Consider the following 138,485-nt stretch of genomic DNA (forward strand, 5'->3'; position numbering starts at 1 on the left):
GTATGTTCAAGATAAAAATTTGATTTTTTTTATAAATTTATAATTTACATTTTTCTATCGCAAAATTAATATAACAAATCCTTTTATTTCACATTTTTCTTTGAAAAAACAAAATTTACCTGTTAATTTGACAAGAGTGACAGGTAAATTTTGAAAATTTCTACAAAAATTATTTTGTAAATGTTTTCATCTTTAAACTTAGTCATGCGTTTTATATGAAGCTTTTAATAATAAATTTATTTCTATTCAATATTTAACGGAGAAAAATAAGCAAACCTTAAAATTTAACACTTTTTATATTTTAAAAGCAGCTTAATTCAGTAGAAGCTTACCTAAAGTGAAATATACTTATAATAATTTTAAATTATCGGTTGATTCAAATGATGTTTTTAAAATAATAATTAAAACATAAATGTTTTAGGGTTATTTTAAATATAGTTTATATGCTGACATTTTAATAAAATATTCAAAAGTAAAATAAAATTTAAAAAATAATCTTGATTAATAAAATATAGATTTACAAGTTGAGTTCTATCCATTATATATAGCTGTGTATAAATTTATTTTGTCAAGAGGTTATATAAGATATTTTATTAATATTTAAGTATTTGATAAATTTTAAATTTATTACAATAAATTATCAGCCTTCTATAAATAATATTAATCGATTAATTTACGTTAATATATTTTAACTTTTAATCCTGTAGACAAAGTCTATAATAACGCAAGTCTTGCCAAAACGCAGTTTATTTCTCATCTTGAACTTCTCCAACACTCTAGTCACAGAATACATTTCGAAAACATTGTTTTCTTCATCATTTGCATACATTTATAGGTGTTGATTACATAAAAAGAATTGTATACTTTGGCTGTAGGAATGGAAGTTAAAATATATAAATAATAAATATAACACCGTTCTATGCGTTTAAATTTAATTTATATTATTAATTTATGATTATTTTTAAAAAATTCAATTTTAGTACAATTTATAAATGTGTATTCTAATTTTAAAAATTATTTTTATGTGAAAAAATTTCAAGATTATTTTTAATCATTGCAAATTAATTATTAAAATCAAAGTGTTTATATCTTAAAAATATTTTACGTATTTATTATTATTTCATTAAATTGTTAGCTATTTATTTTTTAATATACGAACATCATGGCTACATACGTTAGAATTCAAGTNTCCAATCTGAATTGATCTTGGTAGATTTCCTCATTGTCTTTTATGACCAGGAAGGAGGCTCCTACCTGGCCCTATCATTAGGTATTATTATAATAATAGACAGATGTCATCGTTTCTCGAAATACAATATCTTTTTTATTTGGCTGTCGATAGCCCAACACGTGTTCCGCAGCCATCTTGTATTTTCTCGCGCGCGTGGGATTGTGGGATCCCTCGTATGACTGGACTTAGTTTCAAGAACTCTCTTGAGTCGATGCGTACACACTAGGCGTTTTTAAACGCCTAGTGTGTACGCGCGTTTTAAAGAACCAAGAGTTCTACATAGGCGTACATACTCAAACGCGCGCTTTTGGCCAAGCACGCGTTAAACGCGTTTAAAAACGCCTAGTGTGTACGCAGCCTAAATCTCGTTTCAGTCGAGATTGAAACGGTCGATGGAGGTTATATGCGAACGGCGTACAAGGGGAACATAGCGAACGGGGTATAAGGCTCTAGTAGTGTTACAAAGTATAATACGTTTATTTTAATATATTTTTTAAAAGAAACAAAACCGCAGAGAAATGTTACGTGTGTTTAACAACGGGTTCGGAAAACTTTGAAAATGTTAACAACGGGTTCGGCCGAACCTGTGCGAACCCGCTGAATATCACCACTGGTTATAGATATGTAGATGTTGAATTTTATCACCGCTCCTTTCTCCTCTTATTAAATATTTGTTAAAAATTAATTTTTTTATACAAATAAATATTAATGTAAGTTAAATATTAAAAATACTAACTATAAAAGTATTTGGGTAAATGCCCGGGGCTCCTTTTAGAGTTCAGAGTATGATACCCCTATGAGCACCTCCCCCCCATAAAATGACTTGGTTTTTAATTTTGCCGGAGTTGGAGTTGGAGTTGGAGTTGATTGTTTTTTACTGACTCTGTAGCCCTGGTGGCAAATTTCAATTTTATTTTGCCATATCTGTGACTATATCAAAAAATGGTTGCTCATTCCAATTCTATATTTTAAAATCAGAATATATAGTTACATGCATGATTTGAAGATTTCTTTCTTACTTTTTTAATTTGAAGTATAAATTATACAATCAATCACCAAGCTGTGGATAGTTTATCAAATGCTTGGAAATTGTTATATAAGAGTGGATTGGCATTGGGTTTGAGCATGTGTTTTGCTTTGTTTAAATCATAATTGTAATTTGATACTTATTTTTTCAGATATTATAAAATTAGTTTTAAAATTCACATAAGTATTTAGAATATTCTCTTTCGATGATTTTGACTTGTGTTTTGAAATCGTATGCTTCATTAAATTTAATCAGGTCGTTTCATAATTTATTAAAAATATTAAATATAAAACAGGCAAATAATACTGCTGTAGTTTTTAAATTTATTTTTCATATTAAAAACATAAAACTGAAAGATCAGTTTACAAATTAATTATATTTAGAAAACGTGCTGTATATCAGAAGACATATTTATTGACGGGGTAAGAACAAAACTAATATGCTGCAAGAATTTAGATTAAACCAATTATAAAAAATATAAAAAATTCAAAGGAAATGGTGTGATCGTATTAAGTGAGAACCAGAACAAAAAAGACAATCGAATGAATCGTGACTTACAGAACGAAAAGTTGGCGCAGCTGTGAAAACCGCAATAAAAAGTAAAAGTCTACACTCGATCTACCTGCGTAACCATTCTCTTGACAGAAAGTGATGATTTATTCACATCTTTTATTTAAGTTTATATAAAGTTAGAGAGAAATAGGCAATTAATGGTTAATTAAATCTATTGAAAAATAAAAATTATCATTTTGCATTAAAACATTAATAAAATATAATTAAATGAAAACAAAACCAATTTCACTATAAGTAGGTTTACTAGACCNTTTTGTTTTTAAATTGCATTCATATCATATATATTATTTGCATGTGTATTTTACCTGCTATAATTTGTAATTTGAAGTTTTTGAATATTCTGTTCTATGTTCTGGGGATTGAACCTGAAACTTGTTAGAGACAGTCAAAAATATTAGGCAATAAATAAAATTTGCTGGCTACTTAAAAGTTTTTTAAGTTACTTTTAACATTTTTAATTAAATTGCCTCAATGTCCTTTTTTCTTATTAATATGTAAATTTTTCGACTATAAATTCGACTTACATCTATTATCAGGACTTATTATACTGGTTTTACAGATAATATTACAAAGATTAACAGAAAACAATTTTTATTTTATACAGGTATACGAAATAAAATAAAAATTGTTTTCTGTTAATCTTTGTAATATTATCTGTAAAACCAGTATAATAAGTCCTGATAATAGATGAAAGTCGAATTTATAGTCGAAAAATTTACATATTAATACTTTTAACATGTTTTAATATATTAATGCATCTAAAAGGCACATTTAATAGAAAACTGGAAAATTATTAGTAAAACAAACTTTTAATAGTTTTTGTTTTTGATACATGAAACTTCCAAGTCAGAACCAACAGTAACTGAGACTAGCAACACTGTTGATGAGTAAGAACATAAGACAACAGGCTGATGAAATGGCTGCACCTTCAGCAGTGCATGAAGCAAGAATGGAGTAGTGTTGACCCAATTTTTGACATAAACCAATCAATACTCATTGGCACATGCAAGTGTATGAATACAGTTCTAAGGTTCCATAAACAGCTACATTTTCTACATCTGGGACCATAGTGAATGTCATGGAGGGTTCAATCTCCAGAAGAAAGGACAGAATGTTTAAAGTATAACATACATTTCAAAGCCCGATGAATATATAGAAACATCCAACAATTACCTAAATGATCGGGCTACAATTGTGCTAATTTTAAATAATTAATACAAAGTAATTTGTTACTAGAGGTAGACGTTAGGTATCAAATTTAAATACATCTGGAAACGAAGGCTTGCTTGGGGTCTGGGTGGCACAACTGGCAAGCACACCACACTTCAAGAGGAGGCTGAGTTCAAGCCCTGCCCCAGGTCAGTTCTTTTCTTCCAGATGGTTCTAAATTATTTAATTAATTATTAAAATTATAATTATTCATTTAGTTAAAAGATGGCGCCTAACGTCTACCTCTAGTAACAAATTACTTAGTATTAATTATTAAAATTATAATTATTCATTTAGTTAAAAGATGGCGCCTAACGTCTACCTCTAGTAACAAATTATTTATACTTTTTATTAATCATTTAAAATTAGCACAACTGTAGCTTGATCATTTAGGCAATTGTTGGATGTGTCTATAGAATATTGAAAAACTTTAAATTACAAATTATTGCAGGTAAAATACACATGCAGATAACATATATGATATGAATGCAGTTAGAAAACAAAATAAATTATTAATTCACGATATCTGAAAATAATCTGACAAGTTAAACCAGTACAATTTAAACAAAACAAAACACATGTCCAAATCAATGTTAAGCTACTCTTATATAACAATTTACAAGCATTTGATAAACTATTCACAGCTTGGTGATTGATGCAATTGTCATCTGTATTTGACTTATATGTTTCCAGAATTTCTAAACTCCTTAAATTATTGGTGTCAATAAAGCCTGCTCTATTGAACAAAGATATCTGAATGTACAGTGCATTGCCAGCATACGGCAATGCTGTGCTTGTTGGTCTTCCTGTAATACCAATTGTTAAGTGTTGTATCCAATGATTTAGCAGTGCTCCTATGTATTCAGTATTAACAATAAATTAGTGATTTTCTATGGAGATACAATATACTTCTGGTAATCTTCCAATATTACTTTTATTTTTTTCATTTTTTCACAGCTTGTGAATATTGGGATTTCTTCTGTAACCAAGGATGATAATCCTTCATTTAGCTGTCTTTTTGTGTAGGTTTCCGAACATTGCTTTATATCCTGTGATGTCAATTGCCTTATGCCAAGGATGATTTTTTCATAGCATGCACTGAATGAAATTACTTTCTTCTCAATAACTGGATCAAATTTAGAATATTTATAAAACAGCAACTGCACACCGGGTTGTGTAAAAATAAATAAGACCTACTTGAACCTTTAACCAATGTGTATAGAAATTAATCTTTCCAATACGAACGTTTTCTTAACCCCTTCTGGGCTCTTCTTCAGGTATAGCTGGATCGAACATCAAACGAAAAAATTTGAATAAATCCGAACACTGCTGAGTTTGAATCACATGGTTGGTTCATTTATTTCATCACGTGATATGTTTGAACACCACCTCACTCTCCACCCACGCCACGGATCCTGAAATTGTGGCGGACTTCAATAGAGCACGTGTAATTGTCACCACACCCCATATTCATCACCTAAAGTGGTTGGAAGAGATGGAAATTTTTAAGGCATACGACACATCCACGTGTATTAATTCAAGAGATGAAATTGGCCTTTCCATGGCATGGCAAAACGCACTACATATGGAGTAACAACAGTATACTATTTATTAAGTGTTAAAAAATAAAATAAAATAAAAGGTACTGGGGAACATGTGAGAACATTATTGGATAATTGTGTATCTCAATGGCACGTTTTTTAAATATCCTAATAATATCTTTCTCTTGAATATGGACATTTATCGTTATCTTCAAACACTTTTAAACATATCACGTGACGAAATAAATGAACGAACTGTGCGATTCAAACTCAGCAGCGTTTGGATTTATTCAAATTTTTTCGTTTGATGTTCGATCGAGCTATATCTGAAGAAGAGCCCAGAAAGGGTTATGAAAACGTTCATATTGGAAAGATTAATTTCTATACACATCGGTTAAAGGTTCAAGTAGGTCTTATTTAAATTTAGAATATAATTGTTGATCTGATACAGAACTTGTTTATTAAGATCAAAAACATTTATCAATTTTTACATTAAAGTTGGTTACTGGATGTTAAAGGTTTTGTTGATTCTGGTGGTTTGTTTAAGATATATTCTTGCCATATGGTGTCAATTAATTTCTCTATTAGCCTTGGGAATGTTGATGTTGTTTTGTGTATCCTTAATATAATTTAGCTCATGTAATGTATCCACTTTATTAATACAATACAAAAATGTCTTATTAAAATGCTTGGAAATCTTCAAATGAGATTTATAGACACCAATGAACAGGCATTTTGTTTTGTTTAAATCATATTGGTTTTACATCTTGGATTATCTTTAGATGTCATGAATTAATAATTTATTTGATTTTTAAATTGCATTAAGATTTTAATGTTATCTGCATGTACTATTCTATTTGCTGTTGAATTTAATGTTTAATATTTTTTCTTGTCGTTGAGATTGAACCTGAAGAAGATTGTTAAAGACAATTAAAAACAGATTGGTTATGTGTTTTTTGTCATTATATTACTATAATTGAATATGTGAGTTCACTTTACAAAAAACAATCAGTGTTCATCCATCTTAGTGTGATTTCTCCTGCTATGTCAATAGTCTGTGATAAATCCTTCATAGAACCAAAACTTAGTGCTCATATATTCAATTACAATCAAAAATATTAGGCATAAATGTATTTTGCTGGATATTTAAAGGTTTTTCTGAATTATTTTAAATTACATCTGTCTAGTCTGTTTTCATTTGATTAGAATCTATAACAGTTACAAAAATAAGAATTGTTTTTTGTTTCTTATATCTTTATTGTATTGATATTATATATATGTAATATATTTAACTTGTTTAAACTTACTACTAAAAGAAATATATAAATTTTATATTTGATATTTTTATTCTCAGTAATGGAGTTGGAAATAGCAGTAATACATTTATTCAGTATCAGCAACAAAGACCGCACGTTCCAGATTTAACAAGTTTGCAGCAAAAGTTGGCACAGTTAACAACATCTGGTAATATTTGTTTGCTACCCAACACTAATGTCTGTTTAGATGGCATATTAGGAGAATGCAGTCAGATTATTTCCTCACAGAATATACAAAATCTGAGCTCAAACATAATTGTAAGTATTTTTATAAGTTGGTATTATCATATAATAATAACATTTTTTGTATCAAACAGTTTGAAGGAGAACAGAACTTTAGAGAATATTTGTAAAGAGAGTAAAAAACAGTTTTTATATGCCTGAACTAAAAATTATTTACAGTGGAACATGGTTTATATGTTTTACTTTTATATATGTTGTTGATAAGACTGTCTTGTTTATAGTCACAGGTACACATCTTAGAGGTATAAGGGAGACGTGTCAGGAGTTGATATTTGGCACAGAGTATTTGGTTCCCAAATCATGAACACACAAATAACACCCGACTTGTAGGTAGTCAGGGAACTGAGAACCTAGTCAAAATAAAATACAAAATGGCAACACTCTTTCCACAAACAGGCATGAGTGTGAGATTTGCGCATGCATATATCATTGGAAAGAAGGAAATGCGAATGTTGCAAAATCGAATTTTGACAAACGAATCTTTGAAGAAACCCATTTACCCCTCTGGTCACGACCTGCTGACCTTGACTGGTTGACCCAAGATATCTCATTTCAGCATTGGAACTCTTTTGAAACTAGATGGTGCTAGTCATTATAATTATATATAAAAGTAACTTCCAAAATACAATTTTTTTTTGTTTTCACATTTATTAATATATTTATTTTGTTTGTGCAAAATAAAAAAATTATTTTGGATGGTACAGTAGCCACGATTATTTTTTTCAAAAACAGGAAATTTTTGTTAGGCATTGACAAAAATTCAACCTGGGGTGACATGCAACAGACAGAAATTTTGACATTGGATAGGTTAATTTCACTGAAAATGCTTCGTGGACGACCTTGTGGTCATGGCCGAAAAAGTTTAAATGATGATGTATGAGACATAGTCTTGTCCCAAAAATCGGCCTTGTCATTTTACTTGTTTTACATTAATTCCAAATGCTTCTATTTCATTCAGTCATGTAATATTCATTTATGGCATAGTAAACACTTGATTTAACAGACCCCAATTTATAGGACTTTGGATTTAACAGAAAAAAAATTTGTTCTTTAGGAAAAATTTAAAATCATGTTCATTCACAAATAGAATATGCTGAAAAGTTGGAACAAGAGTCAATGACTATATAATAATAATATTTTATTTATACATATATATGATAATATTTTAACATATCTTGCACATTTTAAATCTGCTATTAAAATGTGTTTTTGTAACACATTCTATTTAATAGACGTTTGGGAATAGCAGACACTTTTTTCATCCAACCAGTCTGTTAAATCTAGGGTTTACTACATTTTGTTTATGTATAAATTCCTGTCTGATGAGGATAATAAATATCACAATTATATTCTTAACAGAAATCATACTCAAAATAGAATACATTCTTTGTTCTATTCTTGTAATCCTCTTTTCTTATTTTTTTCTTTCTTCTGATTACTTGCATTATGATATGGGATTGTCTACAAATTACATAATGCAGATATGGGTAGAGTATCCAGATATTTGTTGTAATGCATTACAAGAGAATGGGAAGTGTTTACAAAAATGTTCCAGAATGGTAAGGTCTTGACCCTTGGATACCAGAATGATTCATTTTTGTTTATATAGTGTTTTATAGCAAACCATACTGTTTATGCCACTATACTGGGAAATTGGATATGTGTAACTGTTGGCCCATAAAGGCAAGCACACAAGAAAAATAAAAACATCATCATAGATAGCAGAAAGAAAATAAAGTTTAATTATGCATTGAATTTTTTTTACAGCAGGTATATTAACAGATGCCAACTCTAGGATAATCTTCCAGCAGTTACCTAATTTATATATACCACAAAGCATAAAAAAGTGCAATATTAATGATTCATACAATAAACAAATGAAAAACAAATGTTACAAAAATAAAATCTTTACAATTAATTCTGTGAAACCGTTTACCCCCCGAACGGGAACTGGCTGTTGAGCTAAAGTCAATAAATCGGTGACTTATTACGTAAATAGGACCAGTGTGACCAAGGAACGGGGTGTGAGATGATTTAATTGTCGCATTCCAGGCCTAATTGACAGATCTGCAATCGTCAATCGTGAGAACGCAAGAGGGATCGTCAGATGGAGTGGCTTTGGATGATCACCTTACAGAGAGTTCAAAGCAGGACCTGCTGACAATCTTGTAGAGAGGGTGGTGGCTGGGAGAGCTGCGTCTTCTCCAGGACAGAAAAATACACATTAGGTAAAATTTATGGATCTGTCATCTGGGAAAGGGTTTGACCTGACTCCAGAGGGGAACAGCCCGGACAGGAATGTTTTGTGACTCTGAGGCCCAAATTGCATCCCTGGAAACAGACCAAGGGACCAATAGAGTTACAGGGGACCATCATTCGGACCTACCAAAACCTCGGAATTTCAGGAAGAAACAGGTTATAAAAGCCCAAAATCCCGAGGACACAGGGAGGTTGTGAGAAGGAAGATCAGGAACAAGTTAGTCTGTTCTTAAGATTCTAACGAGGATTACAGAGGAGAAGACTCAAAACTTGAATGAGTGCGGCAAGAGTGAGGAACTTAACTTTCCGAGCACACTTCTCTACCTGGACTGGTGCGAACAGAGACCTAACTTCCAGGCATGGATCTCTACTCCTTCAGCCTCCGGAAACACCTTAGATTGGAGATGAATTTTCTCCTGTTTCTGAATCAACTTATCCTTGCAGATGAACTCTTTTGTTTGGGAAAGAAACACTCATCTGGACGGACTTTAACTTTATCTGTAAGCATGTCTTTGTCAAATAAACATGTTGAATTGGTAAATATGGTCTCTGTGTGAGTCATCTTTGTGTCCAGCAAACCACTACCCCCATATGAAAAAGGCTTTCTCGTATCATCCTGACAGATCGCAAGCAAAGCAAGGGTTGTAACCTTTAACTGAAAGGTCAACCCCACAAGGGTGTCGTCCGGGCTACTACCACACCCCACAATTCTTATGACTAAACTTACAACTAATAGAAATTAAGATAGAGGATAAGAAATATTCAAGATGGAGTATACACAAGAACAAAAGTACAGTTGACCCCCCCATAACATGGTAGATACGTTTAGTTTTTTATGAAATTCATGTTCTACGAGTCCTTAAATACATGAGCCAATCACAGCCTGGCACATGTGCAGTTTACGGACTATGGCTGTTTGAAAGGTTTTCTTCCATAAAATTAATCAATTCTAGACTAATTTGACTCAACATTTTTAAAACACGTATAATTTTTTGGGAATAATCCGTATAAACTGCTATAAACAAAAAATTATAGGATTACTTACCGAGTGTGCACCGTTCGACAATGCCATTGCTTAAGCTTGTTTTCGTCGCAGAGCAGCACATTGGATGGCGGATGCATACAAAATGTGTCATGTGACATTTGTCAGTGCTATTCAGTCACGTGACTACTCATCTCTGTTTGACTACCGTGATCTACCGTTGACTACTGTTTGATCACGTGACTACCATGTTTCCTGATAACTTACTCTTTTTGTAAAGAATCTGCTGAACTTTGGAGACATCATTCCATTTTAAATATGGATTAAAATCAACGTAAAATAACGTATGATAATGCAATATATAACTAATAATTCTGCTCTGCTTTTAAATGGCCTAATCTCTTTCATGTCTTAAACAAAATTGAATTATATTCATTTACATCAAGACATTAGACATCTCTTGTTGCATCTAATATTTATCATCATAATATATATATCATGATAGAACTATTGTCATTAACGAGCGGTTTTATCTTTGTTGCTTCATATAGTCAATAATAATAGTAAGTTGTTTCTAATTACAGTAAAAATACTATAGTATATTATGATTTATCATGTGATACCTCCAAAGTTCAGCGAATTATTTGCAAAAAGAATCTAGGGTAAAACTGCCCTGTGATCTGATGCTTTTATTGTAAAAGAAATCTATGCCACATTTGATTTCAGTAATGACATTTTTTCATATCTGGTTTTGCTTGAACCTGAAAATTAGCAAAATTTAACAGCGAGGTTTTTGGAGTCATTGTTTAAAATGTTTAAAAATGTTAAGGTTGATTTACAAATTGTAAACAATGAATGGCATAAACAAGCCCTACTTAACTCGGGGTCAAAAAGTCACGCTGTCAGATCCTATTTGTCAGAAATATTTAATTTAAAAAATTCTGCTGGAGAGTTTGTTTTGAAATCTTGAAAATTGTTGAGCTTATTGATGATATTTCCAGCTTCCAATGCATCTGTCAAGTGAATATTTAGTCAGCTATGTTGTGTAAGACATGGCACAGACATTCTTTGAAAATGAAAGGGTTTGTAACTTAATGCACATGCAGTCCAGTATTAAAAAAAAATATTGTTTTATTTGAACCTTCAAAACAAATTTTAAAGTGCAAATATGTATGTAAATAAATGAATTTTTAAAACTGATCATTTACGTATTAAAGTATGTTCGAAATCGAGCGAATGGCTTATTTAATTTTCTGTCTTTAGCTAAGATACACAACATATGTTGAAAGTGAATTAATTAAAATTAAGTTAAATAATAGCATTCATTAGACTTATGGAAATATTTTATGATTATTTAAAGACCATGGCAAAATTTATCTCGTTTGTCAAATTGTGATTTCCAAACTAAAACATTAAATATCTCCATATCGGATGTAAATGAATACCTCCGATAAAGCCTAAAAGTCTTAAGACATTTTAGTTATTAAGATTTTTTTAAAACAATGAATTAAGAATTGTTCTGATTATTATATTACAATAATAGTATAGGGATCTGCGTCATAGAATTGTTTTTTTTTTCCCAAGCACGAGCTCGATGATGGTCATTTTCTCAATCTAGGATAATCTAGGGTAAAACGAAGGCACTATCAGGGTAGTTCCACCAGAAGCAGGCAGCAGTACTGCTCTAGATGCTTGTGAAGTGATGCTTCCACAGCTTCCGTGGACAGCATGCCACTGTAATGTTCTTACTAAGTATGTTAGTGAACATTCATACGTTTAGCAATTTTATATTACAAATTTTTTTGTTTGTGATGTCCATATCTAGCCAATTTTTTGACTGTCAAAAATCATTTACTGGCCAGCATATTACCTGATTTGTGTACAGCCTGCATACATTTTTTGACAGTTCCAGTCACAGTTACCAGTTATATGTGTCTTTACTCTAACTTGAAAATTATCAGAACTTATCCAAAACACTATGCTTGAAAAAATACTTCAATCTGGATCATATTTCCACACAGCAAGATCATACTAAGTAACTAGATATGTTGGATATTATCATAGAATATTCCAGAGAGCTCAATGATATGATTAGCTTGTCAGAGAAAGAAAATGGCAAAACATAAATGAATGTTCCAGTTACTCTAGTCTCTAGTAAAATAAAAATAATAATAATAGACAGAACTTAATAATTAAACATTAAATAAAATTTTCAGAAAATAATAATAAATAAATAAAAATTGTAAAACTAAATAAAAATGGGCATTCTGATTTTCACCAAATAGTCCACAATGAATTATCTGCATGGTACCAGTTGTAGCAGTGTATGAAAATTTATTTTGAGATTTTTGAGTACTGCATGAGTTGTTTAAAACCATAAAAAGAACTATCAAAGATTTTTACATAATGCAAGAGAGATACAAATTTATTCAGAATTGGTATTTTTTGTTGTATTGTTCTCTAACTTCTGTAACCCAAAGTTTTTTCCTGCCCCTCAGAGCTTTTAGTTAGAGAAGTTTTACTGTATTTCAATTTTTTGACATTTTATCTTCTAATCCATTCAACTACTTGTTCAACACACAGTAGATATCTATCTCTTACATGTTGAACAAGTACCTGACATGTCTAAGAGAATGTTTGAATGAACACTAGTTCAGTTATAACCGTTGCTTGTTAACATCAAAAATTCAGTTCATTTTTGACTTTGTTATATATAATTTTCAACATTGATATACAGTGGTGACAATATTTTACAATCTTGGTTGGCAATGTCTTAATTTCATTCTTATCAGTTTTTATTTTTGGATTTTCTAAGACAATTTCATGGATGTTGAAATCTTTAACAAATTGAACAGAATGCTATCCAAATGTTTTGAATTTGACTGTGGTGTGTCATGTTTTGAGTAGACAAAGAAAACAGACAACACTAAGAGCAAAGATAATCGTATATTAACACTAGGAATACAGCCAGAACGGGGTCGTAGGGGAAACATACATACAATGAGACTAGTTGTCCTTAATACAAGTTCTTACTATTTTTCTTCCCTTTTTCGCTCAGTCCTTTTCCTTTTTCTTATTCCCGCCAAGGTCTTCAAACAGCCAAAGGTATTCCATGATCCATTTACACTCCTTATATACCAATTGCCCCTAGCGCCCCCTCGCGTTACATTCCAAAATTACAAAATAAAAAAAAATAGACAATTATTATAACACACGAGTATTTACATTGACATAACATTACTAATAATACATATAAACAATAATATTTTAGTATAAAAGAAGCACATTTAAGCCTTCATGAAGGGAGGAAGAGAAAAAAAAAACATGGTGGCACCACCACATCTCCCCCCTTAAGATATAACATAAAAGTGGGTGATAAAGTATCACTCCCTGCCTCCCTGAACCATGGCACAGTAGTTGATTCTTCTCCCACGTAGGTTGTATGGGCAAGGTTTTGGGGTTTGTGTGTTACTAAGGGATCGTTCACCTTGAGGCATTCCAGGATCAGTTCGCATGGTTGATCTCGGGTCTTGATCACATTCATCATCAGAATCCCAAGGATTGAAATCATCCACAGGGCTTTGCTTTGACCTCCGATATACGTGCATCTTTCCTGGCTGTACTGGGCCCCAAAAAGGTTTTAATCTATCAACATGGACATTCTGGACGTCACTGTCACGCATTCTGCAAATCTTATAATTCACTTCGTTGATAATTTCAATGATTCGGAATGGACCTTTGTAGCGAGGAGAAAATTTTTTTCTTTTTGGGTCATTAGGTGGTCTCAAGAGCCAGACACGCTGTCTAATACCCAGGCTCCTCAATTTCCGGTTTTTATTCCAATATTGAATAGACTTCCTTCGTTCAATCTGACTTATCTCAAAGGCCGTATCCCTGGCCAATTTTAGTCTTTCTATTAGTTCAGACCGATATTCATTGGCGTATCTCACATTACTTGTATCCTCAATGGCAGTTTCGCCCGGCATGACCGGGTCAAATCCATACATTAAAAAGTTCGGGGATTCATGGGTGGAGGAGTTGACTGTATTACGATATGCAAACATTGCTGGGAAGATGTATTGGTCCCAGTTCTCCTTATCACCTTCAGATATTTTACTGATTATATTGATTATACATTGATTTACTCGCTCCACCGAGCCATTTGATGTTGGCCTATATGAGGTAGTCAGCTTGTGTCTAATATTCAAAACCTTACAGGCGTCCTCCATAATATTAGAAGTGAGATTAGGTACGCGGTCCGAGATCAACTCCTTCGGACACCCAAATCTACAGACGACGTGATTAAACAGCGCATCAGCTATTATTTCAGAAGTTTGCCTCTGAATTGGTATAGCCTCCGCATATTTCGTAAAGAGATCGACGAACAAAAGCCTTCATAAAGGGAGGAAAAAAAAAAAAAAAACATGGTGGCACTACCACAGACAGATCCTTCTTTTTTAGGTATTTACATTTAAATGTGCATTTTACCTGAAACTGGATTTTAAAAAATATATTGCTGGTATATGTATAAAAAATTTGTTATTTTTAGAAAAAATATCTTGTTTTATTTAGATAACAGATAAAAGAAAATTCAATAATATAAAAAAATCTAATGAAAATATCATTTATTTCATAACTTTTGCTATTTTCTGTATTTTATAGAATTCTCCAATCTGTCAAGCAGTGGAACATGTGATAGAACAGGCAGAAAATGTTTCAGAAACCCAAACACCGTCTTCACCAAAGCATCAAATCTCTAGATCTGCTGTTGATTCAATAACAGGAAATTGTGGTTCTTTATTTACAACGCATTCTTTAACTCATTCGCTTTATTATTCAATTCCCTTGAAACTTACAAGTGGTCAACAGGAAGGATCAATTCGTAAATTAACAGTTGCTACAAATTTAGAAGATCTAAAATTAGAACTTCAAAAATTGCATAATAGCAATATATCATCTGTCAGTTTAAAAGCTAATATTGAACAAGGACTTCAAGCTATATTTTCACAAACAGTCCCTGCTCAAACAATTACAACTCCTGCTCATTCACAACCTCAAGTTCTTTCTTACGTTCAGCCTCCGTCAATTCCAATTTCACAAATTTCTGGATATGGAGTACTTTCTGATTATCCTTTAGTGCAGTCTTCAGGTATCTTATTTTCATTTATATTTCATTTATTGAATATTTATTAAATTTAGAGTAAAGATAATAAAATGTATAAATAGATTTTATTTATTATAAATATTGCACTTTTTAAAATACAAACTAAAACTGGATTGGATGATGAAACAGAAAGCTTACTTGCAACCGATGCTGCAAGTTGACCACACTTGTTATTCTTCAATATATATTGCAAGGAACATTTGTACCACAGACTCAGAGATAACATTTGCGACTCCTTGACAGTTAGTCATCATTACTCCTATGAAGTAAACTACATATGATCATTCTTCATTTTTAATAGGGTCAAACTTATTCTATGAAGTGTAATCTAACATATACTAAATACACTTAAATAACTGATTTGTCTCTGCTTCTTATCAGAAACTATAGTTGTTTATAAATAAATTGTAAAAATAGAAAATAATATGATAGATTTGCAAGCTAGTGTACCAGTACATCACAATTGAAAGTTGTAGGTAATTAAAGTCAGTTTTCTGGGTTTGAAACAAACATATTGAAGCAACATTTAGGGTAAAATTACATATTTTCTTTCCAAACATTTTTGACACTACAGAAATGTCATCTTTGGGACAGCTTTTCAAAATGCAATATAAATTACTTTCAAGAGGGTAGATATGAAAATTTGAATACATTCAAATGTTTTATGTTCAAAAATACACACACACAGTTTTTACAGTTTGAAACTTAAAATTATTGATAATTAGGATGAAATGAAAATAATTATAAAGACTTATCAGTGGCAATAGTTCCCTTAATCAGTTGCATCAGATGTAACTTTTAATATTTTTCTTTGACAACTACGTCCACTGGAACCAGATTAGATATAACCAAGAGCATGTCAGAGGGTGCTGTCCTGTACATTATAAAGATAGCGATACTTGATAGTTTCTGAATAGTTTTTTTTATAAATCTTATTCACATAACACAAACCTTGCATTCATGTTATCATTAGCGAGGTTGTAGCTGACGTTTTTAGTGTGAAAACGTGTACGTCGGATGTTCAGCACCACCTTCCTGTAAGCCTAGAAGTTTGACAATGACATTTGGAACATCAAGCATGATTCTACTGACATTCCAAATGCCATTGTCAAACTTCTAGGCTTATACTACGTTCACACACAATCCATGATTCATTTTGATCTTGATTTACCCACAATCTCAATTGTAACTGTTGCCAGTCGAATGTCGAACTGTTCACACAGGCAGTCCACTTGAGACGAACAAGGCTATTATATGTGGTGATAAAACTGACATAACTATGCAGTAAGTCATGAACACCAACAAACAAAATGGAAGTTTGGTTAGAAATAAATACTTTTTCTTGCCATATATCTAATAATAGACAGATGTCATCGTCTCTCTAAATATATTTTTTATTTCTCTGTTAATAGCTTGACACATGTTCCGCAGCCATCTTGTATTTTCTCGCATGCGTGGGATTGTGGAATCTCTCTTATGACTGGATCTAGTTTCAAGAACTCTCTTGAATTGATCACATTTGAACCTCGCTCGTTTCAAGATTGAAATGGTGGAAAGAGGTCACACCATGGCATAGTCAGGACCTTGGTCACAATTTTTTTTTTTTTTTTTAATTATTTGTGGTTTTAGGCCCCTTACTGCTCAGAGATCACAAAGAGGCCAATTGGTCACAATCTAGATTGAAATGCTCAGTGCGAATGGGGTATTACAGGAAGTCAGTGCTGAACATCTGACGTACACTTTTCACGTTGAAAACATCAGTCGCAACCTTACTATTGGCTCAATGATAGCAGAGTAAATGGAATGAATGCCTCGCTCTAGGATTGAGCTCAAACAATTACTTGAGATAAAAAGGGCACAAGTGATCTTCACAGCTTTCAGGTGGTGGTCTGTCCTGATATAGGCTGTGTATACATTAGGCGTTTTCAAATGTGTGCTTTGGTAACGCACATTTTAAAGAACCAAGAGTTCCGCATAGGTATACACACACAAATGCACGTTGATAGATTTTAGTTAGAACATGCATTTTGCGGGCGTCAGCCGCGCGCTTTGAGATACATGTGCTGCCATGTTGTTGTACATTCGATCGTGTGCTTTCGGGTAGAGTGGACACACGTTGGCCGAAATGGAGAACGATCATTTCGATACTGATCTATTTATTGAGGAAATGTAAAAGAGACCAGCCATCGTAAAATGATTTTATAGATATTCTAAAAGAATTAAAAAACAGGTTCATATTGTCTTAGTTTTGGATACAATGTCGCAAACATTCTATGCATCAGTCTATCTCGTAATATTGGGTGCACCCAAAATTCTCTTTGCCTATGCCACATCGAGTTGGATAGCGACGATGTTGGAGGCACACACAAGCAATTACTTTTATGTCCATTTCCAAACTGGACCAGTGCAAATGGTCGTCAAACGCCGAGCTAAACGCGCAGTCTGTACGCTGCTAATGTGCATTTAACGCAACACAAAACACCTAATATGTACACAGCCATATTGTCCCTGTCCTTCACCACCCAGCTTCCTGGTTGTTGGCCTGGCTGAACCCATAATGGGCTTGCTAAAAAAATATCCTCCTAGTGCCGACAGGGCTGAAGGAGTTAGTAAAAAAAGCTTTATCATCAATGCTGATAAACAATCTTTCCATAATAACTTCTGATCTAAGGTGTCACACCTTAGATCAGAAGTTATTACAGGTAGCCCTTGGTTTACGCTGCAGCTCCATTCCTACAAAAGCTGGCGCAAATCGAATTGACGTAAAATGAACCCATATTTACAGTGAGGTATATGGTTAGGTTCTACATAAGTGAAAAATAAGCAAATAATTTTGTTTATTAATACAATATAATACAAAATACATATAAATTTAATTTTTAAAATGTATTTTATCATAAAATAAAGTGAAATATTTTTATTAAAAAATTTTACTTTCGGATCTCTTACATTTTTTGGAAAAAAGTATCCATCTTTAATCGTTTACATTTTTGTTTTCTTTCATCGAGAATTTCGGAATATGGTCAAATGGATGCGATGATGCTCCTTTTTACATTTGCAACTTCACTCCCAATCATTGTCTAACAAAGTTCATTTGTCAAACTTTCCATAGTTGAAAGGATACACTTTAGATCAGCCGTTTTCATAACACTTGGAGTTTCTTCTTCATTTTCTTTCTTTTATGAGTGTTCACAATCTAATTCTCTGTAAAATTCTTCTAAGTCTTCATTCGAGAGTGGCTGATCATAAACTTCTAAAACTTCTGTCACATCTGCCAATCCCACATCATGCGCAAGTCTGGTAATGTCTTCAATTAAATTCTCCTGATGTGCTAGTTCTTCAAAATCGTGCATGAGTGCTGGTAGAAGTTCATGCCAAACTCCATTTAAGCATTTTGATGAAACTTCATCCCAAGATGACTTGATGTTTTTAATGCCTTTCAAAATATTGAAAGACCACCAATAGTCTTTAACTGTTTTGTCTGAAGTGTCTAAAACTCTAATAATTTCCATGAATGAATGTATTACGGAGATAATAAGCTTTGAAGGTTGAAATAACCCCCTGATCCATTGGTTGCAAAAGAGATGTTATATTGGGAAGCATGTAAACAACTTTGACATCTAGTGGTGTTATTATTAATAGAAGGTTTTGATGATGTTCTGGAGCATTGCCCAAGAGAAGAAGTGCCTTGGGTGGTAATTTATTTTCTTCACAAAAGCAAAGCACAGTAGGGCTTTGCTTTTGTGAAGAAATAAATTGTACAGAAATAATTTGTGTACCAATCTGTGAAAACATCTTGTGTGACCCAAGTTTTTTTGTTCCATTTCCAATAAACTGGCAACATATCTTTATTTAGATCCTTTAATTAATTAATTAATTAAAGCACGTGGTGTCTGTGATACACTAACATCGGTTTAAGTTTCAAAGTTCCTGAAACATTGGCTCCCTACAAAAGAGTTAACCTGTCTTTAGCAACTTTAAAACCTGGAGGTGAACGTTCTTCACAAGAAATAAAAGTTTGTGCTGATAACTTTTTCCAATAAAGCCCAGTCTCATCAACGTTGAAGATTAGGTCTGGAGAATAGTCGCCTTGTTCTACATAATCCTGAAATTCCTTAGGAAAAGTTGCCGCTGCCGCTGCCGCAACATCTGCACTTGCAGCTTCACCACATAATTTAACACTATGACAGTTACTTTGGAATTTAAATCTCATAAACCAACCCTTGCTTCCCAAAAAAGCTTCTTCGCCTCCTTAAGATTATCAAAAATTGATTTTGCTTTTTCAGTTATAGCAGCTTGAGTCAAGGGAATGTTCTTTTGATTTGCATCATCCACCCATAACGATAACAATTTTTCCATTTTTTCAAAAATTTTACCCCCACTGTAACTTACTTGTTTTACGTTTACTGTCGTAGACTGTTGTGCAGAGTGTTTAATTTTATCTGCATTTTTCATAATGGTAGTAATACGAGTAGTTGATGGAGGTAAGTTCAAAGATTTACAGACATTAGGGCATGTTTGTCCATTTTCCATTTATTGAATAACTTCCATTTTTGTTTCTAAGGAGATTGATTGCCATACCTTGTTAACATGTTTAGTTAACTCTGGTGCACTTCTTTTATCTGACGTAATAATCCTCCTTTATTCTTGTATATGTGGAGTCAAGTTGAAAATTAATTGATGTCCAATAAATGGCATCCAAACCCAGAGTGCCTATGCTTACTAATGTTCTTATCTTGTAAAAGTCTGTTCAGTAAAACACCTTACAATGAGATGGCACTTCTAGGAATCACGAGTTGTCAATGTCGAGACAAATCCACTCCTCATCGGTCAAACGATGCCTTCTTAAGCCAGACGATATCCACTTTCCTTTGGCTAGATGAAACGACTTCTTCTTAGCAAGACCAAAGCAAACTCAAACTTTCCCATTGAAATTGATCTATATATGTGCTATGACGGGCCGGTGGTCGACCAATCCACATCTCTGCTCTACTGTAGCTCTATGTCGGGTCTGCAGCTCATTCAAATCTAACGTTCTCTATTGGTCTAGATCTGAGCAATCCCAATGAGCCACGATTCTGCCACAACACATGGTGTCGTAGTGGACTTGTGTCTCACTAGGATTGGTCAAATCTGGACAAAATCTAGTCAAATCTAGCATAGGGAAAATTGGGGAATTACACAGCAAAATGGCGTATTATGCAGCGGCATAAATTGAACCAGCATAAACCGAGGGCTACCTGTATAGAAAGATTGCATTGGAAAGACACATATTTTAAATATTTCACAGATTTCATGCACTTTATCCCATTATCTTCAGTAAAAATAGATGAATTTTTTGCGAAGGGGTTACATTCCAGGAAGATCATGCACACTGGAATTTGTTGGAGTTAATTGGCATTATCATGTTAGGGCTCCAGCTGGAAATACTGGCCAGTAGATTATTTAGGCACTCTTGCAGTATCTTTTGGTGGGGATAGGACATGAGGGTGACAGAATCGTCTGCATATTCCCAAATGGAAGCATTGCACACAGCAGGCTGGCCAGTTTGTCTCTGGTTTGTCATAAAAAATATTCTAGAGAAAGGGTCCAACCTTGGAGATCTGAGGATAACTGTTGGACAGACCATCTATAAAACATTTCAAGCTTGCCAAAAACTCTGCCCATTGGTCATTTGGTCACCACATAACATTAAAAGGTAGTCACGTACTGGGATGAAGTCATACCAGTTTCAAATGGACAAATTCATTTGAAGCTTTTGTTTTTTTCATTTAGGCGAACCAGCTTATAAAAACAAATTAATTTTGACTAATTATATATTTTCATATATAAATAACTGTTTGTTATTGTATCATACATTTTCTCATTTTGTTTCAGAACATTTCCAAAATGCTTTGGAAGCGTCATCAATATCGTCCAGTACAGTAATTACTCCGTTATCAGATAATAAGTCGTCGCGGTTTCACGTCATAGCCGTTAAAGACGATCCTCTGAAAGAATCTATGCAATTCGATCATTCCATTTATAGTAGGAGAGATGATTACCAAGATGCAAAGGGACCAAACGAAGACTCCCTGACGTCAGTCATAAAGACAGGAAGATTCCACGTTACCACGCTGAAGGACGAAGTACCCCAAACGTCTCAGCATAATAATAATACTCTTCAATGTGATGCCAATGCCAATTTAATTGAAACATCCAAAATACTTCGAGAAAAATCTAGTCAGATTCCTTCAAATGTGAGTATTGGGTTAATTTGTTTTACAATTAACGAATGCTTTTCTTTAATTTAAACAATTTCTGTTATAGAGTTTCAGTACATTTTTGGCTTTTCGTTATATTATTTTAGTAGAGCCGCTGGCGCAGTCATTAGCGTTTTGTAAAGTATGACCACTTTTACTTCCTGGCAATACTTTTTGATTAAACGTTTCAGCCAGTTGGATGAGCTGCCTTCCGGTTAGCAACCAAATTCAAACCTGAGCGCATTAATAACAATTACAACACACTTTTGGACATTTGCTATCAAAGTGTTCCGATTGGATGATTAACCCCAAGATTTGTTTAATTAACAAGTGTTGCCAGGAAGTGAAAGTGTGGATATGTCAGTCATTAGCATTATTAGTCCAAGTAAACTAATAAAACTCTTTTCATCCCGACTGCACCGAGATGGCCTTTTTAGCTGAAAGGTTACGGATTTGGCCAGGTGGCCAGGGGATGGCCCCCAAAAATTCCTGGGATTTTTTGATTGGTCCAGATGGAATTTTGGGTCTTCCATGGTAGGCACTACTATACTAATTCTATTTTTTGGAAATCAGTGGGGTTAGGACAGAGAGCAACTTTAAAGGCAAAGAATCTGCTAACTTTTCTCACCAGTTAGGCATTGGTATTGGCGTAATTCGGTACACCGATTTTGGAACTTAAACCGGTAATCCAAAAGAAGCAAATTTTTACACTCAATTTGTTCCAATAGGAGGTAAGAACCTGTGCCGAAAATTCAAAGCAAACTTTTTTGGTTTATCATCTTCATCCTATAGACAGCACAGGTTTTTTTCTGGAATGGTGGGGAGTGGAGGTTCAATAACCCGGAGGGAGAGAAGAAAATTTTGAAAAATAACATGTTGGCTATCCGGAGGAAATGTTAATTTGACGACAGGCTTGGCGATCACATCTGGACAGGAGCAGGTACACCTCTGAAACCTTGTAAGTACACACAACAAATTCAGTAAATGTCAGAGACCAAATGTAATTGCCAAGAATTATTTTGGATCGACAGACAAATATTTCCATTTGCTATTATTATTCACATGGCTTTCTAGCCTTGACACGACCGCCAGGTGAAATTGGTGGAACAGAATGGCACAGCCACAGCTTAAATGAGGTGGATTTTGCCATTTATGAATAATTTTCCATCTCTGACTTATTTGCCGGGTGGGTGCTGGCCTTCCTTTCTACAAAAAATTCACATTGGTTCCGTCGGGCCAGGTTGGGTATGTGGCTTCCAATCTGTTGTTGTGCACAGGCAAAAAATGCAGGGAGAGGGAAAACCTAAAGAACTGGGCAGCACGCCTACGGGAGTTTTCCTCCTGGCTTTCCCATAAAAGGGTCAATGCCAGAATGGAAAGGAAGAGTTGAACGAATTTCACCACCAACTGAACCAAAAGAAAAGTAAAGCAAAATTACTCTGTAAACATTTTCCTTCTTTCATTCACAGCTTCTCTTCGCTTTCCACTTCTGGCTGGTGGGAGCCAGGCTTTCTTACTGCTGCACCTGTGCAGACCGGTCAGGGGAGAATATAGGCTGGAACTTTCTGGCAGGACGGAAACTCTTGGGTGGATTTTTCGTTTCTTATTATGAAAGTTATCATTGGCTTGTTTTCGTCTCTTTCAGCCTTCATACGATATATAAAATTTGACAAAATTCTCAACAGGAGTTCCCACTTTGTGCGCAGCCAAAACTTATGCTGGCTGAGCAAATGCTGCCACGGCAGTGCCTTATTGCTTTATTTATCATCCGTTCAGTTATGTGGTACTAAATCGTCAATATTTTCCAGCAATTTTACTTTGTTCCGTCTTTTAGTTGGAAATTTCTGAAACGTTCGACACATCAGAAGTGTATGAGCATTCTCCCTGTAAGTGGTGCCAGATCATTTATTGTCTTTTCCGAAAGTCGTAGAGCATCACGTGAGCGATGGGCATTTAATCTGCGGCGTTTCATTTTGATTTTATTGGAAGAAAGTTACTAGTGAAACCTTTAAAATTTGTTTCTAGACGAAGAATGTAACCTGTGTTAGCAACTGTCCCTTAAATTTTGCAACTGTTACATTTGCGTGCCTCTGAAAAATATGTCAAAGCTTTCATGGGCTTGATTTGCCTTGCTCTTTGAAAAGGAGTGCTGGTGGACGACGACTGACAGGTCTCGGCCAAAGGGCATGCTTCGGTGGCCGAATGGGAATGTTCGGCAGGAAATGAAAATGGAGAGTGATTATTTTGACACGGAGTCATTTACAGCAGAAATTTACAATTTATGGCATATGGTGTCTTTCAGACTATACAAGTGCTGCTTGTACCCATGCCTGGCATTTCTTTGCTGCGAATTACCTAAGGCAACATCGAAAAGAGAAGTATGAGTTTGATGCTCATTATGCTGCCGTGGTAATTCATCTTCAGTAGTTGGGAAATAATGGGCAAATTTTCCTCCATCCACGTTACTTTCCAAGGGCCTTTTGAGTATTTCGCAAGTTGCTACTTTCTGGACAGATCGTAAAATGACTGGTCCCCAGTTCTTGTAGTCTGATTCGAAAAACTGTTTCGACCAGGCCATTTTCTTCACTTTAATAAAAGCCATAACGGCACTCCTTCCCAATTCATTTCTGGGGCGGATCCGGGGATGTGCTGGGTGTGAATATTGCTTATTTTCAGTATCAAGACAAGAAAATAGCAAATTTTTCACAAAATTTTAAGCTCATTAGTTAAAAAGCTTATTTAAATAATCTGCAATTTTAATTCAAATGTACGATATGGAATAATTATTAAAATTTGTGCTACTGTTACTGTGTCAGATCTGGCAACATGTAGTTATGTCATATTTGTACAGCAGTTGGTTTCTCAAACACCTGTAATTATTTTATTGGAAAAATCGTGAGGCAGAAAAACAAAACATTATTCCGTCTATATATATTACAACAGCTTTGTATTCCAGACCGCTGCCCACCTAGTCCAAGGAAAGCACACCAGATATCAACAGTAAGAAAGCTTTATTTTTAGACGTCAGAACAACTATACCAGAGCAAAAATGCATACACTTTGCTGGTCTGTTGGACGGGACAGAGAAGACAGTTCGACAATCGTGTGCAATGACGTCACAAAAGCTTACAAATCTCGATTGACAGGCTGTACTGGTCCCGTGATTGACTCCAATCGATAGGCCGCCATGATATAAATGAGAATATTTGTTTGTTCGTTCACTATACACTCTTAGGCCATTTGGTCGATTGCTATGAAACATTGGCAGTTACGTTAACTTACTTCTAATTTAAACAATTTCGTGCCTACTACTACTCCAAGATATTGAGTGAATTTCTATATATTAATTAATTTCTGTTTGTATTACATTTTTAAATTTTACGTGTAGTGCCACCTACTGACAAAAAGATAAAAAGTAAAGTAAATATAAAATTATTTCGGCAACCCAATAGTGCTGGGCCATGTTCAGTAACACAGAACACCTAAGTTAGAATTCTGAGTGGCTTAGTGGGCAGAGCGAAGAATGTTCTGAGCATTATTGAACGATTATTCTCTTAGACAACTGGAAAAAATGGTGGATGAAGTTAAAATTATGATGCAACAATTGTTATAAACAAATTAATGAAGCAATTATTAATTGTAATCAACAAAATGGACCGTTATCTTCCGTTAAAATGTACAGGTACTTCTCGGTATACGCCGGCTCAATTTATGTCGATTCACAATAACGCTGCTGCGGAATTTGCCATTTTGTGGTGTAATTCCCCAATTTTCCCTATGCTAGACTGATTTTCAGTTCAGTATTGACGTATTTATCGAATCGCGGTATTTTACATTCATTAAAACAAAGATTTTTATTGAATATCTTTATTTTTTCTGTTTAATATTATTGGGTATGTATACATTTGCATTAAATTAATATTAAAATGCTAAACGTTTAGGTACCCACGAGTCAAGTTATTAAACTTAATAGTCCAATAAATGGCGTTCGAATCCATAGCGCCAATGAATGTATCTTGTATCAGTTCCTTCAGGAAAACACCTTACGACGCAGTAGCACTTCCGCCGATCACAGACTATTGTTAGTTAGTAACTACAAATCTACTTTTCGTTGGCCAGACGATATCTATCTCTCCTTATCCACCTTCAATTTTCCCGCTCAATCTGACCTTATATATGCGCTACGGTGACCAGTGGTCGACCAATCAGTGTCTCTGCTCGTCTGTAGCACTACATCGGGTTAACGTATCCTTTCAACTATGGAAAATTTGACGGATGAACTTTGTGAGTTAGACAATGATTGGGAGCGAAGTGCAAATGTAAAAAGGAGCATCATCGCATTTATTCGACCATATTCCTAAATTGTCGATGAAAGAAAACAAAAATGTAAACAATTAAAGATGGATACTTTTTTCCGAAAAATGTAAGAAATTCGAAACTAAAATTTTTTAATAAAAACATTTCACTTTATTTTATGATAAAATACATTTTAAAAATTAAATTTATATATATTTTTTATTATATTGTATTAACAACAAAATTATTTACTTATTTTTCACATAGGTAGAACCTCACTGTAAATATGGGTTCTTTTTAGCATAGTTGATTAGCGCCAGCTTTTGTAGAAACAGAGCTGCGGCATAAACTGAGAGCTACCTGTATTCCGAATCTGCTATACCGATATATGATAATTTTACATTTCGAAGTCATTTTAGAATGAGTTAATGATTTAGAATGAGAGAATAACTTTGTGATTGTTATAATAATATACTTTTAGTCTAACACGAGCAGCCATCTTGCAAATTGTACAAAGTGACAAAAACAATGACGTCACTAGTGGAAGTTAGCATAAATAAAAGCGGTGGGAGGAGTCAAGCAATAGTTAGAAACGATTTTAACATAGCAGCATAAGTAGACTTAGCAAGAATTCTGCTAAGTCTAGTTACTGAACACAGCCGTTTTTTTCTAAACTTATCACAATGGCCACTATTGGGTTGCTGAAATAATAATTTCGTACAGATTCGAACAAGAAGCTAAATAAAATAAATATAATTCATATAAAAATAGATATAATTTAAAAAGCAAGAAAAAATATTATATTCACTTAATTACTGCGACAGTGATATAGCAAGAAATAGATACGCTGTCGTTACTACAATAGGTAGTACGTGGCTCGCCTGCCAGGAGTAAAAAATGTTACACTGCTAAAACTGTATAGGTCTAAGTATCTAATTTTCTACATCTAATAACTCGGGGTTTTTCATTTCTGAATGGTACTTTTTTAATTATATTAAGTGCCCATCAGTAGCCGAATGGATAAAACCACCAAATGCTGATAGTAGGACCTAGGTTTGGGCATGGCTAATGAGCTGGCCATGTGGAGTTTTCCAGGTTTTTTCACGTTAGTAAAATAGTTAAATAGGGGCCAGTTTCCCATAAAAGTCCTCTCAAGAGTCATTCCCTCGGCAGATTGCCCATGTGTTGCGTAACCAAATAGACCAATCTATAGAAAAATTATTCTAATTAAACTTTATTTATGGGGATGTTCTTCACACGTTGCATTCTGATAATGTTTTTAAAATGGATTTTACCCCATACTTTTTTCAAATTTACCATTAATAAGGCCAAGTGTAACAATTACTTCACAAACCCTACAGGTACCAGTACTTTATAAATCTGGGTGTAACTGGCTAGTTATTATATAAAGTAGCAACTTCTTTTTGTATTTTGTCAATGCTTTTATTCAGACATCAGAGCAATAATTTGTTACCATTTGAAATCGGATCGAGCTCTGGATAAATCGTAGTAGTTAAATTGCGAGCAAGTTGTTCGTTAGTGGGGCTAACAGTCGATGGTCAGTGATGAATTGGCCAGAGTATCGGTCAAGGTTTATATTAGTCTTGTGCATTTTAGTTCACTTTGAAGATCAGTCAATTTAGTTCATTATACTTCAATGAACTAGTTCGTTCTTTTAGTTTATTTAGTTTAGTGACCTTCACATTACAGTTTATTCAATTTAGTTCAGATCAACACACCAGTGTTGAGATCACCTGTGAAGTAGGAAGAAAACTTAAAACGTTATAATCAAAGCAAGCCAAAAACTAGAACAAAATTTTATAAAGGAAAAAGCACGATTTATTAGATAAATTTGTTCGTAGCTTCAGGTATATATGATAATTTATATATATGTATATTAGTCCTTATTTTATGGTATCTTAGTTTGTATCCCCTTATAATGTCCAGTGATTCCCCGCATTCACTAGTGTATAGCAATTTTTACTTAAAATTTAGTGTTCGTTCACTTTTCCCTTATAATGCATGCAACAACAAAAAAGGATGTATAGTTTTATATAGACAAATTTTACCTTGAATAGATAAGTTCCACACTGTGTAAAGTGAATAATTATTTTGTTTATTCAACACTTGAATACAGCACACATGCACATAACAACAAACTAGGTAACTCAGGAACTAAAAAGCTAAAAAAAATTGAGCAGTTGTGAACTAGTTCACTCCGGTCACTTGAGAGATTGATTTTTTGAGCTAGTTTGTTCACGAAATATCCAAGCCTAGTGTATATGGTAAGCGGTGTAATTATTGTTTATTTGATCGCTCGATGATATCAGCACCCCTAGTAACGGTTGTGTAGATACTCGTTCCTTACCAGGTTATACCACCCATCTTTAGAATAGTTCTTTTCTTTTAAATTGATGGCATCCTAACAATGATTTGTTTATTTAATGTTTGTGGGCTACATAAAAACACAGAATTATTTAACATTATATCACTTTCCAAAACAAAAAGAGACATATATTTATAATTATAACACAGTTGCACAGTGCAATTAATAAAATTACAATTTACTAATTCTGCATTCCAGAATTTTATTTAACAATATAGGATTTTTCAATGCTGTTTCTCAAAGTTCAAATCTATAAAAAACATGCAACAAAATCGCAACTGTTGCCAGTTGAACGTCGAGCTTTTCGCACAGGCAGTACACTTGAGATGAACCTGGTTATTGCACGCAATGATAAAACTGACAACTACGCGGTAAGTCACGAACACCAACAAACAAAATGGAAGTTTTGGTTAGAAATAAATACTCTTTCTTGCCATATATTTAAGAATAGCCAGATCTCATTGTCTCTCGAAATATTTTTTTATTTCTCTGTTGATAGCTCGACACGTACTTCGCAGCCGTCTTGTTTCTTCTCGCGTGCATGGGATTGTGGGAACTCTCTTATGACTGGATATCTCTTGTGTTGATCGGGATTGAACCATGTTTCAGTCAAGATTTAAATGGTCGAGAGAGGTCCCACCATGGCATTTGCCAATCGTATCACAATCTAGATTGAAATGCTGAGTGCGAATGGGGTGTTAGGGCAGGAAGCCTCGATTAATATACAAACTTTAGATACAAACAGGAAGTCACGTTATTTTAATTCAGAAATTTTTCCGTTCCAGAAAGGTGTTAGATGACCGGTTCAACTCTATTGTTAAGGAAAATGACATATGACGTACAGGGACAAGCCACTACTAGCGAGGTTGCGGCCAAAGTTTTCAACTTGAAAATGTGAACATTGGACGTTCAGCGCTTCTATCCTGTAAGCCTAGAAGTTTACAGGATAGCGTTTGGACAATGACAATGGCGTTTGGAATGTCAGTGGAATCATGCTCGACTTTCCAAACGCCATTGTCAAACTTCTGAGCTTACAGGAAGACGGCGCTTCAATGAGAAAACATGAACGTGCGACGTTCATGTTTTCTCATTGAAAACTTCGGCCGCAACCTCACTATTAATTTGAGACAGAGAGCAAGTATTTTAAATTAAATAAATTATTAAACCTATGATTAAAACTTTCAGCCCAGTATTGTAACCATGTCACAATAAATGATTTCTCACTTATCTTTCTTCTTCCTTGGGATATGGATTTAATCAGTTTCCAGGAGTTGAAGACATTGTTAAATCTTGCAAACATAACGCTACGTCTTATGTGGCAGCGTCCAGTGACCATTGGCGGAAAGAATTTTTGTATGCACTTCCAACTAGCCAGCGACTTCTGTCCAGAGTGCGTGTTGTTTACAAGATGATGGCGAGAAGACTTCGTCAAATGCTACTATGGGAAATATGACGAGCATTAAAACGGTAAATTTGACAGTTAATTGTTATCACTAACTTGATATGCAATAAATATAAAGAATCTTTATGGAATAATAAGTTAAAAAAAGTTTTATTTTTTAACAAAATCAGAAATTATTAAATTACGTAAAAGATTATTAATTAAAGTACATAGGCCTACAACGCATATACACAATTTATTTGTCATTCTGTTTACATTCATCTTCAAAATGAGCCATTTTCTTCGTTGGAAGCGCGAGCAGTGGAAACGGCGATCAAACTGGCTTGGTACCTGCTTCCTGCACGCACGTGTAGAATCGTTATCTGGTGGTCGCTACACACTAAATGCGGTTACTCCGGATACATACATTTGCTTGAACCGGTTTGTCCGCTTTGCTTTGAAGTACGTTCACGCCCGCAGTCACTGGATGCTGCCATGTAGGACATAGTCTAATAGAGACGAAACATCATGGTGGTAAAAAACAAAGTTCTTGTGTAAAAACAATTTGTTTTAATAGCTAGTAATGGTCGATATAACAGGTTTATATTCTGGCAAAGAGCTAGGCTACACAACCGTTATCATCGAGCTACGAATTTACAATAGAGTTTTACAGCCTACCGTATAGGCGCTTTTCTATTGATTCGCGCACTTTCGGGTGATAAGACGAGTACCGATAACGAGATAACTCGTAAGAATTGGTAACTTATTCAAGTAGGGAATTTGCAACTCTGGGAAAATTGTAACTCAGTTTGCAATGCACAATAGGATTGAATGCAACACTGGCATTATTGCGTAACATAACTGTAAATTTAGCTTCATAGTTGTGCTGTGGAAAACTCTTTTCTACTTAGAATTTTAGGAAGCGCGTATGCGTGCTTCGCACCTTCAAATCTGCCACAACGTCTGTACTAAATGTTTTTAGTATGGTCTCTGTCGCGACAGACCACTAGTCACAGTCGTTTCCTGCCACTACCACAAAATAAAGGCTGAAAAGTGGTAGGTGAGTCGAGTCTCGAGCGTGACATCCGCAGTAACAATGAAGGTAACGATATCAACACGGTAAAGAATCAGGTGGGACAGCATGCCACTAATCCATGCAATTTTTATTTTTTTAATACATTATTTATGGGTTTTGCCTCTAAACTGATTATTGGAATTTGGGACCAGTTTTGGACCATTACAGATATTTGGCCGTCCCCGGCGATGCTTACGGCGAGTAAATTCGTAACCTAATCCTACGGTCGTGTGTTTATAGCAGTTTCGGAAGTGACGTTATTTGCAGTAGTAAAGGCGCAGCCATACATCAACAGCAATCAGTTTATGTCCGTAAATCGCATTAATGGCGGGTGGACAATCTTTCGAAAAGTCGTGAAAGAAAAGCGTTTAAAAAGTCTGATAGAAACAGGTAAAAGCATGCCTAAAGTCTTTTTGCGGAAAAATTCTACTTTCAAAAGACGTTAGGACAAAGGAACAATGAGCAGCCACCACCCTAGAAATAGAAAACCCTAATTTAATTAAATGTGCAGGAACCGTCGTCTTTGTAACCCACCTTTGGAAATTTTTTTCAGATGTTAAAGCGCGAAGAGGAAGTGCGATGGGAGGAAACACAGGTAGGCCACCACTCTTCTTTTCTGCCCGTCGGTCCCTGCACCTTTTCTCCTTCCCACGCAACCCTCCGAAAAGTATTGGAGACGCCAGAATCCGTCCCACTCCACCTTCTAGCGCCCACCTTTCCAGCGGAGGAGACCTGTTGGGAAGAAGGTGTCCCCTTTCCCTACCCAGACCCCGGTAATTTCTTGGAAAAACCGTGGGAGACATCCTTGGAACGGGCCTTGGTGTGCATGATGCGAGGAATTTTTGCCAGGCAGACGGAGCTCGGCTGGCCCCTCCCGCCGCCACCAATTAGAGTTAAAGAGGCTGGTGTTCAGACTGAGAAACCCGCATTTAGAAATGCGGGGACCAGCATGATACGACACACCCCCGCCGAGGTCGCGGGCTGGCAGAAAAGTCAGAGTGAAAGGTGTGGTGGGGGTGACGGGAGATCCGGTGGAGGTGCTTGTGTTTCTCTTCCATTGCACAGTTCCGGTCACGAGCCACGTAAAACCCGGGCGGCGGCCAGGCCTGCGACTGCCGACGACGTAACCTCCCAGTCCGGCCACAAAAGCGTATTGGAATACGGGCGAAGTTTGTCTCTGGGCCAGTTCATGGTAAGATTTGATCGCTTTGCTTCCGCTCTCTGCCGCAGCCGTATCTTTCCAATAACGTTTTTTTCCGACTAATTCTACTTTTAATTTTAAGAAAGTGTGCGCCACCTAGCTACCCCGTTATACCGAGCGCCCTCGGCAACCAGTATAACGGAGTAGCTAGGTGCTTTCACCACGAAAAATTGGACAAATGCTGCTGTTACTTCGTTTTGTTTACTGCGTTGTATAGGCTTACTGAAATGAAATTACCAGTGTAGTTTTGGATACGGATCTTTTTGCTTGTGCCACTTTTTCTTCCACCGGCAGACGGTTGCAATAAACGTTGCTGTCATTGGCTGGCGCCCGGCTCGGCCGGGTTACTTACGGTGCGTTGTTTTCTTACTCCACCTTTAAAAATTTCTGCAGAACGCGTTCTGGTATTCCAGTCGGAGTAGGCGGTCACTATTAGTAGTATGCCACGGAGAGCAATATGGCGTCCTCTATGGTTCCCATAGATTCTTTTTACCAACGAAAATTACACATCTTCAAAGCGCATTTAAGTGCACCCGGTGATGTAATTGTCATCTGGAATTTAATCAGGACACCTTCCTGACACCTTCTGTCGACAGTACAACTATAAAGGATGATATTCCATAATTCTTGCAGTTGTAGTGCCAAATATGTATTTACTTGTATAAATCTTGGGTCACGGTACAATTAACGATGCATATATTTTTAAAAATTTTCATTCGCTTTTAACCTGCTTGCAGAATATAACGTCTTTAAAAATAGCAAAAAAAAAAAATTATTTGTGGGGAAAACATTCCACCTTTGCAAGGAAAAGTATTGGATTTGAAGTTATTCGGGGCTGGGCATGCGGTCGAAAATGCATTTGGAAGATTAAAAGCCATATTTCCAAGGCTTGGAAAAAGAATGGATAATGGTATTGAAATATGAAATTTAATTGTAAGAACTTGTTGTATAGTGCATAATTTGTGTTTGAACACAGACGACCGGTAGATAAAATCTGGTTTAATGAAAGGGATCGGGCCGATTGCGCATTAGACAGGAATTGCATGGTGGCAAGAAACAATCACAACGCAGTTTTAATCAGTAACGCTATAGCCGGGGGTTTTATTTCGGATTAGGTCGATAAAAATACTACGCTGTAAGACAAACTTTTGTCTGAAACAGTTTTTTCGTTACTTTTGACGTACGCGGTGATTTTTAATTTGCGCAGAACTTTAATAACTTTTCAACTATTACTAATATAAAAGCTGTCGTTTGTGTGTGTGTTTTAATTTCTTATAACTGCTGCAATTTTTGTCCAATCCAGACGAAATTTTGGTTATATTCGTTTTATTTTCTAACGCGGGGCTTCTTAAACTTTTTTTATTCACGATCCCATTTATGATTGTGATTTTTTTTGCGACCCCAAAAATATAAATAAAGATATATACAAATTTGCAAAAACATTACATTACTCTTGCGTTACAATGGAACAGAGACAACTGAATACACCGAAAAGCGATATCACTGCACTAGTTCACACCACAATCAGTGTTGCTGAATCGTTGTCTCGCTGCACCAGAAGTACACACAGCGCAACTTACGAAACCTATGACACAAAGTGTGCCATTTTCAAACTGTCACAAACTATTTTCAATATTTTGCATTAAAATGTCGTGATCCCAAGATTTCGCTAAGCGACCCATAGTTTAAGAAGCCCTGTTCTAACGGAAAGTATACACTATTTCCGAAAATATTAGCTATAGAATAAACATTTTATCGATTTCGGATCGGTGATGGCGCTTACGTTGCAGTGACGTCGGTGACCACCTGACGTTCCTGCTCGACCAGGAAATTTCCCGTAAGTTGAATTTTTAAATATTTTGGCAAATAGCATATTTTAAACTTACTCCATTAAAAATTTTGAATTTAAACTTTAAAAAGTGAATTACAACTTTTAAAAAATCTTTCCATATTGATTACGTGACGTTCTATTTCCAATAGGAAGTAACGATCTAACCAGCGCATTATTCAGAAAATGTTATCGCTCATCCAACTAACATACTGTACTGTACATGCAGTTCATCCTTGTTATGCTTTCGCTATTCGCCCAATGTGAACTAAGCTTTACTCGATGTTGCTCAAGTCGGACTACGCGTTCTTAGGGGTCTCGGTCGTTCTTATTCTTTTAGATCTATAATTTACCCGATCAATTTACTGTTAAGCTTTTCCCTAAGAAATTGTTTTTTTTTTCGACAAAATAGCCAGTCTTTTATACAATTCACCTTTGTTTTATAAATGCGGTTAATTCCGCAAAGATGGTAGTGAAATTTTTTTTCTAGCGACAACGCTCGACAGTTCCGATCTTCGAAGCAAGTCGTCGGAAACGATGTCATGTCTGACGTGTTAATCGCTCTGTTTTTCTCTTTCGCCAGCGAATCGCGCTCAGTGTGAACTAAGCTTAAGAATGGCTTTGTCGAGGGCTACAGAAACAGCGTGACAACGTCAAACTCGACACGAAGCTCTTCTCGGTTCTTCTATCTCTACTTTCTCATAAAAAATATTCCGTCACGTCTACGGGAGAATGTCTAGTATGAAATAAAAAGAAAATTCAAGAAGCATATTATACAGAATTTATTGCCATTTAATGAATGTTTTGAAAATGCTTGCCTTCGCTGGCAATTATAGTTTTTAACTGATTTTTGAAACATTCGATAACGGTAATATTTGAATAGTTGAGCATTGTGATATACTCTGTTTTTAAGACAGCCCCATATAGAGAAATCACACGGGTTTAAGTCTAGATATAAAGCAACCACTCCACGCCGCCCTCAGCATATTATTCGTAATCTAATCCGATTACACGCTTCTCAAACATACAGTTAAGGCTTTTAAACACTTTGTGCCATGGGGTCTGCACCATCTTGCATAAATCGAGCACGACGATGTTTATGCCCAACAAGCGTTTTGGGATAAAACTTTTACAAGTAATCGACATATGCAGCAGAAGTAACCTTCTTTTCGAAGAAGAACGGTCCAATAACTGCTAGCACCCGTAGCACACCAATTAGTACGCTGATAATTGTTCGTGTGTTTAGTTGCCACGTCAACGCAACACTTGGGCGATCTGCCTAGGGGAACGCCTTCCGGGATATTTTTTTAAAGGAAACTGGCCCCTATTTAGACGTTACAGACGTGGAGAAAACCCGGAAAACTCCACGTGGCCAGTTCGTCCGAGCGAGGCGCGAACCCAACACCTAACTCCCAGTGTTTAGGGAACGGAACAGCTCGGCTACTGGTGGGCCAATACACTGATAAAGCACCAATTGGGAAATTAGTAGAAGTTTTATTATAATTTTTTTTACAATAAAAACGTGTCGTTCTAAAGTGAGTGCCACAATTTTGAAAATGACTTAACGTTAATAAATTATTGACATTAAAAATGTAAACATTGTACTATATAGTACTTTTCGAATTTTATTTGAATCTCATTCAGGTGACGTTATTAAAGTTGAAAGTTTTGCGTGAATTAAAAATTGCCTATTATTAAAAATTATTATTATCTCAAATCACTCAATTATATATTTTGTTCATAATGGAAAATAAAATCGTTTCTATTTGTACTCTCACTCTCTTCCTCTTCGTAATGCAGTCTTCCTCGGAAATGGTCATATCTTTCTTTTCGAGTCCTCCGAAGCGGCATTACTTCGTTTCATTTCGGTCGGTAGTTCGTTAGCCCGTTTCTTTCTCTACGACGACCCGGTCACTCTTATTTCGACGTCGTCTTCTATTAATGCAGTGCAAGTTCACTATTTTTGTCGTTCTCTAAAAATACAAGAGCAATTATTTAACAATGTACATAATTTTATTTAAATACACAAAAAAGGATGTAACTTGTACGAAAACATTAATTTATTATAGTAAATGAGGATTACATATGTTGTAACAACAACGAAGAAAAATCATCGGGACTTAAATTACACAAAACTATACGTAAAATATAGATTGCGAATGTGCTTAATAAACATTGTCGGTTGAGTATACTACACTCAACCGGTTTTACATAGTTCTGCAGTTGTAGATTCTACAATGTTGTGTTAGACACAGTATTTCGAGAAGTTAACTTATAACCGTCGAAGATGATATAAGTAACGGACCTCGATAGAATAGAATACATCCGACGATAGGTGACCGTAAACGTTCTAGCATCACCCTACCGCAAACTATCTTCCATTAATTAATTAAGGATAGACTTTCGGCCAGCCCGCGCCCTGTAGCTTAATCGAACGAATGGCCGAGCGGTCGAGGTGGCAGCCTACCGTTCCGTGGAGCCGGGATGGAAAAATTTCCAGGAATTTTTCGGGGGTAGTCCGTCCAAATATATCGGGCCGCTCCGTGCTCGGCCCGGCCGAAAGAGGCGCTCTTCGTGCCCGCAGGACGGAAAGTGATATATCTACTAGTAGCCCGGGACGCCCCCTAGTGGGCGTTATTTGTTTTTTTTCGTTATTCTCCGTGGTATAAATAATAAATTCCTATCACAAATAACAATAATTTATTGTTAATTTAAAATCATCGCTAGGGCACCCCTAGTGGGCATTTTAGGCATACCGTTACCGATTACAGATATACAAATACGCGATTATTATATATTAATATAATAATGTCAAATATATATATATTTATCACGACAAAGTACTCAAAGATATACGCTTTGCCGCCGTTAGCGGAAAATTTACTATTACCGGGTAGAAATGTCTGGCAGCTCGAATTCTCGCCCGTCCGAATATGGGCTAAGGCCAACGGGTTTTTTTGTGGCTGGGAGACGCGTCTTCCGGGCGAGAAATCGCCTGGGAGACGATCCAGGGTGTCCGGGTACGTTAGAGCCGCCGCAAACTAGCGCTTTGCGAGAGCGCAACCGATGACGTCAAAGGCTCCGCCCTTTTCTTCTTGCCCGCGCGGTTTTTTCTTTGTGAGAGCAGCGATACGAGAGTACGTTCGCTATTGACAGAAGTCAACAGCTAGAGCAGTCGCGCTAGCAAAGAGAGCGGAGAAGACGGATGACTACACGAACGTGTCACACGTCGAAAAAGAAATAATAGAATTTTATCGATGTAGGTAAATTACATAATTAATACATTCGATATTGAAAAGAAAACAGTATAAAAGTTGTCTGTAAATAGTAGAGGAGAAGGTGGTATTACGGCGAATTGTAAACGAGGTATCGTAACTACACCCACATTTTTTGTGCGAAAAGTACCGGTAACTATTAAACTAAATGTTCCTAATTGGATTTTTCGCTAGCGTAACTATAAGTATGGTTTTTGAAGGCTTCCGTACAAAAAGTCAGAAAGTAGGCTTAGAGAAAATCGGGTGGTAACAAGGAACCTTACCGTATGTTTTTAAAAAATGCTTTAATGTATCCAAAAACAAATAGGAAAGTACAAGGAATGTTAAATAATTACAAAATTATTTACTCCAATGTATTTTATCGAAAAAATGCTTTTATAATAGAAAAATATGACTTCCGGCAGTTCTTTTTCGATATTCTCGGGAAGAATTGGCTTTATACGTAGTGTCTTTTTCACAAATTGCTCCAAACGAATGTCTGCTCGCAAATAGAGAGTTCGGAAGAGTTGGGTTCCGTACTAAAAACACCAATGGAATCGCCATCTCGAATTAACTTACATCTGTCCAGACCAAATTTTAAAACACGTGAACATCGCGCAGATTAATACGTACCCCTAAAGCCTGGACTCCACATTATCGGAATTCGCGACATAATCGTAAAACTGAAAGCCAAACTGACGAAACTTTCAGTTTTGTAACGTTCAGTTGGACAGAAACAAAACTGAAAGCGGAGTTAAAAATTATTTAACTTTTCCGTTTTCGTCCCGCGCTTCTATCGTACTGCAACCAATAAAACGCGAGGATTTCTGACGCGTAGTCACGTGCATTAGTCACGTGCTGTTTGATCATCGTAATGGCGGAAAGTGTAGCAAAAACGACGAGGAAACAAATAGATTTAGAATTCTTCATCGAAGAAGTTAGAAAATACAGATGTCTGTACGACAAAAAATGTAAATAATTCAAAGAGTATTTACAATTTCATTGTTAATTAATAAATGCAGAGAAAGCGTGGCAAAATTCGTAGCGTCGTTCGTGTTTGACTACGACAATTACAGAACTGACCAACAGATGGCGCATTTCTAGTGGAGTCAAGTTAAAACGAAAACATAACTGAAACGAAAATTCTATGTTTCAGTTCTGTTTCTGAGTTTCTGTTTTCAGGTAATGTGGAGTCCAGTCTTAAGAGATTTTTGCGCGGTCGAAATCTTGCGGCTTCCGGCAAAGAATGACAAACGAATACAAAAAGTTTTATGCGGCGGAAGAACCTGGCCCGGAGGTGTAATAACCGCCAGGCGTATGAAATGCGCCGAAAGATTTTCGCGGAAAAAGAAATACGGCCAAGCCGGTGGATAACGATCGACTAGACGGGGGAATAGAACGGTGACGAAATTGCCGCGCGATAAATATTTCCAAAAACGAAAAAGCAGCCGGACGAGACGGAAACTGTTCTGTAAAGAAAACGTACAAGTTACGGTAGAGGCCAGGAAGACGCGTAAAATTGTGTGGCAGAAAACTGAATCAGAAATCGGCTTTCGGTTCAGTTTCTGTTTTATGCTTTTATGTCAGAACGCACCTACGTAAAAATTCTGCCACTGCCACTAACGGCGCTACATTTTATTACTTTTTTTCTCTCGTATATCTATCCCTTTCTTCTGTACTTGCATTTTTTCGCCGCTTCCTCCGCTATAATATAGAAAATTTAAATTAATCGACTCGTATTCCGAATTCGAGTAAAGAACGTGTGATCTAAATACTAGGTTTATACGTCGATTCTACTAGACCTACCTGTTATTTGAAATTTAGCACCTATGGCCATCCGTAAACGTTGTTTAAACACAGTATCTTTATACTTTACACCGATGTGGTCGAACGGATTGGATAAATTCCTCTATTTCATTTATTTTTCGGTTTTTCGAAATCGTCACAATTGTAGGTTAACATTGTTAGAATAAAAACCGCGTGTCTACTTCGACGTCACGAAGACTTTTCTTCGTTGGAGGAATTTTGGCGTAAAAACTAGAGACACGCTCTACTCTTTTTTTCAGTCGTGTTTCGGCCAAAATTTCAGAAAAATTTTACGCTAGATTTTACGCACGCGTGTTCCTGGCCATAAACGACACCGGCCGAAATCTGGGGCCCGGATCGGCCGGTGTGGTGGGTTACCGCGTGGTTAAATACGACAAATTACCACGTATGGCATCCGCAATGGGTCCAGCCGGTCCTAATCCCATTTACTATCGGCCACAAAATATCCATCGCCCCTCTGGCCGCAATACAGTCCGGGAACGTTCGAAACGGTTTCCGTGATAAAAGGGAAGAGAGAAAGGGAAGCGTAATTTTACTTCTTCGGAAATACGGGAGCGGATAAGCCGAGTGGTAAGTGCGGGACAAAATGACAGTAGAAGGGAGGAGAGATGCAAGTATTTCTTCTCCGGAAAAAGATTAATTTGCCAACAAGCCAATGCTGTTAGTAACGTAGGTGGAAGCGTTTGGAAGAAAGGTGGGAAAAATTTGCGCGTAGTGCGCGTGCCGAAGGAGTACGCCTATCCAAACCAGGTTTGGGTCGTTAGATTAAACTAAATTTTGTTTGGCTCGACGGTCGATCGTACGGGATTAATTCCGTTAAGAAAACGCCTTCCGTGGATATGCCGGGTAAACGATACATTTTCGACGGACCGAGCTAAATACTGGTCGGCCGAAACGACGAATATAGACCGATAAGTCGGAGGCGAAATTGTTTTTAAGAATGGCGATTATACGCCGAGTAGAACGGCCGGGAGCCGCATAAACATTGCTCTACAAAAGAACTAGGTCCTCCTCTACGTGCCTATCTTTGTTTCGTCCTTTTCGAAAATGTTCGGGCCCGGCCGACGGCGCCGAGTCACTAGGGACGATGAAAAAGACGGCCGAAGTTGTCGAAGGGATAAGAGCGAAATCCAACTACTCGCTCGTCTCCACTCTTCGTCCGACATTCGGACCGCTTTTTATGGAAAGCGCGAAAAACGCACTCCGACGTCCGACCGAGACATTCGAATGAACGGAGTTAGAATAAAGGACGAGGGTGCCGGCCGGCAAAGTCCGGGGTGGAAGGTGGCACTTCGGACCCTTAACGGCGGAAGTAAATTGGCCAATTTACGGCGCGTCCGTGGCCAGAAACCGCGGTGGATATCGGCAGTATTTTATTTAAAACTCTTCGGGCCGTCGACGCAATTCCTTTTCAGCTTTGCCTGGGGTAGAAAGGAATGGCGCGGACGAAAGGAGTTTTCTTTTAGTTAAAGAGCGGCGATTGCTTTTCTTTCAGACCGCTTTGGCTGGCGAAGACTGTGGGCCTGGCCACCGAGAGGAGGCTTCCGTCTACGACGCCTATCTTCAACGGCTGCTGATCAGGTAAGCCCCGACGCTCCTCTTCCCTTTCTAAACTACGCTCCCGCCGCTTAACGTATAATCTGCGCTTTACTTTCCATTCCCCTTCCTTTCCCTCGCCAGTTTGCGCCCAATTTCCGTTTCCCGGGTGGCGGCCGCCACCTTCTTACCCGACTCTCCTCCGCGGAGGAAACCGTTTACCTCTTCGGCCGGAAAGGTGGGCCGGAGTTTCGGAAAATATAGTATTTCAGCAAATTCGTACGTCCGTCGAGTGGGCGGCGGCGGTAACGATTTACACCGGTAATCGAAATTTAATTGAAAAAGCTACCGGCCGTCGGGGACGTTTTGCGGCCGCATCCGAAACGAAGGTTACGTTGTCCGTCCGCGCCGGACAACGTAACCGTAAATTATTCCGTCCTAACGTTAATTTATAACGGTAATAAAAACGATGGAGATTCCGCCGCCTTCAAATTCGTGTCACCACCGCTTACCGTCCACACCTAATTGCTGCATTTACCGTAGCCTACTTCTTTTTCGCCAAATAAGTACTTTGGCCCTCTTCGGCCTTACTAGAAACATCGAAACTGCGTACGAGTTACAATTTACCAATTACTCTCGGTTACTTTCGACCGTTTACCCACGAAAAACTTTTGCTCGCATTCTCGAATTCTTCCTTCACCGTCTTTCCGGTTCTTTTATTCACCGGGTTACGTTACCGTCAAATTATCGCCCCGACCTTCGGAAGAAAACCCCACCCTTGCCCTGCGCGCGCTACCGCTCCCCCTTAATACCCAGAGGAATCTTCCTTCCATCGGCTCGGGCGGAAGCGGTTCGGCTTTCGGGCGACCGAAGGACGGACGATTTCTCAAACGATTGTTTTTTCCAGACAAAGGAGAGAAAGGGAGGAGCTGGAGAGACGTCACAGGAGGGAACTCGAGTCCTTTCGACGGGAACGACGCTCCGAAGAACTCGACGCTCGACCCCTTCCCGAACCTCCGCCGGGATGCTCCGCCTCCCACGCCCGTCCCCGGGCTTCCCGGCCCGACCGTCTGACCTTCGAAACCTCTTCCGGCTCCGTCCTTTCCGTCGGCGGCCGCGCCTCCGCCCCGGCCGCGGAAGGAGCGGGCGGCCCGTGGGAGATCGATCCCCCCTCTTCACCCGCTCGGACCGGCAACGCCACCCTGACCGAAGACCTGCTTCGGTTGGTGCGGGGCCTGGGAGCCGGAACGGATCCCGCTCCCGGGGGCGGAGGGCGGAGCGTCACCCTGGACCAGATGAAGGAGATGCGACTGACGGAGACGCCGCCCCGGAGCCTCTTCTCTCCCTCCTCCTCTCCCTCGGCCGGAAGTCGTCCCTTCCGCCCGCCGGGTGCCCGGAGCGAGGGGGCGGCCGTCAGCTGGAGCACCACCGATCGACCTTACGTGGCCTCTTCCGCCTCCTTCCGCTTTCCCGCCCGCCGCGGGCGGTGACCGTCTTCCGGCGGCCGGGGGCGGGGGGAGGCGGGGCCTCCGCCGCTCCCGGTCCGAAAAGGAGGAGCGCGGTCGTCGGACCTCCCCCTCCGGCAGCCGCCGCGCTCTTCTCGGACGTTTTTTTCTCGCGCGGAGGCGACGCGTCTCGGTAGACGGCGCGGCCTCCTCCGACGGTTGGCTCAATAAAGTCTTTGCTTACGTAATCCGAGTCCGACTCTTCCTTTGTCCCGTCGATTTACACGCGAAGGCGAAAGCGCGATTTGTACTTTGTCACTTTTACGAATAGACGGCGATTTAAAAAACCCGATATATACAGCAGTTACCACGTTAACGTTGTTTTTGTTTACCTTATGGAAATTAAATTCTGTATCTGTATTATTTTCAATACCGATCTTTCTTTCGCGCTGCCAGTCGAGACAAAAACGTTTTCGTCATTGGCTGGCTCTTGCCAGCGCACTTACATTGGCCGACGTGAAAATGTTTAACTCTCTTCGCCAGGCGCTCTGACGCTTCGCTTCCGACGTAAATCGCTCTCGACGATAGCGTTTCCGACGGCGACAAGTTTTAAGAAGGGAGAGGCCTAAACCCCGAGCGGATGGCTCTTCTTTCTTTTTCTCTTTTATTGCGGACGGAGGCGGTGTTGAAAGGTTTGCCGCCGACCGGGAGTAAACTGACGCGACCACCGCCGTTCGGTAGCTCGGCGACGATATCGTACCAGCGACCCGTTTGGGGGAAAAGAGCGTCGGAAAGCCGAGAGCGGGGACGACCGAAGTTCCGGTCGGAATATTTGGCCACCGAGCGCGGACGGAAGGGGCGTACTAAAAGGTATCGAAATTTCGGGTAACGTAGGCGCCGGCTTCTTTCCGTCCGCCGGGTTGGTGTACGTTCGTCTTTTCGGAGGTGGACGGGCACGCTTAGGTGGTTTGTGACGGGAGTGGGTTTCGGCTTCTTCTTCCGGTTTATTTTCTTGTTTATAAAAGAACGCCGCCTCTTCGAACGTCTACGGAGGAAAACAGAAAAGAATCGACAAATATTACGCCGGAAGTCGATGGACAAAGCCACGACAAACCAATTTTGAACATAATTTTTAAAAACTCTGGAACTCGGCATTTGCCTAGATTCGTTACTCGGATTGTTCCGGTGTATTATCATTTAAAATGTCGGTGACGATTTTCCCACCGTCGGCTCCAACACGGGCAAACTACGAGTCCTTCGGGTATTTCGGATAGAAACGTTACCATATTTTTTTATTGTGTTTCCGAGGTAACTATTTTCATTCTTACCATTAATTAATTTGTGGCTGGCCGGTAAAACTTGTTGTATATATAAGCCATGGATTCGGTCTATTTTATCAGTTCGATAATATTCCGACACTCAAAATGTAGGTTGGGGACGGCTGCAATAAAGCCATGTTCCCCTCGTAGTTCGGGTTTCTTCGTTCAATTAGGCAGTTAACAAACATCCCTTATTTAATAAAAAGTAAAATACATCTGGATACGAGTCCAATCACCAGGAACAACTATTTCCATTGCAGAGACAACCTGTCTTTATAGGCTATGCCTCTGCACAAATATGTAAAACAGTTTAAAATGTTCACAGGTGACAATCCCAACACAATTAAAAGTATAATTTGTATACTTTTGTCTCTGCAATGGAAATAGTTGTTCCAGGTGATTGGACACGGCAAGCAAAATTGGACTCGTATCCAGATGTATTTTACTTTTTATTAAATTGTAATTCTGCCAGCCATTTTCTACAAACGTTCCTTATCTTATTTTTGCTTCGGCACACGTACGACATAATTTACTAGCGGACCAGCCCGGAGTTGCTGGGGTAAAAACTAACGGTACCAAAGATTAAGATTATTAGATGGTAGCCCATCTTACCCGTTTCACAGGGTGCGAGAATTAGGTTCACTGTCTGTCTCGAGGCTAATTAGATAATTTTTAGACGGGTCTAAAAATATGTTCCATTTCCCGCAAAACGCGTGTAAAATAGTCGAGTAGAAGCCGAGTTCTCCGGGATAGTCGTTAATATTTACATAAATGACCCCTTTGAACACGTACGCGGACGATACCGTAATTACTCACTCTGGTACAGAAGCTAAAATTCTTGCAGACAACTTAAATAAAATATTAAGTAAAATTGAAATAATTACACGGAAACGAATAAGTTAAAAATAAATAGAAGTAAGTCAAAATTTCTTCGTTTTGTTAATAGAAATAAAACCGTTAATCCGGATCATCGGCAAATCCGAATTAATAGGGATAAAATCGCCGGCAGAGCCGTCTGTTACGTTTTAGGACTCGGTGTGGAAAGAGGACGCCGTCTCCGACTCTAGTTACAGACGGAAGCCGATAATAGAGAGGTTGCGTCGCGAGCGGAAGTACACGGTTTACGTTTTAACTCCGAGAAAAAATCGTCGCGCGTCGACTGACGGGAAACATGTTGAAAAAACGGCGGAAACGTTTAACCACGACGAACGTTACCGGCCAAGGTAAATAAACAAATTAAACTATTTTAATGTATTTATAGGATGTTTAATAACACTAAATAATTATTTTTAATTGGCGCCGTGTCTCCTACCGTACGATAGGACTACCTCGTACTTTTGTCGGGGGAAGTAATGGCTTACGTAAATTCGGAAAATTTTTAGAAAATTTACAAGCCAATTACGCCGTCGATGGTAGAAGATGCCGCGGAAGAACAAACCTACTTTAAGATAAGCTATTACCAAAGCAAATATATGTAAATTCTATAGACGCTTCGCATCGCTCGCTAAAAAATTAAATAATTTCTGGATTAAAATCGTCCGTTTCTTCCCAGTATTATTCGTAAATGCTTAAATAATCGTTATTTTAATAAAACGCTTCACAATTTTAACTCCAAACACAAAAAAATGAAGTTTAAACCCATCTACTCGCCACGCTGAACGTATCAAACGCCATTATCGACTGTCTACAACAGAGTTTCTCAACCTCTAACGAACCGTCGCCCCCTTCAATAAAACAGTTTGTAGTATCAGCCCTTCGATTCAAAATTCCGATGCCCAGGGCAAAGGCTAACACCAAATTTGTACCGCATCGAATGGACTAGTGACTAGTGTAATGTTATTTGTTTAATTATTGTACGATATAACGAATAAAATATCTAATTATTCTTAACATAATGTTTTACTATATCGCCCAGAAAATTGTTTTTCGCCTCCAAAATATAAATTGCTACTAATCGCTCCCTTAACGTGAAAAAACGCCCACGTGGGGGCGATATCGCCCCGTTGAGAAACACTGCTCTAGAACAGGGATGGCCAACTTTTGTGTACATAAGATCTACTTTTTATCCTAAAAATGTGTCGCGATCGACTCATTATCGTAGACATAGTCTAAGTAGGGGATGGGCATTCCGCGGCCCGAGTCGCATAAAATGTGTATAAATATATCAATTTCCTAGCTTAAGAAGTACGCGACAAAAATTCAAACGTTATTTTCTACAACTTATGTGTGCGAATAGTTTTTCCCGCAATGAAAAACTTAAAGCGAGAAACCGGCTAACAGACTCGCCTCGAAACTAATTTAAAACTAGCAGTGATTAAATATCAAAAATATTTGATATTTAATCAAATATTTTTGATACATTACGTTTACATCAGTTCTATAAGCTACATTAAGTATACCTATTTTATTTTATCTATATATATAAAAATGAATGTATGGCTTTGTGTCTGTATGTCCTTCATGCATTACCATACCGTTTATCCGATTGCCACGAAGCTTTGGGAAGTTGTTTAATACACTCCCGCCAAGGTTTCTGGCATTTATCCCACGATAGATGGCGCGCGTTTACACGAGCATTCGAGCACTGTTCGATCGATTTCAAATTGTGAAGACCATTTCCCTCCTTCAAAAAATATCTCTATATAAGCATTTGTCAACTGTTATTTACGATATTTGTAATAATTTTTGTTTATTTTGTTAATATAATAATTTTTGTTTATAACACTTTATTGTGTTAGAAGCATAAATTTTTGTTTAATCACTATTTCAACTGTTTTTTGATAATTACGTATTCGCTCGAACTTCGTTAAAACCTTAACTGTATCCCGAACAACAACCGAAGTCGTAGGAAGAAATTCGCCTATTTTACCGATCTAGGTATCCCCCCTTTTTCCAAATTTTAATATCGACTCGAAATAATTTAAAAAGACAAATTACAATAAAACGGTTTATTATCCAACTCTCAGAAATTTCACAAGAGAGGAAGGAGCAATTAAATAATTAAAATTATAAAGGATTAAAATATATATATATATATGTATGGGGAATATCGCGCTTCTGACAATCGCTGCTTGTGGGCTAAATTTGGAGAATCCGTGCTTCTCGCATGGATCGCTCACGCGTCGGAAAACCTGATTTATTGGTGTACGCACCAGACGAAAAAACAAAAAATATCGTGTATCCACAAGCACTCCAATAAATAAATAGAATTGAAACGACACTTTGAAATGTTTTCCCCGTGAAAATAATACAGTAGAGCGTCGTTTATCCGAATCAATTGGGGTTGTTCGGATAACTTATTTTTCGGATAAGCAATTATGTACGAAAAAATATATTAATTTATCCCGTGTTGAAATTTTTCTCCGTTGCGTGTCGCTTCGCGTTGAATTTTCGTCGATATTAAGCCTAACGAAGACTATTGTATTAAAAATTATTTTTTTATTTTGTATCAATTATTGTTTTTATATTGAAAAATATAAAAACAATAAAAAATTATACTTCAGAAGTTAATTTAGTATCAAAAACGTAAAATATTTGAGTAGCCCAAGACATAGCCAAAGATTGCAGCGCCACAGCACTGGCGAAAATTTAAATTTGTCGACTGGAATTCCTTCGGATAAACGAGGCTCTACTGTAATAAGTTTCAATAAAATGATAAAATGTAAATTGAATTTTATCATAACGAGTTTGCTTGAATTTCCTTTCTTCTGAGATCGCAGCAATGCGCGACGGGTAAGCTAGTAATTATATATGAATAAATAATTGTGATTTACCGGCATTTCCCCCCCCCCTCTTTTATCTTGTATGTGGCCGGAATTAGTTCAAATGTTTCGAAACGCGGCCCTTACACAGCAAAAGGTTGTCTGTCCCTGGTCTAAGTGGCGAGGGAGAGGGAGGTGTGAAATACATACTAAGCTTAAAAAAGAAAAGCCACAATTTTATTTAAAACACGAAGAAAAGGTACTTAAATTTTAAAGAGAAGAAAATTTGAATTTCAACGTTGTCACTTTCGGGGACCACCGCTTCACCCTTCTTCTCTCTACCGTGTCCCGACGTACTCTCTGTTATGTTTATTGTCTCGAGGTTACAACCAAAGTGAGCGCTCAGGGACCGTTCCCGTGATGCACCAGCAACGATCGCCACCTGGCGGACTCACTAATATTTTACATTTTAACATTTTAATACAATACATATTACACTCTCTCCGTCCCTTCTTTTCTCCGGTTTTACCACCCTTTGTCTACATTTCTTATTTCCCTTTTACGACTGTACGCAAATGGATTGCGCGTGGACCGACAAAACCGCATCCGAGGGAGAACGAGGAGGTCCGATATCACTACAGTAGCGTTCGGTTACAACTTACAAGCGTAATACATCAAGTCGAGACATCGCGAGCGATCGACCAAAATTGGTTTCGCGATCGACTCGTTGGCCACCCCTGCTCTAGAACAGTGGTTTTCAACCGGGAGTATACGTGTATCCCCAGGGGTACGAGCATAAATTGAAGATTTTATAATGAATGTAACTTTCATTATAAAATGGCGTATGTTAATCAATTTGCTGCAAATTATTAACACGAGAAACGACAAAAACTTGCTTTAAAATATCCCAGTATGAACACCAATTTCCCTTTATTCGGATGACCTTGCTAAAGTTTTGGCAAGCTCGTTTATTTGCGAGTTCCGTATTTATTTACTGTCTATTACAGTATCTAGTTGTAAAGTATTAGGGATTTTTATACGACACGGGACTACTGTATGTGCCAGTAAGGCGTTTGGGAATATCGCCGAAGGTTGTTATACACGGTAAGGAAATCCTTTGAGGATTAACCGTGATTTTTTTTCTATCTATCCATTTTTAAATAAAAATAATTCTTTATACGTTGGGAGATATTTTAATAAGTTTTGTAAATTACTATGTTCGATCCATCCAGTTATATCCGAGTTTTTTTCGTCTGTTAAGCACATCCTTTGAGGATTTCCTTACCCTGTATACCAGCCTAACCTTTAACGGGTACTTTACTCGGGTTCGCCGTTAGTATGACAGGCCTGGGCTTACGCGTACTCCGGAAATAACTGTGTACAAAGGTCAGTAAGGATCTCAAATATTTAATATTAACTGAATTATTCACTATGTACAAATAGTACACTTAGTAGGAATCAAAAACAATTTATTCGATGAAAAACCCGACAAAAATAATACAATTTACTTACTATAACTTATGCACTATTTCCCCTTGGAACTCGAGAATGTCAAACAATTAGAACTTTGTGCGATGAATCTTAGAATCTTATCCGTCACCTGAATACTAGGAACCTTTTTCCCGTTATCCAACTTCCTTCGCTATTTTCAAAACTTGCTTCCAATCTCGCTCTGGTCGTGCTCGTTTTATACTCTGAGGTGACGTCACAATTATTTCTGGAACCACTCCCCTGGTTTACATACTTAACTTCTAACAATTAATTTGCGTTTCTTTTCCACGGTTTGGGCACAGTTGTTACGTAACGGAGAGAAAATGGCCATTGGTCAGACAATGATTCTGTAAGAATTTCGTGTTTTTTGGAGTCGGAGGATCTCGAAACGTCGAGATGTGCAGAAATTTCGGCGATTTTTCCCGTTTGTGGGCGGGAGACGAGATTTTCTTGGCCGAATTTAAAGCTTAATAACTGCGCGCTTTTTGTCGAAATGTTTCGAAATTTCCCGAGGAGCTTTGCGTATGGGGCATCGATGCTAATAAATCTTATCGGTTAAAGGTCGAGCGGTGGGGATGGCGGCTGATATTTCCCGTAGAGTCGAACTTAGTGACGATTTTTTTCTGTAATTTAAATTGTTAAAAAGTTCTCTTTACGTAATTTTATACGTAGCTTAGGCGGCAAAAACATATGGAAATAAACATATTTGTTTGGCGTCATTTGTATAATTGGCCGATGGAAAATAACGGAAATGTACGACATACTTTTATACCGTTGAACTTAAACTGTGTTTCGGCATGGAAAAACGTCGATATACTTATACGGGAGATGCCCGGAGGTTGTTTATTCCAACGATACTCGGTACGACGCCTCATCGGTCACTTTAACGATGACTTGGCTTAACGTTTTCGCCTTTCACTATTTTCCCAATTGTCGTTTTGTAATTTTTTCGTTAAAAGTGACTTTTTGTTTATCGTCGCCCGTAACTTTTTTCGGACATTGGCGTTTATACGAAAGGTCTATCATTCGAATATGTTTACGCGGGAGCGGATGTAGGTTTTCCGGGGCCTAGGGCTTATCCCAGTCCTACGGGGCCCCATTTTTTGTTAATGCAGATAATACCGTAAATTATCACGATTATTATATTATTAATACCAACTATTTTTTACTATACGGTAATTAGTCGTTGTTAACGAAAAAGTATTAAAAATTTACGATAACCATGGAATATTTGCGGGCCCCGGAAATTTAGGGCCCGGGGCTTAAGCCCTATCAGTCCCTACGTAGATCCGTCTTGCCTTTACGCCATATTTTTGTTTGGCGAGAAAGTAGGGGCGGTGGGTGGCGTTATAGTCGAAGCCGAAGGTTCTGCTAATAATTCTAATGTAAAATATAGAAATAGACGCCTCTCCCACACGGTTGGGGCGAGTTGCCTACCCGATTTAAAGGAAAGACGCGTACTTTTTCCGAAATATTATATTACAAACTTAATTAAATTTATTACATTTAGACGCTTACGTAATATAGAATGAAGGAAACCCATGCCGATAGAAGAAAATAGACCGAACGGGACTTACTGGTTAGTTCTTCCAGCCCGAACGGTCGAAATTACTACGAAGCGAACAAAGAGTTCGATATTGGAAATAGTATTTTTGGGCGGATTTAAAGACAGTAATTTAGCAAAGCTCTGGGATCAAATTCGACGCTAATGTACTGTACATACGCAAAACGAAAGATAAAATTGTTTATCGTACGATTAAGTTACAACACGGAGACACGTAAAGAAGATGGGATTGGACGCGCCACCAACGGTACAAACGACGGGCGAGAATACCGCGGAGTAGAACGAGTACGGGAAGCGCAAAATGTGGGTTAAATTAAACGTTAGACGACGAGACGATGCCTCGACTTTTACCAAAAGACGGCACTGGCAATTCATTTCTTCCGAAATCCGAATTAAGCCGCTCACCCGCGTAGATAAGCGCGGCTTCGCTCCGTAAGTAATTTTTCGTTTTTAGTCGAATGCTCCTCGGGCGTAAGAAGGGCGTCGCATTCACGGCGGCATTTTTACCCTTTCTTTATCCTTCGGCGGCGCAATTTTCCACTCTTTTTCCGTCTTCCAACCAACTCCGGCCCGTCCATTTATCCTAAGGGATTCTTCTTTTTTTCCCACTTCGGATACGAAGACACCGTTATCTTTGGCGCTGGCTTATTGTTCTTCCCGCTTGCCGGCACTAACAATAGCTATTTCCAGTAAAAATTATTATAGTTTTTTTATTTATTGGTGCGAAAATGCGAAAAAGAAAAGAAATTGCTGGTCGCGGATCTTTATAAAGAAATATAAATATCTAAAAGACGAAAAAACTGTCGTCGACGCGTTTCTTACAAGAAATAACATTCGTTTTGGGAGAAACTTCACCTTTTCTTTTAATCGATTTTGGACGTTAAATTAAAAACGCCGAGCGAATTTCCTTTCTTACGTCCTAATACTTGCCGCCGCTTAACTGTTTAGCCACGCGTTAAGTCCAGAGGTCGGCTTCCCCTCCGTCCTCGCCCGGCACGCGCTATCCATAGGCGTAAATAAACAGAAATTTTCCGGTACGCGGCGGCGGCCACCAGGATCCACCAATTATAATCCATCTTTTTAAAAAATTGGCGCAAAGGCCGAGCCATCGGACCTGGCGAAATTCCAGACATTTTAGCCTTTCCGCCTATTTTTTATCAATATAATTTTATCGGCTGACAGATTCCGGAAGGACGCGTAGGGTAGACCGGCTAAAGGCGCGTAAACTACATTTTAACGCCAATAAAGCTAATCGCCGGCCTTAAATAATAACTTATTTAAGGCCGGGAGAACGGCCGGCGGTTACGGTTATCGCGGTCCGAGATCCCCAATCCCCGTTTTTTCGCGCTTCCCGACCCCCGGGTCCAGCCACGGACCACTTTTAAATACCGTAACAACGCCGAGGAACGGAGTTTGGAATAATTTTAACACGGGCAGCGCGTCCAGTAAGTCGGACGGGGGCGAAAGGAGCGGGCGATTCCGCCATTTTACTTTTTCGTCTCTTACGTATAAACGGGAGGAAAGTACGGAGGAAAGCCACTCCCGAGAATCTTCACTATTTCCCACCGAATGGCGTTCGGACGTCTTTTTCTTCGCCCCCTTCCCGCGCCATAACTCTTCGTCTTTCGTCGAAATTTTGCCCAGAGGCGGGGGTATTACGGGATCGACGCTATTGAATTTCGGTAGATAATGGCCAAGGAGCCAGAACGCCCGATATCCGGAGCAGTCCGGATAATTTAAAATGTTTTTACGTTATCGGTAACGTAAAGACTTTTTAAAATAAAATTCCGTAACCGCGAGTTAAACTTTTTCCCGGGGAAGTTAGATGGATTTTTTAAAGGGAAAATAGTCTGCGCCGGTTTTTCCCGCTTTCCTCCGTCCGCCCGCCGAAAGGGACGGAGACGACGTCGAAGGGTAAGAAGTTGTCGCGCCGTTTCCAACCAAACCCGTCTTTTTAGGAGGGAAAGAACCATTAACCCCGCTCTTGGTTAACGAAGAAAAGTTTCACCCTCCGGCGGCGCTTCCGGTCTTGGATGGGGCTTACGAAAATACCCGGGAGAGAGGCGTGGAAGGAGACGTTGCCTAACCGTCAAAGGCGGTCGACTCGGGCCGTCCGCTAATTTCTTCTTAATTCCATGTCGGTCACCGGGTTAGATCTCGTCATTGGCACACTTTTCGCTTTTTAAGCGTCCTTACCGGGATAGGTTTAATCGCCGTTTTTCGGGCCGCGCGGAAAGAAAGGCCCGTCCGGATAACCAAGCGCCAGTTTTCCTTTCGATTATTAATTAGACTTACGAACCGGTGGCCGTAACGCGGTCCGGCCGTACAATTACGCAAATATTCCGCAACCGGAGAAGACGGTTAAGCAATTTGGGATTTTTCCCAACTCCGTCGTAAAATGACGCGGATTTCGTCTCAGTTTCTAGCAAATTAATCGGTTGTCGTTTCGTAAGCAGACCCGAATTCCAAACTTTTCCGGTTAATTGTATTTATCGCCCGAGATAACGATTGCATTTTCTACTGGATTCTCGGACGACCGAACAAATTTCATACCCGTTTACTTTTTTCTATTACTTTAACTTTCGCTATTTGTCCGCTAAACCTTCTACTCAAACCACGAAACCGGTCGAAATTCTTCCGTGTCCGACGGCATCGTTTCATAAGCATCGAATAAGTCGGGCCCGGTAAATAACGTGTAAATAGTCTACGTCTACGTACAGTACGACGGTGTAATTGTCCGCCCCAAGACGTCGGCCGACACTCTACATTTTTATAATGTAAACTGGCGAGACGACCATCGATTGCCCTTAACTAAGTAAACCCGCCACCGTCAAAAACGCTCGGACTACCTTTCTTCTTCCCGACTTTCCCGGGAGTCGAACGACGGACGAAACGTCCCGCTGCTAAATAAACTTCCGAGGTCGGAGTCGGCTTTCCACCACCCGGCCGCAGGCACGCGTCGTCCCACCACCCATTAACCGGAACCGCCCGCCCCGCCGGAAGTCGACCGATTCGGGCTTTAAATTAAAAGTCCCGAGAAGTAAATTTCTTTCTCCCCTCCCGGAAAAGTCTCCCGGCATTTTTTCCGCCGTTTTCCTTTCCCACGGACAAATATCCGGTCCCGGCCAAACGGAAGTGGAAAGGCTTTCCGGAGAAGGCGGGAGGAGCCGGACTCGCCCGGTAGGAAGGAAGATGTCGCACCGGAAGTCTTTCGACCGCCACCTCGCCGGGGCCCTTCCGTCGGTTTGTCCCGGGCAGCCACCCCAACGCAAATTCGCCCTTCCCTCACTCACCCCGGCGGGGGAACCGCTCTTCCCCCTCTCCTCGGACCGCGCCGACTTCCGTCGGCCGCCCGCAGTGCAAGAGCGCGGCCGCGGAGGGGAGGGAAGAGAGGGGAAAACCGAAACCGGGTTTGTGTGTCGACCGGCGAAGCGTTACGAAAGAAGCTCCTTCGGATTTACTCGCTTTCCGTCGACCTCGGTCCCTTTCCCTTTTCTTTATCGGTCGCCGGCGGCGCTCCGGCCGACGGTTTTTTCCCCCGGTCCGAGCCGGGGTGGCGCTGCGACTCGGTCGGCCGCGCGGCGCTCATTCTTATTCCCGTCGCGCCGCCCATCGCACCGCCGGCTTTCCATGGCGCAGTTACTGCGAGTGTCTCGTCCGGGGGACCCGGATCGCCTCGCCCCCCGCGGTTCCGAAGAAGCTTTCGATCTGTCCTGGTGCCGACTGGGAGTGACTCTGACTCGGGGAATCTTCTCCAAGACAGGTGAGTGCCGCTTCTTAGTCCGCTCGGCCGGGCCGCGCGCGGAGTTGGGCCTTTTCCCGCGGGGGAAGGGACGCCCGGCTCCCGGGCCTTGGGTTTTCCCCGCGGAGCCGGAGAAGCGCGGGAGGGTTTCCTTTTTGTGTCCATTCGTGTTGCCTCCATTCGGAAAGACGGAAGGCGGGCGCCGTCCTCCGCTCCCGCCGCGCGGCGGACGGCTTTCGGACGGCCGAAACGGAAAATTCTCAAGGTCGATCCCTCCGGCCCGAGGATCGGCGCGGATCCCGACGGCCGCCGTTTCTGGCGACGAAGACGTCCGAAAGTTTCCGGCCGGGGAAAGGAGCTGAGAGGCGCGGTCCGACAATTTTCTTTTGCCCGTGGAGCCGGGGCTTGGCCGGTGCATAAGCCGCCGAGAAGAGGCGTAGAATCCGGATTCCCGGGTGGACGACGTCGTTCCGGTCGAGGGGACCGGAGGGCCGGGGGCAAAGACCGAGGGGCGCCGTTAAATTCTACCGGGCGAAAAGAAGAGAAACGGAAGGACGAACCATGGGGTTAGAAAGGTCTTCCGGCCTTTAACGGCGACTGGCCCGGAGAAAAGCCTTACGAAATCGGGAGGAAGCGGGAAGACGTCGGGCCTTCCGCTGCCCGGCTCTTAATAATCCCGGTCCGAAATTATGGACTTTTTAACATTGTTTCGGAAAGGCGCGAGTTAGTCGCGGCTGGCCGCCCGGAACGACGGCTGTTAAGTCACCGGGTGGGAGAAAGCGCGCGCGCATTTTTAGCCAGGCCCAAAAGGCGGACGAATTTCCTCTTTCTCTTTCCCCCAACTCGGCGGTGGGGCCCGCGGCCTTACGTCGGTCCACTGCCGTTGCCGGGCGGCCGCCCGCGGCCTTTCGTAGTATTCGTAGCCGCAACTACTCGAACTACTCGGTTTGGCATTTAAAAAATGTTAACTGTTCCGACGTAATGAAACGTGACGACGAAAACAGTTTTCTCGACGGAAGTCGCTACGCCTGTGGACCGACAAAACGCGGGAAAGGTCATCTGGTCCTTTGGGGCGGCGGAACGACCTCGACCTAACAGTTACCGGGAGAACCCGGGAGGTGGTCTTGACGGAGACCCAATATTCGAGTATTTTCCAGAAAATCACCATGAACATTAATGTATGGGTTCCATCCGTACATTTATAACTTAATCTTATTGTCATGAATTAAATTTATGTAGTTTTTAAAGTCACGAAAAGTTTATTTATTTTTATTTTGATCAGTTCGTATTTAGAAAAACTCATTATAATCACATTTTGTATCGTTTAACGCGGCGGTTGCTGGCAGGGGCGCCGCGAAATGTCCTAAAATGTTAGAATTTGACATTGGGAGCCATGGGAAAATCTGCATTTAGCCGTGAAAAGAGTTTCGATATTTATATTACATTTCGTACGTAAGGACAGGAAGATATTCACCATCGGTACTCTTTCCCACAATATATTAGTAGGTAGGTGGCCCTAATCTAATGGGAAAGAAAACTAGACGAAGGGTCGAGCGGGTCCCTTTGACGTAGAAAGGAAAGAGACAAAGTCGACAGCTAGGATTTACTCTTTACGTTGGCCGGTGACCCCAATGAAGAACGGTATAAATAAGTGCATTAAGCGTGTCGGTTTTTGCTTAAACTGTATTTGGTTTGTGTGATACGGATATATTCGTTTGGCTGTGGTGTGGCCGGGGACCCTTCCCACGGGAACCGGTTGTGGAAACTGAGACGATAAGCCGGCGACTTGGTAAACAGAACCCAGGCCGCCGAGAAATTGGAGCGATACTGTTTAATTGTCGCTTTTCCAGATCTAATTGACACATCCCCGATGGTAGATGGCGAGGGAGAGCGGGAGATCGACGGCTGCAGAAGTTTCGGCGGTCACCTTACACAGAGTTCGAGGCGGAAAATGCCAGCGCTCCTTCGGAGGGACCGATGGTACGAACGTCTTCTCCGGGACGGGAGAAAAACGCATTGGAGGAAATTTACGGGTCAGTGGCTGGGGGAAGAGCGTGACCCGACCCCGGGGGCGTTCCGCGCGGGAGTGATGGACAATCCCGCGGTCCGAAACGCGTCCCTATCGACAGCTCGGGGACAAATAGAGTTAGGAATCCCAAGGACGCGGAGAAGTTGGGAGTGATTTAGCCCGCCCTGGCAATCCAGACCGGGATGACGGAGGAGAAGATCCCGAAACTTGGACGAATGCGGACAGATAGGGGGACTTAACTTCCCCAAGCACACTTTTTTACCCGGACAGGACGAAGGAGAACCTAACTTCCAGGCGTAGACTCGTACCTCTACAGCAGGCGCGTCAAAGATACGGCCGCGGGCCGTATCTTTGACACGTAGGGCAGTTATGACCCGCGAGACAATTAGTTGCGACCTTCCACATCAATTCAATAATGCTATTTCTTTATGTTTTTATTATCTCGATATCAAAGAAAATGTGATATTTTGTACTTAAACAAATAATACTTAATAAAGAAAATTGTTGAACTCAATTATTATTATAGGCTTATAGGAAAGCAGTGCTGAATGTCCGACGTACACGTTTTCGCATTTAAAACTTCGGCCTCAACTTCGCTAGTACCATTCAAATCAATCAGTGCCTTATTTGCTATTTCTTCAATAATCTTTGTTCTGCCATTAAAGTTACCGCTTGTAAAGTACAAATAAGGTTTTTTTTTTATTTTATTGTGAAATCTCGGGTTTTTGAAAAGGAACTTTCGAGTCCGCTGCTTTTGGGCTACTTTTAAAACATTTCTGGCTACAAAAACTAAAAGCATCTGTCCCGCTGTCATACTTCAGACAAAAAATTGGCACTTAAACACTATGAGTTTGACACCCCCGCCCTACAGCCTCCAAAAACGTCTTACCATTGGAGTCATCTCTGTGTCCAGCAACCGCTTCCCCAAACCACTCTGGCGTCGTCCCGACCGAGTGTCGGAAAAAGCCAGGGTTTCCGCGCCTCCCACCTAAGGCAGATCGAAGTCGGCCACGATTCCTTATACCATCTCCTTAAAACCCATAGAGAAATAGCCGATGGCCAAGATGCTATTAAAATACACTGTCTCGTTCTCGACCGGTTGGCTGCACCAGTTTTGTGTCACGTGTTGAAATACGCATTGTTCGCGTCCGAAATAGCGGGCCAAAGAAATATTTTGAAAAACGTTAACCGAGTTTCTTACCGAGTTAACCGCATAAAGCGGCGATGATTATTTGTGCGCCGATTTAACTGTTTTTATCCTAAATACAGTAGACCCCCTATAAAACGAGTTCATGTAGTTCGGATTCCTATATGACGGCAAAAAATTGCCACCGTATTCGTATAAACGCGCTAAAAACACTCGTATAATTTTGTAAAACGTCATCGCCGACTCGTGTGGCGACAAGATCGGTCGAATCTAGATCAATAGCGGATATCGCGCAAACCGTTGACTTTAAACGAGCACTGAACCTACTAAAAACCATTTATTACTTAACGGTCATAAAAATTATAATTATATTAACGATGTCTCCAAAGTTCAGCAAATTTTTCGCCGAGAAATAATTTATCAGGAAACGCGCGCCTCCGTTCCATCGCCGCTCCGCGACGAAAACGAACTTAAGCAATGGCGTGGTCGAACGGTACGCACTCGGTAAGTAATCCTATCATTTTTTGTATAATTTTTTGTTTATAGCAGTTTATACGGATTATTCGCAAAAAATTATACGTGTTTTGGAAATGTTGAGTGGAATTAGTCTAGGAATCGATTAATTTTATGGAAGAAAACCTTTCAAACAGCCGTAGTCCGTAAACTGCACACGTGCCGGGCTGCGATTGGCTCGTGTATTTAAGGACTCGTAGGAAATGAGCTTCATAAAAACCGGAACTTATTTACCGCGTTATGGGGGGTCGACTGTACCAGCAANCGTGTTGATTTTAAAATTAGCTATTTTTCGTCTATAAAATTTAATCTATGAATTTTTTTGGTAGTAAAATGGACTTGCCATTGATCTTTCGCTGATAATTGATGCTTTTTAACAGAATCTCAAGTAAGGATGCACCGATAAGCAAAATGGCCGATTACCGATTACCGATTAATCGGCCATGCATTATCGGCCGATTACTGTTAATAATTTATTGTATTAATAGTGTGAGATCCTGGAGTTAATTATAATGTGGAAAAAAACCCATTTTTCTCCACCTGGTATTTCCATCTCCCTCGGGTCAGGTAAACAAGAGACGATCGAATATCCTCGCAAAATCAACAATCTCTTCCTTTGTTTCTAAAATAAATCTCAACANATTAATAGTGTGAGATCCTGGAGTTAATTATAATGTGGAAAAAAACCCATTTTTCTCCACCTGGTATTTCCATCTCCCTCGGGTCAGGTAAACAAGAGACGATCGAATATCCTCGCAAAATCAACAATCTCTTCCTTTGTTTCTAAAATAAATCTCAACACTTAATCGTTGACGCGTGGAAACTTCAACATTGTTTAAAAAGCTGAAGTGTTTCTGTGTTTAACAGAAACAAAATATATTTCTTTAACCGCTGATATTTGGACAGCAACTACAAACAATTCTCCTTTTTTAAGTGTANCTTTGGTCCCATACCTGTTGGATTATCAAGGGACAACTGTATAATCTCACCAAAGTATAAAAAGAAGAGACAGAAACCAGTATTATTCCAGGTTTATTTCTAAGATGAATATAAATATTTAATGCTTTCCACCCAACCCGCCATTTTCTTTTCCGTTTCCGTTTAACGCCTGGAGGCGCCGGGAAATCTTATCCAGTCGTTACCAGGCGGCGAGACCGTCCCGGACCGTCCGTAGTGGCCGGCTTTTAATTTCCCATCCGCCGACACCGGCGCGGCCCGGTGCCTTCCTCGCCGGCCAACGGACTAGCGTCGGTCGGCGCCTGCGCCAATGAAATCAGTCGGCGGAAAATACTTTCCTCCCTTCCGTCTCCGTCGTCCCTCTTTAACGCTTTCCGCAGTTTCTTTCCATAAAAGCTGCGATCGAGAAGCAGAGAAGGGGAAAAGGAGCGCGGAGACCGTCCCCTCTCTTTTCCCGCACGGAAAAGAACGGGGGGGGAGGAAAGTCCGGAGGGTAAGTATTTCGGTCTTGACCCGGTCCGTTTTCTCCGCAGAAACAAGTACCGAGGAAGCGTTCTGGTCAACGACAAGCGCGTATCGGCCCACTTCTACCGCCAGAAGTCGTGCTACGTGCCTCAGGAGATCTTTCTCTTTCCCCACCTGTCGGTCCGAGAGACGCTGACTGTGGCCGCCAACCTCAAGTTGCCCGCCTCCGTCTCCCCGGCGGAAAAGAAGCGCAGGGTAAGTCTTTTCTTTCTTTTCGTCCTTCCTCGAAAAGGAAACTTCCGGTAATCCGGCACCCGATTAACCGTTAAATAATCATCGTAGGGCGGAAAATCCACCCACCCACCGCGGTTCCGGCGCTGCCTCCGTCCGCCGTTGGCTCCCGGAGGGGGTGGAAGTAGCTGGGTCCTCCAACGCTATCCAGGAGGATGCGCACGCGCGGCGCCACGAGGAAAAGCGGTGTGGCCAACGCGTTGAGTATTCGAGATGGCGGACGATACCCACGGTGCCGCTATGCAGGCGTTTACAGATTTTGTTTTGTACGGCCGGCTTTATTTAGCTCGATGGAGAAAGAACTGGCGTACAAAATACGATTAAGATCTGTCGATAAAGAATACTATTTCCAGTAAGATTCGGTTGTTTCGTTCTTCGAATTGAATTACGGTATATATGATTATTTCTGTTAAATTTATTATCCTTTCCTCTTTATTCTAATGTTATCTCGGTTAACCGCCTCCAACTATCCGCCATTAAAACGCCTTGCGACTACAAGACGCGTTTCTACCAGAATTCGACCAACTTCCGCGGCGAGAAGAAATGAACCCGGTCGGTAACGAAAGCGACGAAGGAATACGAAAGGAAGAAAGGGTGGGCCCGGCCTCGGCATTCCTAAGGTCGAGTTCGTCCCGGCATTACGACTTTTTTATTTATCGTTTAATTCCTTCCTTTTATTTCTAGAAAAAAATACAAAATACATTTTCTTTGAGAAAATGGAAGAAAATCCTCCGCGCCAGGGGTTTTATTTTCAAAATGAAAAACGAAAACATACCGACACGCGGCAACGGAAATTTTCGACTTTTTAAAGTTAGACCAATAGGAAGGTGGTGACGTCGTAAAGATGACGTGGGACGATAGCGGTGGGCCAGGCTAAAAAGCTTTATTTATATACTAATTGGCTGATATATTTCATTCGTACGCTATATTACTATCAGATTCTAATATTAACGTCGAATAGACGTAAAGTATTGGGAATTCGGTTACTAAAGTACAGGACAGGGATGGCCAACCTTTTCGAGTCTGCGTGCCACGTAGTAAGCGTATTAAGCATATTTTTTTTTAAAAATGATTACGCGTGCAGAAGTTTTACACTCGGAGTAACTATATTTAAATTTGGCCGAAGGGCCGAGCGGTCAAAGCGGTAGCTTATCGCTCTGGCGTACCCGAGATCAAAAGTCCAGAAAATTTTCGGGTGATCCATTGCTCGCCACCCGGCTGTTCCATTTGGAGTTTGCTAAATAAAAAAAGCCCTCTTAGTGTCCAAGGGGCGAAAAGAGTTTTAAAAAACTATATTTAAATAAATAATATACTGTAATTAGAGTAAATGTAAAGAACCCGATTGAAAAACATAATAAACCGATATCGTATAATACGTTACGTGCCGGATGATTTCTTCGACGCGCCACTTTGGGCACGCGTGTCGTAGGTTGGCCATCTCTGGTATAGGATATTCCTAACGTTCAACCATTCGGAATATTTTTCCATGGAAAATCCTGGTTTTTCAGCTTTTTTATTTGCCAACGAAACAATCCCGACTACTGGCGCGATATTAATAGGGTCCGCGCCGGAAAAGATTTGCGTCTAGAGACGAATCTCCCTATTTCTGGTAACGAACTAAGCTAACTTCCGAAACCCGGGCATTAATAATAGTGGAAGAACATTGAACGGTAAGACTCGAACCGCCGCGATAATAAACGGAAAGAATAATCATCGGGGCAGAAAAAGACTTCCCGCTCCACTTTGCGTCTTAAAATCGTGACATTTGACCCAACGTTAGAACGTGTTTCGGCACTGTCGATAGGAAGCGCGGCGTCCGAGTTTTCTCGCCGGGTTCACGGGAATAACGAGAAAAATTCAGGCTTTTTCGGGTATCTCTCGTCCGAAGAAATGATATCTTACGCGGGGCTTAATTTACACCTTGGCGGGCCCTAGGAAAAATAATATTTACAAATTTTGTATTACTACAAATATGAATAAAATCGTAATATTTAAAATTAAAGTATTTTTATTTCAAAACAATTACAAGGGTAAAATAATCAATATATTAATACAAAAAATAACGATTCGTGCATAAAAAAGTAGAAAAAATAAATCATTTGTGAATTTCGATTGCGCAAAAATATTAATCTAACTCGGATTATCGATAGTGCGGAGAATTTATCTTCTTTTATCGACTTTCTCAAATAACTTTTAATGTAGAGAAAGATTTTTCACCACTCGCATTACTTATCCGCGCGGTAAAATATATTCTTAGAAGAATTTGCATATTGGAAAAGGTTGATATCGTATTATTATTTATAATAAAATAAAACATTTCTCGGCCATTCTTTTCTTTTAAAATAGCATTAAACTGAAGCCATTCCTCACAAATCTCACCAATGTAAATATCCGCTTTATACGTCTTATTTACAGTATTATCTTCACTACGCGCGTCTGTTTCAGTAAATAAAAATTCAAAATGCTGTTTTTCTTCTAATCGACTGGTTGACATAAAAAGTATTTATTTTAAAATTATCCTTGGCAGAAAATTGAATATCATCGTCAATTATCATCAAAATGACGTTTTCGTTTACGGCAATCGAATAAATGGCATGCGTAAAATTGCCATATAATTCTTTAGCTCGTTCTTCCATACAATCAAAATGGCTTCTTAATTCCTCGACAAATCCTATAAGACTTTCGTATAAAGTGCGCGCTACATTTAAATTACGTTATTTCTTGTAATATATTTCTTGTAATTCTTGTATTTCTTGTAATTTCTGTACATTTAAATTAAGTTATTTCTTGCAACGATTTACTCGTTGCATTAATCCCGTTTAATATTTTGTTCCACGACACAGTCATTAAGCAAAATTCAAAACTTTTCGTATTATAGTATAAACCTAGTATAAACCTCTCGTTTCTCTTCCGGTTAATCTTTTCCGAGGCACGTCTTCTTCTAATTTTTCCAGCGCCCATTTAATTTCATCGAATCCATCGATAACGACTGTAATAGCATCCGCTCTTGCCGACCGTCTAGTGCCACTAATAGGTTTAATAGTAAGCGGTTTATTGTTCTCTTGGAAAAGATTTTTTAATATGTCGACGCGGGAGAAAAAGTGTAAATATTTTGAATAGTACCGAAATATCAAACTGCTAATGGGCAACGATCCGCGGCAAAATTACCCACAAGATATAAAGAATGACTGCCGCGTGGAACGTAATGAGCGCTTTCGCCATTATTATTTTTATTTTTGCTCCAAGACCATTGTATTTGCCAGATAAATTCGACGCGTTATCGTAGCTTTGGCCTCTACAAATTTTTATATCGACTATCCAAATAACTTACTACCGATTCCTCTAAACAGTCGGCGGTGCGCGAAAAATAGGAATAAAACTTAAAAATCGCTCGACGGGCTACCATTTGCCGAAATATATTTAACTATTATTGTCATCTCATCGACGTGACTTACGCCAGGCGATGAATCTAATATTAAAGACTAATATTTTGCTTCTTTTAGTTCGTCTAAAATAGTGATGCTTAATTTCTCTGCCACAATTTTAACAAATTCGTCACAGATTATTGGGGACAAATAGTTGACGCGCCCGGAACCGGGGTTTTTATTTATTTCAAATGGCTGGCTGAGAAAGGATCGAACTCACTAAGGTACCGTAGCGCGCTTAAATAGTTTCCATTATTCGACTCAAATAATTTAGTCGTTGAGCCATAAAATGCCAAGCCATTTTTAGACAAAATAGTATCGTCGAGACGATCCGTTTTAATACTTCTCTCCAATACAGTTTTTCCGTATTCCATCGGTTGTTGATTTCTACATCAATTCGACCCTTCGAATTTGATTTAGCAATAAACGTACCTATACGAGTTCTATGGTCAATCGAATTTTCCTGACCTTTTAACTTACCGCGTACGTTTTTCCAATTGTCAAAACCCCGCTTTTGTGAAAATTGTGCATTTTTGTTAGAAAACAATTTACATACGTAGCAATATGCAGACTTATTTTTTTCTGTTGAAAATAAGCCATTCTCTATTAACAATTTTTCCATTACCCTTTACTTTCATAAATGCTGTTTTACGCCAGGATCTTGTAATGGTTTTGCCTCGTACTCGAAACCTTTTTTGCTTCGTGTATAAATTCAATATTCCGATGAGATTTCTTTCTAATGTAAATATTTTTCATCTCCGGCGTTAAAACTTTTGGCCATTGGCCAATATCCTTTGAAAATGATTCGTATGTTTCACATAACAATTGTTGGCCGCCATCGTTATTTTCTTGGGTTTTCAAAAAATTTTCAATTTCTTCAACGGTATCTTCTTCATTTTGTTGTTTTGAGATTTTTCTGTTCCTCAATTTTAACGTCCGTTTCTTGATTTTGTGTTTTTTTTAAATAAAAATGGCATTAAAGCGTTACATTGCGTTTTGTTTTCTTCGTCTTTTGCTTTCGTTTTTAATTTTTTTGATGACTACTCGCGTGCTTGTAATTACTCATTTTTTATCATAATATCTCAAACTATTAGTGACATCAAAAAGTTATAAACGCAGAAATGTAGCCCTTTGAAAACTGACTAAAATGCAGCAATAAACGTAAAAGCGACATAAGTCGAGTTAAACCAGTTTTCGCACGACATACAGATATAAAGATAAATATTAAAATTACTTACTTATAGTATATGTTAAACAGAAACACGCAAAACGTGTACTTGAAAGAAAGAAAAACTATAACTGCAAAAATAGGTTATAATATATGCAATCCACCTAGTCAAACTCGGGGCCCCGACACAAAAATTACCTACGGAATGATGCCGAAGTTTCGCTAGTGCCATCCGATGGCATCTCCCAACTACTTAACAATGAAAAACTACTTAACAATATAATTCGTTCTACAGAAATGTTAATTTACTCGTAATGCGTATTTTTATTTTTACATTTGAATATTTACATTGTATTTTGAGGGCTACAAATAAAATTATGCAGCGATAAACATTATATTTTTCTCAACCAACGCCGCTTTATTCCGAACTTCACCCAACACATCTAAAGGCGGCTATACACGTTAAGCTAATCCTCAAAGGATTGACCGTGCATGCCTGACCTTGAGTAATTCCTGATAGTGTGTGGGAGAAAATTTAACAGTTTTGGAGAACTGTACCGACCACCGGAGTAGAATAGAAAAACCATTTGATTTTCCTGCCGCAGTGTCAGACTGCCTGTCTGTCACTGCAATGTGTTGTCAATGTTTGGAAGAATTATTTTCTATAACCTTATTAACTTTTATTATTTATAACCTAATAAATTAATTTTTCAGGTTATAAATTATTTTCGGATCAAAAATATTTTGAGTATTATAAATTATAATTTTAATATTTAGAAAACTTCTCAATTCATTTCTTCCGTTTTCATAAAACATCTGGATACTCTTTATCATTTTCTTCTACATTTAAAAAAATTTATTGTTTTAATATCCAAGTAAATTAAAACACGGCAACTTAAAATAAGACAAAGTTTACTAAAATTCCTTTTAATTATTAAATTATAAAATGAATTCGCGATGATAATGTTTACAATTTGTACTAATATCGGATGTGGGGTTGACAATTATTAATATATATTTGCTATTTTTTTCTTCTTTTAATATCCGAATAAATTAAAACACGACAGTTTGAAATAATATTTTAACAATAAGACAAAGTAAAATAGGGAAATAGTTTAATATAATAATTATTTAAATTATATTTGTTACTTATTTATTAAATATCTATACAACGTGTTGATTTTAAAATTAGCTATTTTTCGTCTATAAAATTTAATCTATGAATTTTTTTGGTAGTAAAATGGACTTGCCATTGATCTTTCGCTGATAATTGATGCTTTTTAACAGAATCTCAAGTAAGGATGCACCGATAAGCAAAATGGCCGATTACCGATTACCGATTAATCGGCCATGCATTATCGGCCGATTACTGTTAATAATTTATTGTATTAATAGTGTGAGATCCTGGAGTTAATTATAATGTGGAAAAAAACCCATTTTTCTCCACCTGGTATTTCCATCTCCCTCGGGTCAGGTAAACAAGAGACGATCGAATATCCTCGCAAAATCAACAATCTCTTCCTTTGTTTCTAAAATAAATCTCAACACTTAATTGTTGACGCATGGAAACTTCGACATTGTTTAAAAAGCTGAAGTGTTTCTGTGTTTAACAGAAACAAAATATATTTCTTTAACCGCTGATATTTGGACAGCAACTACAAACAATTCTCCTTTTTTAAGTGTAACAGCTCACTGGTTGAAGGATGATTTTCAGCAGGAAAGAGCTGTTTTGCAAATTGTTTCCTTTGAAGGTTCCCACACAGCTACACGAATCAGTGAACAGTTAAAAATTGTTCTTGAACAGTATAAGTTGACAAGTGATAAGATATTCTTAGTACTAAGAGATTCTGCAGCAAATCTGGTAGCTGGAATTAGGAATTGCAACTTAGAAGCATTATCATGCTTTATACATACGCTGCAGCTGACACTAAACGAATGCATATTTTCTAAACAAGATGTGAAAACTATAATCACAGTTAATAGAAATATTGTCACACATTTTAATCATTCTGCTGTAGCTGTAATCAAATTGGAAGATTTGCAAGAAAAGTTAGGTTTGCAGAAACACAAATTAATTCAAGATGTTCCTACTCGCTGGAATTCTACATACTACATGTTGGAACAGCAAAAGGCCCTTGTCACATATGCTATAGATAATAAAATTCCTACGTTGAGCCCATATCAGTGGTCTCTCGTTGAAAAAATTGTTCTACTTGTAAAACCATTCAAAGAAATTACTGTGGAAAGCCAGCAAACGAGAAGCCACTTCATCTTCAATAATTCCCACAATAGAGACTCTGAAATTATTCTTATCAAAAGCAAAGATCAGTAGTTCCTTTAGTGGCATTAATACCACAACAGAAGAACTAGAAAATCCAATAAAAAAAAATTTTCAGCATATATAGAAAACAAGTCTTTATGCTTGTCATTTTTATTAGATTCAAAATGAAATTTCAAAAAGAGGATATGCTAGAGGAAATCTCAATAAGAATTAAATTCTGAAGCTTCTACTTCTGGAGGTGATCAAGATGGAGGTGAATTTCTAAGTTTTTCTGATTTATTTGATGAATTAGCTTCTGGTAAACGAAAGAATGAAGAATAGCATGTTTTTAAAAAGAAAGAAAAAAAAAAAGAAAGAGACGAACAAACGTTTCGATCAAGAATTAGAAACATATTTACATTTATCCCTAATTTGAGCAAAATAGCTATGAAATATTTAAGTGCCTCAGCATCTTCCATTGAAAGTGAAAAAATTTTCAGCACTGAAGGTAACATTTATGAGCCGGCAAAAAATAGGTTATGCCCTGAAAATGATGAAATTCTCATGTTTTTGCATTGTAAAAACAAACTGTAAAACCCTTAAATTGTAATTTAAGGGTTTTACAGTTTAAATATTAAATTTTTATTTGTTTTATATTTGTTTTGTATTTAAACTTTAAACTTATGAAACAAATAAAAATTTAATTTTTCTTCTTAACCTATTCAATACTTTTTCTTATGTAAAGTTTAAACTTTATATTATACGTTATGTTATACTTATAATATGTATTGATGAAAGGAATAATTTGATTAGTAAAATTTTTTTAATATTCAGATTGTCATGTAATAAATAATAAATATATAACAGAAATTTATTAGTTTTTATTACTAGCATTGTACGTAACATTCTAACAAAAATACCAAAATGTAAAATTGGCCGATTATCGAAACCGATTAATCGGTGGAAATGGCCGATACCGATTAATCGGCTAAGTGGCCGATACGGCCGATTACCGATTACTTACCGATTAATCGGTACATCCTTAATCTCAAGCCCAAAATTTCTCTTGAAAAATTAATTTTGTCATCAGTGCTACCCAAATCACTACTACTACTACTATTTACACCATTGACTTCTATGCATACTTTTTTCCCGTGACTTTTAATACAATTTGTTGCCAATAAACATCCGAGAACAGTCAGTATGTCGTCATCGGATGCCATGGCCGACTGACTGACTGAGACAATGGCCTAGCGAACGTAACTGGCGCCCGGGGCACGATACTATATTGGCACCCCCTTCTCCTCCAGAAACAAACCTTGTTTGTGGGCGATAGGAAATTCTGAAGTTCCTCAAGGTCAGGCAGTTTCAAAGGATTAACTTAACGTGTATAGCCGCCTTAATGCGCATATACAAACATTATCTGATTCTCAGTCATGTTGTTAGATGTCGAAGCGGTAGATAATGTCATTCTTAATTATTAACTCTCGAATATGGCGCTAATAACATACTAATTGGCGATACTAATAAAACAATGGGCGTTTACAACCTATTACGGGCCCCGGGCAAGTGCCTCGCCTGCCTCGATCATACGTGTGCCGAAGCGAAAATAAAAGAAGCAATAACTGTCTGGGTAGTGCATCCAATTACGCATTTAACAAACTACGAGTGGAATAAAATCGTTTTATTCCAGGCGACCGTAATCTATATTTTACAGATTAAAGCTCGGTACTCACACGCGGCAACGGTTGGCGTTCCGTCGTCTTTCCGCCACGCGTGTACTCGCACGCGGAAACGCGCCATCTGCCAGCCGTAAATATAAACCAGCTACTACAGTAGGTAGGCCACGTGCCAGTAGTCGAAAATGGCGTCTACCGGGATTGTTTCGTTGTATCGATTAAACTTTATAAGTTTGCCTTCGATCTGATGGAAAATAGAAATATCAAAAACGAATAATTTGAATAGGAAAAATATTCTAAAACGTCGAAAGTTAGCAAAATCGAATTACGCTTACTCCATTCCCAATACTTTACGCGGTAAGTAAGTCTATTTGACATTAATATTTAAATCGGATAGTAATATAGCGTATAAATGAAAGATATCAGCGTAGTAGTGTACAAATAAAGCTTTTTAGCTGGCCCACCGCCATAGTTCGAACGCTATCGTCCCGCGTATCTTTACCACGACGTCGCTAAACGACCTTCCTATTGGTCTAATTTTTGCCGTTCCGCTTTTCGCCACGGCGAAAGTGACGTCGTTTTACCGTTCTGTCGACGGGTTTCTGTCGTCCGTTGCCGCGTGTGAGTACCGGGCTTAAGTGTCGCAATATTATCAAATTGATAAAATTGACAGAATTCGTAGCTTATATGTAAAACGAGTTTTACCGGCCGGCCACAGATTCGTTAAAGGTGAGAAGGATAATAGTTACCCGGAAAATACAATAAGAAATATGGTAACGTTTCTATTGGAAATATCCGAAGGATTAGCGGTTACTCTATCCCCGCGGTAGACCGACGGTGGGAAAATCGTCACCCGAATTCCAAATGTTAATCTATGGAAACAAATTAAGTAACGAATGTCGGCAAATATCGAATTACGGTGTATTGAAAAATAACGTTAAAAATTTCGTCTCGATTAGACTTTGTTATTTGAATTTTCGGTTTAATGTTTGTTGATTGTTTTTCTTTGGTTTACTTGTCGACACTGGAAAAAGGCCTAATGGCTAGTGTCTTTTCTAAACACGAAAAAGAAAAGAAAAGGTGTTTCTTTCTTCCGGTAATGCCAAACTTAAAATATTTACCTAAATTACACAGTTTAAGGTAAAACCTGCCCAAAACGGAATTGGAATAGAAAGGAAATCGGGCTAAAGGGCGATTTTCTGTTAAAAAGAACCCGTTCGAAACGGACCCCCCGCTAAACCGAAAAGAAATCGATATCGTGTCATTCCGGTTTACGCAGGTTTTACTATACTGTATATTTTATTCGGCCGGTGAAAAATGATCTATCGAAGGAATGTCGGCGGCATTTACCATTTACATCGAATATGTACTGTACTGTACGGTAGATATTTTTTACGCAGCCGCAACATCAACATTATTATTTAAATCGTACAGTAAATTATATCACTCGGTGCGCACCAGCGTGTCAAACGATTAAGATCGAACGATGATTGAAATGAATAAGTAATTACGCAGTCCTTATTTTTCGTTACGTCTTTTATCGCAGTTTATTAACGCTAAGATTTAAAAGTTTGTCCAAAGCAAAACTGACATCTGTGCAGGAGGAAAAAAGACCATAGAATAAGGCACTTATTTTAAATTCCTTCGGTACCATTCCGCCGACCAAGTATTCCGTATAAGTTCTTTGTCGACCAGGCTCTTTCCAAATGAATCCCGTAGTCCGTAACCAAAAGAGCGACGTCCGGAAAACCAAACGTAACCCGTGTAAATATTTGAAATTCTTTTTCTCATTTTCTCCGGGTGATTTGTGTTTGGTAAAATATTTTTAATAGAAACGATAAAAGTCGAAAAAACTGTTCGACGGGTCGGGAATTACTTTTACTTCAAAATATATAAAATACGAGAAAACAAAACTATCGGCCTCTTCCTATCCGGGATGTGACTAAAACGTTCCGACCGCACTTACGTCTACGAAGGATTATTTTAATTCTTACGCTTAGTCGTACAATTGTAAATTACTTAGCCAGCGCATTTGTCTAAGTTTCTGGAAAGAACGGAGGATCGAGATGATTAGGCGAAAAAGAAGAGAAGAAAAGGACCTTAAAACGGCCAGAGTAGTTTTTTCCGGTCGGCACCAAACCGAGTATTACGTAGCGGAGACGAAACATTGCCGAAAAGAGCATTCGACCTCCGTATTACGTGGCCTGTTATGACGTCGTCACGGTATTTACGTGGCAGTCGAGCAGATCGTAACGTCGATACGGGTAATATAAAATTTTGTTTAAAGAAAAGAATACCGTTAAACGCAAAATTAGAAAACACGTTTAATAAATGCCAATATAACAAAAATAATATTAATTTAAATAATAGCATCTGTGTCCGCGCGTGTCGAGATACGTCTGTAAACTATAAATACCCTACGCGCCCATCGAATTGTATTATCGCCGAGGGGGCCGGAGGATGGTCGCGTTGGCCAAATACGTTTGACGGGTAACGCATAATTGTACGACGTAGCGTAAGATTTAAAATAATCTTCTGTCGATTTAAGTGTCGTTCGGGTGTTTTCGAAAACACCCAAACGACATTTAAAAATACACAAAGACGCTTTTATTAGTAAGGTTTTCGTCGGTGTTCGGTAGCGGTGCGATTTACGTAGGCGCATCTGGACCAAATCGAAAGGCCCGGCGCTAGTGTTGCCTCCGGGCCGGTTTTTAAATTTATGATTCGGATTAAATATTCATTCGTCCGGTTTACGTAGAAATTGTGAAATTATGACGAAACAAAATAATTATAAAAATATTTACGAGTATTTTATTTTAAACGAACTTTAACTTCATACTCCCACCCAAACTTATCCCCGGGCTAAGAATGACAGAAAATGAACTTTTAAATTTCCAACTTGCAAATATCTCTGGCAAATATTTGGTTTTTTTTAAAACTCTTTCCGCCCTATGGACACTAAGAGGGCCTCTTTTTGCAAGTTCATTATGGGTTCGGCCAGGCCCACAATGGGGCTACCGGGTGGACGAGGCCCGACATATCGGAACGGACCACCCCCGAAAAATTCCTGGAAATTTTTCGACCCGTTCGGATTCGAACCCGGGTCCCCCAGAGCGGTAGGCTGCCACCTTGACCGCTCGGTCATCCGGCTGCTAAATATTTGGTTTGTTCAAACACAACTCCCTAACTTGTTTAAAACTAGCACGTGCATAGTTTAGTTCTTTGCTATAAAATGATATTGCGCATGCCTGTGTATAACATCCTAATTTCAAAATGTCCGGGTTAGCAATTTTGAAAAGGTGGCAACACTGCCCGGCGCCGAGATGGTCCGACCCTATCGATTTAACGGTGTTACGCTTTTGTCTATCAAATGCGCCTTCTCTAAATACAACCGTACTGTACAGTACATTAAGTATCTGTTGAAACAAAACGAGTGCAATATACAGGCGATATACGAAGAAATAGCCTTCGCCCTTTTTACGGTAACGTGTTTCGACTTTCGAAACCGGGGTTGGACCACTGGCCGGCTTTGCCATCGATCTTTCTGTTCGTTTGTTTCCATAAGTTACGGCAACGCAACACTCGGACAGTCTGCCTAGAAGAATGCCTTCCGGGAGGTCTTTTTAAGGGTAACTGGCCCCTTTTCGGGCGTTATAGTCGTAGAGAAAACCCGGAAAACTCCACGCGGCCACTCCGTCCGGTTTTGGCGCGAACCCACGACCGAACGTCCGGTGTTCGGGGAACGGAACCTCTCGGCCACCGATGGGCCTGCCGTCGACCTGTCCATTCTATATTTGTTTATGGACATTCGGGTAGACCCCCCTGAAATGCATCTTCTTTAGACGTGGATGAAATTCGAGTTGCAGGATTTGGGACACACAACAGGAGTTAAAGGAAAAGCTCTCAATAAAAGGTCAACGATTTACGTTTCGTGAAACGAAAAAAGGATAAAAAGGAGTGTGGGAAATTACACGGAATACAATATCCTGCCTTGTTTCATTGTGTTATTTTTCTTTCAGGTAACGGATATTCTGAAAACTCTGAATTTATTGCAGAGTGAAAATACTAAAACGAACAAGTTATCGGGAGGAGAAAGAAGGAGAGTCGGCATCATTCAAGAACTAGTAAATAATCCACCAATCATTATATTAGACGAACCTACCAGGTATTATTTCTAAATTTTCTTTTCTTTTCAACATTCTCCGTGGGGAAAGATTAAGAAGCGAAATTTGGCAAGGTCGCTCGTATATCGGGGGAGTCAATGCTAGTAAATTTTGCTGGTGAGTTGCAGGGGGTGTGTGTATGTCCAGTAGGCCATATTTTATGACGATTTTACCGGTTATTAGCATTTATACTTTTTATAAAAGTTAACCCTACCCTCAAAATTAACCTTATTACCATTTTATAGTAATTAAAAATATGTTTTTTGTAACAGAATCTGATAGCGGACGGCGCAAGACAGAATTTTATTTTTGCTCGATAATATAAAACACTTTTTAATACTGGTTTTTACCTCTGTTTCCAAACAAGCTACTGGGAAAAGCCGGCCACCGACGGTTAACTTCCCGCCTGTCCTACGTTAATTAAAATCGACGGCCGGACCAATCGGGACAACGTCAACCGGGCTATGGCTAAGTGGGACGAACAGCAGACAAAATACAATTTTTTTCTTTTCTTTATAAAAAAAATTACCATTCTTTTCCGTTGATGTACCGCTCGCTAAATATAAATAATGTTTTTAAAAAAACCAGTTAAAAGAACGATTTTATTATAACAAAGATATTTATACAGATTACATACCGTATTTATTTAATTGTTTTTACAAGTAAATAGAAAAGGCTGCGAGAACAGTCGATATCTACTTCCAGAATGAACAAATATACGTAAAAACTAAAAGTACGTTACGTTAAACATTAAATATAATGTGAATGAAAAGTAGAAAGCGTAAAAGTTGCGGGAAGGAATTTGTTTTTCTTTCGTGCGCTTCGCTAACCACGCTACACTACACATTTCCCTTTCCTAGGTTAGAAATATCTCGTAACTCTTACGTCTCAACCCTTTTTACAAGTAAATAAAAAATATCCGCGACCAGAAACTGGACGACGGCACTACCGAGTAGGAAGTTAGTGGCCTGGCCCGACCGTGCCAATCATCGACGACGTCGCAATTTCAATTAATTAATAAAAACCGCTTTAATCCACATTGGCGTAATATAAACGGTATCCGAGAATTTCAGTTTAAATATGCTCCAGTTAAATTAAAGGAGAAAAATTTATTAATACAGTAATACCCGCGTTACGTCAAATGTAAACCCGAAAAATTGGAAAAAACATCTGAGAGGAGTAACGTAATTTTACGGATGAAAATATTGAAAATGGGTGATCGGTTAACCAACGTAATCCATTCCAAGACTGTTCGTTAACCGATTATCGATTTACCATAGGTTTTAACGGCAATTTGATTAATTCGTCCGGAAACCTCAAACATTAAAAAATATATACTTTCTTACTACCTTTATTTATACGTAATAGTAAAAATACATATAGTCTATACACAACCTTGCATTTTTATCAGTCACGTTTTTTCCGTTTGTGGGGTTAAAGAATCGTCCAATATCGATGGCTTTTCTCTCTTCTGCAGGATGTGATTAATAACGTTGTAATTGTAGAGATTTCCAAGCCTATTAACCTCATTCTGGTTTGGATGCCATTTGGATGACCGTTGTTTCGACATCCCCCCACTTCTTCGAAAGATCTTTAATAGCGGACATCGGCAATGATCTTCTTTCGTCGTCTTCTGTTTCAAAATAAAACACTTCTCGCCGACTTTCTCGGTGCTCTTCGTTTAAGAGTTCTCGGAATTCTTCCGTTATCGCATCAGTTTCGGGTTCCATTATAAACTCTTCGGTGCTCTTTAATTCTCAGATGTGATTTTCATCATTCCTATAGCCGCTCGAGTCTTCTGGATATATCTTTCGTAGCTAAGACTGTGCCCGTTCGAGTCGTACTCCTTAGCAGCGCCAGACATCTTGCGCCTTGGCTGTTTGTATGGTTAGCACACTCCACTCGTTTTAGGGTCTATACTATTATCAGTTTCTTTTTTGAGTAAAAAGTTTAAATAAAAACTTACAGAAATCAAGTAGCGCACAAAAAATTACTTAAATGCGAGGCCCGGATGAAATTCGAAATTTCCTATTAAAGCGATGGAACAGTTAAACTCTCGCCTTTCGTAAATAAAAGCGACGCGTACCCGTCCGCTAAGACTATAAAAAATTCTTTGTCAAAAAAGGTAAACAAAATGCTGGAATTACGAGGGAGAATTTCAAAATTCGGACGAATGCTATCGACCGAAAGGTTTGCAATTGTCACCAACCGTTCTACCAAGTGTTCGTTAACCGATCAGCCACTGTTCTCCGAAATTTCAGAGAATTACATACGTTTAAAAAGTTTGTTAGATTAGCGTCTTCCATCTCTACATCAAATTAAATATTCGGAGGTATATTATTTGCGCGGTCTGAAATCATTTGTAAGCGAGTTAAAAGAGCGCCGTGACTTATAAGACAATACGCCTTTAAGTTTGTAGGTAATGTCCACCGTGTTCACTGGCGTAAATCGGCTACTTTTGGGCCGATACGAGTGCCCAAATACCGTCTGTTTGAGTGAAAAGTTTTCCTTTCTGTCTGTAATAACAATCATTAAAAATAAACAACGGAAGATCGATGAGCCGCTCTTCGTAATTTATTTCTATTCATAAATTCAATAATGAATTTTTCGAATCGAAGGGTGTATTTGTTTTTTTAGGCTCTAGCAGTCTAACTCGACATTCTATGATTTTCATCTATTTGTTGTATTTTAAATTATCAATTAAATCTTCAGTGTTTTTATACTATGTTTGCGGGTATTAAACTTATTTAACTAATTTTTCTAAAGAATTTTATATATTGCAAAGAGGATCATTTTTAATATCTACTAATGGTTTATACGCGTCCTCATTTTCGCGTGTTCAGTTCGGGTTCCATCGTAAGTTGACATTCGCTCTTACCGACCGTGTTTACTTTAAGTAACTTTTTAGATTCTAGGCAATACCTAATATTACTTGCAGGGTCGTCGGGAAGTCGACCATACTTATCGGTTGAAGTAATATCCGTTTTCATTCCATTCGGTCTATCTATTTTTAATATAACTACTTGTTTTGATTTATCGGCGGCAACTGTACTTAAACTATTATCTATAAGGTATGCTTTAATTCTTTTAATATAATTCTGAAATTTAGCATATTTCCTTTTGTACTTTTTACTTTTATGAATTTTTTTTTATATTTTCTAAATTTGCTTTTGTTTTACCTTTAGTATGTAAGTTGTATGTATTGTCGATAGCGCGTATTCCGAAGGCGCTGTCGATTCATTTTTGTTCCACATACCTGGATACTTACCGCAGTTTTTAACCCGAGTTTTAAAAAGTTAAGAACAAAATCTGATATAACACTACCAGATTTATTAATGAGTAGATTTTCTCCCCACCAGAAGCTTTGAAACTCTGAGTACTTTACAGAGGCAAAAATATTAATTACTTAATAATATTTTTGCAAATGTATCCGTTCTATTTTAATTCGTACTTTTAGTTTTTAGATGACATTTTTGATACACGAAATACATATTCGCCACTTCCTCCCAGATAAGTTCGTTTCCATTTTAATTTTCTATTATTTTAAAATATTTCGTACTGGACGTACGACATTACGTACGCCTTTTATGCGCTAATATTAAAGTAAAAATATAATTGGCTTGCGATTTTACTCGGGACCGACGTCGAGAGCCGAAATGCGCGCAAACGCTGTGGTCAACGCGTATCCCGTATGATAAGTGCTACGTTTGTGAGATTTAGCAAGTACGACGGGGGAATAGAAGAGGAAGCTTTGAACCAATAAAATGACTTTTCTTAGTGCCGAATGGGTGGGAAACATTTACGCTCGATATTTGGCATTTCTTAGAAATTTTGAACGTTTCTTTGTTTGGAAAGACGGTGGATGGAAAAGCGATAATTATTTTCATCGACAGATTATAATTATGAGGTAAAATTAGAAAGAAAAGGTCGAAGTAAAGGCGGAATGTTGCTACCGACGGACGAGAGAATAAGTACCAGATAAGAGTAAGTCGTCGGCCAGTTGCTTCTGTTGCCGCCCATCTATCCAGTAGGCTATTTACCGATATTTTCATCCGATGCAAACGTTTATTTTAACGGTGGGAGTTGGCATTTTACACGTTCCCGTTTCGGGAAACGGCCGATTGAGCATAAACGTGTTTTGTTCAAGTACTAAACAGACGTTTCAGATTCTAATTTGGAAAAGTTGGATTATTGGCGGGAGTGGAAGTGACTTTTACCCGCCTTCCTTTGGTAATTTGGAAACTATTTTTCTACTTTTTGTTTTTGTCGGTAGGTGATTCGAAGAGTGGGGAAAAGTTATCTGTTTTCCTGGATGACCGTTACAGACCGTCAGCCGCACGTAGATGTAGACGCATTTAATTTTCCTCTTTATCTAGCCATTTCCCCTTCCTTCTTCCGGGAAGCGAGAAGAATCCTTACCCGAGAAGGTAGAAGGAAAGCGAGAGCGTAGTCCATGGGTTTTCTGATAAACAGTACTGGAGGTTTTGCATTAAATCTTCGCAAATAATCAGATTATCAGAGATGATGGATGGTCTGTAGAGAATTCAGAGATGGGTGTTTTTTAATAGTGAGCAGTAGAAGCAGGCGATAAAATGGAGGCCTGGGCATTAATGGTGGTAAAGTAAATTCTTACTTTACCACCATAGATAATGTCAAAGTGTTTGTTGGCAACGGTATAACCCGTATTAATAGGAAACTAATACCAAGGTGTGAAATGACTTTGTACTTCATACATCAATTTTATTCCAAATCGTGTAGGGTTTTCGAATGAACAGTATATGATGTTGATTTGTTAAATAATCAGTTTACTATGTTGGAAATTTATTTAGAGGAGCCTAAAACGGAATTATGATGGACAGAGGGCTTGCTGGATGAGGTAAGGTATTTATTGTAAAATTATCTATTTTTGAGGTAGATCCAGAGAATGAATTGGCTGAGGCCTATTCACACCTTGTTTCAAATCACTTGAGCTTTGTATCTGTTGGGAATCGCGGCAGGAGACGCCACATTCCTAACAGATACAAACACTTGGGCCTTTGAGAGGAGTTATTGAGTTGGAGATGAAAATATTACTACAGAATTTCTCTCAACTAACAACTTCATTTACAACAGAGTTTTGGTGGTGTATAGGGTCGAATCGACGATCTCGTTGGGAACATTGAACATAATAATTCTAGTACGTCTTTGGTGTGAGTCAGCAATTTTAGTTCGTTTAGATATACCCTCACTACGTGTTATTTCTAGCTTAAACTAATTCGTATCCGCTTCTGTTCTGAGTCTGAAACAAATATTACCACTATGGAGAGATTTGTTTGATGTTAATTCTTCGAGTCAGACTTCTAACTACAGACGAATATGGAAATGAAGGATGCACTAAATTTCTCAGACACAAGTTTAGGTTGATCGGTTTCTGTTTTTGTAGAAAGTATTATATGCACTTGTGTTTATTACTCTCTCTCACATAGTGTTAGCGTAATAAACTTGGTGTTCCTGCCATTACTGTGTAGATCTTTGGCTAACTCGGCATAGGTGGCTGGTCTATTCTGCGAGTGACTGACTCGTTCTCGAGATCCAGCACCACCACAAGAAGCTGGTTGGTGGAAGCATACATTTATAGCTGCATCACGAGCTTGAAATCGTTTATCCTGAATGATTTGACCGTTAATCGAAGGAAAACAAGAGCGTACGACATCTAGTTTGTTAATGATATCGAGAATATCCTCAACAAAGCTGTTATTAACGTTGGTGTCGGGAGTAGAACCTAACGTAGAGGGCTCCCGAGACACATTAGGAATCAGCTGCAAAAATCACCTCCAATTCGGCATGTGGAATAAGAGTGACAGACTTTGAGCAAGTAAAGACGCTCTGTTTTCTCGTGAGAGTTCGTCACTTGTCGCTTGTTTTTCTTATCGGGTGTCGAACGAGACTCTTCCTATTCACACGACTGAAATTTTTCAAGCACTTTTTCCTGGGAGACCTCCTGCAAACCCTTGTTAGTGGACAGTACTTTCGTCTTTCTTTTTCATTGTATCCTCGAATCGTTACCAAAATCATTACGAGGTTATTCGAGGACCGACTCTTCCAGGGAAGTTTTTTCTCATTAGTCTTTCTAATTACAAATTATTGTTTCAACACGACGAAAACATCTTAGCTGTCGGGCTTAGATAAGCAATTGACCGACGTGTGTACGATTTCGTTGTTTGTAGTTTACTTCTGACGTGACGTAACTTTCGTTTTATTTAAAGCAACCTATATCCCGTTTGATCCTCACGTACTTTGAACGTCGACACAAGTCATTTGAATTGTCGCCTAAGGAATTGAAACCCACCTCAATTCCTCGGTGCTGCGCTGGAACTAACCGGACTATTCGCTATTCAAATCTTTACGCGACATTTCTCACAAATCTGTTCACAATTAAATAAAAAGGAATAATTTAGATAAGAAATTCGAGCTGGCTTTGATTCAAATCAAAACTATTAAGTATTGTAAGATGAGCGTCTTTGATTATATCTTTTAATAAATCAATTATGTTTTATTAAAGCTTAAAGATGTTTCGTAGGATTTGCGTTGACACAAGTTTTTCCTTATCTAGTGGACTAGACAGCACTTTAGCCTACCAATGCATCGACCTTCTGCTAAAACTGGCAAGCGAGGGTAAAACCGTCATCTGCTCCATTCACCAACCGAATTCTACCATCTTCGATCTATTTCACAACGTAAGACTTCTTTTTTACCATTTGATTAAATTAATTCATATTTTTCGGCTATAAATAATTTTTCATCCTTTATCGCGACACGATCACAATGCCGGGCTGCAAGTTTTCGTCAGTGTTCTGGATGTTCTTAGTACTGTCTCGCCCCTGTACATCACACTATTCCCGTTAGCAGTAGAGTCGTGCCGGTCATCTATCTAACTTCTTTTCACGGCAAATATTTCGATTTCCGGTCCAAACCGCAAGTTTTTATACAGTTAATATAGTCAAATTGCAGCTCAATTATGTGAGAATCAAAATTTTATAGTTAATTTAGCGTAAGAAAATATATTATTTCTTACATATTGTTCACGAAAAGGGAAGTTTTTCGAGAAAAGGAAAATCGTCTTCCTTTCTCGTAGGATTTTATCGTTAATTCTGACCACTCTCTACGCGTCGTCGCTCATCCCGTTGTAACCGCGGATCAGTTTATGCCATTGGTCAGAGAACCCGATAAAAGGGTAGCTTTCCCACCATTCGAGTCGGTTGACGAGAAGTCGAACATGCCATAGAAGGCAATCGGCTGCCCTAAGCTCTTTTCCACGTATCTTGTCCTCTATCTCCCGAATCCTCCGAAGACAGTATACTGACCGACTTACATCGTAAGATAGTATCATTTATATTATACTCGTAAACTCTCTCTCTCGCGCCAGGATAGGATAGAAATTGTTACATTCTCATTCGAGATCAGAGGTATACGCTTGGCATAATAATATATCTAAGAATAGAGACGTATTTAGAATTCAGTTCGATTATACTAACTTATATTCGATTTGAAACAATGTATATACAGTAGTATATTTCTTTTATCTATTAAACGTTAATTGTTACGTTTACTTATCGATTCTATTTACTGGTATTTGCTATGTTTGGACCATTCACCGCTTCGAGTCGGACTTACCCACGACTACTCCCGCTCGACAGAACTAGCCCTCCGTAATATTTATTATTAGATCGTAACATTTCGCGTGTTAGGGCGCGATATCCTTCCGTAACTGGTGTCAGTCCCGACAGTCGAACGTATCGACAGATTCGGGCGACATTCTTATTTTATGCCACCCTTAGACGAGAGTGAGCGGCTCTTAACGTCCCGACGACTAGAAGGTAGTGTACGATACCTTCACCGTGATCTCACAATTATCAATATTAAATTGTGAGCGGCTTTCGAGACGTCGCCTTCATCGAAAGATAGAGGCTCTCACCGAATTACTGATCCGGCACACGGAAAGTTAGGAGAGAGGGATTACGGTCTTTCGCCTCGTCCTGTAGGAAAATGGGTTTGTTCCGAAATCGCTGTCTATTTTTCTCCTACAAATCTATTTTACTTTAGGCACGCCTGTCCGCGTGTTTTCGCTTTTTTGCATCGGGTTATTAAGTATAAAAAGAAATAAAATCTGAACCTGTTTTTTTGTAACCGTCTTCCACGTTGGCGCTGTAAATATCTGCAGGAAAACGACTGCAATATGAAAAAATACAGGAAATTTTAATTACAGCTTCTAATTTCAATTGCAGATTCATGTGCTATCGGAAGGAAAATGTATCTACTCGGGATCTAGAAAAATATTTACATCTTATTTGAGTTCTTGTGGCTTGGAATGCCCTCAATATCACAATCCTGCCGATTACGGTAAGTAGTCGTCGTAGTAATTTAATTTCCGAAAAAAAGAGCCCTAAAATCGTAAAAATTACAATAAATGTGTACGTATTTTTGTACAGCGCTGGACATAGCTAATAATGTGCTTCCGGGAAGAAACGTTTTGCTATCGAAACAAAACGATTATTGGAATACAGAATTTCAAACGTTAGGCGATTGCCAAAAGGTAAGGCTATTATTAAAAAATATATAGGAAATTTGTAATTTATTGAAAAATAGCTAACTGATTTGAATATTTTTATACTCGCAAATTTCTTTGAATGTCGAGTACAAAATATGTTATTATTATTATTGTTATACAGTAGTAGTGGATTATACTCGATTGATACCGGTGGCTGTGTACTACACCGGACCAGAGTCAAGGCAGAGCAACCGAAACAAGACAATAATTAAATAAGTGTGTCAGCGTGTGTATCTGTATTTGGGAATTTCCTATGTATTTAATATTGTTGTGTAACGTATGTGTTTATATTCTATTCAACTGAAATCTTCCTAGCCTTTTGTGTAGTGTGTGTGGTATGACACCTGTAGAGGAGAGAACGACAGGTACAATAAGCATCTTATCCATCCTCATTAGATGCCTTGTTTTCTGTGTACTTGCTGATTTTTTCAGTGCGTGTTTTGTACAGTACATCGCGAGTGTTTAGAATGGATATGTCTATAATGTATGTGATTTTATTGTCTAAATGGTGCTTAATGGTGCCTTTCGAGCCCACGATTGCTTAATGATGTCTATGCTTTTTATATGTTGTGTCGTGTCCATACGCCGAGTGTAAATTTAATGGTGTGTTATTTGAGTCCGATAGTCACTGCTTTATGTAGTTCTGATGTTTGAAGGTTGACTATTGTGATAATGCGCGAAACGTTCCCTATTGCTTCCGCACCGCTTGACCGAAGGGTCGTCTCCACTTCGTGGATGACTGACACAGAAATCGCGATGGATGTTATGTTTCGTTTCATAAATTTATGTATGACCTTAGGAACTACATTTTCATCATTATTTTTTTCTGTACTTGACTTCTGTTGTTATTCTTTGATATATATTGAATATATTGCTGTACTTTTCACTTATAAGAATTTTTATAAATATGTATTTATCTTCTAATACTTGATTGCTTCTTGTTCTTTTTGTGTTAAATGGGGAAAACGCACAAAATTGCTCTTGTTTACTTAAGTTTGAAATTACTTAGAAGATACTTATTCACACTGTTAAGTTACTCGACCTTAATAGTCTAAACGATAAACTCAGACGTAATTAACTAAATTTAAAATGTTAAAACATTAATCCATTATTCTTTTACAGATTTCTTGCATGCAATTGAAACGTACGACGTATCCCACCAGCTTTTTCAATCAGTTCCTGGTTTTGTTAAGAAGGATTTTTATTTCTACTTGTAATCCGGTAATATAACTTTTTCATTTTCATTTTTTTTAAAATACAACTTAAATAAATACTACGAAAAGTATATTTTGTCTTAATCTTAAATTGATATAAGTGTTTATTTAATTAACATACGTAAGAGAACGAATGTATTGATAGACGATTACAAAACTGATAAAAAGTACAGTATAAATCGGCCAGTGCGAACGGAGGCCGAATACCGGTAATTGGAATATTTCAGTGAAACGGCAAAAAATAAGGAGCCTCGGGAACTGATGGGGCCTACCAGACCTATAAGAGAATTATACGCTACTAATTAGCCGAGTCGAATGTAAAGTTCTACATTTTCTGTTGTTTACAAATTTATTCTAAGTATCACTTTACGGAAGTTTTAATTGAAAATGAGAAGCGAAAGTCCTAGACCAGTGATGGGCAAACTACGGCCCGCGGGCCAGATGCGGCCCCCTGAAATGTTCTATCCGGCCCGCGCGACATTATTTCTAATCTGACGAGTAAAAAAGAATACAGGCTGTGGTGGTTGATGCACCACTTAACTTGAGTGTTCGTTGATTACATAAAATAACCGAAGCTTTATATCTCACCATGAATGTTTATTTACAATCATGTACAAAATTTTGTTTTACACTTATTGAGTAAAAGCTCGATCGATTACAAGCATGCTTCGGTACAGAACATCCACTCGTGGTGTGTAGCGTTGCCGAAAGAGAGAAAAAGAAATATGGTGGACGGCCTGCACATGTTTTTATAGCGCCACCTGGATTTTCAGATGCAGCGCTAGGTTACAATTATATTGGTCTGCCTGAAGTTTTCTTCTTTTCCTTTGGCCCGCTCTTTAAAAAGTTTGCCCATCACTGTCCTAGACTAACGGCGAATCCATTTGAAGCCATGCCATTAATTTGTGTCTTGCGGAGCCTACAGGTGGCCGAGTAGATATAACCATTGAACGTGGTGAGTTTTCTGGGGTTTATTTACGTTTGGTTCAGGTTCCTCGGCAGATCGCCCACGTGTCGCGTTGCGGTAAACAAACCAACTCAGAATATCTTGTGGGTCCGCGGAACCATTCGGCAACGACCGAGCCAATTTTTCGATTGAGTGCAGAGATTAAAAATAAATCTCCTCAGCTCTCGGATAAGGCTATTTATATTTGTTATTTATGCAGCCCAAGTTCCTATTTTGTTGAATCCTGTTTAAGTAAGTTACTGAACTGATATTAAAAGCTGGAAACAGATTGGATTTTCAGTTGGGGGAAGCTGTTCGGTTATATTTAACATAGGTTTAATTTAAAATAAAGTAAAACTATAAAACTGTTGGCGTTGAATTATGACTTTTAGTGCGAGTCTTAATGCTGAGGAGAAGAAGCGAGTTTCTGCCTATATGGCTGTAAATTCATTAACTCCTTCGCTACATAACAGTTTTTAATATTAATGTAATTAAACATAAAAATTACTTAAAACTGAGAAAAACGAAAGAAATGCGTTAATTTTGAAGAGAAAGCTTCAAACTTTATTTTCCATTGTCTCGCCTTTCTGCGAAATTTGACACCGATGAGTCATTGTGTTTACAGTTGGATGACCTCGAGAACAGCTGGTGTTGGATTTCCCGGACATTCTCATAGACGTCTCGGGAGGAGAAGGGTTTAAAGTAGGGTGAATACTAGCTGGCCGTATATTTTTAAATATTTTTAAAAAATTACGTTTTTTATTGCGATTTCCGACCCCCGACTTAATTAAACGTATATATAATAAAATATATTAATTAAAAAATTAAAAAACTATTGGAGGTCGTTTTTGACATCAGAAAGTAGCTTTAAATAACTTTACCGAAGTAAAATCCGTGCACTACAACTTTAGAACAGTGAATAAAATTTGATTAAAAAAATCCCATAAAAAACAATTAAGTGCTAAATTATGCGTCATTAAAGGTTCATTAAAATCGCGATAAAATCTTTTCGCGCAGGAAAAAAATTTAAAAAAAAATTTGGAGACAAAAAACATCCGAAAAATAAATGTTTTTTTTTCAGGGGGTCCAAAAAAACCCTTTGTTTGTAACGCTATGGAACGTGCCCGAGTTAACTCGGGATAAGGGCTTAAGGCGGGGGTCGTTACCGAAAAGTTAGCACCGCGTTATAACAACATTTAATAATACAAAAATAAAATAAAAGCAGTTTACAAACGGACTATTCCAAACTTAAATCTATCTTAACTATCCTGTCCCTAGTATGAGAGATATGAGAGTTTACAAATCTAATATATTACCTCATTTATAATGTGATTGATAACAATTCTGCACTTTGGGTGGAAGTTCTTTCCCAAGAAGTACGGCACTAAGTTTACATTACGGAGGACAGGATGATGTGTGAGGATCCCTCTTTTATGCTCTTTTTCTCCTCCAATGGATGCTAAGAATTAAGTTCATCTGACAGAGTATCGCGATGAATCTTTTTGGTTGAGCACGGGAGATAAAGATCTCTCTCGGGAAACATTTGTTCCTTGTTCTCTTTGATTTTTAGCTTTGATAAAAATATCGAAATACTGTATTATATTTAGCTTTTAAATGATTTTCTGTTAATTTTTAAAATAATTTAACTTAAAATATTCAGAATCTCACAATAACACAAAAAGCATTTTTTATAAATTTAAGAAATGTGTAGAAACTGTTTCTGGTTTTTAGTTATTAATTTTTTATTCATTAGCTTTTTGCTTTAAGTTGTGTAAAATTGTCATTTCTATATTTCAAATAAAGGAATTTTTCTCGGGAAAGACAGCCATACTTGTTAGCGGCTTTATACGTAGATGCGCGCAAGAAAGCGTCCTCACCTACGTATTTTTTATACGAAAGTAGTCCGTGCGAAGGCGAAAGTTGCGCGCGAGTCTTGTCGGTCAATCGTTCTCTTATTTACACGTACCCGTCTACTTGCGGAAGTGACCGAGGCCGATTCTCCTTGCCCGACGAAAGAACTTTCACCGCTTTTAGAAATTGGAATAAAGATCATCCTCGCTCGCGGCCTGTCAAAAGTAAGAAAAATATCAACAAAAATATGAAAAACCAGGCTGACAGCGCCTTTATTCTTTCACTGAACAACGGCGCTTTGTTTACGGCTATTTCTATTTTTGCTATTAACTACTACTTATATTTCTGAACGGGGGAAAGCGCGCGAGTAAGAACGTATTGTATTTTTTCACATCACGTTCTTACGGATCACGATTCCACTCCCGTTTCTACACGCGCGCAGGAATTGCCCACTCAATCGTGCGTTTAAGAATGAACGGTAGGTGTAAAGGCCGCTACTGACTTAATTTTCGGCTTCATTATTTTTTAGCGCTAGTCGGCACATCCGTTAGGGCCGGACGAGTGTCCCAGTTTCCCGGCGCCGGGCCCTTAACAAGTTTAGTCTGTAAATAGGCGCAACGTCTATTCGGAAGCACCACTTCCTACAGAGGGCGCTCGGAGTTTCGGCGAAAAGTTGTTTACGTTTGTATTGGCTGTATTCGCTTTACTTTTTCCACTCGGAAACCGTATTACAATTCAATATCCGCTACCATTAATGATGCGCTAGAATATTATACAGTAGAAGAATTAGGCAAAATATATTAAAGCAGACACGAAACGTAATTAGAAAGAAATGCACCCATCGTCGAGTTTAATAATAGGTGACAACTTTAACGAATTCTACACCTAAAAATGTGTCTGTAAGCCTGTTTACATACTGCAACAACAGGAAATTTCTTCCATTTGGTTCCTTAAGTGTTCAGACGCTCGTTGATGTTATCACACACGCAGAAAAGAAGTAATCCATCTAAACATCCCAGATCTACAGAATTGTATTTTTCTTTCGATCAATTGAAATAGAAATATTTGTTAAAGAATTGATAACAGAATTGAATCTGTTCCATGAGTTGATTCTCGCTACTTTATATCTCCTACCCGTAGTAATTTCTGAACCAACAGGATCGAGCACCAAATGATTTGAATAAACAGATTTGCCAGCCCTATGCATTTCCACAATAACAATTCAGAATTCTGAAAGAACAGTAGTTGGGAACAGCGACTCTACCATTTCGTACTAACATTCGAACCACAAATTAACTCTACAAGCAGGGATACAAACTTAAAACTTAGTCCGTAATTTAATAATTTCTTCCATAATAATTCCTGTCAATCGCATCGAATGCTGATGCAAAATCTACAAAAAATGCGTGTACCTTACGCCGATTCCTCCTTAATGCCTTAGATATAATCGTAGGCAAAATGAAGATATTATCAACTGTCAGGAAAACCAGCCCGATTCTCTGACAGAGTAGCCTATCTCTCATATTCAACCATCTTATTAATCTATAATACAAAACTGTACAAAAAATGTTTGAAGTGCAACGCAACAAAGAAATACATCTGTAATTTCTAGGCACCAACTTTCAATTACCCTTATATGCTGGAACCAACAACGAACGAAGAGTTCGTTGTTGGTTCCAGCAATTATTCCAAATTTAAAGAAAAGTTTTACAGACAATTGAATGTGGTCGACTATAGCCCGAAAATTACTCGAACTAAGAACGATGAAAAAATAAATAATATAGATGGCACCCTCTTTTACAAGATTTTATAGGAGGTACTGTACTTAAATGATTGTTTTCTCCTTTACGATGATGATAATATATTTAAAAATATTGTGAATTACGTAAATAACATTGACGATGATTTGAAATTGGAGGTAAAGAAGGAGGAGAGGAAACTTTTATACTTAGTTTTAATAAGTAAGAATGTGTTGGGATCGTTGATGTTGGAAAAATACGTAAAACCGTGCGCGGTGCCAAAGGTGATAAATAATAAATCAGAAGTCCCTAAATGCGTACAAAAAGAGAAACACTGTACGTTTGAGGGATATATTCATAAAATTACTACAACTACAGATACTAAAAACAAGAGGAAAAACTAAAAGATAATTAAGATGTTTTTCCTAAATGGATACAAGAAACGTATACTAAATAAGTGGATGACAAGATTGAAACATAAAAGAAAAAAGAAACAGGATAGCAAAATTGGAGAACCTGACATTCGGAAAAATACTGTAACTTATATACAGAACAAATAAAGAAAATATTTTTTTCAATATAATATAGTATTGATCCAGGACCAAAAATAGAGTAGAACAACTATTATATAAAGCGAGCGCGCCAACAATGCAATAGGGTAAACCAAACGATTTATTTAAAAAGGCAAGCGTTATATGCAGATTTGATTGCGAATGTAAAGAGCCATCCACTTACATGGCATGGACAAATTCGAGTATTGCTAGATATTGCGTGATGAACGGATGTCAAATCAATCTTAATACATTAAGGATAGAAGAATCGGAGAGAATTACGATAAAGAGAAAGTTAGAGTACTTAGAAACAAAAATCTTTTATGATTGAAACTTTATACTGCACATAGTTTAAAGATTTAGATTTCATCAAATTAGAATTTCATATACAGCCAACAAATGCACAAATTCTTTGTTGCGAAGCACGTGGTCTCAAATTATACTATTTTTTGGTTAATATGTGGACCATCATGGCTGCACTTCTGGAACATAACCTAACCTATTAAATTACCAAATTATTGGTAATTTACTAGAGTAGGTTAGGTTAGGTTAAAACGTGCGTCCTCGGGCCCGCAAAAAATAAAAAATTTGCATTTCTAATCGCCAATTCTATCGAGATGCTTCGCGATGTCACGTGATTTAGTGATGTAGACGCCAAGTCACGTGACACGGTTTGTAAGCGTCTGCCTTCAATGCGCTACTTTGCCACGTAATCAGGGTTAAACAATGGTGGCTTCCACCATGCGTAGTCAGTAAGTAATCCAACCGATTTTCGTTTATAACTCTTATTATACGTTTTGCCCCCAAAATTTCTCTGTTTTGAACACATCTACTAGGGAAGTTTCTTAAAAAAGCAAAATTAGGAAAAAAACGCCCCCATGTATTAAATGTAAACTTTTACCGAAATAATTTACCATTCACCACGTTGTAATCACGATACGACACTGGAACACGAGCTGAATACATCGGTATATAAGGCACGAACGTACGATGTGTAGATCCCGACAAAAGACGATCAATTATAGATCAAAAACGACACAATGCACCACTGTCTACACTGGTTACTGTCCGATGAACTTTGTAATTTGTCGATAGAGAAAGCTTATCGACCGACTTGAATTGTTTCGACTTATGACAACCCACTTCGTGTCGTGATATAACGACGCCTATTTACTAGGCTACATTTTCGGTCACCATAACTTTAGTGAATACCAAATTTTGTGGTATTTCAATTTGAGACGAACATTCACTGTAAGTTGCGCTACGACACTTTTCTACATCCGTTAAATTTCTCATACACTTACTTTCCCGGTTATTGTGTAGACATAACGAGGGAAAATATTGAAATTGTGTTAAATTTGGTCCCTTAAGTTTTTTTTGCAAATATGCAGGTTTTGAGATCCCCTAAACCCGAAAAGTAAAAATAACGGCAAAAAATTCTGTGCATGTGTGTTGGCATCTATTTCGTGTAATATCTCAGAAGAGGATGAAGGTTAGGTTACAAAATTTGGCACAGTAGCTTATGTCTGAGGTGCATTGATGCTATTAATTTTGGCTGTGAAACCGCGGGGGATGGAGATACAGTGTAACGTCGCTTAACGAGCAAAGCAAATCGTAAAAATGACTCGCTTAACGAGCAAAGCAAATCGTAAAAATGACTCGCTTAACGAGCGACGTTTCTCGTAACGAGTGACGAAAAGAGGGGACGTCCCGGATTGTCCGCATGCTATATCAGTCTGTGTTTAGCACTCGTTCCGCTAGCATCTTGGTGTCGCTTACACATTTTTCCAAACTTGTGTTCAGACATATTACATATAAACGTCAATAGCCATAGCCCTTTATATAATGAACGTGCCGAACGTTATACCAAATTCATGGGCTATGTGAAGGCTATAATTAAATATTAGAAATTACTGTATTTCGATTATCTTTTGTTTTCTGCAAATCGAATTCGCATTCCAGGTTGTTTCGTTCCGCGCTAGAAGAAAAGATGAAGATGATTGACGCTCCTTAGCAACGTATATTGTATAACTAGCTGTTACCCGCGACTTGGCCAGCGTGGATTTTGCAAGCAAACACCATTTATATTTAGTGTTTCAACAATCATAGTAATTGTTATATCACACCTACCGCCGAGAATGACGAGAATTGCCGCGAATCAAACGAACTGTTTTCAATTTGATCAATTTTCTGGAACGTTTACAATCGTTCTATAATCGAACCGATACGCAATAACAAATTCGAATTTAAAACGGTTCGAACATTTGGTTAAAATATCGAAATAGATAAAAATATTTATAACAATGTCTAAAATGTTATCAATTTAATACACTTAAGTACTCGATGAAGACTAAACGTAGTTGAAAACAAAAAATCGCATTTGGAAAAGTACAGTAGAAGCCGTTCTTCGGGTTAAGCCTTAATTAATCCTCTCTCTCTCCTCCCGCAAGGGAAATTTCGAAAAGTCCCGTCTTAGTGTGGGTTTTCGTGACGTACCCTAACTGTTTACCAAATTTCACTTCTTTAGGTTCAGCGGTTTGCTCTGGGCGATGATGAATCAATCAGTCGGGACAAGTAATTTTATATTTTTAGATTTTCTTTGAATAAAATATTTGTGTATTTTTTCGGCATGGAACGGATTATCGTATTTTACATTAATTTATATGGGAAAAATTGTTTCGCTTTTCGAGTAACATTCTGGAACGAATTATGCTCGTTAAGCGAGGTTCCAACTGTACAGTCACGTGCCTTATCTGTCGTAATTCAGTAATAAAATGCAGAAGGGCATAGCCCGCGGATCCTTCGATTAAAATTACACTATTCCTATATTTAAAAGGAGCGGCAAATAACTATTTTGTTGCTTTTTACATTTTATTGAAATTTTTGTTATGAATCGTGTATATTGGGAACAAATGAACGAAGTACGAGGAGGTTGGACCAGTGTGTTTATCTTGATCCCTTTCCGTTTTGACTCGAATGAACTTTATATCTGTTTTCTAAGATTAGGAGATTTTCACATTTATTTCTTATGTTAATTATAAAAGTTTACTTAGTAATAACTTTTCATTATGTTAGCGAGAATTTGTATAGTTTGAAAGAGAATATGGCCATTCGGACTGTGTTCTGGCAGGACCGTGCCGTGCTATGATACAGAGAGGCGGCATAAGTAGTATTTAAAGGGCGGTATTTCCAAGTATTGCATCATACTGAGAAAATCTACCGCATGGGCCTGGTTTCTGGAATTATCGCTGGAATTATTTTAACCAAAATTCGGTACCGAAAAGTTTTAACTAAAGCGCGTATTTAATTCTTACTAAAATATTAAGTAAGTTTTCATAAAATTTTAATTGGACGTAATTTATTACAGGTAACAATATTATTATATCTGGTATCTGAAATTCTTCTCGCTTCGCTCATCGGTATGGTCTATCGTGGAAGCGGAAATAGTTCAGACAAGGCACCCGCCAATTTAGGTTTTCTAGCATTGACTATTATCATTGTTACGTTTGCTGCAATATTACCTACATTGCTAAACTGTAAGTGATGTTTCTGTTATTAATTAATGTGTAATTTAGTTATTAACACGAGGATGTGTAGATTAGTTAATTATTATATTCGTTTGTGAACGTTTGTTTTAACAATTACGTAGATATAGAGCCCCTAGATTACTATTAGCATAGTGCTAAAGTTTGTGTCTGTACTGCGAGGCCCACCACTTCCCCTCCAAAAATTGTTGTTATTGTATCTATCTATATATAGTGTGTGTATTTGTGAATTGTTATTTTTACATTATCTGAATAATTTTAGCTTTAATCACTTTATTTTAATGTTTTTGCTAATAATGTATCCGCTTTAATTAATCAGTTAGAAATTTTATTTTATTTTAAACTCTGTGTATTTTATATCTTTTTCTGCTCTGTCTGGTTGTGTAAAGAACAGTTAGCTATCAGACAGGATGCCCTTTGGAACCAGATCACGAAGTTACGCATGTAAACGTGACACCGAGATTCTTTATCTATCAACCAACGTTTTAAAGGAACTTCGCCTATTTTTCCGATTTTACGGACCCCCTTTCTAAATTTTCAGTAATATCGATTTAAAATAATTTAGAGAAACAAATTAGAAGAAAAGATTTATCAATTAATTAACATGAGAAGGAAAAGATGAGGGGGGATGCCCGTCGTTTCACCCTTTTTCGATGGTGTTATATGACCGATGATACGCTATCTATGTCGCATGGACGCACATCATTCTTCATTGACAAGAGAAGAGGAGGACAACTAGATGACTAATTATACATTTTACAAATTACTTCACTTTCCTCCAGAACAAGCATGATTGGTCAAAAGCAAAGAATAAAATAAAAATGTGACGAAAATTAACAGAGTGAGACAGGATTAAGAGACTGGCCGGACAGGGATTGACCGGACGAGAGACAACCGACCTAGTGAAGGACCAAGTGAAGGAGAAAGAAGAGAAAAAGGAAGAAAAGAACAGGGAGAGAAAGTGAAGAAAGAAGAGAAGACCTTATCCTGGTATGTTGTGAGTCGCTCAGTTTGGACCCCCCCCGTTAGGTACCCCCTTGTTTTATGGATAGAAATAGCCAAAATCGGATTTTATAACTTTGTTGAGAACTTTGTTTTTCGATAATAAGCTCTTATTATTTGTACTTGACTCCGCATTAATCCTCCTGATAAGCTTATTTCTGGACTTCGGAGTGACTCTTACCTCGCGCCTTTATTTGTTTTTTTGTCTAAATCGGCGGTGTGTCCGACAAAACACACCTGGGTGCAGGACCCTACCCCAAACTTACGTAATCAAATTTTTGACGGCCTGGACCCACGCAGTACTTGTGAAGGTTCCAGTTTCGAATGCGAGACAAATTTTTGAGTGGTTTAATTCGGATATTTGGGACAAGTATCGGGCCTGTAGTCTTATTTCTCACCACCCCTTGTGGACTTGACGAACTCACGATCTTTTTCCTTCCCGAAAGGATTTTTTTCGTATCCGTAGAGCAGAAAAGTTTCAGATAGCAAATTAGAAAATGCATTGTAAGTCTTTGTTAATCAGTTAGTCGGTTTTAGACGTTCATTGCAACATATGTTATAATTTTTAATGCTTTAATTAATCGTTAATTCGGTTTCTATGATTACGGACAATGTCATTCAGTTTGTTTTCGAATACTCGATACTACGTACAATACGAGGTAAATTGGCAGTACCGTGTTTATTTCTCATTCGGTCTGTTCGAAAATGTTTACAGGTTGAAATACTGAAACCAGGTGTCATTCATAAACGTTGCCTGTAAATTTTCTGGTGATCAACCGGCTGCTACTAGCCCTCGCCGATCTTCGAGGGCGTGCTAGATAGTGACCGAGAAAATACTAATGTCGTCATTATCGCTACCAACCGAACCACCAGTATGCATTTCCTAACAGACCCGTTGTTTCCAACGAATATCATTCGTTACTTGTCCCGTGGTTGAGAACTCGGTTCTCGGAAACTCATTCCTTTCTTGCAGGTTTTCGATTCTTAAAGGCATTGGAACAGAAACTATTATTAACAAACACTTTGTTTCCATATGTTCCTTGTCACTTACTCTTCGTTTCTTGTTATCGAAGTAGGGGCTTGAGGCAACCGTTAAATCTGGAGATTTTATTTATTTGTTCAAAATGAAACCTTAATCTGCTTTATTAGAATTAAATTACGTTCTTGGTATCTAAAAAATCTTTTCTGTTACGCATTACACATGTTTCTAGTTACGGGACGATGCACGCATGCCACGCCGAAGATTAAAAGCGGGAACCTCGAAGTTTCCGCTTCTTGTCATTCCGCAAAAGTCGAATTCGCTGTACTTTCGAGGCATGGGCGATAGCAGCACCTTTTCTATAGCCGATCGGAGATGACTTCGATTGTTACGTTTTCGTCACGTGATATATGAATCACGTATTTGTTTTTGATCGTAAAGTTCGAATACAACTTTCGATACAGAAAACTTTTTTGGTATTGCAGGAAAATCTTGGTTTTTATATAATTATCCCTATTTATACAAGGATTTAAAATTATAATCGTATGATGCAGATGAATGTAGGCATATGATAATATAATATATCCGTATTTTCACATAGAATTTTAATTTTTCTTATAAGAAAATAATTCTCGTTTCACGCAACAACGTCGAAATCTCGATAAGGAAAGCAAACTGTGAAGATGCAAGCGCATCTTCCTCCTTCTCCATCTCGAGTGCCGAACGCGTGCGCAACAAACATCACCTTCCGCTCGTGGCTCGTGCGGCAAAGACGTGTCGTCTAGGGTGATATTCGGTGTAGAAAATGTCTGCATTTGAAAAATTTTTCGTTTAGGCAAGTTGCGCTTTAGAGAGACACGTGCGGCGCAGAACAGACAAAGCACGTTTCAAAACGCGTCTTTGCCGCACGAGCCACAAGCGGAAGGCGTTCGGCACTCGAGATGTAGAACGAGGAAGATGCGTTTTCATCTTCACAGTTTGCTTTATTTATCGAGATTTCGGCGTTGTTGCGTGGAACGAGAATTATTTTCTTGTATTATGAATTCAAATTTACGGTTAGAAACGTCTATTTAGTCACATCAATTTATTCTATTCGAGTCGTTCTGGAAAACAGAAATATGCAGAGTTATTTGCATATAATAATACGTGAATATAATTGATAATAAAAAAAGAAAACACATTTTAAAAGTTTTGGAAAATCTTTACATAAAGAATATGGAAAAGATAAATACTGTATATAAGAATTGTAACTTCGGAATACGTAAATCAATCAAATGTGCAGTGTACGGTTAATATCGGTGGTTTCAATTTTTCTCCCGTTTTAAAAATCTAACTATCGAGTTCGTCCCTTTATTACAGTATTTTCTTCGGGTCCTGTAAATATTTTTACAGCGATTTTAAAATATAAGTCGTATATTTATAAATGTTTGATCTTTTAAACATAAAATTTAATTAAGGTGAAGGCACTTTTTTAATTGTGGTTTAGGCCTTTTTCCAATCAGAGAGCGCTGAAAGGTCATACGAGGTAAATGCACTAAAAACCGACATATTAAGAAAAGGGTGCGCTATCTGACTGTCGTGGCTGTTGGCGTGAATTATTTTGCTTTCTTTTGGAAAAATGTCAGAGTTTCCGACTCGGGAAAGGAAAATTTCTCGCCACTATCTCGTGACGGATCACCACTAAATGTAAGAAAACGAATCGGAAGCGAAGAAAATTTCTCGGGTGAGTCGACGGAGCAGTTGATCTTCTCTTATAAACGTGCCGGAAAGGAGATTAAGACTCAAGAAGGAATTTGACTTTCCATGGAACTACAAGCTCCTTCAAATAGTAAATTAGAAATGAAGAATAGATACAGCATTGGTAGATGTGGAGTTTAGACTATCCGTCTTTGAAACTGGCTACGCTAAAAGTGACAAATCAATATCTGTAATAACTAGCGTGAAAAGTTAATGAAATTAGAAGGTAAAGAAAGAAGGATAATATTGTTATGTGAAGCATACAGGATGACGATAAATCAGACAATTGTTCAATTACGATTCAAAACCTTTTCGACCATAAATTAAAGGTTACAGACATCAATATAAAACGAGTTTTTACAATTGAAAAATGCGAATCTAATATAAAAAGATTGATTATTTTTGAAGATAAATTAAAAGTTTAGAAAAATGTTAGTAATTGAAAAGGCCTGAATATATTTATTAATGATGACTATTGGACGAGTAGCGAAGCTGTCAGAAACAAACTAGGACTCTATGAAAAAGAAATGCATTTAAAAGCACGTTCACATTTTAGAGATGAAAACTTCGGCCTTAACCTCGCTATTCACTTATTTGTAACTTGGAAAATCCATCATCGACATTCGAAACATTTATTCTAAGATGCTTTGAAAAGTTTTGCTCTATTGGAATGCGACCGACATTCGATTTGTTTTTTTCTCGGGGAAAGTGGGAAAAATATGGATGCGTATCGGTCGAAGGGTTTAGAAGCGTAGTGTACATAGGACAGACAGATTGACGGCTGTTCAATTATACGTATATAAATAATAATTTTCAACAATTACAACTCACATTAACAGTAACTCATACCCAAACCTCGTCTGGCACTCGATTTACTAGGGTAATCACACGCATGAAGTTTTCGGTCTTATTTAGAGGCCTTCGTCCAGAAGTAAGGTCGACGTATACGAAATAAATTAGAAGCAAAAAGTGTTTTACGGTAACGTTCTGTCGGCAGTGACGTAAATTTAAAAAAATCATAATTGGCGACTTTGTGACGTAGTCGGGAGAAAAACCAGGACCAAATTTAACAATACTTTGTGTTATTTTTTTCTATTCTCTTTTGAGGTAGAGCATTATTTAAAATATGGTTGTATTTTGTGCCGTTTTTTCTGTATTTAATTTGCGTCATTTCTTTACAATAACTATTCTAATTTAGTATTGAAGTGTCTTCGATTTAATCGGAAAATGTTCTTACTTATTCTTTTTCAGTTCCGTCGGAGAAAATTGGAGTACTAAGAGAATATCATAATGGATGGTATAGCGTAACGTCGTATTTTCTAGCCAAATCTATTGCCGAACTACCAATTAATGTAAGTTCTTTTCTAATCAATCGTCTGTTTGTACACGAAAATTATATCGATATATTGAAATGGAATTTAAAAAATTTGGCTAAAATAACGAACATTATTGGAATGGACGAGTCGAATCAGATAAATTCAGAAAGAGATGGTGGAAATCCCTTTTCTGAGCTAATAAGACGTGCAATTTCATTCTGGCATAAAGCTGCGTATTATTCCAGGAATATTAAGATTACAATACGTCTTTATTCATGCGGGCTCGCCTTCGTTTCTGGGGAGGGGTAAAAAAGCTGTTCGAAGACAATTTTGTGAATTCCCTGCCATTGATCGGTCGTTCTCTTCACTCTGGCAATACGCCACGTAAAAATGGTCTATTAACCGAGTAGCATTAAATTGAGAATTCGGAAGGTGGCAACCCGACCAATGACGTTGGCAATCGAGTATCGTGTCTACTTTCAATATTAAGTTTCCAATGTCGCATTTCACTTGGCGTATTGTTCGATTTCGGATTCGAACTGAATTTAGCAGATGGTTTGTTTATCTGTCACACGTGGACGGTATGTAGGGTTACTTTTTGTCGTGGCTTTACTGTAATTTGTAGATTATCTATCTAGACTCTCCGAAGCAATTGCTTACTTCTGACTTTTGCTTTTTGGAAGCCATGTTATTTTTATATTTTCTGCTACTAGGTATTTTCCTAACAATTGAAAAATAATATAGTATTTTAATTAAGCTGTTATGTTGTTTTGTTTAAAATATTTAAGGCTTCCAAAATGAATTGTGACGAACATTTACCTTTGGGTAAATGTTCGTCACAAAGGTATTGCCAGACTTTTTTCTAGCACATCCTCAACTATGACGCTGCCTGCTGCAATTATGGAGTCATCGTGAACGTCACAGTTCATTTTTTGTCTTCGAGAGTTTGTTTATAACTGTGATCACCTAGTTGATTTGGGTGTCTTCGTTTGGAGTTTCGCAATGTGGTAACTATAAGCAATATCGATACGTTGCGGCGTGTAACCGCTACTAATTTATCCATAGAGAAATTGAGGAACCTAACGAGCAAATTTGGGCTTTCTTGTTGGATCACAGGTAGACGTCGTCTCACCGTATGCGAATAAGACGGTTTTATATATGAAAAACAACGGTTCCTATAATAACCTTCCATTTTTTATGCGAAAATAACAGGATATCCGTTTTAAACGTACTTTGTCATACGATTTCTCATTGGTTAGTTTTAACTACTACTAACGTCGTTAAGAATACAAGCGAGTTTGTTTAATGAACAGTTAGCATTAACGATTACGGTAACGGTACTATATTCTTCTTTCCCTAACTATTGTGCACCCCTATGGACAATACGATGAACAACAAGAAAGCAAACATAGCCGAAGATACATCAACCATTATGGTACACGTTCAGTACCGTAGGCGTAACGGCAAGTGCACTGTGCTTTTGTGGTAAAAATGTGAAAACGATAAGAAATAGCGTGCAAAGAAAGCGGTGTCATTTTCCTCTCAACAGTGGGTCGACATCCGGCCAATAGGCGACAGTAGATGCACCGGATATTGTATGATCGGATCAGATCAGAAGACCAAAAACGCTGGAACGCAATCAATACAAGTATTTCAAAACGGAATTTTGTGGACTTGAAAAAGTTGTGAATATTACAATATTATAATATTGCAGTATTACAATTTTCCTTCAATTAATGCTTGGTAAGAAAAACTGTTATTAAAACAAACGTTTTTAATTTATCATCATAGTGGCCTATAATAATAAATTACAGATTTAGAAATTTGGATACATCAATTCTATATTTGAGCAGGTACTGTACTTGGCATAGGCCTATATAGTGCTATTCCTTTACAAGTATCCAAACTTTTCCATACGGAACGGCGGAGTTCTACAATTTGGCATGTTGAAGACCATTAGCGCGTAACAGCTATGGAATATATTTTTTTAATTTGTAAACTCGTAACATCATGGGTTGTACTGACTCCACTGTTAACGGACCGACGAGAATGTTCGGCACCTACTGTACAGTACCTTTTTAGCAAATTCGTTGCTAATCAAAACGAAAGACTGGGCTGTTTCCTAATACTTTCTATAGTTTTTTGAAAATTACCAGATATGCAGGTGGCAAATAGTGCGCTTTAGTGCGCTTTGATCAGGGATTTAGTGCTTGGTATATTTTCATAGAAAGTTTTCGAATACTGGATAAGTTACATTGCTAAGCGCAGTCTCTGAAATCATTATACATGCAGCCAGTTGACACGTAAAGTTCATTTTTCGTTATTCTTTGCAGAATTTAACGATGCAAAAATAACACTATCCCTTCGTTTCATTCTTTTTTCTTTCCCCGTTGGAAGTGTTTTACGTGTTTACGTTCTCGAACTTGGTTGCATAAATAGCTAATATTTATCCCACGATTTACCAGTTGAAAATGAATCGCGTAATGTAATAGTGTAAATTGTAATAATCAGTTTATGGAAACTTTGGCTCAATCGGTAATTAATTGTCTAACTACCCTGCGAGCATATATTACGTGCCAGTATCACGGTCTCGCTGGTTAGCTTTGAAGGCGTTTATATGAGTTTTGCTTATTATCCAAATTACAAAGATTTAAGCATGCAAAGCTACGCTCGGAGCCGTAATTAACAACAATTAGTTCATTATAATTAATATAATTCAATGTAATTAATAATTAATTGTTATTAATGTAATTAATTTATTTAAAGAAAAACATCTGAGATGTAAATAAATTTTGAGAAGTAAACATTTATGACAATTTAGGCGACAGTCAAAATTATTCCTTAGCAGTTTTTCTTTGGTAAAGATGAGCTTGGCGCTTGGAGACAAAATGTAGAAAACAATAATCTCGTGTGTATCGCTTGCAAGCGCCAAGCTTATCTTTACCAAAGAAAAACTGCTAAGGAAAATTCTGGCCATCATCTAAATTGTCATAAACTTTTTAAAATCTCAATTGTTTTTATTTAATAATTGTATAATTACGTCGAGACATAAGATCGGTCGGCGCTCGGTTTAACATTTCTAGATCTGGTCACATTACATATTGAGAGTTAATTGATAAATTTATTCGTTCACATATATAGTTTTCTAAATAAAATTGATATATAAGACATAAAGCTTTCTCAATGATCAGTACTGTTGTCTAAACGATGACAATTAAATAATTCTGTCACATTTCTCCACAATTCTTTTTCATGCAGAACATAAAAACATGCAAGAATTATAGAACAGGTTATATACAACGAAAAAATAACAATTTACTGTTTTTACAGTTTATATTCCCGTCCATTTTTGTATCGCTCGTTTACTGGTTAACCGGACAATCTCTGGAAGCTTGGAGATTCTTCTATTTTGTCGCATTTGCCGTTGGTCTAGCTCTTAACGCTCAGTCCATACCCATCATATTTGGTTCTCTGTTCTCCGATAAGGTAAGTTAATATAATATTATTACTTTTATTTTCTATCTTTCTATTCTTTCGTTATACTGAAATAGCAGTAACAGGCAAACACCGATTTAGGCTGAGTCTAATTTTGTTTTTTTAAAATTGTTATTTCTAAGAATTTATATTTGGAAACAATTCTGTCCTATCGCAGTTGAATCAGTTAACGTCGATAATCAATTAGTAGGTCTCCGATTTAACGGAATTACTGAGAAAGGGATTTCCTTAAATCGAATGCATTTGAAGAAGCATACTACCGCGATCAAAAAGTATGCGGAACGGTCTATTTTCACTGCGTGCGTGAGAGACAGCAATCTGGTTCTTTACGTTATTTGGTACGACTTTCGTCGACATTAGCGGAAATCCGTACGTCGTGGTCAATTTTCGTCGGCGAATAAACTTGCTTTGTGCCTAAATAATTTTTGCGCCGGAGATTTTTCCAGGGCTGTGGAGTCGGAGTTGGAGTCGTGGAGTTTTGGTGTTTTAGCCGGAGTTGGAGTCGGATGGTAAGGAAGAGTCGGAGTTGGAGTCGTGGAGTTTTGGTGTTTTAGCCGGAGTCGGAGTCGGAGCCGTCAAAAAATCCTCCGACTCCGACTCCCTTTTACTTACCAATTTGTTATGTATATGAAACGGAGTCGGATGGTAAGGAAAAGTCGGAGTCGGAGTTGGAGTCGGTAGATTTTTACGCGACTCCACAGCCCTGGATTTTTCAGAATGTCGAGTAAAGAACGCCATCAAATTTTGTTTCGGCCACGGAATTACAGCTACAAAAACGTTGCGAAAGTTGCAAAAGGCCTTTGGTGATGATCGTCTGTCGGAAACGAGAGTTTTCCAGTGGTAGAAGATGTTGGAGGAAGGCAGAGAAGAAGAGCCACGCTGTGGTAGACCATCCATTTCGCCGACGACGAGATTCGAGATTTGGTGCTGGACGATCGCCGATTAACAATCGGGGACGTTATCGAACGTGTTGCCGAATCGTTTGAATCTTGTCGAGCAATTTTCAAAGACGGTTTGGACTAGCGACGCGTCGCGAAAATGTTGAAAAACCACGTGCTCGAGTGGTCGACCATCCAGCGCATCGTTACGGGTTTATGCTTTTGGCACCGAAACGGCTCGTCCATTCAGTGAACGGCGCTGGAAAGGTGAAGTCCGTCGAGAATCAGGTCCCGGCGATTGTTTTCTTCCGTCGTCGTGGTGTTGCGCATCGCCAACTTTTTCCATTGGTCGAGAAAAATTATGATTTGAGAGTTCTGTATTGGTTGCCCGAAGCAAGTCTTAGGAATCCATCCAATTAATGGCCAGAAAACAAGTGAAACTTCTACAGCGATTATGCACTTTCTCTCCATATGCTTGTCGTCGGCGAATTCTTGGCCAAAAATTCGACAAATGCGGATTAGCCACTCTCTTGCAAATGGTTGCGTGGATAAACGAAGCACGAAAATATTAATGATAATAGTTTGCAATTTTTCCAAGTTTTGGATAGAAAGGATGGAAAGTAATATGAAATAACGATGAAAATACAGTAGTACCTCAGGATACGAACGCTCCAGCATACGAAATTTTCAGGATACGACACGAAATTCGAACATATTTTTGCTCCTCGGTACGAACAAAAACTCACCATACTACGTTACATTAGTTCGCAGCAGCATTTTTTATTCACTTCTGTTCATCGGTCTCAGTCCGCGTGTTTGCTTCGTCCTGGAAGGATTTCGCTCGATAAAGGAAATCTCAAGATATTATCAGAAAGTGACTGATTTTATTGAAAATAAACATCCCGAAAAGGTTCACACTGGCCGTATTGCTGCTCAGTTTAATGACATTTGCCTAAGTCATTTTAGAAACATTTTAAAAAGTAGGCAAAGCCAAACCTGTTTGGATAGATATTTTACCAAGCGACCTCTATCCAGTGAAAGTGTTGGTGGAAGTGAAGGAAAGAAAGCAAAAAGCAATGAATAAAAAATTATAAAAAAACATATATATATATATATATAACAGAAAAGATGAAAAATTAGTGTTAAGTTATTTTTAAGTTATTGTTACATTATGTTATGTAAGTTAAGTTTTAGTATCATTTCCCTTCTCCCTCTCCTCCGCCACCAGTTTACACCTTTACCTCGTCTATCCTCGAAGGTAAAGTGCAAATAAAACTATATTTTTTAAAATCAATTATTATTCTGTTGTGGTACAGTGTTTTCCTTACTAAAGTTATTTTTTTCAATGTACTGCTTAGCTTTAATTTGAGTGTTTTTTCGTGTTGGAACGGATTATTTGGTTTTATGTGTAATCGTATGGGGAAAAATGATTCACCTTACGATATTTGCATGATACGATCTCAGTTTCGGAACGGATTAATTTCGTATCCTGAGGTACTACTGTAATAATTAATAAATGAACGTTTCCTTTTAATACTAAACTAGGACGATGATACGATCCTGAATTCTGTCCGTACGATTCGATACCGATAATTTTTCGGTATTGATCGGATCCCATAGTCTGTAAATGTTGGTAATAAATGAAAGCCGGAAAGCTCGCTGCTGATGAAAATGTTTACAGTATTTAAATTCGCTGACCATTTAAATTCAAATATAAAAAAACAAATTTACAAATCGATTCATGTAAATATGTGAGTCAACGGAATTCAGTGAAGTGTTTTTGGGACTTAACCAGTTTTTGAAGACTTCTAGGCTTTCCAGTCAATCTTTATTAAATTGCTTGGAACATATTTAATAAAGTTTGAGTAGAAATCCTAAAAACTAGTTAAGTCGCGGAAGCAGTTCATTGAATTCTATTATATTTAACTAATAATACAGGTAATCCCAAAGAAATAAAATCGATTTATGATTCCCTTAAGGTCGGGCCCTACGCAGTTTTACAGTGGGAAAGATTACACTAGGACAATACTAACTGTGCCTATTTTAGGGGAGATAGTTTACAGTAATTTTGCTAGACCAGGGGTCGGAATTAGTGGCTCGCGAGCCGCATCGTCTCTTTGCATGGACGTTTGCGGCTCTTCGAACATAAACTCCAATTTCACCTCACCTCATTTCATTGCAGCCCTATAACTTATGAATTTATGAGATAGAGCCGCCGAACAAACTTCGACTCGTACGGCATACTCTCTACCACTCTTTAGCCCGTCAGCACATGACCACACTAGCGTTGATCAATATGAGTCGCGTGCGAGTGGCAGCATTAGAAGCATATCTATCTATCTATATAACCCATATAACCCATTGAACGCGTGTCCGTCCGTTCGCGTAACGATATGCAAAAAATGGGCACCAGAGGCGCCCTAGCGATGATTTTAAATTAACAATAAATTATTTTTATTTGTAATAGGAATTTGTTATTGATATGAATTTATTATTTATACTACGGAATGGTATAAATAATTATTATATGCCTCGATTAACCTTGCGCTACACGTTTACAACATCCCGTGTCTCAGTGAACGTCGCGCATTGACTCACGGGAAATTTGTTGAAAAATGGCTGATACATTTAAAATCGAAATTTACGAGCGAAGGTAAATAAACAAATTAAACTATTTTAAAGTATTTATAGAATGTTAATAGATAGAAATATACATCCGTATGACGCGGTTGGGACTTTAACAGAGCTATAGAACATATTGATAGGAACGAAAAAGTCAAAGGAACCGTCCCTCGTGGGAATTTGTAAAGAACGCCCACCAGGGGGCGTTCCGGGCTACTAGTATATATGTTATGGACAAAGTGATTAATACGGGCATTAAGAATAATGATCAACAAAATCGGGCATTGTAATAAATTTAGTACCGAATTTTAAATTTATGTAACCAGTAGTTAATCTTTCTACTTTGATAAAAGTAACGATCATGGAGGAATCATTAAGTGATGTGAATAATTGCTTCAACAACCGATTAAACGAGTTAATAGCAGAAAAAGGTGAGAACAATCAAATTTTTACGAAATCAGCATATTTGTCAATGATACAAAAAATGAAAGTCAAAAATGAAAGTTTCTTCTAAGTCACCGGAAGAATATCAACGGTTACGTAGATATGACGTTGTATCTATCGGAAATTTAGAAAAATTAATTATGCCTGTAAAAGAAGGTAATGCGATTAAATATTACGTTCACATGGAAGAAATATTTCAGATATTGCACGATTCCCATATTGCTATCGGACATGGCGGTAGAAACCATATGGAAAAAGAATTATGTACGAAATATAAAAATATTACAAGCGAGATGATCGTAATTTATTTGAACTTGTGTGAAATCTGTCAGAAAAAATGTTCCTAAGAAAGGCTTGCAAGTGTGTGGGCTAAATTTGGAGAATCCGTGCTTCTCGCATGGACAACTGTATGTGGCCATCTCACTCGTCCGAAAGCCTTCTGATTTATTCGCGTACGCGCCAGACTGAAAAACAAAAAAATATCGTGTATCCACAAGCACTACAATGAATAAATAGAATTGAAACGGCACTTTGAAATGTTTTCCCGATGAAAATGAATAATAATAATAATAAGTTTCAATAAAAATGATAAAATGTAAATTGAATTTTATCATAACGAGTTTGCTTGAATTTCTTTTCTTTTGAGATCGCAGCAATGGATAAGTTAGTATTAAATAAATGAAAAAATAAATGAATACAATAAATAAATAACAGTAAATAAAATAAACTAAATAGCATAAATAAATAACACAATAACAAGAGTAAGTATAACAACTACAAGCTTTAAGGGTTTTTAATCCCCCATGCTTTTTTCTATCATGTACCGTACGTGTATGATGTTGGAAGCGTATTAGCATTCTTGGCATTTAGGCGACGGTTTTCCATTTTACTTATATATATTTCCATTTTCTCCATTTCTAATGTAATGGATGAAGATATGACCGTTTTAATGATTTTTCCCTCATCTCATTTTACATCCGCTCCTGTCTGCGCCATGACTGATAAGATGGTGTTGTGCCTTTATTAATAATTTACGTTGTATTTGTGTTCTCGCAGACGTGTTGCTAAATTTCTTCTGGTTACACCTGCATAATCTTTTGCTATTCCTAATTCTTGATTCTCAAATGGAATTTTATAAACTCCAGCTTTCTCTTGAATTTTTACGCTATTTTTTTCATTCCTTATTAATTAAGCTATAGATGTTGGGTGCTTTTTTATATACCATTCTTGCGTTTTCATAAGTACTCGATTCATTCATCATTCCTCCTATACTTTTATTGTATGTGAATTTGTTAATTGCATCTACTTTAGTATGTTTTTTGCCTTTACGTTGTCTGTAACCTTTGACCAGCCTTCTATTGTAGCGGTTTTGCATCCTAGATTTGTTGGAATTCTTTTAATTCTATTAATCTTCTTAATACGGTGTTGAATGTTAGTGCAGTACAAAAACGTTCTTCTCATAAGCGCCTTAAATGCTGATAACTTATATTCGTATGGATCGTTGGCAAAATTCATTTCACAATACAGTAGATCCCCCTATAAGACTGGTTCCTATAATTACAGTTCCTGTAAGACGGTGAAAAAATCGTGGCGGTATCCGTACACAACGGTAAAATAACTCCTATAATTACGTAAAACGTCATCGGGCCGAACTACTTTCCCGCCGTCCGTAGCGCCACGCTACGGACGTTTAGGCGGGTAAATTGAGTTTAGTTTCGTCTGTACATATAATTATATATTAATTATATATAAATTAGGTACTGTATATATAATTATATATTAACTTAATTTATTGTAACTTTATTATAATTAAATATATATTTTTCGCCGTCTAGCGTCACGCTACGGCGAGTTAGGCGACCTATCGTCTGTTTAGTACTGTAATTTTATACATTTCTTGTGAAAGAAACATTTCTTATTTAACGGCCATAAAAATTATTTATATTAATGATGTCTCCAAAGGTCAACGAAGTTTTCGCAGAAAAATAATATCAGAAATCGCGGCCNCGCGGTTTGCTGAGCTGTTCCGCGACGAAAACAAGCTTGAGCAACGGCGATGTCGAATGATGCACACTCGGTAAGTAATCCTACAATTTTTTGTTTATAGCGTAGTTTATACGGATTATTTCCAAAAAAATATACGTATTTTGGAAATATTTAGTCGGATTAATCTAGAATCGATTAATTTTAAGGAAGAAAACCTTTCAAACAGCCGTAGTCCGCAAACTTCACACGTGTCGGGCTGTGATTGGCTGTGATTCCTACAAAATCGGATTCATAAAGAACGGAACGTATCTACCGTTTTATAGGGGGATCTACTGTATTTGTATTTTCAACTTCCCAAGCAGCAACGCATGCGCAAATATCGCACTACTGCCTGTTTGTAGAGAGTGTCGCCATTTTGTATTTTATTTTGACTCGGTTCTCGGTCCCCCATTATCTACAAGTCCGGTTATTTTTTATGCGCGCATGATTTGGACACCTAATACTCTGTGCGAAATTTCAACTCCTGACATATACAGTACTCCTTCATACGTCTAAGCTGGTAACACATCAGGCAGTGCGATTTTATAAACAAGACATAGTCTTGTCAATAAAAAATTAATAACTGAATAAATAATGAAAAAAATTACCGCTTGTAGAGAAAATCTGGAGAAAGTAGCTATGTCCTTTTCCTTGCTAACAATAAAAATACTTTTTATAAACAAAAGTATACTTTTTTCAAACAACACGTGGGGATATTGTTGAGAGATGATAATAATAATAACGGTAACACACCCCACCATCAAAAGTTGGTAGCATAGTTACTAATCACACATAATGGTATCCCCACTACCATTGACCGACTGCGCAACATTTATTGATCTGTTGCATTGTACATTCGGCAGCATAAGTTTTTATATTTAGTTTTGCATTTTGAAATGTATCATGAAGTTTGTGATTGTTTCAAGGAACATTTTTTACCTAACAATTTTTTAATACTATTAATTTTTGATACATAATATATTATTTTTTCTTCCATAATAAGTAACTTTTTTCTGTATCCCTAAACAACCTATCGCGTACCCTGGGTTGGGAATCGCTGTTCTAGGTAAATGCAAACTACTTCTATTTACAAGTTCGCAAACTTTCCGGACAGACCTTGTATACCAAAAGTCCAAAAGAAATGTACTCGGAACCTTCTTCCATATACTTCCGTTAAACTCATCCCATTGCCAACGACACATATTATTATTCAACGTTTGAAATCTCCATTAGAAGAACAAAACTTTTTCTCAAATTTAGATTAACCGTTGGAAAGAGCTTGGTAGTAAAAACCCAAGGAAACGAAAGTGAGAAGAGAGACAATCATTAAAGTCGTAATACTTTTATACTTGCTAGTGGGCATCGAGTATTTCATGCAGGACCAGTCTAGTAATATCCATAGCTATCTATCAACCATTCACTATGAACCATCCTCCGTTACCATCGACCATTTTTCAGAGTTTAAACATGCGTTTCTTTACAAGTATTATCATTTTTAAACTTTCTTACGCATTTAGAGAAGAGAATGTAGCCTAATCTTAATCAATAATCTATTTCTCTAATCAGATATTAGAAAGATATTTCTCTAATCAGATATTAGAGAAATGAAAAAATTGTGTGCATGGCCACTCTCTGTCAGGGACCCACTAAACGTTCCCGATGCAAAACATTTTTTAAAAATGAGGCATGCATTGGCCTACCAGAAATTGCCTCATAAAGAAAGAAGGTGAACTTCATATAATATGGAAATGTGCTAAATAAAATAATATTTTGGAACAGCGATTTTCCACGTTGAATTTTAATATAAGCCAGAAACTTGTGCAAGTTGGAGTCAGAAAATAGTTTTAGGTAAGCAGAACGTAACTTAATCTGGATAAAACAGAATTAATCTGAAAAAAGCCACTTCTTAATTAAATTTTCTTGTATAAATTTAATTAATAGTAAGAGAAACTTATAGCTCTGTGAGATTTTCACGTAAAAAGTACTTGTTATTTATTACATAATAACACTAAATAAAAATATTACTTACGTATTTTTGGCTTTGAAGACTTAGAAACTATATTTATATACATGATTTGATTGGACAAAAGTATTGACACATTGATGATACCTGTATTTAAAAATTTTATTTTCATCCATGTCATTTTTATGCCCAGTATGGTGGACATATGAAATCCACTGATTTTCTCAAATTTAACAGGTATTTTCGAAAATTATTGTTATTTCAGTCTAGTTGTTGTTATTACCAAAATTACTATAAGACAATAAATACTAAAGACTATAAATATTTGGCTCGTATTGTCTATCAGACTACTTTATCATACATCACACACTCGGAAACATCCACCACAATCACCAGATTTGAATGCTGTCAAATATTTATGGAAAAAACTAGAATAGATAGAGTGAGAAAATAAGAAATATTGAACTTAGATCATTTCAGAGACCTCCTTGAATAATGGAATAAAATTTCCTCCGACATCAGGCAAAAACTAGTGCATTAAAAGCCAGATAGAGTAAGAGATATTATTAAGAACCACGGATTTACTACAAAATAGAAATTGTAATATATTTTTAGCATTATCTTTAAATGTGCTAATACTTTTGTCTTTTGTTTTGATGAGGAAACCATTAAATTTTTAAGAATATATCATTATGCAATGCTAGTTTAAAACTATGTACACTTTATAATATTCATAACTATGTTTATATAACTTTTATTTTGAAAACAGTTACTTTATTCTAACTATTTTACTATAAATTCAAAAATACTGAGTGTCCCAACACTTTTGTCCACCACTGTATTATATTATATGCTATTCAGTTATCGTGATTAATATCTTTATTCGATAAAATTGTAACAATATTTTAAGTTATAAAGCATTTAACTTATGCATTCAACATCACGTCGTAAATTTTCGAAATTTTGATGACCCATGCAATATTTTTTCGATAGTTTCATTTTGCCATACAGAAAACATTTCTATATTAACAATGTGCAGAAATTTTGGTTTTCCTGTATTATTTCGAACGATATGGTTGATATAGCCATAAATGTCCTTTCGAATCGATGACTGCGTCACATAAAAAAATTAAAAATAAAATAAATGTAACCATGTGTAACAGAACTAGTTACTAAATGTTAAATAAAATATTTTTACCAGTTAACTGGAACAAGAAAACTATAATTTGACCCACTTCTGACCCAGAAAGGAACTTTTGTAAACAGTCATAAAGCAGCAGCACCTTATTGACATTCACAATAAGGGAGGGCCGGATTTCGCGCTCTCCACCGAAAGTAATTAACTTTTCCTACCCTGACCTTCAAATATAATTGATTCCTACAAATTATAATCAAATCCATGTTAATATCATAAAGCTTAAGATCCTTTATAGCCAGTTAAAATTTTATATGTTTATTTTTCTGCGTTTTTCCGATTAAATTTCATTAAAATGTAAAGTATGAAAAACACATTGTTTTTGAAACCATGAGTATTTTATACGATTACAAAGATAAAATGCAGAAATTCAATATGTAAAGACACAGGCATCCTTTCTTTTCAATTTTCTTAATATTTAAATTTTTGTAAAAAAGATGAAAAATCCCTGCCTTTTTAACTTCTTAATTCCTACCGCATGTTATTAAAACGTTTTGCAGTGCACAAGTACTTTTATGCGAAAAAATGCCTAGAGCAATGCAACTAATGATGTAATGTAAGATTTCCAGGAAATGCGTGGGCACTGCTATTCGTAATTGTGGCATTTCGTTTTTAGTTGTCAGTTCTTTTTGTTTTTCATTTCTGTTTTTGTTTTAATACGTTTCTTAAAACATACAAATATATCTTTATTTTTTTTCCATTTGCCTGTGGTTTTAAAAGGTCTAATGCCACTGGCGTTCAGTAAAATTGTGTAATTCGCTCAAAGTTTATGCCTGTCTTTTGCTGTAAATGACACATCAAGATCTTCAGCTGTCGTTTTTATATTTGCCTCAAAAATTTATCGTTCGAATTGACTCGCCATTACTCATGTCACTGCCACATTACTAAGCAACTCCTAATGTGCGTGTTCAAGTCTTTCTCCGTTTGTATTGTGCTCTATTATTGACTAAATAAAATTCGGATGTTGTTTAGCCTGAAACCAACTTTGCAGTCGTTACTGTCATTGTCACCGAGCGGATTTGCAAACTACTTGATGTTCGACTTCAACTTACTGTCGTAAGTTGAGTCAACCACCATCTCGCCAAATGTTAGACAACTTATCACATAGTAGACTAATTACAGGTTACGTAACTAAGAGACTATACAAAGTCTGTTAATTTAGTCATGTTGGGATTAACTAAGGTATAACACTCAAACACTTTGAAGAATCAAATGTTTTTGAATTGACTTTTAGAGAACGAGAAAGGGATGTATGTAATTCGTGAAATTCGTAAAAACCAGGGCTGTGAAGTCGGAGTTGGAGTTGGAGTTGCAGTTGGAGTCGTCAAAAAATCCGCCAACTCCGACTTCTTTTTACTTTCCAATTTGTTATGTATATAAAACGGAAAAGTATTGGAATCGTGTCAAATTCGTCATTCCAAGTCCTTTTTGCAAATTTACGCGTTTGGAAACCTCCCGAACCCCCAAAAATGCCAATAAAAAGAGAAAAATTAGCGTGCGCGTGTGTGGCGTCTAATTTGTTTAATTTGTTTATTTTCTGTTTTGAGATATTAAACAATATCTCAGAACGGGTAAAGATTAAGAAACGAAATGTGGCACTGTAACTTGCGTATAAAAGGGCATTGATACTATTAAATTTTTGTTTTTACTTAAAGGTCGACAGGGTGAAGACATAAAAGGGGTCATGTGTCATATCTCTTAATAAATATTTTACACGTTATTAGCGTTCAAAATTTAAAAAAATAAAAAAAATAAAATTCGTTTCTACCCTCAAAGTAAGCTTTTTTGTCATTTTATAATAGTACAGTAAAACCCGTAAAAATGTTCTCGCCTAAGATGTTAGAATGTGTATGGGGACATGATTTAGTTCAACCACTTCGACACTTAATAACTAACTTCTGTGTTAAACCATCTGACTTTGATTCTGACCACTCTGACCATAGAAATTATTAGGCTTCAAACAGAGTGAACAAAATCCTGCCCCAACACACAGTCTAACACCCACACATATAAAAAAACCTCGAACTTTTTGCGTATGTAGAAATTTCAAGGTATCCTGATACCTTGAAATTTCTACATACGCAAAAAGTTCATTTATTAAACAATATTTTATTTTATATTATTAAACAATACGCAAGAAAATTCATTTATTAAACAATATTTTATTTCTAGGTTACGGTGTTTTTAGTTTCTGTGATTTGTCTTCCATTATTGTTATTTTGCAATTTTTTTGCTATAAATAATCCACTACCTTCATATCTGAAATGGATAACAAAAGTCAAAATATTATATGTGTCTACGTATGTAGAAATTTCAAGGTATCCTAATATCTTGAAATTTCTACATACGCAAAAAGTTCAAAAATGAGATTGAGTGCAGAAATGAGACCTGAGTCCAAAAATGTAAAAATAATTGGGAGGGGACATTTTTCGACTGAGCGTTACACTTTTCCTCTGTTATATATAACAGCCGGGAAAGTAAAAATTATCCAATACATATTTATATATTGAGGGTATGATTACTTAGAGGAGTCTTTTATCTTTGGAATAAAAAGTTTCTACTTTCTATCTTTATTAGAACTCTATTTATTGAATCTTTTATTCTGAGCTCACGTGATGACATCAGAATTTCTTGGTCTGTTTTGGTAACAAGTTCGTCCCTGGTTGGAGTTGGATGGTGACGAAAAATTGGAGTTGGAGTCGGTAGATTTTTACACCACTCCACAGCCCTGGTAATAACAATGAGGGTAAGGTAAAATATGTTGCTAATTTGCCTTACATAGAATAGTTTATATTATTTAGCACTGAGCATGTGAAAACATAAATAACGTTGTAGATAAAAGTACAGAGATTTAAAAAAGTGGATTATTACAGAAGCAAACATCTTTGCGAAGTCAGATCACAGAATGACTTCATGTCTGTATTATCGTAATACGATTTCTGATGAAAAAGTCAGCGCTACTTTTTGAAACTCAAATTACCTTTTTTGCCATGTTGTTACTGACATTTGAATACCTAGCACAGGTTGTCGCGAACAACAAAAACTTTTTTCAATAGTTATTAATTCTTGCATTTGAGTACTTACATTTTTAGTTGGAATCACTTTGGATTAATCAGGATTAAGCCTAGTAATAATAGGTTTTATGTTGCCGTATATAAGTGATATTAATATAAAAATGAACCTAACTGCATTACATATATCTGGACTAGATTAAAAGTAGAAAAGGTAAAAATACTGAAACTGGTTTGAAATATAAACCCCAACAAAAACCAGAAACAGAAAAAATATGTAGTATTGTGCGATGAGTTTTGCTGGAAAGAGGGCGTGTGTGATTAAACTAAAGAAACATTTGAAGGTACCTCGTATCATCTTACCAAAAACATTAAAACAGAGAAAGCAACTGAACATTTCACATTAATTTACATGAAGAATTTAAGACGGCATACAGAAATACACGTAAACTGCTAAGAAATAAGTTTCTTGCGATATAATGTAGGCCCTATATAACATTTGACAAATAATCTTCATAAGATTGCCTATACTGTAGCTTGTGTAGTATTATCTAGAACACTGCATACAATATGTAGTTCTACTGCTTCATATATTCTGCATTCATTAAATTTTCGTCATTACTTTTTAACAAAACCGCTTCTTGATGAAACAAGTTATCTCAGATTTTGGAGCACGTCGTTTTACTGTATTTTTAATATAATTTAGAGTTAAGCAATGAAAATTCATTTATTGAACAATATTTTATTTCTAGGTTACGGTGTTTTTAGTTTCTGTGATTTGTCTTCCATTATTGTTATTTTGCAATTTTTTTGCTATAAATAATCCACTACCTTCATATCTGAAATGGATAACAAAAGTCTCACCATTTGCTCTGAGCTATGAAGGAATGCTTATATGTGTCTACGGATTTGGAAGAGAACGTTTAGAGTGTAGTCAGTTATGCTTGTTTACTCCCGAATTTATTGTAAAAATTCTTAAAATTAGAAATAATGACATTTACACAAATTTTGCCATTCTGGGATCTTCTTTAATTTTTTTACGAATTGTTGGATATTTATGTCTACGCTACAGTGTATCAAGATTAAAATGAAGTCAAAAAATTACTCTCAGAAATACGATAACATACATATCCATAATTTCAAAAATTTGCAGATAACTGTATGCAGTTTATTCCAGACAATTTCCAGAATCTTCGGTGTATCCTCAAAACGAAAAACGACAAATTATTTCTATATATGACCACATTTAATTATAAACAGCATTTGACATAATTATTACTTTCATTACTGTAAAATTTTGTAATGCGAAAAAAAGTTTTATGATTTGTTGATATGATTTTTAATTACTATTAAAATTTAAATATTGAAAATTGTGTATTTTTCTATTCCTCAATGAAAATTATCACATAGTACAGGTAACCCCCGTATAACACGGTAGTTACGTTCCAAAAAATTGCCGTGTTATGCGAATCCGTGTTATACAAAACAAAGAACTAATACGAAAAGGAGGNATTTGTCTTCCATTATTGTTATTTTGCAATTTTTTTGCTATAAATAATCCACTACCTTCATATCTGAAATGGATAACAAAAGTCAAAATATTATATGTGTCTACGTATGTAGAAATTTCAAGGTATCCTGATACCTTGAAATTTCTACATACGCAAAAAGTTCATTTATTAAACAATATTTTATTTTATATTATTAAACAATACGCAAGAAAATTCATTTATTAAACAATATTTTATTTCTAGGTTACGGTGTTTTTAGTTTCTGTGATTTGTCTTCCATTATTGTTATTTTGCAATTTTTTTGCTATAAATAATCCACTACCTTCATATCTGAAATGGATAACAAAAGTCAAAATATTATATGTGTCTACGTATGTAGAAATTTCAAGGTATCCTGATACCTTGAAATTTCTACATACGCAAAAAGTTCATTTATTAAACAATATTTTATTTTATATTATTAAACAATACGCAAGAAAATTCATTTATTAAACAATATTTTATTTCTAGGTTACGGTGTTTTTAGTTTCTGTGATTTGTCTTCCATTATTGTTATTTTGCAATTTTTTTGCTATAAATAATCCACTACCTTCATATCTGAAATGGATAACAAAAGTCAAAATATTATATGTGTCTACGTATGTAGAAATTTCAAGGTATCCTGATACCTTGAAATTTCTACATACGCAAAAAGTTCATTTATTAAACAATATTTTATTTTATATTATTAAACAATACGCAAGAAAATTCATTTATTAAACAATATTTTATTTCTAGGTTACGGTGTTTTTAGTTTCTGTGATTTGTCTTCCATTATTGTTATTTTGCAATTTTTTTGCTATAAATAATCCACTACCTTCATATCTGAAATGGATAACAAAAGTCAAAATATTATATGTGTCTACGTATGTAGAAATTTCAAGGTATCCTGATACCTTGAAATTTCTACATACGCAAAAAGTTCATTTATTAAACAATATTTTATTTTATATTATTAAACAATACGCAAGAAAATTCATTTATTAAACAATATTTTATTTCTAGGTTACGGTGTTTTTAGTTTCTGTGATTTGTCTTCCATTATTGTTATTTTGCAATTTTTTTGCTATAAATAATCCACTACCTTCATATCTGAAATGGATAACAAAAGTCAAAATATTATATGTGTCTACGTATGTAGAAATTTCAAGGTATCCTGATACCTTGAAATTTCTACATACGCAAAAAGTTCATTTATTAAACAATATTTTATTTTATATTATTAAACAATACGCAAGAAAATTCATTTATTAAACAATATTTTATTTCTAGGTTACGGTGTTTTTAGTTTCTGTGATTTGTCTTCCATTATTGTTATTTTGCAATTTTTTTGCTATAAATAATCCACTACCTTCATATCTGAAATGGATAACAAAAGTCAAAATATTATATGTGTCTACGTATGTAGAAATTTCAAGGTATCCTGATACCTTGAAATTTCTACATACGCAAAAAGTTCATTTATTAAACAATATTTTATTTTATATTATTAAACAATACGCAAGAAAATTCATTTATTAAACAATATTTTATTTCTAGGTTACGGTGTTTTTAGTTTCTGTGATTTGTCTTCCATTATTGTTATTTTGCAATTTTTTTGCTATAAATAATCCACTACCTTCATATCTGAAATGGATAACAAAAGTCAAAATATTATATGTGTCTACGTATGTAGAAATTTCAAGGTATCCTGATACCTTGAAATTTCTACATACGCAAAAAGTTCATTTATTAAACAATATTTTATTTTATATTATTAAACAATACGCAAGAAAATTCATTTATTAAACAATATTTTATTTCTAGGTTACGGTGTTTTTAGTTTCTGTGATTTGTCTTCCATTATTGTTATTTTGCAATTTTTTTGCTATAAATAATCCACTACCTTCATATCTGAAATGGATAACAAAAGTCAAAATATTATATGTGTCTACGTATGTAGAAATTTCAAGGTATCCTGATACCTTGAAATTTCTACATACGCAAAAAGTTCATTTATTAAACAATATTTTATTTTATATTATTAAACAATACGCAAGAAAATTCATTTATTAAACAATATTTTATTTCTAGGTTACGGTGTTTTTAGTTTCTGTGATTTGTCTTCCATTATTGTTATTTTGCAATTTTTTTGCTATAAATAATCCACTACCTTCATATCTGAAATGGATAACAAAAGTCAAAATATTATATGTGTCTACGTATGTAGAAATTTCAAGGTATCCTGATACCTTGAAATTTCTACATACGCAAAAAGTTCATTTATTAAACAATATTTTATTTTATATTATTAAACAATACGCAAGAAAATTCATTTATTAAACAATATTTTATTTCTAGGTTACGGTGTTTTTAGTTTCTGTGATTTGTCTTCCATTATTGTTATTTTGCAATTTTTTTGCTATAAATAATCCACTACCTTCATATCTGAAATGGATAACAAAAGTCAAAATATTATATGTGTCTACGTATGTAGAAATTTCAAGGTATCCTGATACCTTGAAATTTCTACATACGCAAAAAGTTCATTTATTAAACAATATTTTATTTTATATTATTAAACAATACGCAAGAAAATTCATTTATTAAACAATATTTTATTTCTAGGTTACGGTGTTTTTAGTTTCTGTGATTTGTCTTCCATTATTGTTATTTTGCAATTTTTTTGCTATAAATAATCCACTACCTTCATATCTGAAATGGATAACAAAAGTCAAAATATTATATGTGTCTACGTATGTAGAAATTTCAAGGTATCCTGATACCTTGAAATTTCTACATACGCAAAAAGTTCATTTATTAAACAATATTTTATTTTATATTATTAAACAATACGCAAGAAAATTCATTTATTAAACAATATTTTATTTCTAGGTTACGGTGTTTTTAGTTTCTGTGATTTGTCTTCCATTATTGTTATTTTGCAATTTTTTTGCTATAAATAATCCACTACCTTCATATCTGAAATGGATAACAAAAGTCAAAATATTATATGTGTCTACGTATGTAGAAATTTCAAGGTATCCTGATACCTTGAAATTTCTACATACGCAAAAAGTTCATTTATTAAACAATATTTTATTTTATATTATTAAACAATACGCAAGAAAATTCATTTATTAAACAATATTTTATTTCTAGGTTACGGTGTTTTTAGTTTCTGTGATTTGTCTTCCATTATTGTTATTTTGCAATTTTTTTGCTATAAATAATCCACTACCTTCATATCTGAAATGGATAACAAAAGTCAAAATATTATATGTGTCTACGTATGTAGAAATTTCAAGGTATCCTGATACCTTGAAATTTCTACATACGCAAAAAGTTCATTTATTAAACAATATTTTATTTTATATTATTAAACAATACGCAAGAAAATTCATTTATTAAACAATATTTTATTTCTAGGTTACGGTGTTTTTAGTTTCTGTGATTTGTCTTCCATTATTGTTATTTTGCAATTTTTTTGCTATAAATAATCCACTACCTTCATATCTGAAATGGATAACAAAAGTCAAAATATTATATGTGTCTACGTATGTAGAAATTTCAAGGTATCCTGATACCTTGAAATTTCTACATACGCAAAAAGTTCATTTATTAAACAATATTTTATTTTATATTATTAAACAATACGCAAGAAAATTCATTTATTAAACAATATTTTATTTCTAGGTTACGGTGTTTTTAGTTTCTGTGATTTGTCTTCCATTATTGTTATTTTGCAATTTTTTTGCTATAAATAATCCACTACCTTCATATCTGAAATGGATAACAAAAGTCAAAATATTATATGTGTCTACGTATGTAGAAATTTCAAGGTATCCTGATACCTTGAAATTTCTACATACGCAAAAAGTTCATTTATTAAACAATATTTTATTTTATATTATTAAACAATACGCAAGAAAATTCATTTATTAAACAATATTTTATTTCTAGGTTACGGTGTTTTTAGTTTCTGTGATTTGTCTTCCATTATTGTTATTTTGCAATTTTTTTGCTATAAATAATCCACTACCTTCATATCTGAAATGGATAACAAAAGTCAAAATATTATATGTGTCTACGTATGTAGAAATTTCAAGGTATCCTGATACCTTGAAATTTCTACATACGCAAAAAGTTCATTTATTAAACAATATTTTATTTTATATTATTAAACAATACGCAAGAAAATTCATTTATTAAACAATATTTTATTTCTAGGTTACGGTGTTTTTAGTTTCTGTGATTTGTCTTCCATTATTGTTATTTTGCAATTTTTTTGCTATAAATAATCCACTACCTTCATATCTGAAATGGATAACAAAAGTCAAAATATTATATGTGTCTACGTATGTAGAAATTTCAAGGTATCCTGATACCTTGAAATTTCTACATACGCAAAAAGTTCATTTATTAAACAATATTTTATTTTATATTATTAAACAATACGCAAGAAAATTCATTTATTAAACAATATTTTATTTCTAGGTTACGGTGTTTTTAGTTTCTGTGATTTGTCTTCCATTATTGTTATTTTGCAATTTTTTTGCTATAAATAATCCACTACCTTCATATCTGAAATGGATAACAAAAGTCAAAATATTATATGTGTCTACGTATGTAGAAATTTCAAGGTATCCTGATACCTTGAAATTTCTACATACGCAAAAAGTTCATTTATTAAACAATATTTTATTTTATATTATTAAACAATACGCAAGAAAATTCATTTATTAAACAATATTTTATTTCTAGGTTACGGTGTTTTTAGTTTCTGTGATTTGTCTTCCATTATTGTTATTTTGCAATTTTTTTGCTATAAATAATCCACTACCTTCATATCTGAAATGGATAACAAAAGTCAAAATATTATATGTGTCTACGTATGTAGAAATTTCAAGGTATCCTGATACCTTGAAATTTCTACATACGCAAAAAGTTCATTTATTAAACAATATTTTATTTTATATTATTAAACAATACGCAAGAAAATTCATTTATTAAACAATATTTTATTTCTAGGTTACGGTGTTTTTAGTTTCTGTGATTTGTCTTCCATTATTGTTATTTTGCAATTTTTTTGCTATAAATAATCCACTACCTTCATATCTGAAATGGATAACAAAAGTCAAAATATTATATGTGTCTACGTATGTAGAAATTTCAAGGTATCCTGATACCTTGAAATTTCTACATACGCAAAAAGTTCATTTATTAAACAATATTTTATTTTATATTATTAAACAATACGCAAGAAAATTCATTTATTAAACAATATTTTATTTCTAGGTTACGGTGTTTTTAGTTTCTGTGATTTGTCTTCCATTATTGTTATTTTGCAATTTTTTTGCTATAAATAATCCACTACCTTCATATCTGAAATGGATAACAAAAGTCAAAATATTATATGTGTCTACGTATGTAGAAATTTCAAGGTATCCTGATACCTTGAAATTTCTACATACGCAAAAAGTTCATTTATTAAACAATATTTTATTTTATATTATTAAACAATACGCAAGAAAATTCATTTATTAAACAATATTTTATTTCTAGGTTACGGTGTTTTTAGTTTCTGTGATTTGTCTTCCATTATTGTTATTTTGCAATTTTTTTGCTATAAATAATCCACTACCTTCATATCTGAAATGGATAACAAAAGTCAAAATATTATATGTGTCTACGTATGTAGAAATTTCAAGGTATCCTGATACCTTGAAATTTCTACATACGCAAAAAGTTCATTTATTAAACAATATTTTATTTTATATTATTAAACAATACGCAAGAAAATTCATTTATTAAACAATATTTTATTTCTAGGTTACGGTGTTTTTAGTTTCTGTGATTTGTCTTCCATTATTGTTATTTTGCAATTTTTTTGCTATAAATAATCCACTACCTTCATATCTGAAATGGATAACAAAAGTCAAAATATTATATGTGTCTACGTATGTAGAAATTTCAAGGTATCCTAATATCTTGAAATTTCTACATACGCAAAAAGTTCAAAAATGAGATTGAGTGCAGAAATGAGACCTGAGTCCAAAAATGTAAAAATAATTGGGAGGGGACATTTTTCGACTGAGCGTTACACTTTTCCTCTGTTATATATAACAGCCGGGAAAGTAAAAATTATCCAATACATATTTATATATTGAGGGTATGATTACTTAGAAGAGTCTTTTATCTTTGGAATAAAAAGTTTCTACTTTCTATCTTTATTAGAACTCTATTTATTGAATCTTTTATTCTGAGCTCACGTGATGACATCAGAATTTCTTGGTCTGTTTTGGTAACAAGTTCGTCCCTGGTTGGAGTTGGATGGTGACGAAAAATTGGAGTTGGAGTCGGTAGATTTTTACACCACTCCACAGCCCTGGTAATAACAATGAGGGTAAGGTAAAATATGTTGCTAATTTGCCTTACATAGAATAGTTTATATTATTTAGCACTGAGCATGTGAAAACATAAATAACGTTGTAGATAAAAGTACAGAGATTTAAAAAAGTGGATTATTACAGAAGCAAACATCTTTGCGAAGTCAGATCACAGAATGACTTCATGTCTGTATTATCGTAATACGATTTCTGATGAAAAAGTCAGCGCTACTTTTTGAAACTCAAATTACCTTTTTTGCCATGTTGTTACTGACATTTGAATACCTAGCACAGGTTGTCGCGAACAACAAAAACTTTTTTCAATAGTTATTAATTCTTGCATTTGAGTACTTACATTTTTAGTTGGAATCACTTTGGATTAATCAGGATTAAGCCTAGTAATAATAGGTTTTATGTTGCCGTATATAAGTGATATTAATATAAAAATGAACCTAACTGCATTACATATATCTGGACTAGATTAAAAGTAGAAAAGGTAAAAATACTGAAACTGGTTTGAAATATAAACCCCAACAAAAACCAGAAACAGAAAAAATATGTAGTATTGTGCGATGAGTTTTGCTGGAAAGAGGGCGTGTGTGATTAAACTAAAGAAACATTTGAAGGTACCTCGTATCATCTTACCAAAAACATTAAAACAGAGAAAGCAACTGAACATTTCACATTAATTTACATGAAGAATTTAAGACGGCATACAGAAATACACGTAAACTGCTAAGAAATAAGTTTCTTGCGATATAATGTAGGCCCTATATAACATTTGACAAATAATCTTCATAAGATTGCCTATACTGTAGCTTGTGTAGTATTATCTAGAACACTGCATACAATATGTAGTTCTACTGCTTCATATATTCTGCATTCATTAAATTTTCGTCATTACTTTTTAACAAAACCGCTTCTTGATGAAACAAGTTATCTCAGATTTTGGAGCACGTCGTTTTACTGTATTTTTAATATAATTTAGAGTTAAGCAATGAAAATTCATTTATTGAACAATATTTTATTTCTAGGTTACGGTGTTTTTAGTTCCTGTGATTTGTCTTCCATTATTGTTATTTTGCAATTTTTTTGCTATAAATAATCCACTACCTTCATATCTGAAATGGATAACAAAAGTCAAAATATTATATGTGTCTACGTATGTAGAAATTTCAAGGTATCCTAATATCTTGAAATTTCTACATACGCAAAAAGTTCAAAAATGAGATTGAGTGCAGAAATGAGACCTGAGTCCAAAAATGTAAAAATAATTGGGAGGGGACATTTTTCGACTGAGCGTTACACTTTTCCTCTGTTATATATAACAGCCGGGAAAGTAAAAATTATCCAATACATATTTATATATTGAGGGTATGATTACTTAGAGGAGTCTTTTATCTTTGGAATAAAAAGTTTCTACTTTCTATCTTTATTAGAACTCTATTTATTGAATCTTTTATTCTGAGCTCACGTGATGACATCAGAATTTCTTGGTCTGTTTTGGTAACAAGTTCGTCCCTGGTTGGAGTTGGATGGTGACGAAAAATTGGAGTTGGAGTCGGTAGATTTTTACACCACTCCACAGCCCTGGTAATAACAATGAGGGTAAGGTAAAATATGTTGCTAATTTGCCTTACATAGAATAGTTTATATTATTTAGCACTGAGCATGTGAAAACATAAATAACGTTGTAGATAAAAGTACAGAGATTTAAAAAAGTGGATTATTACAGAAGCAAACATCTTTGCGAAGTCAGATCACAGAATGACTTCATGTCTGTATTATCGTAATACGATTTCTGATGAAAAAGTCAGCGCTACTTTTTGAAACTCAAATTACCTTTTTTGCCATGTTGTTACTGACATTTGAATACCTAGCACAGGTTGTCGCGAACAACAAAAACTTTTTTCAATAGTTATTAATTCTTGCATTTGAGTACTTACATTTTTAGTTGGAATCACTTTGGATTAATCAGGATTAAGCCTAGTAATAATAGGTTTTATGTTGCCGTATATAAGTGATATTAATATAAAAATGAACCTAACTGCATTACATATATCTGGACTAGATTAAAAGTAGAAAAGGTAAAAATACTGAAACTGGTTTGAAATATAAACCCCAACAAAAACCAGAAACAGAAAAAATATGTAGTATTGTGCGATGAGTTTTGCTGGAAAGAGGGCGTGTGTGATTAAACTAAAGAAACATTTGAAGGTACCTCGTATCATCTTACCAAAAACATTAAAACAGAGAAAGCAACTGAACATTTCACATTAATTTACATGAAGAATTTAAGACGGCATACAGAAATACACGTAAACTGCTAAGAAATAAGTTTCTTGCGATATAATGTAGGCCCTATATAACATTTGACAAATAATCTTCATAAGATTGCCTATACTGTAGCTTGTGTAGTATTATCTAGAACACTGCATACAATATGTAGTTCTACTGCTTCATATATTCTGCATTCATTAAATTTTCGTCATTACTTTTTAACAAAACCGCTTCTTGATGAAACAAGTTATCTCAGATTTTGGAGCACGTCGTTTTACTGTATTTTTAATATAATTTAGAGTTAAGCAATGAAAATTCATTTATTGAACAATATTTTATTTCTAGGTTACGGTGTTTTTAGTTCCTGTGATTTGTCTTCCATTATTGTTATTTTGCAATTTTTTTGCTATAAATAATCCACTACCTTCATATCTGAAATGGATAACAAAAGTCTCACCATTTGCTCTGAGCTATGAAGGAATGCTTATATGTGTCTACGGATTTGGAAGAGAACGTTTAGAGTGTAGTCAGTTATGCTTGTTTACTCCCGAATTTATTGTAAAAATTCTTAAAATTAGAAATAATGACATTTACACAAATTTTGCCATTCTGGGATCTTCTTTAATTTTTTTACGAATTGTTGGATATTTATGTCTACGCTACAGTGTATCAAGATTAAAATGAAGTCAAAAAATTACTCTCAGAAATACGATAACATACATATCCATAATTTCAAAAATTTGCAGATAACTGTATGCAGTTTATTCCAGACAATTTCCAGAATCTTCGGTGTATCCTTAAAACGAAAAACGACAAATTATTTCTATATATGACCACATTTAATTATAAACAGCATTTGACATAATTATTACTTTCATTACTGTAAAATTTTGTAATGCGAAAAAAAGTTTTATGATTTGTTGATATGATTTTTAATTACTATTAAAATTTAAATATTGAAAATTGTGTATTTTTCTATTCCTCAATGAAAATTATCACATAGTACAGGTAACCCCCGTATAACACGGTAGTTACGTTCCAAAAAATTGCCGTGTTATGCGAATCCGTGTTATACAAAACAAAGAACTAATACGAAAAGGAGGNTTTTTAGTTGGAATCACTTTGGATTAATCAGGATTAAGCCTAGTAATAATAGGTTTTATGTTGCCGTATATAAGTGATATTAATATAAAAATGAACCTAACTGCATTACATATATCTGGACTAGATTAAAAGTAGAAAAGGTAAAAATACTGAAACTGGTTTGAAATATAAACCCCAACAAAAACCAGAAACAGAAAAAATATGTAGTATTGTGCGATGAGTTTTGCTGGAAAGAGGGCGTGTGTGATTAAACTAAAGAAACATTTGAAGGTACCTCGTATCATCTTACCAAAAACATTAAAACAGAGAAAGCAACTGAACATTTCACATTAATTTACATGAAGAATTTAAGACGGCATACAGAAATACACGTAAACTGCTAAGAAATAAGTTTCTTGCGATATAATGTAGGCCCTATATAACATTTGACAAATAATCTTCATAAGATTGCCTATACTGTAGCTTGTGTAGTATTATCTAGAACACTGCATACAATATGTAGTTCTACTGCTTCATATATTCTGCATTCATTAAATTTTCGTCATTACTTTTTAACAAAACCGCTTCTTGATGAAACAAGTTATCTCAGATTTTGGAGCACGTCGTTTTACTGTATTTTTAATATAATTTAGAGTTAAGCAATGAAAATTCATTTATTGAACAATATTTTATTTCTAGGTTACGGTGTTTTTAGTTCCTGTGATTTGTCTTCCATTATTGTTATTTTGCAATTTTTTTGCTATAAATAATCCACTACCTTCATATCTGAAATGGATAACAAAAGTCTCACCATTTGCTCTGAGCTATGAAGGAATGCTTATATGTGTCTACGGATTTGGAAGAGAACGTTTAGAGTGTAGTCAGTTATGCTTGTTTACTCCCGAATTTATTGTAAAAATTCTTAAAATTAGAAATAATGACATTTACACAAATTTTGCCATTCTGGGATCTTCTTTAATTTTTTTACGAATTGTTGGATATTTATGTCTACGCTACAGTGTATCAAGATTAAAATGAAGTCAAAAAATTACTCTCAGAAATACGATAACATACATATCCATAATTTCAAAAATTTGCAGATAACTGTATGCAGTTTATTCCAGACAATTTCCAGAATCTTCGGTGTATCCTTAAAACGAAAAACGACAAATTATTTCTATATATGACCACATTTAATTATAAACAGCATTTGACATAATTATTACTTTCATTACTGTAAAATTTTGTAATGCGAAAAAAAGTTTTATGATTTGTTGATATGATTTTTAATTACTATTAAAATTTAAATATTGAAAATTGTGTATTTTTCTATTCCTCAATGAAAATTATCACATAGTACAGGTAACCCCCGTATAACACGGTAGTTACGTTCCAAAAAATTGCCGTGTTATGCGAATCCGTGTTATACAAAACAAAGAACTAATACGAGAAGGAGGGTTAGGTTCCAAAAATTAAAAAATATGCTAGTATATTTTCATAATTAAAATAAATATGTTTTTTTTATTAAAAAATGATGTATAGTTACAATAATTAAATTTTAACTTTATAAACCGCGATATCTTCAAAAGTTACAGTCACAGACTAAGAATTCAAATGCCATTAGATTTATCAGACTATTCTGACCTAGAATATGTGTAGTAGTTCTAGATATATCTATAAATGTTCATTCTAAACGAGAATATACAAGTTGCTATTAAAAAATAATGTATAGCCACAATTATCAGATTTTGACTATATAAACCGCGATATCTTAATAAGTTACAGTCACAGACTGAAAATTTATATGCCGTTATATTCGTTAGACAATTCTGCAATATAATATGTATAAACATTTTAAATATAGGTATAAATGTTCAGTCTAAACGCGGATATACAAGTTTTTTTTATTGAAAAATGATGTATAGCCACGATTATCAGATTTTGACTATATAAATTGCGATATCTTTAAAAGTTACAGTTACAAACTAAAAATTCAAATGCCATTAGATCTATCAAACGATTCTGCACTAGAATATGTATAGACATTCTAGATATATCTATAAATGTTAATTATAAACGCGAATATACAAGTTGCTATTAATAGGATAAGGTAGGGGTAATTGGATCATTTCAAAATCAACTTTTACTGAATGGGCAGGGAATATTGTTTTATCAGATCTACTTCCGTTGAAAAGCCTTTCGTTATAACTAATAAACGGTGGGATTATTGGTTTAAAACTTTTTTTTTTTATCTAAAGTAGAAAACAGAAAAAGTACAAAAGTATGAATGCTTAAGAATTGTGGAGTTATCACGGGGGAATTCAACAAATTGTTTAATTTCCTGGCAACATTTAAAATTTTGGTGGGTCCATCTATTACGATATTTTATGAAAAAGCTTTATATTTTTAATTATTATAAAATAGCAAAAAGTTTAATTTTGAGAGTATGCATAGGTTTTATAAAAAAATGTAAATTATAATAACGAGTAAAAGTGTTATCACCATTAAGTCCGACCGTACTCGAGATGTGACACACGACCTCTTTATCTCCCCACCCCATCGACCTTTAATCACCAAAATTTAATAGCATCAATCCCAATAATACACAAATTTCCCTGAAAAATTTCAGAAATTTCTAAAGAAACAAATCACACTTAAAAGTTAATGGAATTATTTGCCGAGTTTTTCCATTGCAACAGACTCCTCTAACTCGGACTGAGAGGAGAGAAGGTCGTTCGAATTTACGAAAGTCCGAATTAGCCGGGTGTTTTCTCCGATGACATGTAAACAAGAAGGTTCAGTAATTTATTACAATCAGCTCTAGGCAGATATGTTACCGAGCCATAGTACTGTACTTTATAATGATGAATTTATTATTACAGGAAATGAGCTTAAAAATTTCGTGACAGTACAGTTTATAGCAACTTACAGTCTTTAGTAACAAATAATGCACAGCAGTGGTGCATCCAGGGAGAGGGCAAAGCGCCCTCTCCCCTGGGTGCACCACTTATATATACTGGCCCTTTGCAAAGAAAAAGGAAAATGATTAGCAGAAAATTTTCCTGAAATATTTTCCTAATTAAAATTCATGTTTTTTTTATGAAATACGTTTCTTGTCTAGTCTTGTGTAGCTACGAGCGCTAAGGTGGCTTTTCGTTTTTGCTAGACTTATTATACCATTAATAAAAAGGAGGACAAGCTTTAGAAAAACTTTTTATTTCTTTGAGTATGCATTTCGGACAATTATGTCCCTTTCCAACTCTTGTGTTACAAATGGATTATGAGAAATGCAAGAGTTGTGACAATAGATAAATTAGGGATGGCGATTATTGATTAACAGGTATAACTGCAAACATGACGGCATGGTAATATTGTTGGAAAAGTACCAAATGCATACTCAAAGAAAAAAAAACTTTTTCTAAACTTGCCCTTCTTTTTATTGATGGTATAATAAGTCTCACGAAAAAGAAAAGCCACCTTAGCGCTCGTATAATTCATGTTTTTTTATTTATATTCTATGGTGTATTCTATTTCTATATTATTTATGAATTAGCGGCCATACAAGGTGGGAACTTTATTGAATTTTTATTAAAAATTATTTTATTTATTCAACTCGTCTCCCCCAAAAGTAAATCCTGAGTGTGCCGCTGACACACGATATCGCAAAGACTTCTGGATATCGAAAACACTGTTTTATTATAATTTTTCTATTGTCGAGAAATGTTTCGAAAAAAATTTTCGAGTTAGCGGGGATTTACTGCTTATATTCACTTGCACTTGTTTGCGCCCCGCAGCTCCGCCACAAATTTCTAGTGCAACACTTCTCACTTTTCACCTCTTATCCAGTCGACTTTCTTTGTTAATTTTGGATCGAGATAATGGATACAGAAATTACTTGGAAAATTTTTTTGGTAAGACTCAAGACCCGATGTCGGGCTTGACTCTTCGTTTGAAGTCGATAGGATTTTACTTCGAAATTTCTTTGCCTTCGAGGAGGGTTTTCCCTGTTGCCTGTTTTAACTTGTATCAAATCCTTGTGTTAAATTTTCTTGTTGTAGAAATACTTTCCAACAATTTTAAAAATAACTTTAATATTACTTTAAAAATAAAACAAAACTCTCCGCTCTGTGAACTCTAAAAGGGTTGTTTTTAGCAAGTTCGGCCAGGCTCACAATGGGGCGGCCGGGTGATGAGGAACGGGACCACAGAGTAAAGAAATATGTATATCCAGAGTGGTAGCTGGCGCTAGTGTCGTGAAGCTGCCTTGGAACAGGAAGTAGCACCATATTCGGGGCAGAAGCGAAAGTTTTCTACTTTCGAATAATTGTGTAAATTCCGTACGTATAATTTAGATTCTACGATAAAATGGTTAATAGCTGTTGCGCGATTAATTGTACTAACCGCAATACTAGAGGATGTAGTCTTACTTTTCACTGGTAAGCGAATAATGTATATATTTTAAATTGCTATACATGTATGATAGCCTTTACATACCGTGTTCTGTCTTACATTACTTTAAATTATGATTTGTAGATTTCCTTCTGAGCTGACATTAAAAAGAAAATGGATTCTTGCCACAAAAAGAACTAAATGGCAACCAACTAGGTGGTCTGTTCTTTGTTCGGCTCATTTTAGCAGCAATTCTTATTATTTATCATCAACTACACACGAGATCCTAAAAAAGGATGCGGTTCCCTCAATATTTGAATTTCCTGATCATCTGAAAAAGGGAACGTTTTTGTAAAAATATAGACTTATATTATAGCATTAACTATAATGTCACAAAGTAAAAGACATCGATTATAAACGATATGTCTTTGTCTATTGGACGTTAGAAAAATGAAAGCGGACGGGTCCATATAAGAGGTAGGCTTAATGACAATGAACAAAATACTTGTAACATAGTTATTGGAGCATCCAGTCTGCTCTTTTCAAACACTGCCGTCGCTGCTACAAATCCAGGTTAGTCTAGTAACCAGTCTAGGTAACGTCTGTTCTCTAAATTGATTACTCATTTATCATACCTTATTATTATTATTTTTTTAATCAAAGTGTTAGTGGACCACACTTACGCTATAACTGAATCTTCAAGAAAAATAAAAATCTAATTGCTTCAACAAGTGGAAAAAAAATATAGCACTTCGGAGAAAATTAGAAACGTTACAACAATGCGAAAGGCGAAAAAACAGTAAAATAGAATCGCCGAAGGAAGCCATACAAGGTGAATCGTTGCAAGCGATTTTCATTTTTAATTACTTTTTTATGGACTTTGACTTTCTCTTTTTGTTTTGTTGTAGAATTAAAGAAAAACAATTACATCGCCGAAGCAGGACTGGGGTTGTTGGAGGAATGTTCAGATGGCACTTATGGCACTCCATTTCAATTAATGCAGGCTGTCCAACATCGGCTTAAAAAATTCGGTAGGAGCATATCCAGCAGCTTTACGCAAGTTTGCACTTACGCTTAACTATTTATCACCCAGTGGTTATAACTATGTTAGAAGCAGCTTGGGCTTCGCTCTGCCTCATCCTCGTACTGTGCAATTCGTTCGTGGTATTCAGACATTTCTGTTTCACCTGGATTTACCGAGGAAGCTTTTGTTGCTCTACGCTCTATGTCTGCAGATAAACTAACTTTATGCTGTTTAATAATGGATAAAATGGCTATTAGACAGCATGAATATTTTGATGGTCATCATTATCATGGTTACACAGTATGTTGACATAGGAACTGGAATTTGTATGGCAGGAGAACTTGCAAAAGACGTTTTAGTTTTTATGCTGGTTGCTTTGAATGGTTCTTGGAAGATTCCATGTGAATATTTTTTTATTGCTGGTTTATCAGCAGAAGAACGTGTCAACCTGTCGTGTCTTGTTTAGTCCTGCAAATACTGCATTAAGGCCTTTACTACAACTAAAATATAATGGAGCTTTAATACATTCTAACAGAGATGTTATTGATGTTCGTAAACAAACAGAAAAGGAGATTCGTTATTTAATACTAAGTAATGAAAACTGGAAACTCCAAAAAAATGTTTTGGCAAGTGTTGTTCAATCAGTGATTATGCACTATACCGATGTAAATATATTTGAAAGTGTAAAAGATCATGCTACTGACATTTTGGACAATCATCTATACAATCTCATTGCGGCTGTGGCTAAAACATATGCTAAAATCAAATTGAAATCAAATTGAATCAAAATGTCTGCTTGCAAAGAGAGAATTCGGAGGAGTTGGGTTCCATATTAAAAGCACCAATGGAATCGCCATCTTATGTCTGTCAAGACCAAACTTTAAAAAACATGAACATCACACAGATTAATATGTACAGTACTGTACCACTAAGTCTCTGGAACGGAATACATGCACCAGTGAACCTACAACTACACGATTTAAATTTTAAAAATAATTAAATTCACTTAGCATTCAAAACTTTCGAATTTTGAAAAACACAAATTTGCTGATTTACTACGGACAACCGTTTAACTGAAGTGAAACGGGTTTTCCCCTTGCTATGGATGTCTGCCTAGTACAGCTCAGCCACAATCCGCTACAGTTCGCCTTTATTATCAGTTCGAAATGGAGTGGTTCCTATTCGCGTCCGGTAGCTCTATCGCTAAAAACAGGTGGCAAACGATGCAAATTTCGATTAGGCCTAAATAAACGCTGTGAATAGAGCACGTCATTCTTGACAGATAGTATTTTAAAAGAATTAATTTCTCCCTTGATCTTGACGGTGTTGATGGTATACTCTGGTTATTATTAGCAAATGAGCAAACTTGGCTATTTTTTTTAATGTTTTGTTACCCGTAGACAAAGGTAACAAGTTTTCGTTGCTAAGTAACAAATCGAAAACATATCGAAAACTGTACACGTATTTAAATATTTATTTCCTTTTTGTAATCAGCAACGACAACACAGAGAGTAGCTATATTTATCACTTTTTAATCGAATTTAGATATTTTTCCTTTCGACCCCGAATAACCTTATAACTTGTCGGGACGAGTTTCGTATTCGGTTAGCAAATCTTATCAAATAATTTATTAAATTATTAATTACGAAAATAACTTTTTTAATATTTTACATATTAGAATGCGAAAATTAAATAAGTATATTTTATTAACTGTTAATTTTGTTTCGGCCATTGAAGTCCTAAACAAAGTTAACGGATCGACATCCATATAAAAATATCTCCTACGACGCGAGTATTTAAGCTGATCTGACAATAAAAACTTATGTCTTTCGATTTTAATGAAAGTCTCGTTTTTGTATAAAGTTATAAAAATATTTTCAAAAAACTTTTATATCTAGGAACATGCACACTTATTTATAATCCAATAATGTAAAGTAAAATAATTACCATTTTTATCATAGCCTACTTTATCTTATCAGAATTGCAAAGGCTTTCTTCTCTCAAATTATAATCGATTATAATTTGAAAGAGATATAAAGCAGAAAATAAGCTTGCTTTTATTAATTTGAAATTAACGTTCTAAATGCTTTGTGGTGTTAAAATATAGGATACATTCTACCAACTTGTTCTACAATCATTTTACTATTGATCTTGCGAGGAGTAGAGTCTCGATACAAGTACTGTACAATTAAACTTCCGAACAACGGCCACTCATGGGAACATAAAAAATGGCCGTTGTTTGCAATTTATTTTGTATGTGTTACTGTGAATGACCGATATCTGGCGAATGTAAGCATTCACACAGTCGTTTCGTGTATGTACGAAATATTTGCTAAATATCATTTTTCACTTACACCGGCAAATGTCGACATTCAGCATGCACTGATGGTGAATGGTGAATAAAAATATTTTTATTATGTTAAGACAAAAATGCAACTTTTTAATATGTCAAAATAGGAGAAAGTTTAAGTAACGACACGTGTTAAAAAACTGTTGATCCTAAAATGAACAGTGCATTCTAAATTATTAAAGAAAATAATACAATAATAAACTTACACATAAATTATGTGATTGACGTTGTACAATCATATTTATTGCAATAACTTAAATTGTTATGGCACTTTGAGTCCCTTGCTTTTATAACTGCATTTATTCGCGGAACACTTCTTTTTGCAATGACAGCGTGTACAGTTGACCCCCCCAAAACGCGACCGGATGGCCGAGCGGTCAAGGTGGCAGCCTACCGCTCTGAGGGACCCGGGTTCGAATCCGAACGGGTCGAAAAATCACCAGGAATTTTTCGGGAGGTGGTCCGTTCGGATATGTCGGGCCCCGTCGCTCACCACCCGGCAGCCCCATTGTGGGCCTGGCCGAACCCACAATGGGTTTGCAAAATGAAGCTGTCTTAGTGCCCACGGGGCGGAAAGAGTTAAAAAAAACCCATATCACTGTAGATAATTCCGTGTTATATGAATGCCATGTTGTTCGAGTCACTCAGATTTTACAAATTCCATGTTGTACAAGTCACGTATTTGTAAAATCTAAGTGACTTGTACAACATGGAATTCATATAACACGGAATTATCTACAGTGTTATAGGGGGTCTACTGTATAGCCTTACCCTCCACTTTTCGAATTAGCTGTAACTGCTTCTCTCAGCGATATTTCTTAAGAAATGTCATCTATGAAAAGTAACTTTTCTTTACAAATTACGAACTAATTACGTTATTATGTGATTACGAACTGATCTGTTAATGGTGTCTTTTATTCGGATATTGCTGACGCCTTACCGACGACCCCTCTCATCCTCCGCCACTCGACCTGACTAACCGATCCCCACCTCACGGGATCAAAAGAACAAAAACACTATTTAGTGACAAAGTGGGCGATTTTCACCAAACCGTTGCCGGAAAAGAGGTAAGACAAGGTCGTACCTCTTTTCCGGCAACGTACCCACAAAAGGTTTGAAGACAGACTGTCGCCTCTCTGTCGACATCGGCTTTTCGGGTGTCGTTTCGACCTCCACCAAAGCTTATCTGTGCTTGTCGACATACACCGGAGATTGTTCGAATGTATAATAATGTAACCAAATATTCGATCTTTCACCGACGTATGTGTCGACATTCACCGGAGAATATAGACATTCTCTAATTTCGGTCTTTCACAGTAACATATGCATTGAAAAAAGAAATGTTCCTGGTAGAATGGCCATCGTTTACAGGGTTTTTTTAACTCTTTCCGCCCTGTGGGCACTAAGAGAGCCTCATTTTTCAAGCCCATTATGGGTTCGGCCAGGCCCACAATGGGGCTGCCAGGTGGTGAGGGACAGGGCCCGACATATCCAAACGGACCACTCCCCGAAAAATTCCTGAGGATTTTTCGACCCGTTCGGAGTCCCCAGAGCGGTAGGCTGCCACCTTGACCGCTCGGCCATCCGGTCGCGCCGTTTACAGGTGGTCGTTATTGGAGATTCGACTGTATATATTAATTTTATTTCACGCATTAAAGCGCGCGAATAGTTGGCAATAAATATCAATACAAATATTAATCAATTATAAAACTTTTGGCCATTTACTTATCTAGTCACTCCTGTTATTCAACATGTTATCAGATTATTTACACGTTAAAATATAATAAGTGCAATTATCGTAGAATGTGCGTTGTTTTAATCGAATTCTTGCCTTACATAATGTTTTATCTTGGATTTTATTGTGCTGAAATTTAAAAAAAATTGTAGACCTATAAATTTCCATTGTCGTCTGTCCGTCGTCAGTCTGTCCTTTCTTAATCTCGAGAAAGGTGTTAGATAGATGAAAGTCGAGATAAGATACAGAAATATTAGGGGCAGGAAGCCTCGATTAACTGTATACGAACTTCCGATGCAAACCGGAAATCATCTTATTTCAATTCAAAACTCAAAATCTATCATTCTTATTTCACTATAATTAAATTATATAAATTTAACTTAAGTGATTTTCTCAGAATTAACTGCCTGTAACTTAAAAGTGGATGGATACTCTCTTTTAAATTGCACTTTTTACTAAAATTTATGAATTATCACATCATATATTGATGCTTTATTTATTCAGTATTTATTTATTCAAAAGTTAAATCTGAATTATCAGAAGCTCTGATATTCAGATTTAACTTTTGAATAAATACGTCGCAATTTCTACTAGGTTCAACCTAGTAGAATTGTGATGCAATACGAGATCGTTACGAGTGACCAAAATTGCCTTTGTCTCAGGAAGATATCACTTGTCTCATCTGTTGATGTCATTTGTCTCTAAAAGAAGAGACGAGAGATAAGTGACAAGGCCTTAACTCTCGTCTCTTCTAGGACGTGTTCAGTAACACAAAAATAATCTAATTGACTAGGGCGGAGGTAAAAAGTGTTCTGAGCATCTTTGAAGGGTATGATGAGTTAGTAAGTTAGACTGATTGTGTGTAAAAATGATGGATTATAAAAAATACGACTATATTTAGTCCAGCATGAGTATGCTACCCATCTTTCAAATCGTACGACGAGACAGAAACTATGATGTAACTAGTAGAAAGTTAGCAAAAACAAAACAAGGTGACTGAACTAATGAGAATTCTAGCAGTGGAGGAGTCAAGAAGTAGTTAGAAACGAATTCAACCTCGCAGCATTACTATGCTTATCAAGAATTCTGCGATACTAAACATGGCTCAGAATAAGGCCCGGGGCCGTCGAGCGCTTATATGGAGCCCGGAAATAAAGCGAGCCCTTCTCTTTCCATTGTTTATATGAACAAATGAAATACAATATATAGACTGTTTCATTATTAATAAAAGACATTCTTAAAAAAAATTTTTGTTAGTAATAATAGCATTAATTTATAAGGATAGGAACAATTACGGATTTTCATGTTTTCCCCGGGAAGGGAAAATTTCCAGCTTCCCCCTCTCAACAGCCCTCTTCTTCAAAGTGAGATGAAGAAATACATATGATCGGCTTAAAGATTTTCCGATTAATTTTCATTAGCCATTTTTTCATTAAGGCAGAATTTTCGTGCGAAAATAAATGAAAAGATTCCATTTTCTCTACGCCAGCGCTCCGCAGTCAGTGTACCAAGGCAATGCTGCCAAGAGGAGGAAAATAAATATGATAAATACATGTTGATTCAAAAGGGGCAATGATTTGCCTATTATATGTTTATTGAGTCGATTGACTTTGTCACAGTAAAGTTTTTAAAACCAGAATTAGCCATTCCCACTGCTTGTAGAGACTTTTATTATTTTCACATCTTTCATACAAAACTGGGCCCACAACCTGTTAGCTTCTTAGGTAACGATACAGAAAACAGAACAGAATACAGATTTTATTAAGATGCCACGATAAGAATAAAGACACTACACTCTATCAGAACAAATTATAAATTACATATGAGAATTAAAATTTAATTTTTAATTTACAGTATTTACGGTAGAGGAAAAAATTAACACAATAATCTTAACAAATTGTTTTTATTAATAAATAATTTTACATCGAAATAATTATTTGGCTATATCAGTCCAATTATATTCATATTTGGGTGCGCTAAATATTGATAAAGATATATTTTGCTCAAATATAGATATATAATTAGCTGTGATAAGTGATGATTCTTTCAAATATAGTTATAATATGATATCTAGGGATGCCAATTGTTCCGAACTGTTTGGAATGTCAGTTACTTTTTGAAAATTGTTCGAAAATTTTTGAAAAATGGACTAAAAGTTTTTTGTTTGTATTTTAAAATTGCCTTTTTTTTTTCTTAATTGTAAGTTAATCCGAATTCTTTTAATTTCCGTTAGTTTGAGTTTTTCTTCTGTTTTTGTCTCCTTTCGCCCTGTAGATACTAAGAGCGCCTATTTTAATCATATCCATCGCCACCAAGCCCATAATGGCAGCGGCATAATGAAGACGAATGGTGCTCCATACATCGGGAACGAAGCGTCCATGAGAAATTCCTGGGTTTTTCGACTTAGTCCGGATTCGTTCCTCGATCCCCAGAGCGGTAGGCTGACACTTTAACCACTTCGACCATCTATCTGGTTATCTCATCATCATCATAATCATCAAGGGAAAGAGGAAATGTTACCAAGATTGTAGGTTTTCACCTCATTTTTTGTGTTTTTCCCGGCTGCTATACGGTATATAATAGAGGGACAGTATGGTGATCGGTCAAAAAATGACTCCTCCCACCATTCTTACATTTTTGGACTCGACATCTTGAAACGTTGAGAATGGGTAATGATGATAAAACAAAATTTTGCATGGTAGCTTGTGTATGAGGGGCATTGATGCTATTAAATTTTGGTGGTTAAAGGTCGAGGTTGTGAGGAGATAAAGAAGTATCGCGTGTCATATTCCTAGAGGAGTTGGACTTAATAAAGATGTTATTCTTCCTTACTAGAGTTTACAATTTTTTATTATTACTATGAAACTCATCACTATCTTCAAAATTAAGCCTTTTTCCATTTTACACTAATTAAAAATATAAAAACTTTTAATAAGAAAATTTCATAAAAGATGGCGCTATGCACAACTTTATTTAACATGATTATAAATATACTGTACTGTAAAAAGTTATTTTTTAACAGCCAGAAAAGTTACTCAACTTGTTGCTGGATTTTTAAAAATAGGATTTAATTACATTTAAAGAGATTTTAACCATTAGTAATTTAAAAGTTAATATAAAATAATTTAGCCATTTACAGTTCGTGCTGAAATAATTTTTTTTGTGACAAGTAATAGATGGAAGCAAATTTTAAGTTGTCGAAATATCATCTGTGGAAGTGGGAAATTCAAAAAACTTTTATAGTTATATTCAATATTCTGTAATCTAAAGTGTTATTTCATATAATCGAGACTATCTTCATTATTCGATTTAACAATCATAATAAATTACATTTTACATTAAAAATAATTTTAAAATATATATATAAGCAAGTATGAGAAATCTATATTGTTGTTTTTTGAATCAAATACATATAAGAGTGAATCAATAAATAACCAGCCAAAAGCAACGGCATTGCTGCTTGCTCCGGCTGGTTATTTATTAACCCATCTATATAGTTTTCAACGTAATTTAAAAATTTTTTGAATGAAAATAAAGTTTCTTCTAGATAGCTTTTTAGTGAGAAAAAAGAATCATCACCTAAATTAAAACAACCTGATTTATATGTTGCCAACTTTACCCTGTAAAGCCGAGCTTCCAGTTCTACACAACCATGTAACTTGTTTTTAGAATCTTGTAGATCATAAAATCGAATGCAAACGTCTGTATACTTCTTTAGATGTGGTGCTCGAAAACAAATTGGTGGTGGATTGTGAACTACCAATATAGATATTAACGTTAAAAATTAAATTACTTCATATTTTAATTTTCAAAACTTACCTGAAATGGTTTCACTGTAAATGGTTTTGTTATCAATAGTGATAGTAAATGATAATCCATAATCATTTGGAAGATAAGTGAGATTTACACAACCTAAATACAATATACATATATAGAAAAATAGATGATTATTAATTTGATATGCAAAATGCAATATATAATATGGGTTAAGATTCTAAAATTAATTTTATTTTTCAAATGACTAAATATTTTATAATTTCAAATTTAAACTTTGAATATTTTATGCTTCTTTTATAAAAAAATTAATTAACAACAAAATAAGATATCTCAACATGTACAGTACTTGTTTAATATGATCACTTTTATTTCTGAGAATTTTAAAACCATTACTAAGAAGAGTATTTGTTTTTTAATTTTAATGCAACAATGAGATACTTATTGAAAAAAATATGATATTATGGCAGTTGTAAATTCCCTAACAACTGAATTTAAAAAATGATATATATATTTTATCATAAGTTTCATTTTTATTCAATAAAATTTTTGTTAATTCATTTCAATTTACGTATTTATCATACAAATATTTATTATAAACCATCACACTTTTCATTATTTATACCTGCAAATTTCGATTTTCTTTTATTATATGACATCTCTTAATATGTTTTAATTTTTTGTGTTAATAAACAATTAAAGTTTTAGGGTTTATCACACTGACTCACTTGACTAATGTTTAAATTACCAAAAAGGTCTAACTGAAGAGGAGCCATTATAAACTCCGAAATGCATTTTAGATTGGTAATAGTGTGCATGTATATAGATGTATATAATTAATTAATAAACTCCCCTTGTCAAGTGAGTCAGTATGATAAGCCTTAAAAGTTTAATTGTCTATTAACAAAAAATTATAATAGTAATAATAAGGGCAAGAAGCTATAGTATTAATATATGTTGTTTAATGCTTTGTTTTTAATATGGGTGCGAAAATCAATTGTCAGACATTTCCTACTCTAATTAGCTATATAAAATTAGAATAAATTTTAAAATTTTTAGTGAAAATTGAGTGAAATCTTATCATAATATGATTCTAAAAATATATTTAGGATTAATCCAATTTTGATTTTTATTATGATAACTTATCATATATTGTATTTGTTAAACAATCTATTTTTGAAAAAATATCAAAAACAGTCTTCCAAGTAAAATAGATCTTTATTATGATTATCTGTTGTAGATCTGTTTTATATTAAGATATATATGCTATAACAATGTTATAACTACTTTTGAGAGTAATTGACATTTAATTTGTTTTTACTTTTGTTAGTTATTTCAACCTAAAAAATAAAATGTGTCTTCATTTACAATTTAATAAGATTTTATTTTACAGTGAGTATTCAGTAAAAGTTAAAAAGAAAAAATTAAGGATCACAGATTTGATACTCCGTCAATGCCATCAGTAAGCGATTCTCTGCACAGTAGCTTACAGTAGCTAATACAGCTTGCAAGATCACTGATTTTTAATCTTTCAGATTTCTGAAGAAAATGGAGTTTTAAATAAGCCTTATTCCATTCAACAATTAAAACTTTTCATCAAAACAGAACGTAACAGTTATTACAATTGCCACATTTTATTTAATGAATGTATTTAGAAATGTGTCAATGTATATTTTGAGATCATGTTTATACAAATGAATTCATAAATGGGTTTGTAATGATGATAAAACAAAATTTTGCATGGTAGCTTGTGTATGAGGGGCATTGATGCTATTAAATTTTGGTGGTTAAAGGTCGAGGTTGTGAGGAGATAAAGAAGTATCGCGTGTCATATTCCTAGAGGAGTTGGACTTAATAAAGATGTTATTCTTCCTNGACGGCGGAAAGTAGTTCGGCTGTCCGATGACGTTTTACCGAATTATAGGAGTTTTTTTTACCATGTTTGTACGGATACCGTCGCAATTTTTTCGTTGTCATATAGGAATCCGAACTATAGGAACTCGTGTTATAGGGGAGTCGACTGTATATTGTAAACTACATTCGACCTTCCCTATAAAATGAGTTCCTATAGTTCAGATTCCTATATCACAGCGAAAAAATTGCGACCGTATTCGTATAAAGACGCTAAAAGAGACTCGTAAAATGCGGTAAACGTCATCACCGACTCGTGTCGCGACAAGATTGGTCGAATCTGGACCAATAGTGGACGAGCAGCCGAACTACTTACACGCTACGGAGAATTTAGGCGGGTAAGTTGTTTACTATCGTCTGTACAGTATATAGGCTTAAATTAGATACTGTAAGTCTAATACAGTACTGTAATTTTATACATTTCTTGTGAAAAAACATTTCTTATTCAACGGCCATAAAAATTATTTATATTAATGATGTCTCCAAAGTTCAGCGAATTTTTCGCAGAAAAATAACTTATCAGAAAAATTTCGTCATTGCTTAAGGGGTTAAGGGGTCGCGGAGCGCCGCTCCGCGACGAAAACAAGCTTAAGCAATGGCGTCGTCGAACGGTGCACACTCGGTAAGTAATCCTACAATATTTTGTTTATAGCATAGTTTATACGGATTATTCCCAAAAAATTATACGTGTTTTGGAAATGTTCAGTCGAATTAGTGTAGAATCGATTAATTTTATGGAAGTAACCTTTCAAACAGCCATAGTCCGTAAACTGCATACGTGCCGGGCTGTGATTGGCTGGACTCATAGAAAATGGATTCATAAAAACTGGAACGTATCTACAGTGTCGATTGTATAATGAATCAATTATAAATTTATTCAAATTACCTGTATCATTCAAATAAGTCTTTGGTACTTCTAAATGGGCGCAACAGCCACAAGTAAATTTATAACAGCTGCATCCAGTTTCATCAAAAGTAGATGTAATAGTAG

At 36.2% G+C, this 138,485-nt stretch overlaps 3 protein-coding genes across 3 annotated transcripts; 2 read left to right on the forward strand and 1 right to left on the reverse strand.

Annotated features, from left to right (window-relative positions):
- Positions 1–1,986: 1,986 nt before the first annotated feature.
- Positions 1,987–43,563, forward strand: LOC111629086. Its single transcript, XM_023372947.1, has 8 exons — positions 1,987–2,014; positions 4,081–4,189; positions 6,936–7,155; positions 15,044–15,530; positions 21,423–21,784; positions 31,479–32,117; positions 40,531–40,616; positions 41,479–43,563. The coding sequence occupies exons 1-8, from the start codon at positions 1,987–1,989 to the stop codon at positions 42,059–42,061; spliced, it is 2,514 nt and encodes an 837-aa protein (XP_023228715.1). The 3' UTR covers positions 42,062–43,563.
- A 6,505-nt stretch (positions 43,564–50,068) lies between these two features.
- Positions 50,069–112,250, forward strand: LOC111629087 (ATP-binding cassette sub-family G member 4-like). The gene is made up of 13 exons (XM_023372948.1): positions 50,069–50,106; positions 53,450–53,854; positions 59,013–59,199; positions 71,787–71,932; positions 78,523–78,646; positions 80,195–80,309; positions 80,399–80,502; positions 81,640–81,738; positions 90,186–90,354; positions 95,333–95,433; positions 98,728–98,883; positions 110,192–110,258; positions 111,850–112,250. Exons 1-13 carry the CDS (start codon positions 50,069–50,071, stop codon positions 112,119–112,121), a joined length of 1,983 nt encoding a protein of 660 aa, XP_023228716.1. The 3' UTR covers positions 112,122–112,250.
- A 22,928-nt stretch (positions 112,251–135,178) lies between these two features.
- On the reverse strand, positions 135,179–138,480 carry LOC111629088 (the record flags this gene model as incomplete). The annotated part of the gene is made up of 3 exons (XM_023372949.1): positions 135,179–135,565; positions 135,629–135,721; positions 138,381–138,480. Coding segments are annotated over 3 exons (567 nt in total), but the record flags the coding sequence as incomplete, so codon positions are not given.
- Positions 138,481–138,485: the final 5 nt, after the last annotated feature.

This window comes from Centruroides sculpturatus, unplaced genomic scaffold (assembly GCF_000671375.1).
Source record: "Centruroides sculpturatus isolate CEXI.00-Female unplaced genomic scaffold, Cexi_2.0 scaffold411, whole genome shotgun sequence".
Taxonomy (NCBI): Eukaryota; Metazoa; Arthropoda; class Arachnida; order Scorpiones; family Buthidae; genus Centruroides; species Centruroides sculpturatus.

Coding starts and splice junctions, on each gene's coding strand:
- LOC111629086 (XM_023372947.1), top strand. CDS start 1,987: ATGCCCGGGGCTCCTTTTAGAGTTCAGA. Junction 2,015..4,080: donor GGCTCCTTTTAGAGTTCAGA/GTATGATACCCC, acceptor GGTAGACGTTAG/GTATCAAATTTAAATACATC. Junction 15,531..21,422: donor TCCTTTAGTGCAGTCTTCAG/GTATCTTATTTT, acceptor ATTTTGTTTCAG/AACATTTCCAAAATGCTTTG.
- LOC111629087 (XM_023372948.1), top strand. CDS start 50,069: ATGCCGATAGAAGAAAATAGACCGAACGGGACTTACTG. Junction 59,200..71,786: donor CGGCGGAAAAGAAGCGCAGG/GTAAGTCTTTTC, acceptor TTTTTCTTTCAG/GTAACGGATATTCTGAAAAC. Junction 95,434..98,727: donor TTGCCGAACTACCAATTAAT/GTAAGTTCTTTT, acceptor CTGTTTTTACAG/TTTATATTCCCGTCCATTTT.